Source organism: Haplochromis burtoni, unplaced genomic scaffold, assembly GCF_018398535.1.
Source record: "Haplochromis burtoni strain Fernald_Lab_line unplaced genomic scaffold, NCSU_Asbu1 Contig_78, whole genome shotgun sequence".
NCBI classification, from domain to species: Eukaryota; Metazoa; Chordata; class Actinopteri; order Cichliformes; family Cichlidae; genus Haplochromis; species Haplochromis burtoni.
This window is the reverse complement of record NW_024582439.1, coordinates 1,789,678-1,933,856: the sequence shown is the minus strand read 5'-3', so window position 1 is coordinate 1,933,856 and position 144,179 is coordinate 1,789,678. Positions and strand designations below refer to the sequence as shown.

At 38.3% G+C, this 144,179-nt stretch overlaps 2 protein-coding genes across 4 annotated transcripts; both read left to right on the top strand.

The window, feature by feature from the left end:
- Positions 1-31,798: 31,798 nt before the first annotated feature.
- On the top strand, positions 31,799-114,882 carry LOC102306698 (collagen alpha-1(XI) chain). 2 transcript variants are annotated; one of them, XM_005924633.3, is made up of 67 exons: positions 31,800-32,462; positions 38,607-38,771; positions 42,087-42,300; positions 43,961-44,123; positions 52,006-52,134; positions 55,241-55,321; positions 55,717-55,815; positions 57,614-57,916; positions 59,037-59,102; positions 59,926-59,967; positions 60,328-60,390; positions 62,711-62,785; positions 63,161-63,244; positions 65,181-65,237; positions 65,667-65,720; positions 65,804-65,857; positions 66,229-66,282; positions 66,389-66,442; positions 67,159-67,212; positions 67,319-67,363; positions 68,101-68,154; positions 68,245-68,289; positions 69,280-69,333; positions 70,406-70,450; positions 70,641-70,694; positions 70,790-70,834; positions 71,480-71,533; positions 71,627-71,671; positions 72,584-72,637; positions 72,737-72,844; positions 73,771-73,824; positions 76,044-76,097; positions 77,142-77,186; positions 77,459-77,512; positions 77,906-77,950; positions 78,327-78,380; positions 78,517-78,570; positions 79,370-79,423; positions 79,701-79,808; positions 80,358-80,447; positions 84,425-84,478; positions 87,871-87,978; positions 88,069-88,176; positions 89,277-89,330; positions 89,825-89,878; positions 93,627-93,734; positions 97,025-97,078; positions 97,849-97,902; positions 98,039-98,092; positions 98,358-98,411; positions 99,560-99,667; positions 99,849-99,902; positions 100,177-100,230; positions 100,601-100,654; positions 102,711-102,764; positions 108,454-108,561; positions 108,687-108,740; positions 109,013-109,066; positions 109,640-109,747; positions 110,007-110,060; positions 110,148-110,183; positions 110,270-110,323; positions 110,711-110,966; positions 111,109-111,221; positions 111,487-111,555; positions 111,936-112,169; positions 113,311-114,882. In XM_005924633.3, the coding sequence occupies exons 1-67, from the start codon at positions 32,348-32,350 to the stop codon at positions 113,455-113,457; spliced, it is 5,454 nt and encodes a 1,817-aa protein (XP_005924695.1). In that variant the 5' UTR covers positions 31,800-32,347; the 3' UTR covers positions 113,458-114,882. The 2 variants fall into 2 exon arrangements, with proteins under 2 accessions (XP_005924696.1, XP_005924695.1); XM_005924634.3 differs by lacking the exon at positions 55,241-55,321 and having other exon boundaries at positions 31,799-32,462.
- Positions 114,883-121,198: 6,316 nt separating this feature from the next.
- LOC102306169 (noelin-3) lies at positions 121,199-131,783 on the top strand. Of its 2 annotated transcripts, none has more exons than XM_005924632.3 (6): positions 121,199-121,752; positions 124,423-124,566; positions 125,956-126,111; positions 126,978-127,089; positions 128,139-128,245; positions 129,519-131,783. In XM_005924632.3, the coding sequence occupies exons 1-6, from the start codon at positions 121,684-121,686 to the stop codon at positions 130,194-130,196; spliced, it is 1,266 nt and encodes a 421-aa protein (XP_005924694.1). In that variant the 5' UTR covers positions 121,199-121,683; the 3' UTR covers positions 130,197-131,783. The 2 variants fall into 2 exon arrangements, with proteins under 2 accessions (XP_005924694.1, XP_005924693.1); XM_005924631.3 differs by having other exon boundaries at positions 121,200-121,752; positions 126,978-127,197.
- Positions 131,784-144,179: the final 12,396 nt, after the last annotated feature.

Sequence of the window (144,179 nt, the reverse complement as noted above, 5' to 3'; positions counted from 1 at the left end):
TTATATATACTTAGACACTGACAATGCAAATATTATTTAAATCTGCGAACAACAAATTAAAAATTACTATAAAATCACTTAACTCACCTTTTTCTACCCATCCTTGAGTCATCACACTGGGCTTCTCTGAGAAGTCAGAAATTTAGCAAGCATAACCTTTATCCATTAAAATGTATTTTATGTATAAACAATAAATATATTTTAGCATTAACAATAGCCAGCATACTGATGGATTAACTATTAGAGAAACAATTAACAGACACAAACACATAACATACACATTTATGTGTGTGACAAAGGAAATGAATTTTTAAAAGCTTCTTTTTCAGTCGCTTCAATATGCCATATACACAAATTTAATTTTGATTAACAATCTGGAATCTCTTTCTGGATCAAGAAAGTAAAAAGCCCAGATAGGTATAGGTTGTATTTGTGTGTGTGTGTGTGTGTGTGTGTGTGTGTGTGTGTGTGTGTGTGTGTGTGTGTGTGTGTGTGTGTGTGTGTGTGTGTGTGTGTTGTGGCAGATATTTGTGGGAAACAAATCACACTGTGCACTATTTACTTTGAGTTTAAAACGTGGAAAAGTAAACATCTGAGTAATAGCTTCACTGTCCTTGACAATTTAGTAAACTTATTTAGCTGTGTTCAAATAGCAGGTTGCATTATGTTCACATCTTCTTTTTATATAAAATCTAACTGTATGGATTAAAGTAGAAGAGTGTCTTATATTTCTCACACACAAAAAATATATAATATTAAAGAGGAATTTTGTGACCGTACTTTAAAGGTGCAGCTTGGAACTTAAGTCTCTGTATCCACAATATAAATTATTATTTTCAATAGTTTTCATGTTTTATCAGAAAACACTTTCATGCCATCTGTAAAATAGTCACATTAGACAAAGATGAGGCATGTCAGCCCTGACATGAAGATGGAGGCTTGAATGGAGCATGAGTGATGTGTGGGGGAGAGGTGGTTTGCAGGAAGGCAACTGCATGGAAGAATGACAGATGTGCAGTGAGATTTAAAGTATGCCAGGTGAAGGCTGATTGGCCTGAAGAAGGCCAATGATTGGACTAGACCCATGATGTCACAATCAGCTTGACAGCATGGGAAAGTGGAAGTGATGCCAACACTTGGGAAGCAGACAGATGAGTGACTACAGATATTCCTTATTAACCTTATACATAAGCTTATGCACAGGAAGTTACATGGTGTGTAATAGTGTCACTTTTGCTAAAATGTGATAGAGTTATTTAGTTGTGTCTAGCAGGAAAATAGCAGGTTGTGTCTTGTCTTGATTTTCTCGCAAAGAAAAAATGAAAAAATTTAAATGTAAACCGCGAATAAATGGTGATCACACTTTAAGGGTCCAGACTAATAGCACTGTCAATAGTACTAACAATACTTTCATCCCTGAGGCAATATAGGCTACTAAAAATCTCAGATGAGTTTGGACTCGTGGACTCGACTTTGTCAGGCCACAGTAAAGTTATGGATAGAGTGCTGAATCTCCTTGATCAAATAATATGAGCAGGTCAAAAATTACGAAAAATAAAATAAAATAAAATATAAAAAAATAATCTTCATTTGAATTTTAAAGATTTATTTGAAGAAATAAGGGATTTACAGCTTAGAATCAGCATGAATAGCGATGAGGGGGTCCTCATCTTTGCTGCTTATTCAGAAGTGGGCACGGCCATCACTGCCTTCAGTGACCTGCTTCCCAGTGCATCTGCTTCCTTCCTTCTGACCAGAAATGATGTCACAGTAGGTGCCACCAGCCATGCCTGTGTTCAGGATGACATCCAGATCCCTGAGATGAAAAATAAAGATCAACCACATGTTAAAGCCACAACAGTGCCACAATTAAACTGCAATCCCATCTTATTTTTAATTCTGTTTGCTACAAACGTAAAGCATTAAAATAACATGTTGGCAAACAAAGGCAATACTTATTTGGCAAGAAAAATAAAAAGAGAGAGAGATACACTAATTAGCTCTATTTTGATATGTGCCTGCTTCTAAGATATTTAAGCAACTGCTTTATTTAGATTGGTGAGGTTATTTTTATTGTAAAACAATATTGTATTCGGCAGCAAACACACACAAACAAGGAGAACATAACCCTTACCAGTCCTCATTGTTAAAAACGACGAAACCACGATTACCACATTACGGAAAATGAGCATGTTACTAAATAGAAGAAAGGACAAATTTCAATCAATCAATGCTGTTTACAGTTTGTATGATCCAGATGACAAAGCAGAACTTTATGATTTTAATTTGGATAAGGTCAGTGTGCTTTACAAAACATGGGTTTGTATTTATGGATGGGGGGTGTTACGGCCCTAGCAGGGCCTACTCCTGAAGTTGCATGTGTGGGCGTGTCCTATCATCTCTCCTGCCTTAGGTGTCACCTTTTTCTTTTGAACAGCTGACTCCCATCAGCATTTAAAGGTATTTACGGCCAGAGAAGGATGAGCTCTGGTGCCACAGAGCCATGTTGGAGGTTGCAGCTAGTGAGCTGTGTGTGTATGTGTTTGGTGGTTTCAGGTAGTGAGCTGTATTTTGTGATTGTTTGCTCCTCGGTGGAGAGGAATTTGTTTGGTCACTAATCTCTTTTTGACGTACTTTTCAGTTTACTGACCAATGCTTGAGTTTTGTTTTGTTTCTTTAAATGATGATGGTAGCTTGTCCGTCTCTTTATTTGAGTTATTAATAGAAGCTTTAATAAAACTCTGTAATTTAACCATTTTGCCTCTCTGTCTCCTTTATCTGACCCAGACACTTTTTGTTATTTTCCCTAATTGCCTGGACCGTTGTTCCGTTCTTCTCGTTGTTCCACTTTCTGAAGACAGTTCCCAGTTTGGCAACATATTTACACTCAGTCACTCTTCCAAGGCCGATGTACTCATTAGCTGTAATGGGCTCACCCATCAATAACCTAGAATGAAAAGATCAAAATTCCTACCATAAAAAGCTGATTCACTACTACATTTGTACTGTCCAGTGACTGTAAACTAGGAAGGTTTTAAATAAATCAAATCACTTTCCTGTTTGATGCTGTATATGCTGTTGAATTTCATGTGTTTTAGAAAGAAATAACATGATGCTAAAGTATGTCTAGGTGACATCTGTTACTGAAACTTTCTTTACTGTTTTGTTTGTTGCATACCTTAATCTTCAATATGGTAAATGCAAAATGGCCTGTATTTGTATAGCGCTTTACTAGTCCCTAAGGACCCCAAAGCGCTTTACACATCCAGTCATTCACACACTGGTGATGGCAAGCTACATTGTAGCCACAGCCACCCTGGGGCGCACTGACAGAGGCGAGGCTGCCGGACACTGGCGCCACCGGGCCCTCTGACCACCACCAGTAGGCAACGGGTGAAGTGTCTTGCCCAATGACACAACGACCGAGACTGTTCAAGTCGGGGCTCGAACCGACAACCTTCCGATTACAAGGTGAACTCCCAACTCTTGAGCCACGATCGCCCCAATATTTTATACTATTATGTACTTTTGTTTGGCTTTGTTGCTTTAATGTTCACATATTCTCCCTGAATGTTTGAAAGATAGATGAAAGGTCTGGAGCCACCGGGGAACCACTGGGTGTTAAGGTTGTTCAGACGACCATAGACAGCACTCAGATCACCAGGCCACATGTTTTTGCAGCCATCCACTCTGAATCCAGCCACACCCATGTTAATCAGCTTATTCATGTACTTGGCCACTTTGCCCCTAACATAGTCTTTCTCCAGGGCAAGATCCACCAGACGGCAGTAGACCCACGTACCTGCACATATAATACAGGTTGAGATATTATCCATAGAATTTTTACTTTACACATATCTGGAGTCACTCTAAATGGATATATTTCCAAGAAAAATGAAAACAATAAATGTTGAAGGAAATATCTGTTATCCAGCTAAAAATACATTCCTCTACTTCCCCATGTTTAGAAAGATTGTAGAAACTATAGACTATGCAATACCGTAGTATTAGAGGGATAGAACAGTTATGGTAAAACATTTTACATAAATGTAAAATATTTTATTACCTACAAAAAATGAAGATTTCTCATATTTAAAGAGGAATTCCTCAGGTACCACAAGGTTAAGTCCTGGACCCTAAACTGTTACTTTGTCATTTTTATTTATTTATCTATTTGATTACACAAATTCATGGTTCATTGGTCATGAATTCATTGGTGATGAATTTTGACAAAATGATAGTCAAGGATTTGTAATATTTGGTAACAGAGAAAAGATAAAGTCAAAAATCTTGATTAGTGATGTACTAGAGTATATTAAAGTTTATGGGCTATTGCAGTGTTGCATGAAACTAAAGATATCTCACTGCCTACTTTGTGGTAGTATAATGAAATGCATACACAACGCACAGTAATCCAGTTTATGTGATTCCAAAGTGTGGGCTAAGGCCCCCTGGTGGGCCATTAAGATACTACAGGCACAGGACTAATAGAAATTCAGTTTGAAATTACTCACTCCCAGTCAAAAGTTTGGACACACCTTCTCATTTAATGGATTTTCTTTATTTTTACTACTTTCTACATTGTAGATACTTAAGAAAACAAATTTATGAAGCAAGGTATATGGAATTATGTAGCAAAGAAAAAAAACTGATAAATAACTCCAAATATGTCTTATATTTTAGATTCCTGCAAGTAGACACCCTTTGCTTTGTTGATAGCACTGCAAACCCATCTCTCAATGAGCTTCATGATGTAGTCACCTGAAATGGTTTTCACTTCACATGTGTGCCTTGTCAGGGTTCATTTGTGCAATTTCTTGTCTTTTTAATGGAGTTGGGACCAGTTGTGTTGTACAGAAATCAGGTTGATACACAGCTGACAACCCTATTTGACAATTGTTAGAATTCATACTATGGCAAGATGCCAATCAGCAAAGTAAAGAGAAATGACAGTCCACCATTACTTTAAGAACTGCCAGAACATCCTGCAGTGGCATGCCATCCCATCCGGTTTGCATTTAGTTGGACCATCATTTATTTTTCAACAGGACAATGACCCCAAACACGCCTCCAGGTTGTGTAAGGGCTATTTGACTCAGAAGGAATTTGATGGAGGCTGGGTTACTCCGGGTAGAGTGCCCACTCCGGGTCAGGAATGAGACCCTGCCCCAAGTGGAGGAGCTTAAGTATCTCGGGGTCTTGTTCACTCAATATAAAGATTGATGGCTCCGGCTATGAATTTCAGACAGATCGGGCCTTAACTTAACAAAAAAGTTATCAATAGTTCTTTTCATCTTTTCTCATTACCCACAGCTACATCCACTTCTGTCGGGCCTAGGCTACTCACTAGGGCTGGGTATCATCGCTGATTTCTATAATCCATTCGATTCGGATTCACAAGGTCCTGATTCGATTCGATTCAGACAGTCAGAAATGTTATAATTCTGTTATAATTCTGATCATTTATCATGTACTGATACATGTGAGACTTCATTTTCATTTTCATTTTCATTTTCGTTTTCGTTTTCGTTTTCGTTTTCATTTTCATTTTCATTTTCATTTTCCTGGCCTGGCTTTTTATAGCAGATAACCTTAAAAATATTCTGCAATATAAAGTTTAAATTTCTTCAGTATTGAATAGCAGAAATTAGGCTTTCCTGTCCGAGGTCATTTAACCTCCTAAGACCCGAACTCTTCCACGGCATGCATTTTTAATTTCTCTTTGATATTTGGTCACATTGGGACCCGATGAATGTAAAAACAAAGAATTACCAGATTTTTTTTTACCTTATTTTTGTTTCTAAGAAAAATGAGAGCCACATATGAGGATATTTGTTTACAATTTTGATAGAACAGTAGCAGTATAATGTCCTCATAAGTGGATATCAGGCCCTTCTAGAGCAAAATTGAGTATTTTAGTCTAAATAACCCAAAATGTGATGTCCATATATGTGGACGCCAGGTCCTAGGAGGTTAAGTAAAAAAAAAAAGAAAAAGAAAAAAGACAACGGGCGATAGCGCTGCAAACAACGGTAGACTGGTGGGTAATAAGCAAATGAATAATGCAGAAACAGAGATGTCAGACAGGAAACTGTTCTTGAAGTACACACACACACACTGTGTGAGCAGTGCATGAAGTGTGATTTTTATCGTGGTGGAAGCAAAACAGCAAAAGTAAGGGAATTCCTGAGGACATTTATCAAATGTGAAGCGTAGTTTGCTACTTCTTTTGCTGCTGGTTCAGTGAATTTTGGTTGGAGAGAGACAAGAGCTGCTCAGAATCTAGGGCAAAAAAGATGTTAACACAGCGTGGAATTTATGTACATGGGAGATTGTTGGTCATATCAAAGGTTATATTGATTGTACTGTTGAGGGACTTAACACGAAACTTTGTAAAGTTTGAAGTGATAACCCTGGGCATGTCACTTAATCTGAGGTCCATGTGCGAGCTACAAAGTTGTGTTTAAAGATACAAATTGTTATTATTATTTTCTTTTTTCATGTGATAATGCATATGTTTTAAGACAAAATATGTCAATAGCAACAAGCAAGCCAAACATTAAAAAAGTGACTGTAAGCGAACTAAGAAAATGAAATTGTTTGTAGTGTGATGTGGGATTTGAAACTGTAGCCTTTCAAGTTATTCCCATGAATCATGTCACATTGCCAACATTATATACTTGTTATATATATGTTTTATTGTTTTATCTTAAAGCATTGTCAGCATATATTGCCTGCATTATTCTCCTTAGCAGAAGCTACATAAGACATTCAGCTAAACATACCTGAACACCACCAAAGCCTTTAGGACCCAAGAAACGATTCAAGCAATGTCAACCCAACGCCATTCAAACAGGTGGACGATGGATGTCCTTCCATACTTAAAGGGAGGGTTGTGTTGGGCAAGGAGAAGCCCAAACAGAGCCACTAGCATGAACAACTTCATGCTCTCAATCAATGAGAAAACAAAAGACAGGCACACTCTGCCAGTTTGGTGTACAATATTTATATGTAGTTTTTCTTCTGACAGGTCAATGAGAGACTGGCATGTATCAGCGTGGAAACCAAACAGGTGCACTTTAATCACAGTTTTGTGCTTTTTCTTTTTATCAAACAAGCAAAACGGAGGAAAAGAATTCTTGAGACATGGTAGAAACACAGAAACATAAGGTTCACATCATTTCTTAATCACAAAAACACACTCAAATGTGCCATAATGATTGCAATGTGTTGCAATAAATTCAAATTTATTTGCAATACAGTAAAAACATAAGACTTGTGTGGTGTTCAAGCCTGTTGCAGCCATTTTCAGTGTTTATCAAAAGAATAATTGTAATGTTTGTCATTGTTTCAACCTCAGATTCCTTGCTTTTGAGTCATTTTCTAGGAGCAACATATGAATTTATATAACACTTTTACTGTTTGGGTCCACTCATGGTTAACAAAAGTACTGACCTTCTGTGTCACTTTACTCCGTCTTTGACCAGATTTAACTCTGTGTGTGTCTGAGAGGTAGTGAGGGGGAATGAAGTTCAGTTTAGAGTCTTTAGCAGCAAGCAGGGGAGAACTATGGATGTCAAAAAAATGTGAAATTGATTGGCCTTCTTGCCCAAGGAATGAGGCGCTCTGCATGGCTGTTTTATGGCACAGTTATTCCCGTGCAGGACTTCACCATCAATCTCCAGAACCACAAACTTTGCTTGGTTCTTTTTAGGAACACCGTCTGCAGGTTTCCCAGTATAAACCTGAATGTTCCAGGCAGAACTTGTCCTGGGATCACATGTTGCCCATATCTTTATGCTATATTTAGACTGCTTGCTTGGGATATACTATCTGAACGGACAGTATCTCTTAAGGCAACCAGGTGCTCATCCACTGATCACTGCCAATTTGGCTTGTTGGCAATGGCATTGTCTTGTATTACAGTTGTTAAAGCGAATCACCTGTAACAACATATAACATTTCTGGAGTGAAACGATGGCCCACAAAATCAGCTGACCAGACTGCATCCCATGAACTGATTTGGTAAATCCATTTCTGGAACTGTACACACCACTTAAATCAAAAGACTCATATATGCTTTGATGTCTTTCTCAGTTAGCTCCTTCCAGTTGTCTTTGTAAGTCTCCCCTCCAAGTGGGTCAAGTTTACCACTATGGTTTTGATTGACTCAGTCAACAACAGTTCAAAGCAGGATTTGATGTCATCAGTCCAGGACAGGGAACATTTTGTAGGCCCCATGATCATCCTGATAATAGTTTCAGCTGAAAGCCTACCTAGATTCTCAGGTGGGTATAGGTTTCCATGCTTTGATTAGAATTCAAGAGCAGCCTCAGATTGGCCATACTCTTCATCACTGGATTCCTCTTCATCAGTCATATCTTGGTCTGGATTATTTTCTATGCCATCTTGAGCTTCTGACACTTCCTCATCTCGTCCAGTTTCCTGGCCTCTCTCCTCTTCATCAGAGTGGTGATCAAATACATAATCAAGAGGCACACTTAGGGTATATTGACCTGCTATTATGCTGCCACACAGTGGCCTGTGAGCAAGGCCTCAAAAAAGCATAATACACAAAAGCTACAAGAAAAGTTTAAATTCACTGAAACAATGTTGCAGCTGTCTGTGAGAACTGCCAACACATACATATATACTAACATCAACTGATTTAAGGTTAAAGTATCATAGAAGGAAGAGAATCATCATCAAAAACACACGTTTTGTACACATTTGCACATCTAGTGACTGTGTTAGATTCAGCTGCAGAAGAGAGCAGTGAGTGTGTATCCATAAAGTTTAGCCCCTAAATCCAAATAAAATGTGTGTACCTATTACACAGCAGGTGCTTTTCATTAAAAAAAAAAAGGAAGTTAGGCATTATTGTGTGTTAAAGCTTTTGTAAATAAGGCATGCTTCTCTTTTCCTCATCGCACCTGCTTACTGTCTGACCCAGCTCCTGGCCTTTCTGCCCCCACCTGCAGAGAGTGTGTCAAACAGACATCTGAGTTTCGTTCTGGGTCACTCCTCCCGACGAGACTGTGGGTCACAGGCATGTAAAAATGAAAAGGCCCTGGCATGTGTGTGGTGTAAACGCACCCTAATAACTCATTTTGCTGACACATAAGGACTTGAGTATGAAGATCAAATTTTTCAGTGCATATTTTAGTTCTCATACTGTGATGACCTTTGTTTGTGTTTTTCTGGTATTAGCCAAAACTGCAGTAATTGCAGAGAAATTGAATGGATTTGTTATACTATTAATCTTATTGAGCTGCACCTCTGTGAATCATTAAATATAAAATATAGGAATGTCTTTATATGTTTGGTGAGGTAAAGCTGTTTGTTTATAGCCAAAATAAGAGCTCTTTGTTTCTCTTAATTAATTAATTTAATACCTTTCAAATTAGTTTGTTTATTGATTTATTTATTTTCAGCTGTTGGGGTCAAAATTAAAACCAGCCACTTGAGGGCAGTAAAAAGAAAAATGTCACACAACATCGTCAGAACTTGTCATGAAACAGTTTGAAAACAGATGTATGACCAGATGACACGCCAGTCTTAACCAGCTCCTGGGTTTGACTGTTTAGTTTCTAATTTTTAAAATATTTTTACAGGCTTGACTGTCCCCTTGTATGTCTCTTGTTTAGTATTGTAGCTCTTTAGCTTCAGCTTTAGGCTTCAGGTTCGATAAAAACATGGGTTTACTGTGCCAGTAATCTTCATCCTTTTGTTGTTGGATATGTTATCATAAAAATAACAATTAAAGCCACATTTTCTTTGAATTGCTACCATGTGGTTGTACCTTATACTCAGAGGGAGGAGATTTCAGAGGGCCGGTTAAGGCCCAAATTCACTCACATTTTCCCATGAGCCCCCAAAATTCCATCAAGACCAAAATACTTTTCCTGTATAGACAACACAGGACATACCTCTGGAGAGGATGAAGGGTTTGGTGGACAAAGCTTTCTTTCAGTGCTCAAGCTGAGAAACCAGGTGAAGGGAGAGAAGTTGGTCATTTGATTCCCACCCTTGGTTTTGTCATGGGAAAGTGGAAGAAATGAACGGTGTTGCCAAGACTTAGACAAAGAAAGAGGGAGGGAATGGTGTCAACAGGTTACGTGAGAAAGGGAAAAAGAGAGCGATAAGTGAAAGGTGGTTGCGTGGTCTTGAAATCAACGATAAATGAACAAAGAAAGAGGAGTGAGAGTGTATGAGACAGTGAAGGGGCTGCCGCTGCGGTTCGGGGCAAATGAGGAAAAATGCAGAGGGGGTGAGTGGAAAAAGAGAAGGGAAGCATAAAGCACAAAAAAGTTGAGGAAAGGGTAAGATGTATTTGCCTCATCTTCTTACACTTCAAGTTTCTCTTTTAGCTAGACAGGTCAGTTTAACAGCCATGGCGTTGGTAAATGCATACCACATAGCTTATTGGTTGAAATAGTCCACTCCACTGATTCAAATAATTCTGCGAGATTACATTTAAAACAAAATTTGTGGGCAGCATTCGATGATGTTAGAAGCATAAAAAAACTCCACCATGCTGGATGAAGAGGTGTCAGATGACATTTTAACCACATTTATGGCACAGTAATCTGATTCAAGATTCAAGATTCAAAGCGTTTATTGCCATGTGTACAAGTATTTCTCAGTACAATGAAATTCTTTCTCTGATGTCCACACGCAGATGCTGCTTAATATGTTGTTACATCCCCACGAGGAGTGTGTGTGGGGACTGGTAACAAATAGGTCCAGAACGGAATGAAAGGAAAACAGAGACAGAGGTATTTAGTAAATAAAATCGTTTTTATTACAGATAATCTTAACATAAAGAGCCAGCAACGGCGTTTTTCCAATAACACTAGAAAAAGAAAAAAGTCGCAACAACAAAGAACACAACAACCAAACAAAAAACTCCACACCACGAGGAGGCACTTCCAGGGGCCCACAGGTCCACCCTGTCACTAGCAGCAGCTAGCTTTACTGCTGCTGAGTCCCACAAGCCCACACTACTCACATGAAGCAGCTCCCCACTGCTTCCACAACTCCACACCATAGGACCTCTTCTGACATCTAGGACACAATCTGGAGACACCAGAGAAAACCACCCTCTCTCATCCAGTTCATCCCTAGCTTATATGACCTCAGAGAAGTTATTGCTGACTGGGCCCAGGTGGTAAATGAGGCCAATGAACAGCATTGTGTCCCTGTGTCCTGGGGAGAGAGAAGAGTGAGAGAGAGACAGAGGGGTGGAGCAAGAGAGGAGGAGGTGGAGAGAGGCCACACCCCCACAAGGGCAATTTCAAGAAGAAGCCCTAGCCTCTTCAAGAAGAGGCCCTAACATATGTACCAATAGATAAGTATTCTGATGGAAAGCATCTACGGGCCATGCCTTACTGTACATGGTTTCTTAATTATCCACCAATGCCATCATGTGTTACAACAAGCGTTTCTGCTCTGACAAGATATATGTCACTGAATTGTCCCGCATTATCGCTTACATTTTTTCAGTAAATGAAATGTAGGTGTCCTCAACTAGAAGTGCACATTCCATAAAGGAAAAAGCCCTATAAATTAAAAAATCCACATGTTCTTCCAATGGAAACTTTCAGTCTAGTATCCTTTTTTCCCCATGATGATATGTTGTGCAGATGTTGAGAAAATCTCTTTCCATCAAAGAATAACAGCAGCGACGGAAGTCCCCCAGGAGAGATTCACGTACTAAAACTTGCTAAAATGCACAGACACCCAAAACACGTCAGCACCTTAATGTGAGTGTGCATACAAGCGCAAAACTTATTTCTTTATGTTTCAGAACATTGTGCCAACATAACATAAGATTTCAAGGTTGAACTAATGATTTTGTTAAAGCACTCTTTAGCTGTTGTTGTGGAAAAAAACAACGGGGACAATGCTTCAGACCAAGTTTTACAAATTTACCAGAGAGTTCATCAAATTGAAACAGTGAGGAGTGACTGACTTTTTAGCAATTTCAGCCACATGTTGGGTCTTACATTTCCCATAACAACCACCAGCATCCTGTCTTCAGATCCTCCCTGCCCCCTCCCATGTTCATGTCCTTTAAACACAACACCTCCAATGTGTATCCAATGTGTCTCCATGCTCCCAGTTAACTCTTACATAACTGTATTAGGGTTTCAGTTAATATATAATATACATTTTATATTAGAGAGGAAATGTTATTTTACTCTAGATACACAAAGGACAAACTGTTTTCACACAGTGAGTAGTGCTCTTCTTGATATATAATTAATTAACACTTAATGAACACTTATTTGTTTTATGCATAGATTAGGAAGATTGGTTAAACGCAGCAATCATGGTGAAGTGAGTTCAGATCTCACGTATGCCATGGTTTTGCATTTATCCCTCCACCTTTGTCCAATGTGGCCAAACTGACTCCTTTAAAACTTCAAAAAAATCGCATATATGAGACAGCTATTCATGAAAAGCTTCTCAGTGGTATGCTATGCAATGCATGCCTTTAAGTGAATTTTAATAGAACTTAATCTTCTCGAGCTGCCGGTGACTGGAAAGTTCACCATAAAAATTACAGATGGAGTCAATTTTAGGATCCTCTTTTCCAGTAGTCAGCGGGAAATCAGAGCTTTGCTTTCATGCTCATAAGCTGAGCAACAGTTTTACTGAGAAGAAAATTCCTGAGCTTCCCTTTAGTCACTTTGTTGAAATGTTTGTAGTTTACCCTCAATAGACATTTGTTACCTTTTATACTACAATAACAGGGAATTTAGGTGTGCAAACGTTCAGGTCCATGGTTTTTGGGAAACACTTGAATGCTCTTTTGCCTTCATTTCTGTGATTTTTATTTTTTTCGTCTGGTATTTAATGACATCTTAAGAAATGCAATACCTGGGCAATACAACACTGTGAGGAAACAAGGTTATTGATTTTATTAACAATTTATCAGGGAAAGATACAGAGAGTATTTTATATGAATTCACCCTTAAGATATATCAGTATTGGTACAACTCCAGGAATTCTAAGAGCTGCAGGAATCCCTTTGAGTGTTTTCCACTCTTGGCTAACGTTCAAGCTTTTCCATGATGTCACTGCAGGCTTTAAGATATAGAGAGGATCCTTTGTTTTCTAAAGATCTGCTCTCCTAAAGCAAGAAGAGAAAAATATGTGAAGAGGCTTAGTGGGGGAGTAGAAAAGGCAAGCATCTATCAAAGAACATAGTATCACACTTTCATTTTTTTTTCTTTTTTTATCAGACCTGTGCTGAATAAATCCTCAAATATCTCTTCGTTCTTTCACTGTTGGTTATCTGTTTATTTGGTTTTTGCCAGTTTAATTTTATCAGACAGCGGAATTGATTTAAATTAGGTTGAGAGCAAAGTGGCACTGCTGTGATATTTGCAAACATTTAGGTGAATGGAAATAAAAGGTGCTGGCAACTAGGAAGCACCTCTAAATGCTCACCACGTGATGAACACCTTTGCAACAATGTGTGGGACAGATGTCCGTCTGTGGCACGGGACGTGGATTAGAGCACTGCAATGATCTTTTTTAAACACTTCAATCCTTTCCCTCAAGAAAAAATAGTAACAAGTCTTAAAAGGAAAAGATGCTGTGCTGTAGGTCTCAGGCACATATTTACAGAGGAATAATCACAGGCTGTGTTGCTGGCATGAAGCTGGCTGTAAATCTCAACCCGATCTAATGCTAATGAGGTTTTGTATAAAGACACTGAGCACCGGTTATTTGTTATGTACAGCCTTTAATTGTTTTCAGTTGTAAACTTTGGATCCGGGTTTACAAGATCTGTCCAAGTTCCTGTCTTCACCTGGCTGCTTTTGTACACACTGCCATAACAGTAGCAAAGTATTACCTCTGTGCAAGCACTGGCATAGATAGACTGACTGTGGAGTGGGAGATTGCAGGTAGATGGTGAGGGTCTGATATTTCACAAAGGTATCGCTTTCAAACATCACACAGGAACAGAGAGATAGATAGCTAGCATTTTCATTATTTCCCCTCTTAGATCCAGATTAACCCATGTGTTAACTGAGTATTCTTCAAAAGTGACTATATAACCCTCTACTTCACACAGAACACCCCCGGATATTTTCAAAGTGTAAATACTTGTAACTCATAATTAATGGCCTATGTGGGGAATATCTTCAGATATTAATCTTCCCCACACTGCACCGCCTTTAGTCGTCTGTGCTCTGAACACATGGTGTATTAATCAAATAATGCCCTCCTTTTCAGAGAGAGGAGGTTGATAGAAAGAGGGTGGAGTATTAAAGTGATAAAGCACATCGTTGCTTCATATTGTAATGTCGTCAAACACCGTTTGAATGAGTATGGTACACTTAAAACTGCAAGTGAATAAATGTATGTGCTTCCGCAAAGAACAAAGTTTAATCAGTATGAAAATTCAATGAACATCTTTTCATGGCCTTGGCAATCACTGACTCTCAACTCAACTGAACACCAGCGGGAAGTTTTGGAAGGATGTCAGCTCTCTCCACCACCATAATCAAAACCTTAAAAATATGGGAATGTACCTTAGAAGAATGGTGAAGAACTGCATAGCAATGGGAATTTATGACAAGAAAAATTGAAGCTGTTCTGTTTTTTAAGACACTAAATTTAGCTTTTTTATTTTCGTATGTTATATCTTTAATTGATCATCCTGCTTGTATTTTAAAGTGAAAACCCAATGACTTTCTCTTGGGTGTTTAAGTGGAGTTTGTTAAGTTAAAGAAAGGTAATTATAAGGCAACTACTTGTTTAAAACTGCTTGTGGACCAGTTTTCAATCATTTAAATGTATTAAGGTATGCATTTAAATACGCTCTATCCTGAATTTCCTATCATTGAGTGTTAGCCACATATACAGCTTTTCAAATTTGAGGATCATTTGATGCTTCTGGTAAATTCATTATAAACTGAGGAAATACTATAGTTTTTTTCTTCTGCCACACAAAGTATTATAAAACCCGTTGGACTTTGTAAAAACAAAACAAACCTAATTACAAGGCTGAAAACAAGGCTATTTTTCTCAAACAAGTTTGAAGAAAGTTAACAATTTAGGCACTAACAGTGTGTGCATGTACTGGTTCACAAGAGTTTGGGTACTAAGTTTGTACTTAGGACCACTTGTCATTGTTTGCTTATACTGATTTGCTTTTCTTGCTTTTCTCTTCATACATGTTTGGAGTCATAGAGAAGTACTTTACAAGATAAACTTCAGTTCAGAGAAATCCCCCAAAAACACAAGTTTAACTTTGAGTCTCAGAAACATCACAATCTTGCAACTCCCACAGTTTTTGTTACTTCTAACATGTTACCTGGTTGCTACCTTATTGTTAATACATGCTTTCTAATCCCCCTTTTCTGTTCTCAACATGGATTTCTCTTTCTCTTTTTTCTAAAAACTGGGACAAATATCTTTCCACACAGAGCCATCATAAAGTTGGCCCAGGTACTATTCTGGTATGAGAATAGCTATAGACACAGAGGTTGTGTAGATCATTCAGGAAGTTAATTTTGGAGAACTTCCATGAGGCGTTCTGGAAAGATTCACCACCAGTCAAATCAAATTAGAAGCTCCAGATTTGTGAGTGTTTGCAGCTGAATGAGATTCACCCCGTATGACTTGTCTCTTGGTGTGCATTTACAGTCTTTTCTCAGCTTAGAACAGTTTCAGTAAAAGGAGATCATCATGTCTGAGTGTACTTAGAAGTTTCTAACACTAGGGGTCTGTCTTAGGATTTGCTGAATGAGAGCGAAATTGCTCAGTAAACAAACCCACAATTAGAACACCCCTTGGTTCCAAATTAAGCTCACCTCATCAAGCACTGGCAGGGCAAGTAGCTAATCTAGCACCCATGACTCCATCAGTGCAGCTTGGAAGTGGGAAGCAGATTTAATGACTCTTTAAACTTACAATGGAGACTTACATTGAGATTATCCCTTTTCTCTCTTCTCTCTCCTTGCTCTGTTTCTGTTGTTTGTTTGTTTTTTGCCAGCTTATATTTTGAAAAACGGTGCAAACATGTATTAAGGAAATATAAAGGCTACTAAAAAAGGAAATAAATAACAAGAAAAATTCTAAAGATTAGTGGGAATGTATTTGATCAGGACTGACACCTGATCTATATACGCTTTTCAGCTACACTTCACTTTGTTTCAAAATGAAATACTGAACTATATTTACTTTGTAATTTACAATTCACTTTAATATTTCCCATACAAGAGATAAAATATGTACTATAAATTATGTGAGCAAAGGCTTTGGAATTCTGCAGGTCAAATTTTCATTATTTTCACTGATTTGGTTTATGACCCAAGCAGATAAATCAATTCCATCATCATCAGCTGTACATTGTTGCTTGGTGCTAAAAGCAAATGATATCAGGCTAAACTAGGCCTTAACACCAGCAGCCTCATTTGACGTTGGTAAATATGGAGCTGCTCAAAGCTAACCGCTGTAGACTTTTAGTCTTATTAGAGCATCCAGGATATAGAGAGTATAAGTGACATTTTGACCTGCTGACACTATTATGGAAACTGAATTTGAAGACTGCACATTTATAGCTGTACCTAATTTCATGACTACAAACCAATATTTAACAAAACATTTCACCCAAAAAATTTAAATCCAACCTTTTGATACTGTAGAGAAGATAAATGGAGTTATAACTAAGTTTTGTGTGGTGGTAAATTGCGAACACTGCTGGCCAAAAATGCTGAATTTCACAATGCTTTTCTTTAAACCTACAAAGCATACTTCTTCCACCACAGCAATTCTCATGTCAAAGATTAAAAGCACCAGAATTAATGCTGGCACAATCAAAGCCTCGTGAATACTTCAATAGGTCAAGCCAAAACACAAAACTTTACAGAACCTTTTTATGAGAGAGCTCATTTCGCGCTGAGGTTGTTGTGCAAAACTTCACAGTCACTTATCAATTTTCAACTCATCATAACTTCCGTGTTGTTAGAAGCGCAATAAAACATTGCAATAAAAGTGGTCTGTCAGTTAGTTGTATTTGCTGCTTTATTGAGTGTGATCAAGCTACAGCCAAATGTCTGGAGCCAAACTTAAGCCCGGACGATTATTAAGTGTATGTGTAGTACACATCTAGAGCTTGTCAAACAAAACCACCCAATATAAGGAAATGTGGGTGACAGCAACTTCTGTTAAACAGCTGCAGCTATAAGACACTGATGTGACATCAAGTTTTCAATTTTACTGACAATATGAGGGGCTGACGAGTCCACTTGTCACATTTTTCAAAGCAGTAAGAGCTTTCTATGAAACCATTTTTTCCTTGCTGACAAACAGAACATTATTTCTTCAGTATGTCCTATATATAAAAGCAGAAGATTCTTTGTATGTACATCACTTTTCTGTGTGTGCAAGTGCCCTTTTCCGTCATTTCAATCTCTTAGAAAGCCCTCAATCTTCGAATCTTATTTTAGCTTTTTCTCCTCGCAAACTTTTCTTAGAGACTGAACAAAGTGCCCACATTTCTCACCCACTTACACCTAAACAGGAACTTTGAAAGTATAGCCTGTAACTTTGTGTGTATATGTATGTGTGTCACGTGTGCATCTCCCTCCGCAAATGTAGTAGCGCATGGGTGTGCGTTTGCTTCATAGTTTACGCGTATATGTGATTTTCTATGTTATATTTGTTCCAAAGTATCAATTTGGTGAGCAGGGCTTGACTTGGTGGCCAGTAATAAGCTTCTATTCCCGTGCTGCCTGTGCAGTGGTGTTCACCACAGGCAACTATGTGGCTAGCCGCCCATGGCACCACAAGGGGAGCCATGGATTTGACTGGTATGAGTCAACTGCAACTCTCAGACACAGGGCCACAAAGGGGTGCATCAGGTCGTCAAGCTTCAAAGCAACTTTTGGTTTTAAGTGGAGGTGGTTTTAAGTTAAAGACATATCTTTCACAAACTTTAATAACATAATATGACGTTACTGAACAGAGATCCATGGGGTTCATAGAGGGCAAGTCTAGTGTAATATCATCCTCGATTAGATCAGACACTGAATAAGCTGGGAATTTAGATTTTGTTTTTCAAAGCTTCTTTAGAGTAAGTAATATATTTAAGTGGTGAGGGAAACATAGCCAGAAAGATAAGTAATGTAGATAGGAGTATTGGGAGGCTATGCATATGGCAAAGAGAGAGGTGTCAGAGACAAAGGCTTATAGTGAGTCGTATGTGAGGCTGGACGTTAAAAACTTGTATCTATTGGCTAGGGAGAGAGATTGAGCTTGAACTTTTGTGCAGCAAGTTAGAGTGATTAAGAATTGAGATGGAAATGTGCTAATGTGTGAAGAAAGTGCGTTGAGAAGGTGGAAAGAGTACATTGAGGAGCTAATAAATAAAGAAAATGAGAGAGATGACAGTTAGTGAGTCAGGAAGCACAGAGAACTAATAAGAGGAAGAAGGGAACTGTCCAGATGACCTGTGGAGGTATGGAAATGTCTATAAGAGGGCAGTGGATGTTTTAAAGGTATTGTTTAATACAGTCTTGGAGAGTGAGAGGAGGCCTGAAGAATGAAGAAGTGTAGTGGTACCGATTTTTAAGAACATCCTTGTTCTTAAAAATCGGTACCACTACACTTCTTCATTGTGCAGAGTTGAAGTAACTACTGGGAGATAAAGTTGATGAGCCATACCACAAAGATATGGAAAATAGCTGTTGAAACTATATTAGGAAAAGAGGTGATAATCAATGAGCAGCAGTATGATTTCATGGAGAGAAAGAGCACTACAGGTGCACAAAAGAGATGAAAAAGAGAGTGTAGTCAGGGTAGAGTGGGTGGAGATGAGTGTCAGGGGTGATTTGTGACAGAAGGATAGGAACAAGAGTCAAAATAGAAGCTTTATAAGATTGTAGTAATATCGAATATGATGTGTGGTTTGGAGATGGTGATGCTGAAAAAATATCAGAGGCAGAAGTGGAGGTGGCAGAGCTGAAGATGTTAAGGTTTTTTTTTTACTTGGAGTAGCCAGAATGGACAGGATTAGAAATGAGTACAACAGAGGGACAGCTCAGGTTGGCGTTTTGGAGACAATGTTGAAGAGCCAAGGCTGAGATAGTTTGAACATGTGCAGAGTAGGGATAGTGGATACACTGGACAAAAGATGTTGAATATGCAGCTGCCAGGCAGGAGGAAATGTATACGATCACAGAGATGATTCATGGATGTAGTGAAAGGGAACGTGCAGAGGCTGGTGTGACAGGGGAAGATGCTGGGTGTAGGGTGAGATAGAGGCTGATGATTTGTTGTGGCAACCCATTAAAGGGACCAGCCAAAAGAACAAGATGAACTAAGTATGTTTTCCTTGCTGAAAAACAGAACATTATTTCTTCGATATGTCCTATATATAAAAGCAGAGGATTCCTTTGTATGCACATGCATGTTACTGAGCTTTGACTGTCTGAAGATAGATTGAAAGTAGTCCTGATATTGGAATATTGAACATGGTATTAGTCTTTTTATGAATAAGAGAAATATACTAACTATGACATGATCCTACCAACATGGATCATTTCTGCTGATAGTTATTGGAAGTTCCCAGTGAACCAGAGTGAGAGGAAACCTGAGGAATGAAGAAGTGTACTGATCCCAATTTTTAGGAGAGAGTATGCTGTACTGAATGACAGATTTGTTACAATAAACACATGCGGTTTACGTCAAGTCAGATACACATACATATCCTGGAGTTGTAAATGCTCACTAGAACATCAAATCCATGACCAAAAGTACTGTTAGACAAATTCACACATTATTGCAAAACTTTTTAGGATTAAAATATTGAACTAAAAAAAAAAGATCCTCAAAGGAAATCATTGGTTGATAAGGTGTTCAGAGGTTCTGTCATGGGATGTTTTTTGTGAGTAACAAAATGAAAAGTGATCTAATAATTCAGAAAATATCAGCATTCGTTGTTGTATTGATCAGTTGCAGAGCTGTTGCTTAAATTTTATCTGCTTATTAAACTGTGTCATGTCATCAAAATTTCTCATAACCTACAAAACTTTGGATTATGTTTTTCTTTCTCAGTTTCACCAAACTGGGTCATCACAATAGTTACAGTATATCTTCAACGTGGATCCCATCCTTGCATTTTTGTGGCCTGCATAACTGATAGGAAGTATGAAAACAGTGGAAAAATGCTACCTGAATCATAGTGGAAGAAGGCTTTGGAAACAATGACAGTCCTGTTGGGAGGAGTGATTCCACATGTGGGAGTGAGTTCTCGCTCTGGTTAAATGATTCCAGACATGTTGCTTTTCTTATCAGATTGACTTGGATTCACAGGGAGCAAGCCAGCACGTGCAGGAGTATATCAAAAAATATACAGAAGCATGAATGCTCCCATCTCACCCACCCTCTACACAGAAAGATACATCAGATATAGCATAAGAATAATCAAACAAACACCCAGCTGTTCTGTCCCTTCTGCTCAAAGTATAAGTACCTCCTCTGGAAAAGCGCTGGATCAGCATCACTCAAATATCTTCATACTGGTCTTTTATGTCATTGTATGTCTACCCAGCAACCTTCTGCTCTTAAACCAATGAGTTGGCATTCTTAGACAGCCAGATGTTGTTGATGTGTTGAATAAAAACATGAAAAATCTTATTTGAAGTGGCTTAAAGTCAAACAGAGTTTTTGCATATAACTGAGTACATGACAGCGGTTAGTGGTAGCAACAAATCCAGTGAGATTTATGTCTAAAACCTGCAGTTTGCCTTAGCTCTGGGACATTTTAGCATTTTTGTGCTCGTTCTGGTATTTCCACTAGCTAATTTCCAAGCACTAAACAGGAGGTAGACAAAGTTACTAAAGTATTTAGTAGTTAAATTAGAACTGGTTTAGGGCGTACGTATACAGAACCATGTGGTTTTAAGAGTTTCTGTATTAGAGTAGCTATCTGTACTGTACATCCACTATCATGGTTTGAGTTTGCTCTGTACTCTTTACTCATTTTCATAAACTTATAAAATACTTATATTCAAGTTTTGCATTAATTAGTTTCAGGTTTTGTATTTTCTAGTGCATCTGAGTTTGTTATTTCTGGTTCTTATGTTAGTTCCCTTTCATATCCAGTATGTTCCTAGTTTCGTCTCTATGTCTTGTCATCAGAGATCATCCCTGTGTTTTTCGCGCTCTTCTGTCTAAGTCGCTCAGTGTGTGTGCGTGTTACTTCCTGTTTTATTTTGATAGTCTCCTGTCTCAAGCCAAGTCAAGGTAAGTCAAGTGGCTTTATTGTCATTTCAACCATGTGCAGTGGTACACTACACAGTGAAGCAAGACAGCGTTCCTCCAAGACCATGATGCTACATATAACAGACAATCAACACAGGACTACATAAAGTGCAAGAACAACAACAGCAACAGAACAATGCAGACACAAGGCAGTGCAATAAAAAAGTATCTGTGTTATTATGCAGTTATTCAGTTTGTATTATGTCCTGTTATTGTTTAATTTTTGTATTTACCTTCTAGTTTTTATGCCTTCCTTCAGTTGTGAATTTGAGTTTAGTTCCATTTTGCTAAATCCTGCAGTCCACACCCTTTTTACCAAACACCTGCTTACATGACAATACCAAACTGTAGTACAGTGCGATCGTGGCTCAAGAGTTGGGAGTTCGCCTTGTAATCGGAAGGTTGCCGGTTCAAGCCCCGGCTTGGACAGTCTCGGTCTTTGTGTCCTTGGGCAAGACACTTCACCCGTTGCCTACTGGTGGTGGTCAGAGGGCCCGGTGGCGCCAGTGTCTGTCAGTGCGCCCCAGGGCGGCTGTGGCTACAATGTAGCTTGCCATCACCTGTGTGTGAATGGGTGGATGACTGGATGTGTAAAGCGCTTTGGGATCCTTAGGGACTAGAAAAGCGCTATACAAGTATAGTTTTTTTTGAGCTGCTTTGTAAAAAATTTGAAATAACAGTTGTTCAATTTCTGAATTATGAGAAATGAAGCTAGTGCACAAGTTCAAGAAGCAAGATGTATAAATACTCACCTGCCTGCTTCCCTGGGTGTTAGGGTGCATGAAACCATCTTTCCATGCTGTCAGTCTTCATGCTGACATCATTACTCTAGTCCAATCGTCTTCTTGCCTGTATTCTTTGAGCCAATCACACTTTCTGTGTTTGAAAGAAACTTAGAACATAAATAGCCAACATTACAACAAAGAAAAACTACATTTAAATACTAACAGAGGTTAAGGCTTAGACATTATGTCCAAAACATAATCCAAATGAATGCTGGGTCTATGTGTGTAAGGAGACTGCTTTTTGTTAACTAGTTCACTGCTTTACTTGTAAAAGTGATGCCAGCATTTACTCATATATTGGCAACATCCCCATTATTGGAAACATTTAGCAATAAATGTGTAAATGTTAATTACTTAAGTTCAGTTATTTTTTTGACTGCAATTTTAATAATGAGTAATATGTATAAAATAAATACTGTATCAGCAATATAGAGTTATGCTCAAGTGAAATAAAAACGAAACTTTTAATAAACTGATGGAAAACTCGTATGGTTCCTCTGCTCCCCACTCTTCCACTCCAGTTTTTAAGAATACAGAATTTTGATTGGCTTGTTAAAGAAGCTTGTGGATGGACGCACAATATTCAGCAGATTACAGGCACTGTGGAAACAGAGCTACATCCAGCTGGCAAGTTCTTTAACCCAAAACCACTATGCTGGAAATCACCCAATGAATACACTGTGGGAGGTGACCGTGGAAAGTAGAAAGCTACTGCCGCTACTGCTTTTACCTTTTCCACTATAACTGTCTCTCTAAATATAATTAACAATCAGGATGGAGGAAATATATTAATATAAAAATTATTGCTGTAAAGATGGATGACTTTGATGAAGGCTATCTTCCAAAATTACTCATCGACCAAATTTTATGGTATTTTCCTCCAGCCATGTATTGTTATAGTGCCATCAGTGGAAGATGTAGTCAGTGGAAACAAATGGCCCATTCATATTTTCAGCATTGTGGATGATATGAGTGATCTACTCTATAATCTGCTTCATTTGTTTTTCCATAATTGTAACCACAGTTGTCTCTTCGGCCCTCAGTGGAAGTATACACTGGTGAAGGCAAGGGCTTAGGCCAGTGTGGTTTGCGCTTTAGCCACTTCTTACTTTGAGGTACAGTGACATTGTATCTTGGCCACAAATTCATTCAGTGCTTCACATTTGAATCTTTTTGGTTTGATGGTGCAGCATTTAGCTATCTATGTGTATGACAAGGTTTTTTCATCAAAAAGGCCAAGAATAAAAGAACACCACTCAACTGATTCCAGAAACAGTAAGATTAGTAAAAGAAACCCGCAAAAAAAATGGGAGCATTATTTCAGCAATTTAATCCTTAATTTGCAACATTTTCCTAACACAATTATAGTTGGACAACCCTTCAAAATGTGACTAAGCAGAAAGAAATGCGGTCCAGTGTGTGCAACTTGGAAGCCAAAATCCCGATTTAAATTCTTGATACTTAAATTGCTCGTTTAGAGGTCAGATTCAAGTCTTGACTTCTGCTGTAATCCACATTTTTTGTACTTTTTTATTCATATTCAACTTCTTTTTCACATGTACTTGTATTTTGGGTGCTCAAGTGTGTACTGGCAAAGATATCAACATGACTTACATGTAAAAATAAATAAAACAGCATGTGACAATTACATTTATTAGTCATGACAATAATAATTAGGCAGTGTTTAAAGTTACATAAAAGATAATTAAAGAGACTAGTGAGAATGCCAGCCGGAGCTGCAAATACGTAATTACAACACAAAGCTCCTTAAGAGTCACTCAATTACAAGTTTATTGTATTTCCTTTTATGTTACTCTCCATTCAGTGAATAATCTAAGCACCTGGAACCTTGATCAAATCCTGAAGTTGTTTGATAAATAAACCACATTTTGAGACAGTTTAAATGCTGTTAATTTAGCAGACAAAGCTCTATAACTTATTTCTGTGCTTTCTTCTTATTTATTTAGACAATAAAAATTATTCAGTCATAAGAAAAAACATACGAAGCTGGGGAAAGTGTTCAGCTTTATTTGAGAACACAGCTGGAACCCCAGTTGTTACTGGTTTCATTCCCAGGGTTGAGTCCTGCAATGTCAAATTCTTTTCTAAGAACTTATGAGCATGCATCCAGAAACCTGCGACTGCTAAAAACCAAGTTAAAATGAATCATCAGGATGCAGTTCAGCACACAGCTGGGTTCAGTAAATGCCTATATGTATTTGAGTGCAAGTTTTATCTTAAAAAGTTGATGGCTGGTTGGAAAAGGAGTTTCCCTAGCGTCTGATTTTATGACTGGAAACCTACGTATGTACTCACTCATTAAGATGTCAGAGGGGATATACCTGCTGCAATAAAAAGCCAGCAGGCAAGCTTAGTCACTAATCTGTGAGAAACAAACTCTAACTCCAGCATTAAGTAGTATAAGAGCAGCCTTCAGCCAAACAATAGATAGAGTAGACCTCTAACACTTGCTTTGGGCTATCATGCTGTTTTTTTTGTTGTTGTTGTTTTTGAAGGGGAGGGTCAAGTGCATAACAGGAAAGAATTGATATTTCTGGGCACTTTTGCATTTTGTTTTGGTGCTGTTTGGAATTGGCCACTTATATTTTCAGGGCTGGACCAATCTTTATCTTTCTAGGTGTATGAATAACTGTGATGTTTAATATTAGCAATTATGCTACAGTAAACACCTTAATGCAAATATACAGAATTGGTAAATATATATACACATGTGATATGTACAACAGATTTGTAATGAATTATAAAGAGAGCACAAATAAACTGAAAACTGTAAACAAAAACATTACAGTGCATTGATGCTGTTTTTTATAAATGTACCAAATACTTACTAGTATAACTTTAAAGAATGCTGAATGTTGCTGATCTGCTGTTATATGCTTTGAAAGATTTATAGTGTATTCCCAGACCCCATCCCTCCCTAAAGACTGATCTACAATTGCAGACTGTTTATGAGAATAGTCTCAATCAAAACAGCTGCTATTGTAGAAATGTCAGAGTGAAACTGAATTCTGTAAATAAAAGTTTTAAGCAAAGGATCAAAGATGACTCGGAGATTTATGTTTGATCACAACAAACAAAAGTAATGAGAAACATTCATGGCCTATGAAAACAGCGACTCTAAGTGCTCTAAATCCAAAGAGATTCATGATTTCAAGCGTCTTCGTTGCACAAGCCATGTATGCACATGTGCCAAGTTCCCAGCATTGTCATTATTTTTGGCTCTTATTTCTTTTACTTTATTTCTCTTGTCTTTTCTCATCTTTTGCAGCATCGTTTCAGTTGTTTTTGAGTGTGTCATTGGTTGTAATGGCTTAGAAGTTTAAAAAGCCAAAAGTCAGTTGTTGCTAAATAAACTAAGCGTTCATATTTTTATTTTCTTTCCCTTGAAGTATAATAAAAAGACATGACTTAGCAGTACAGTAGGGTTTTTTCCCATTGCCAAGCTACGATTATCAGCCTCTACATTCAGTGTCAGCCAGTTCCTCTCCTCTATCACTTTTTACTGCTGTCAGCCAGAGAAAGGCCTCCAGGAGACTTTTACTCATGAAATGTGAGCCACTTCAGGCATGTTTAGATTATTGCAGACCTCTCCACTTAACTAGCCATAACACTCTGTTGACTGCTGAAAGCAGCAAAAGCATTCATCACATTTAGTTGACAAGAAACATGAAAATAGGATGGCCTCTGTAAATATCGAGTAAACTTGTAGGTTGACTTCTGCAATAACTGGATAAGTCTAGAGTGCAACCCTTTTATCATGGTTTTTCCCTTTATACAGTAGATTATGATGCACATTTAATACGAGCTGCAAAAGGGTCAGTTTTACCGTCTCAGCAACTGTGACTGACATTTTGCACAGTCTGTTTGTGGTTCCCGGTGGGTGATTACATTTTTTGCATAACACAATCAGCATTGTCTTATGTAGTAAAATTTCCTACATTCACTAGATTGGTACAAAACTGCACTTACAAACACATGAAAGCAAATATGTAAATGACACTGGTGTCCCACAGAGAATTCCTCTTTGCTAACAGAGAAACTGTTATTTTAGCCGTTCTTCTGTGTGGTAATCATCCAGAAATCTGAAGATTTATTTTTAAGCATCATGTTTCTTCTCACAGGACTCCTGTACATTATCACCATGCAACTACAGCATAAAATTGCAACCTCAGCGTTTCTGCAGTAGACTTTTAAAATATTATTTTCGATTTGTACAGATGTTATGACCAGTATTGCTGATTTCCTTTTTAAAAGGTTTGCAGTAAGAGACACTATTAGCCTGTAATGACTTTGCAGTTTAAAATAGGTAACTTTACAACATTGGAAACTGAAAGTACACCTTCCCACAACTTGATAATCTCCCACTAGGTGAAGCCATCTGAATGCCACATGAAATTATAACAAACATGCTCAGACAAACATACATTCCACTGAGTGGTTATGTGGTTTTCAGCGTCTAGCATGCGTTCCTCACCACCCCCATCCAGCCAAAGAGGGCTTTCTAGCTGGATAATTTGTAGCAATGAGAGGCTTGACGTTACATCGACTTAGTCTGGTAGAGAAAATCTAAGATTGCTTCGTTCTTATTGCAGGTCATGGCTTACTTATGAAGGGAACTGTGATTCAAAGCCTCCTTGTCGCTCCAGGTGAAGTAACTCTGGGTACTCACTGAAGTTCTCCATGACATTTCCAGGACAGCACAAGATGTTTCATGCCTCCAAAGTGAAATTTGACTGTATGAAAGTATGTTAGGCCCTATTTAAATTGCTTTGTCATTAGATATCTGTATGTTTATAATCAAATGAACAGTAAGAAAAAAGTAGGTCATGGGGGGTTATTTGTGAGAAGGATTCCTTGGCCACTTTGGCTAGAAGTTACAGACTAGACCACAGAGAGCTTTCATAAGAAAATAGTTCCAGAGAAAACTATAAACACTGCAATGTGTGAATTTGCTGTGCTACAAACTAAATTCCTTTCACAGCCATCGTTTGGTAGAATCTCAGTTATATATCTTCTATTAAATCTACCTGTAGCTTCACAATGGTTCCAGTAACTTATAGGCTCTACATGATGTCTTACATCTTATCTAATTTTTTATTGACCCAAATTACCTTGTAAGTTCCATCAACCTAGTGGCTGCAAATATTTTTGTGATTAGTTAACAAAAATGTGAAATTACATCTAATAATCTACTGTATTTGACAACTTAATGTGATTCTGTAGAGGTAACAATAAAAATAAAGTGCTCTGATTTAGGCTAAAATTATACATAAAATCACAATGGCATGTCAGAACACACTGCGATGCACATAGAGCAGCATGTGGAATGTAGAAATGTTTGAGTTTAATTTTGAGAAAATGTATGCCATATCAAACTGCTAATGGTCATTTTATTGCAGTGTGTCATGGAGAGAACTTTGGCCCACGCCTTGGTTTCCTCACTTCTTCAGGCTGAGAGCCCATAAAAAAGGAGCTATTTTTCAGCAGTGCAGGAGCCTTTGCAAATCACGTGTCCTGATCCTTCAGTGTGTGGGTCTAAAGTTTTATACTTTATTAGTGAAGGTGTTGACAAACTTTGTGTTACCATAACTGGTACCACCCCATTTTGCATCATTTAAAAAGCGCATCTCATATGACTGTTTTTGTGGTCTTCATTATCTGCAAACCAGTTATGTGGAAATAACATTTTCCATCTTTAGTGTATGTTAGAGATTGCCCTCCAGTGCTCACTGCCAGTGTTGGTTCACCGATTTTTCCAACATTACAGAGATGGTTTGATCTGTGTCTCTAATATTCCAAGCATCTCTAATAAAAGTGATGTTAATTTTTTTGCAGTGTATTTTGCAGTCGCTGAAATGTACATTTCTTCAAAAACATCTAAAATGTGTATTTGAAATAGCTTTGATTCTTAGACTAGAACTCACTGGCTGAATATCTACTCAGAGCGGCGTCTTTCCAATCCTATCTGTTTCTGGAAAGCAGAAAGAATAATTTGAGTTTGAAACTTGAAAGTACTCTGATTAAAAGCTGCTTTTGAAAGAAAAACAAAGCCACAGGGGAACATTTTCAAGACATTTTTGTTTTTATAGCTGCGTTGGGCTGAACCATGCATAGAGCAGAGACTTATTATAGAATAATTATACAATGTCATCTTGGTACACACTGGTAGCAAATGCATCAGTTGTAATAATATGGTTCCAGCTACAAAGAGGCAGCTCCAAGGCTAGGCCTTTCTGAAAATTGTAGACTGCCCAAGAAACTAGAACATATAAGGAGCAACTGGACGTCTCTCAGTACATTTTGTCGGCTGGCCGAGCCAGTCTGTTTGAAAAGCGAAGCTGAAGACATTAGTTTTGGTTGTACATGTTTTCAGTTCCAGTGGAGGGCTACACGAATTAAACCAAACATTTTGGGCTAGAGTCCCAGGAAGCAACATGAACAAGAGGTTAGAACATTCTCCACCAAACAAGTTGAAAGAAAAAAGCAAGAGGAAAAAAAGGGCCAGCCATCTGCCTGAAACAAATATGCATAGCCTAGCAGGCTGCTTTCAAATAGGTTTTCTACTGCTGAGCAAGCACAAGGTCACAAGGCTATCAAGCTGGGTTATATTAAAATACAGTTAGGTTCATATATATATATATATATATAATATAATATATATATATTATATTTATAATATAGTATACACATATGGACACTGGAGCAAGGTTTTTTTGGGTTTCTTTTTTACCTGCTTACCTAAACAAATTCCAATTATAGTTATATAAAGGACATGGAAATTATGTGTTGTCTCTCAGCTTCCATTTTCTACAGTATCCACATTTAAACTGGATGAAGGGTTTAGCAGTTTCACCTCCCTAACATATGCCACCCTCTTTTTAAAGGGACCAAAAGTAAATAACTCAGAGGCTACTTCCTGGGCAGGTGTGGGCAATTCCTCCATTATGTCATTATCAATTAAGCAGATAAAAGGCCTGTAGTTAATTTGAGGTTTGGTAGTTGCATTTGGATTATTTTTCCATAAACAGATAACATGCAGTCTAAAAGGCTCCCCTTGTGAAACAAGCCATCCTTAAGCTGTAAAAACAGAAAAAGCCCATCCGAGAAATTTCTACAATAGTAAGAATGGCAAAATTTACAGATTGTTACATCCTGAGAAAGAAAAAAAGCACTGGTGAACTCAACAACACAAAAAAAGACTAGATGTCAATGGAAGACAACAGTGGTGGATGATCGCAGAATAATTTCAATGGCGACCCCCCTTCAACACAGCCAACCCAGTGAACAACACTCTCCATATCGATATCCAAGTCTACCATAAAGTGAAGACTGCATGAACAGAAGAGGTCGAATTAATTCTGAGGTGTTCAGAGACATACTGTCTGCTCAAATCCAGCTAAATGCTGCCAAATTGATTGGGTGGCATTTCATAATCTAGATGGACACTGACCCAAAACATACATACAAAGCAATCCACGAGTTTATTAAAGCAAAGGAGTGAAATATTCTTGAATGGTCAAGTATTAATCCAACTGATGATGCATTTTACTTGTTGAAGACTAAACTTTGGAGTGAAAGGCCCACATACATACAGCAGCTGAAAGCTGCTGCAGTAAAGGCCTAAAAAAAAGGTAAAAACCCAGAATCTGGCGATGTCCATGAGTTCAAGACTTCAGGCAAGATGTCATTGCCCGCAAAGGATTTTCAAGTATTAGAAATGAACATTTTATTTCCAGTTATTTCATTTGTCCAATCCATTTTATGCTATAATTAGCCACAGACCTAATTCAGTCAAATGTGACTGAATTAGGTCTGTGGCTGTTTATATTTCTTTAGTGCTTATATTTCATTTTTGTAGGATAAGATTTACATTTTATGAAGGCTATTTCTAAGAATTTTCTTATTTTTTTCATTCTTTAATTAATGGTTTATTTACTTTCTTGTACATTGTGCATTGGCACTTTGTTGCAATGTGCTTCTGACGGCTTGACTGAGATATGGCAGAGTGATTTATCATGAAGTTTGTTATTACTGTTCAGAACTACATCAGGTGCATGTTTGATACATACTTTTAATATTAAATTCTGTCTCATATTTCCCAGAGCTTAATGACACTGTTGATTTTTTGACTTTCAGAGAAGTCAACAAGGCTTTTTTCTTTTTTCATAAAATATTTCAGCATCAACTAGGCAGGCATGAAAATTTAACTGAACCTTTAGGTACCTCCATAGATTTGATATTTTTTTATCGCAGTTTATTGTTTTGGTAATTGAAGGATTGCCATGGAATTTGGCACAGTAATTCCTGGGAACGTGAGGAAGAACTGGAATGATGTTACTAACCTTCCCAGTTTTTAATTGTGCCTTTTAAAAGAACTACAATGGTGGTAGTGTTGGCTTAGGGAACATCTTAAAAGCAATGCACATTCAAACAGAGGATCCAGAAGGCCATTCCATGTATGGATAGATGAATACTTTTTTAGGATCCAGAAGACAGGGGTCAGTGTAGAGTGGACAGGTATGTGAATTACCCACAATTCCTTTTTTGCAAGAACAAAAAAGGCAGATGAGTCTGATCCAGAGGGAAAGCTCTTTGGCTGATAGGATGAAACTACTTGAAACCGAAAGAGATGATGTTGGCACAGGCAGCTTGCAAAATAACACAGACAAGCGCATTAGAGAGCCTGATTAGTGCAACCATAGACAACAAACTGGCAGAGAATAGTTGTTTGAGATGGTCTTTAAGTGCTGTTGAGTTATGATTAGATGAAAAACAGGTGCATCAGCTAAAGAGCAGAAAAACAGGTGGATCCAACAGCAGGCATAATCCAGGGTGGAACCTGCCCACTCCCACCTGAGAGGAAAGGAAAGATCAAATATATGAGCAGAGAGGGCTCTTTGCCTTGATCGAGGTTAAAACAAGGTTGAACAAGGTTTTAAAAAAGCAACCAGTCGTGAAAGACAACAAATAGATTTTTTTTAAAAATCCCATGTTTGTGGGACCTATTATCAGACCACTATTCCTGCAACATAGAGTTTAGAAAACAAGCAAAAACACGAACATGCAAAAATGGTATGTGACCTCATTTTGAAAGGAATTTTAGTTGTGCTGCAATTGCTTTCTGCAGTTTTAATCCTAATTCCAGAAATACATTAACTAAGTTTGGTCACAACTGCAAATCCTGTGCAAAGTCATCTCTTCCCAGAACACTAAACATTCTCAGCCAATAGCTCTACTTCCTACATTGTGATAAGTAAATATTTGTGCTGACAAATATTATAAAATGTGGTTTCTTCAAGAATGGTTTCCATTGTACTGTTAAATCTGTCTGGCACACAAGAAAAAACAAATCAGGAGGGGAACTATAGTTTCCACCTGTGCTCCCATTCCTTGTTCCAGTCATCGTTTGCCATTAATTATCAGGCAGCAGGAAAAAAAAAACCCGAAAGAAAATCTAAGTGCTGTGGAGGAAACTCCTGGAGTCTGGAAAATATTCCATTTTGGCCACTGAAGCTTTTATATTAACCATTGGCCCATGCTGGAGCTATTCATACTCTTTTCACATTCTTTTGCTTTCAGGAAACGTCTAAAATAACAGCTCCACCCCACAGCTTCATTTGCATTTAGTGCCTCCACTTCTGTATCTCCTACTCCTCTATCATTAATCTAAACTCTTTTCTTTCAGGTTAAACTTAAGGAAATGAGGGAATTCTCCTTATTTGCCGCTTTTTTTCCCTTCTTTTTTTCCATAACTCCATAAAGTACAGTGTTTAAGGATAGATGCTACTGAGACTGTCGGGCTGTAGTATCTCTAGGGCATGTACTGTCTTCTATAATTAGTTTGCACTGGGATGTAGTGATGCTCTACGTGCTGCTGTTTAGACCTCATCCAAAGCACAAGGGGCGGGCCCCGAGACAACTTTCCCAACTGGTGATTTGATGAAGGAAGGATTTTCCAGTGTCAGTATCTCAGAGCCGGTTCAGGTTCAGTGTTGCGGCGTTAGTCCAGCCTCCTCACGGTGCACAACTCTCAGGGAACGGAGTGGCTTGCGCTTTTTTCATGAAAGCCCTTTGCCACCAGTGCGAGAGCTGGGCTAAAGGGGAATCGGATCTGAAGGGCCCAGTCTGGCTGTAAGAAGCATCCTTGTACTTTCCCACATGGCGCTGTAGTATAAGCACATTTTTGTGGACTGTCGACGGGATCAAATTGTAAAGAAAGTCGCCCGTTTTCCGTATAGCTGGGGGCGCTCACCATGGAGATGCAAAGATGGACCACCAGGTGGAAAACGAAAAGGTGGCTATGGGATTCAACGCTAATCGTTACGGTCACAGTTATTTTAATTCTCCAGGCTGCCAATGTTAGAGCAGGTAAGATGCTGTTCCTATACACCTCAGTCACTGTGCCGGGTCTAGGGCATCCCTGACAGTTTGAAAGCGCCTCATGCTGGCAGGCAGCCCAGATGCCAGTAGGCTTAGTCGGTAGCTATAAACGGTCTCAGCTTTCATTTCAATTAATGCCCGGTGTCCCGGGCGCCATCACTTAAACTCACCTTAACTCAGTTTATATACATTTTTAGTTGCCAAGTAAACATTTTCCATCTCGTTGTCTGTTTTGTTATTTGTTTGTTTTTTGTCAAAGATATTATTTAAAAAACGTAAATACATTTATCAGAAGTATCATAAGAATTCCAAAGATTCTTCTTTTCATAAATGCTGACACCAAAATGAAGCTGTATCATGTGACTTTCCAACATATTCAAGATTTCAGAATCTTTAAGGTGGTCTTCCCGGTCACATGTGTCTGAACTTTGTATAATTATCTAAAGCTACATATAGAGAGTTATATAGTTTTAGTGAAACGACTTTAAAGTCATCAACAAAGCTATATATCATTCAAGAGCGCAAGTGCTATAGAGTGGATTCTTGGCACAAATAGGCGAAGATGTCCCTTTCCTCTGAGTATGTGAGTGAGTGATGGATGCCATCCAGGTGTGGTCAGAGAGGGCTCTTAAATCCTTCTTCAGACAAAATAAACTGCAGGTTTTACGCAGAAATTTTACGCTCGACTTTAGGTAGTAATGACCAGGAGCCCACGGATAATGCTTTAAGTTTTTACAGCATAAATATGTAGCAAGAGTCCAATGCTTTAATCATATCCACAAAATGGTTTAAATGTGGTGGAAAACTTTGGTTCTTTTGATTGAAAAGTTGTAGCCTACCATGTTTATTTCACAGTCTGACAGCTGTCAACGGAGTTTACAGTAGCACAGTATAATTTTAAACATATAGGTTTTGTGATGGGTTTTGTAAGTTTATATAATAACTGGGCACGAGACTGTGGAAATCTGGGAGGGAGACTCATATTCTGGCCTGAAGGATCACCATCTTTCCACATTATCTGGGCTCCTAGTCCAAGGAGGGGGAAAAAGAAGAGGGAGGGGAGGGAGGTGGAAAAAAGAAAGGAGTATTTTTCTTTGTTTTGAAAATACATATGTGGGTCATAAAAACGATGAAATTGAAGATCAAATGAAATCACATAGGTATTCATAGTGAACTGTGGCCTTTGCCAAGATAAATTTGTGTGTGTTTCAGAACTATGCATCTGTTTGGGTAGACTTAATTTAAACACTTGTATTATTTTGATACCAGATATGTGATTATTGATCCTTTCAGATGGCGACAGAAAATAAAAATGTGTCTTAAGTGGCTATATAAAAATGCTAATCAGAAGATGATATATTGTAACACGTAATTTTGGCTAATTTATGCTAACTGGACAAGCCCACCACTGTCTAAATCCATCATCATTCATCATTGTTTTTTGTGTACTGTGATACACAACAAAGTGATTCAGCAGAGGGGAAAATTGCAGAGAAGCAAAATGAAAAGATTATGAAAGCAAATATCTAAGTGGCACAGCTTTCGCACTGCCCATCTTCCTTCATTCTGACAGATATTTAAACTCACCATAATTGCATGATGTGCTAGCAAACATTTACAGGGTTTCCAGTGTACACTAATTGCTGCCTATGCTGCCAACTCTCAGTAGATGGCAGTGACACGAAAAAGACCGACAAGTCATCCCAAGATGCCGCTGCATGACCACAGAGCCACAAAAGACATTAAGTCAGAATGTCACAGATTAAGTTAATCACAAGTCTAAACTTAAACATCAAAATGTATTGCTCTGAGAAGTGTTGGGATGAGTAGAGTTGGACATTTTGCCAAAAAAAATGTATTTCATAGTGTTAGAGTCTGCTGGTTAAAATGCTTTAATGAATGTAACAGAGGTTTTTCATGTTACTGCACGCTTTATTGCCTGAGGAAGAATCACCAAAGTTTGTCATGTTAGTAGATCGTTAACATGGCAGATAGTATATCACAGGTCCCAGACAGCAAATAAGAAGATCTGTCATTAAAAATCATAGAGACCGACAAATTACCCCTCAGACTAGACTGTGGAGAGTCTGAAACTGCGTTGGTACCTTTAGCACGAGAGAACTGTCTTCTCTCTCTTGTGGTTTTACATCCTTATCATTAGAATATGGTTTATTTCTTTTTAGGGTGGAAAGATGGGAATCTTTTTTCAGTATACGCTATGTTGGCTCGACCTCCTTGGCAGGATGAAGCTGTGCCCACTCATTTGGGATCTTTAATGGTTTTGGGATATTGCCTGTTTTTCAGGGCTTCTGTGAAAGAATGGTTGTGGAAGGAAAGGAGCTGAAAAGTTTGGGGGAGGACAGGGGGGTGATGGGATGCTGGTGGGTGGGTCTGTGGGGGGTTCCTGGCCAATTCAGCACATCTGGAATATATGAGGCCTTGAGGTATGCAGTAATGCAGAAAGGCATTCTGAAACTCACAAAGAGACCTTTAGTCCAAGCTTGACTTTTTTCAAGAACCAGTAGCTCTGTACTTGGGACAATACTCAGAAGAGCCACAGACTGTATTGCTTTTTATGAGGCATTTTTTGTGAGGTTTAAAACCTGGCAGTCAGTTCCTCTCTTCTTTTTTTTTTTAAGTCTGTCTGTGTTTGAGTCAGAAGTCGCTCCGTCTGTTAAACTGCTTTTTGTGCAGTGTCAGCAAAAAAAAAAAAAAGCCTTAAAAAATAGATTCTTAGTAGAGCAGCTTGCCTAACACATGCTCAACAAATGAAATTCAAGAATTGTGCACTGTGGCACCAGATTATCTGGAGCAATATCAGCATAAATGCCTCGAGGAGCAGATCTGGAAAGCTTCGCGTGATCTAAAATTTCAGACCCGACCCCTGAGCATGAGCGGGTTGATTCTCCACTCAAGTTGTTATTTTTCTGGTCACGGGAGAAGTAGCTACAGGGATGGGGCCTTCTCACTTTAGTCTTGTGTATGTTTTAGTTAAGGGGGGGGGGGGCTACAGGGAGTGGTGCCAGTATAAAAAGCCATAATGGTTTCAGCATGTCAACTTATAGCACCACCCATTAGACCTTTTCTTGGTTCCTAAAAGTGAACAGGAGCTGCTACATCAGCACTTCCTGTCTTTTTGTGCCACATGACTAAAAAAATGGAAAATGTACAGCTGAATATTTATATAATAATTCCTTCAGCATTATGTTTTTATGTTTTGAGAAAAGACACAATCTAAAGGTATGGTGAAAGGCCAATTCAAATTAGGCTGTGGTTTGCCTAAAAAAACCCCAAAAAAAACCCCCCAAATGGTTGTTTTTATGAAACTTTACATTAAAGTTATTGAAATATGATGTATGTGCGATTTTGATCTTTACTTCATATGTTTTAACCAAATTTCCCTCCCATGTCATAGAGTTTAGCTGAGTAGTGTAAGTTTAATGAGGAGACTTTCGGCACTGTAAACTTCATGAAAGGCTTTTGTCTGATCCCCTTTAATAATTTTCCCACAAAGTTTTCTTTCCAGTATCAAACACATCAATCTAGGCTTTTTTCCTGGCAAGGGAGAGTTCCCTTTAAGCCTATTATCTCCCTTTCTTTAAAGTCCTTCTGGTCCCTGTGAGATTTTAAGCTGACCATTCAGACATTGTTTATCATTACTGGGCCTTTGAAGACTCATTCACTCACTCGTCCTTGACTCATTCAAAAGACAAATGTGTTGTGTGATATCTGGACACAGTTGTCCTGGTTTTTATTTCTGTGGTTTCTGTAGCTGTTAAAGGTAAGTATATACTTGGTTTGTAATGGCGGTTGAACTGCGCTGAACCCAAGTTTAGAGGAGACCTATTTTGCTTATTTCAACCTATGCGCTTTTATTCATAGAGTCTACCAACTATCATTGCATGATTCACAATTTGCTTAGTTTATTCAGTATCTGAAACAATCTGTTTGAGCTCCCTTATACTTCCTTAGACCAGCTCTTCTTCGTCTGATTGGTTGGCCTTTCCAAGGTGTGTTCAGCAGAAGTTTGGAGCATCTGTGCTAACAGCAAAAAACTGTGCACCTGAAATGACCATATTAGGCAAATCTGCCCAGAGTAGAAAGAAAACCGTATGAAATGGAGCTCCTGGAAGGTTGTGCTTTTGCCTCATAGGGATTACTTGCAAATACCTCATTGTAACACCCACTATAACAATACATACAAGACCGAAAATAAGCAAAAGCACGATAGTCCCCTTTGAAAATTAAATATCCACTTTTAATGTTTCATTAAGATTTGGTTAAAAACATGTTTCTCGCCAATACTGCAGAACATTTGTAGCGCTTAAGTTTTAATTTGTCTCAGTAAACTAACATTTACTATGCAGAGATTATATAACATTTGGTGTGCGTCATTAAAAAAGCTAAATTATGGGAAGTGTTTGATATTTAAATTTTTGTGAAATGCTTGTATATTATTAGCAACTAAAACTTCAAACGTAGCGCTAACAAACAAAAATCAATCATAGTTTTATTATTGACTTCTTATGTAAAGCCAGGCTATGTAACTTTTGAAAGAAAACGACATATTTAGGACTGAAACATTAAAGCTGTTCCACTACTTTCGGGGGTTTTGTTGTTGCTGGTATGGTATTACCAGTAGCTTGTGGTAGCTAATATTTATGTTAGCTAATATTACCTTCAAATAGCTTCTGTGTAACTGGTTGGCACCTGCATTTGAAATTTGAGCTGTCCATTACTAGCACAAGATTGATGAAGTCAGGGTGTGATGGTAAGGGTAATATTAGCTTTTTGTAGATACGTCTTAAGTTTTGTGTGTCAGTCTAAAATACACTATGTAAGCCAGCCTTAAAAACACATATCGTTGTTTTAATACGGTCAGAAAGTAATGTTGCAGTATTGAATGTCTGTAAAATTAATAGACTGCATTGGTGATTGCTGATAGGCCTACACATTTCTTCCATTTACTTTCCCATGCAAGACAGCACTCATAATTATCTTTGAATGCTGACTTATTCTTACTGTATATTTTTCAGCAAATGCAGCCTCGGGCAGATATGCATTAATCAACAAATTACGTTCTTCTGGACGTCAACCCTTCCGTATATACACAAACCTTAAAGATAGACTATTAGGCTACCTAAATCCCCTGTAATTACAGTGTAACTAATGATGTGCCTCAAGATAGGGTTTTAAGAAGAAAAACAGTTTGAGAAGGAGACATGCAAAAAAAAGACTAGGCTGGAGTAAGCGTTTGATAATTGGAGGAGAGAGAGCAAATGGGAAATCGTTTTTATAGCTGTTCTGTGCAGTTTCACCTCTGACTTTCAGATCCATTGATAGAAAAGAGCTTAGTAGTGTTAAGAAGCTTGTAAAGCTACCCCTTGCTGTGTTCTCCTTATTCCAAAGACCCTGTGATCAGCAGCAATGATTTTTATCATCCCATAGATGCTGTGGCTTTTAGCTGTGGGGGTAACCGGGGAGGTAAGGAGGGGGGCAATTATGTCTGCTGGTTCCTAACATTTTTATTGCTCCTCTGCCAAGGCAGCTCATAAAGCAACAACTGGTTGAACTGACAGGTTTGGCCAAGAAAAAGCTTGAAAAAGCAAGGGGTGTAATGGGTGTAAATGCTGATTTATCATCAAAATGCCAAGTTGGATTAGACTTTCTGTTAACTATGCTTATAGTGTACTGTAAAGTTACATGCAACATAGACACTAAAAACATAATAAAATAAAAATTTAATTAATCAATAAATCAGCTCAGCTTTCATTTTGTTCAACTGGTATTTTATTTAACTACTTATATTTACATAGCAGCAGCACTTAGTATAGGTTTAGCAATTGGCGATATGGTCATTCAGACTGAGGACTCACTTATTCACTCAACTTTTAAGAGTTGCAACTTTGTAACAGTATCTCATTTACAGGGCTTCTCATCATGGAAGTAGTTTTATTTACAACTACTAAAATTTACAACTGTACATGAAAATCTGACATAAATTTTGAGTCTTAATAAAGTAATGATTTTATTTTTTGTGGTGGCAAAAATTGTGTTTTAGTGCATTACTAATTGTTGTATAAGAAAAATTGTTGATGATTTTTATCAATTCATTGTTCTCTCTCTCTACAGCTGAACCCGTGGATGTACTGAAGGTGCTGGACTTTCAGAGCTCTCCTGAAGGAATAAGGAAAACAGCAGGCTTCTGCACAGTGCGGAGAGGATCCAAACCCGACGTAGCTTATCGAGTGGGAAAAAGGACTCAGCTCAGTGCTCCGACTAAGCAGCTTTTCCCAGGTAAACTCCTCACTTCTCACTATTTACACTGAAACTGAAACAGTAGTACAATAGTAGGTCTTCCATAAAGCAGATAAACAAACAAACACTCCCAATTTTAAATACTAGAGACCATAGAATGATTATAAAATGAGTCTTGAGGATTACACAAGTTGTTGAGAACTTTATTTATTGATCACATATGTTTGTGGTAGTGTGGAATATGCACTTTAATTTGACTGTTTTTACATAATTTGACCAGTTCATTTCAGATATTAGTAATGGAAATTGCCATCATATTGCATAAAAACTTAAGCACTTAAAATAGCCTTCCTGTAAGATAAGCTACAACTAATATTGTACAACAATACTAGAAACTTTGTGAGGCTTTCTAGACAACTGCTAATATATCCATTGTAAAATTATTGCAATTGAAGGCATCAGGTGATGTAAAGTGTAATGTTAATGTTAAGTAAGGTTGAGTAAGTAAGGTTGATTTAAAAGGTTTTGGTGCTTTTAGGTCAAAGACATTGTAATTCTGACTCAATTTGGGGGTGAAATGTTGCCAAATTAGCAGTTTTTAGAATTCATCCAACGTGGAAAATAAATGAATTTATTATGGAACTTCATCCAATGCTGGCATAGAGATTTTAGCTGAGAAAAAAGTGTTAGGGTGGCAGATATCTGTGAAGCTATGGTGCTTGCATGGCTGCTCAAGCCAATTGTTGTTTGGATTAAAGTATGATGATTAAGTTTTATTTTCTTGAACCACTGAATAACAAAGTTTTAAAAAAGAGTTAAAGATGATTGTATTTCACAAAAAATAACAAAGAATGATTTGATAAATGACTCATAAAATCCTTTAGTGTTAAAGTCTGTCATTTAAAATCCAGTGCAGACTTTCCAGAATCATTTTCTAGAGGATGCCAATGAATTTCAGTTTGCTCCAAGAACCCATAGGGGATGGTAATCTACAATGGTGCGTGTAAACACATGGCTAAAGTAAGCGGAGCAGCACCAAATTTTTGTTATTTGATATTTTGGTAAAACTGACAAATCTGTTACAAAAAAAAAACAACAAAAGCATGTCTATTGTTTTGTACACTGATCTTGTCCAACAAAGTGTCTTTCCTCAAGTTTGATTGCTGGCAGATGTGGATGCTCAGTCTGTGGTTAAGGTAGTGAAATTTAGAAGGGTTTTTCATATTGTACTGTATGTGCATTTGGAGTGTGTTGCCCTTCTGTTTTTGAGAGGCCACATTTATTTTATTAGGCTGTTTTTGAGAACTTAATCCATATTTATTTTATTAGGAAGTAGATTTTAAACAAAACTCGGCAAATCCCAATTTCAGTAATCAATTGCAGAGAACAAAACCTTTTATCTACTAACAGAAGCAAATTTGCCAAATGTCAAATTTTTAGTTGATTTTTTAAGTCTGAAATATTAGAAAATCATGGTGTTCCTGTAAAACATAGGGCAACCTATGGGAGAGAGAAGACAAAATGTATTCACATGCAGGAGTGACCTATAAAAGTATGGAGAGTGATAAGGGGAAGCGGAAATGCTCAGTGTATCATAGGAAGTTCCCCAGCAGCCTGAGCTTATAGCAGCAAAACTAATATGTGTGTTCTAGTTTCCCCATCTGCAGGTTTACTAGCCCTCTCTTGGGTCTGAGTGGCATAAATTTTTTCATCAGTTGGTGAACAGGAAGCTCTAAGCAGACATCCATGTGCCTGCCACTTTTTGTAACCATGTGGACTTGTTCAAAGAGACTTTACAATGCACCAACCTACACCCTGTCACAGGGAAGTGAAAGGAGTCAGATAGGAATGAATCTGGGCTAGGGCCACAGTGTCTGTTTCCACAATAGAGTATCTCCAATGAAGGGATCATTCACCTGATTTAGACCTAACTATATCCTTTATCAAAAAGCAAAATTTAAACTGACTTTCAGAAGTAGAAAGGAAGTCTGTTTTTCAAACCCAAACTGGAAGCTTGGTGCAGGAGAATCATATGTTGAAGCATCTGCCTCCCAATCTACCTTTGCAAGCTTGAGGAACCACAAGTAGAGCTGCACACTGAGACCTCTGGTTTTAACAGGGAGGCAGTGAGGAGAAGCTAATCTGGAAAAAAAAATGAGATCTCTTTCTAGTCCCCCAAATTATAATATACCACTGCTGCTTGCATGGCTGCTCAAACAAATCATGCCTCCCTTTGCGGCCTGTTATTCATTTACTACTAGGGCAAAGTTTAGAAATGGTCCCCAGTTGCTTACTTACTCAAAATGGACTTCCAGCAAAGTGAGAGAAATTTATTAAGGATTCATTGCTGTGAAATGAAATGTCCCAGTCAGTGCAGTGTATGTTACTCTTTTTGAATCTGGCTACATTTCAAAGAGCAAAAAGAAAGACTAAAATGCAGTAATTGAAGGAATTAGAAAATAAGCCTGTGTAATTTTTGGCTTAACTGGACAGCATGCTCATGTTCACTAATGGAAACTTGAGTAATATAAGTGAGCCTGAGAGGTGAGGTGTTGGAGGTGTCATGAAGTAAAGTGTCAAAATGTCCTCAGTCAGAATAATTGGACTTTTATTTGGCTAGTATTAGTTATTTTTTCATTGAACCAAACTATTATGTTCACAAAAAATATGACATTTGTTTGAGTTGCTGTATTTATAGCCCTTATAAAGTTAATACGGCTGCATCACCACTACCAAGGCCTTTCAGGACATGCCAAGGTTTCGTTTAACTTCCCCAGTAAAACGGACTCGCGTCCAGTGGTCTAGACTTTGTGGGTTAATCTGAGGAGAGAAAGTTGGAGCAAAAGCAGTTCTCTCTACTAATTACAATACAATTGCCCTAGTTATAACATCAGAAGAAGGTTTGTAAGACAGGGCACAAGGTAAAAGGAAGTCTCCCGTAGCACAAATGCTTCTTAAGGGAGGACAGTTTGAAAGTTTTTAATTATTACTAGCAAAATACACACTCTGTGCCCGTGAGCAAGTAAAAACACTGACATGTTTGTTAATTTATCATGTCCTTCTGTTTATGTTCATTATATCATTATACACAGTGAGATGGCAAAAAGAAGTGTTGATAAACACCAAACAAATGAAATAATAAAGTTCCCATAAGAGATATTTTTTATTAAACTATTAAATCTATCTTGGTTCTGCTATGTGGCTTTCATGTCTGCTGTTTTATCGTTACATTGCTCTTAATCAGAATATTGGTGGAAAACATGTTCATTTCAGCAATTTTAGGACTATATAAACTCTATATTCATCTTTACTAATGTGACAGCCCAATATTTCTCTTACGTGTTCCACCTTTAGGGGGGGTATTCCCAGAGGATTTCTCTATAGTGTTTACCATCAAGCCCAAGGCTGGCCTCCAGTCCTTCCTGCTTTCTGTGTACAACCAGCAAGGCGTGCAGCAGCTTGGAGTAGAGGTGGGCCGTTCCCCTATCTTCCAATATGAGGACCAGCATGGCAAGCCTGTCCCAGACGAGTACCCTTTGTTCCGTTCCGTCAAACTTTCTGATGGCAAGTAAGTGACGGAGCGCTTTAACACACTAGAAGAGAAAATGTAGATGAAAGACTTTTGTGTCCCCTAAATAGTACATTTTCTGTGCCACGTGCAGTTATCCCATTATCTCAGCAATATCTCAAAATCTGGAGTTTGTTTGTTATGGAAATTGTGAGGTTAGCTCACAAGCAGTACATTTAGGGTAATTTTTTCTATTTTAAAAGATTCAGGTTATATTTTGTGCTAAGCAGAACCGCTCTGTTAGTATTTTCTCAGGCACTCAGTGCATACTTAACTCTTCCAGCCTGGTAAACTGACACGCAGCTCTGCACATTTATTATCATCATATGTTGTTCAGTCATTAACACCATATGGAACAACTCAGACAGTAATGGCAAATAAATTGCTGGCAACAATTTAATGACAGCCTTTCTAAATTATTTACAGCTACACTGCTATACACTGATATGCAGTAAAGGACAGGATTCTCATAGCTGTCCAATGAAGCTGAAACAAATCATTGTTAAAAGTTGCCAGCAATCTTTCATATAAATGCCAACAGAAATGCCTTGCAGCGATTTCATGAGTTGTTCTTTGTTGGTGATAAATAGTGAAAATATACAGCTCAATCAATGTGGATCCATTCGTAGGACTAGTAGTCCAACTAGTTTGAAAATACTCACATGCTCTTCTGGCAAAAACTGAAGAATACTTTCATAGTTAACAAAAAAACAACTTTTGCATGTACTTCTTGGAAATTTATGCATAGCTCTCCAGATGCCACAGGGCAAATAGCACTGTGCCAGTGCAAGCTGGTACATTGATGCCAGGCTAGCTGTTTTATCCTTCTACACATTAGACTAAGTTAAGCTAAGCTACATACGCTCATCGGCCACTTTGTTCAGTGGACCAGCTCAACTGCTTTTGAACTTCAGCTAATCCTGATAAGCTGTTGAAGTTTACAATAAGCATAAGAATGGAGAAAAAAGGCAATTTAAGTGACTTTGAGTGTGGTTGTAGGTACCAGGTGGGCTGGTTTGAATATTTTAGCAACTGTTGATCTAGTGGTATTTCCCTATATACAATAATCTATAGGGTTTACAGAGAATGGCCTTTGATCTGATTGGAAGCAGCAGCATCATTTACAAGTGTTGTTGCTGACCATGAGTATCCCTTTATGATCAATGTGTATGCATCTTCTGATGGCTGCTTCTAGCAGGATAGTGTGTCACATCACAAAGTTCAAATAATCTCAAATGAGTTTCTTGAACAAGTGAATAAGTTCACTGTACTGACCTAAAGATCTTAGTCCGATAGAGCATGTTTGGGATGTAGTGAAATGTGAGATACATATGATGGATGCTGTCCTAGCAATATGGACCAAAATCTCTGTTTTCAGCACCTTGTCAAATTTGTGCCTCAAAAGAATTAAGGCAGTTTTGAAGGCAAACGGAGGTCTAAACCAGTACTAGCTTGATCTAGCTAATAAGTCCTGTGACTGTATTTACCAGTATAATCATATAGAGCTTCATATCCAACTCTAGATGTGATAGCAAATACTGGTAAGCGTTTCCACTTCCTAAACTAAATGTTAACTATTCCCTTAGCCGTGGACTGAAGCAGTTTTCCTAAAACTCAGAGGGTCATTGTTGTATTTCTGATGTCCTTCTTTGTTAAACAGATGGCATCGCGTAGCTATCAGTGTGGAGAAGAAGAGCGTTACCATCATTGTGGACTGTAAGAAAAAGGTGACAAGACCACTCGCCAGAAGTGACCATGCCATTATCAGCACAGAGGGCATCACAGTCTTTGGCACCCGAATCCTAGATGAAGAGGTCTTTGAGGTATGACGGCCATATTGAATATCTTCTCACCTGAAGTATTTTCTCTGTGTGGTTGGTGGTGTTTATGTTGTGAAATTATTTTAAAGACCGTTGTCAAATTTGGGACTAATTTGTTTTACAGCAAGCTAGGTGATAAGACAAGAGAAACTTATACCATGTGGTGTGTGAATAGCTGCAAGCCTGTTGCAGTCATATTGTTGCTTTAATGCTTTCCTAGGCTGCATCTGGGCAGAAGACTTGAATACAGTTTTTTTTAGAGTATGATCATTTTTATGGAGTTATTGGTGTACAAAGTTTGCAAAGATTCAGTGCTATACAGGTAAAAACCTGCTTACACATAATTGCAATAGGAATGTCTTACATATGTGTAATGCAGACATTCACCAATAGATTGCATTCATTAAGCCTTGAAACTATTACAGAAAACTGACCTAGATGCCAACAATTTCTCTTTTCTGTTTAAGCTTAATTGCACGCACATTGTGAGTATTATTCTCAATGATTTACATTTAACACTGTGACAATTGTAGTTTGTAATACTTAGAGTCCAAAAGCTTTAAGGCCAGACATTTTATTTGCCTTTCATTCTGTGTGCATATATATAATAGGGAATTTTATTGGCCAGAACAACAATATTGGCTTTGTATACTTGGCAAGAGCCATAGGCAATGTTATTATGAAGGCTACTTGCACAGTGTGCTACTCAATGTGTTTTTTTTTTCTCTCAGCACTAATTTGATTTGGATATTTAACTACAAAGGAAATAAAGGGGTCTGTTCGATGTCGACTGCCTAAACTATATTATGCTTTTTTATGAATTAATTGTGTCACAATTGATCAGTAACTGTGAGAAGCAGAATCAAAATTAAGAGGACAGTGATAAAATGGTTCTGGGAACTGGTAACTTTGTGCTCTGCAGCAGATGTGAAATAAATGATGGCATGAAACGCATTAGGCTTGCTTGGAGGCTAGCTGAATGTAGAATGCTTGCTAAGTTGGGCAGTCAGCAAAAAGTTTGCTTCTAGGTCAGAGATGCCTTTCCACAGTGAAACCACTTGAAATTGTGATGTTGCTTCTCTTCACTTATATGTTTTTTCCCCATGTCGATTTACAGCTTTATTTTTATGCATATGTCATTAACTATAATGAAATAAATTAGTTTTAGGTCATAATGAATGAATGAATTCCAAAGTGATTTCTGGTTAATATAATTAAGGTGAATAAGATTAAAGGGGATAAAGTGAAAACTTACCACAGTCATTCTTTTCTGTTTTTAAGTCTGATTTAATAGTTCTCATTTGGCTTGCGTGAGTGTTCTTTGTTTCAAAATACAATAAGCTAAATGATATTAAATTACAGAGCAATGTAGGATGCGCTCTTTGTAAAACCTGGAAAGAAGAAAATGATTCCTTGTGTTCCAAGACGTTTTTTATGATTTGCAAGGTGTTTTTGATCAGTGCATCACACAGTAAGCTCCAGCTAGAATTGTATCTTAAGCTGTAATTATTTCCACTTCAAGTGTAATAACATAAGACGTGTTGATTTTAAAATTGCTACTTGTGGGCGAGCTGCACTGTTTTTGGAAAAAATTCTTACTGGCCACAAAGTTGTTTGTTAGCATATTCTTATAGATAAAAGCGTGTTTGAAAGTATATGAAAGCCATGTGCTATGTTTAGAGTTTGCTCATTAAGTTATGCATTGGGATTCTTTGTAAATTTACAGCTGTTATAGGCATATCACAGAATACCTTGTAGGCTGCGGAAACTTTTAGAAGACTTTCCGGACTATCTCGATAAATGTATTGTGAAAATTTGAAACAGCTTTGCAATCAGCAGACCAGTTCTTTCATAGTCTTTTATATATAAAATGTACTCATGTTAAAAATTTGTGGAGGTACACCAAAAATGATGTTTTCACTCTAAAATGTTGAATTCATTTCAGTTGGATTTCTATCTGACTTGATTACATAGCTGGTGGAGAAGACATTGTGTTTTTTAAAAAATGCTTTCAGTCTAAGAGGTGCCTGATAACATTCATGCCTGTATACTGAATACAGAGCTATGAGTTATTCACCTTAGTGTAGCGTGACGGCTGGGAGTAAGAGTTACGCCTGACTTGCTTTGAAGTTTTAAAGGATGCCTACCAAATCCTCTAAAGCTTCAGATATAGATAAATTCATTAATTAACTTTCTTGAAGTTGCTCCACGCGTTTTAAATAGATCATTTGTTCATAAAGAAACAGAATGTAATTTGTTTCCATTTATTTAAAGTTCTATTAAGTTATGGTGTCCACGTTTTGGTCTCACACTCACAAAAAGTGGACACCATAGACTTAGTTTACCTGCAGCAAACCTTCAGATAGGTTAACAGATTTGATAATGTGCAATTCTAAGAAACAATCTTCTTAGACTGAACAGTCTTCTTCAATCTAAAATACTAATTGTGGCTGTTGAGCAAAAAAAGCTTGTGTTTATGTGTAATTACACTATGATGCTTTCTCATTCCAGTTGCTGTGAGTAGGTTACCTTACTGCAGTAGATTGCATAAGCAGGTGTCAAAGCTGGAAGCGCACCGAAGAGTGAACGCTAGGGGAAAATATGATCAGTGTGTGCTTAGTCTTGGCTAGGATTGCACAGCTGTTTAAGAGATATGCTCACTGACCGGGTCTCCAAATGCCTTTTTCCCCCTCTTTCTTCTTTGAAATAAAAGCCACAAGATATTCAAAGTAAAATCATCTCCTCTTCTTGTTTTTACGCAAATCGACTTTTCAGACTTTAAAGGATTCTTTGTTTGTGCCAGATGTCTGTCTCTGTGTTTACGTTTGTGTTGTTTTGTGCGAAAAAGTGTGAGCGTCCATGTGTGTATGTCGGAGAGAGAGAGGCGGAGATGGTTTGTGTATGTGTCTGTCATTGCTGCACAGGGACAGTGTTTCATTCCAAAACACTGTCCCTCAAGCAGGACAGTCCTTGGCAGGGGAATATAACAAGAGTCTGATGTGCTCTTAGCCTTAAAGTGAATCATTGTTTATGATTGGCTTGAGAGAAGTTGAGCGCTGTGAGTGTTTCTCATCTGCCTCAGTTTTTTTCACCCTCTAATATCTGTCACAAAATGTTTTGGTAAAGATTGTGTAATAGGAATGTTCGTATTTAATGTCAGGGTTGATGAGAATGTCATCAGTCACTGCTTATGTTTTTTGTTCACTGTGATTTGTAAATGAGAACATTTTTGTTCTGTAGCATTTTCCCTATAAATTAGCCCTAGTTACATATATAATTGCATATAGTTCAGTCCCACCATTTGTTACCTTTGTATTTTGAGCAAAGTAATAAAAAAGAACTGCCTGATAGAAAAGAGCAGATCAAGGAAAAAGTGACAGAGAAAGAAGTGAGGAAAGTGTGGGCAGACAGGCAAACAGATGGTTCAAATAGTTCAACAGTTTTGTGAGCTACTGGCAGGCAAAATGTTTTAATATTTGAAGGGTGCAAGACATTTGTATGCCCCCAGTGCTTGAGAAGAAACGTTATCCCTGCGCTGACCACAGTGGCTGCATTTGATGAAATACTGGAAGAAATCTGGAGAGTATTATACACTTTTCCTCCTTTGTGCTACTTGGTTAATTGTTGTACTTGTACAGTTTTGAAATTCCATTTGTGTATTGGCTCTTTCAAGATGTATTCCCTCCCCAGAGTTTGGAAAAATAGGCGTTGCATATGATCAGTATGTCAAGCTTGTTCAGAGGTATGTGTGAGAAGTTAAAAGCGAAGTAAAGAAAATACTTGAGTGAATTACTGTGAGAAAAAATAAAATAATTATATGCAGTGTCTATTTAAAACGCTTTTTTTAATTTAAAAAGCTAAAACATCTGCAATAACACCTATGCACGATAGACATGGTGCCCTCAGAGGTTCAGCTGCTGTTTTATTGAAGTTTTATTTATTTTATTCTACAAAGTAATTCCAGTGAAAAGTTTTATTGGCTCAGTGAAATATTTGGAGCACCCCAAATTTTATGTTAAGTAAGGCTAGCTGTTAGCTTACATAGTGTTTTCATAACTATGTGTTCTCTGTGTATTAATTTTCCCTCCACAAGTTAAAACTACCTGGTATACCTGTCCACAGGCAGTAACATTTAGTGCCATATTTACCTACTTAGTTGCTGTCATAGAGGAAACTATGGATCATGTCTTAGCACGCTTACAAGGTCAAGTCTTTTTGTGTAAGTGATTGAGCATATGGTGGCAAATTCCGTTTTCTTGGTCAGTCATTCTCAATCCCAAAGACAAAGAAAAATAGCCTGTCGTTATATTGACTAATCAGAACAGATACCAGACTACATCACACTACATTCACATCTTTATAGGACAGGTCTTTTTCTCTGGCAATAACTCATAAATTAAGTTAAATTAAGTCTATGTTTTAGGATTGCAGTTCATTCTAGTTTTCATATTTTTAAATACTTTAAATACAAACAGATTTCTCTTAGAAACTGTGGACATCCACCTTGAATTTAATATCCTGCACAGCCTGACTCAATGTCATTTTATTTAACCAATTGCGGATATACACAGTCTGCAGGAACAAAAATCAAGGCAGTATTACGGTTAAGAGTAAAAGTCTTCACAGTCTTAAAAATATATGTGAAATGAGAATGAATAACGTCTAAAAGGATGCACAATGAAATTAAATAAATAATGAATGTTGAGACTTATGGATGAAGAAATGTGTGCTAATTATCAAATATCATCACAATCAACACCATACCTGTGTTAAAAACAACGTGCTTTATGAAAAAAGAGAAGATATTATACAAAAGAGTAACAGTTTAAAACTTCAAAGCAGGGTAAAGCATTAACATAAACAATTAAAAACAAAAAAGATTTCTGAGGCAACATAAAAGGGGCACACTGATTAAAAACATTTTAAATAATGCAGCTAATATTACAACTAATTGATACAAACCCATACAATAAATCTGAGGTTTAAAAGGGACTGGAAAGAGGCCAATCTTTAGCAGGAGATAATTCAAGATGTATCTGTAGCACCAAACTTTATGGGGAAATATAGGTGGGTGTCATCTGCATAGCAAAGAAAGTCAGTTTTAAGGGCTAACATTTCTAGGAAAAGTAAATATTTCATAACAAAAAAAAGTAAGGATGGGTTTTATAGATAAGAAACAAACCGTCCGCCTGCATGTAATTTTCCATGTGCAGTTCTTTTTCCTTGTTAGCAAGGGCGACTACTTGAAGCAGATGTTAGAATTCCCTGGTCATAGACCCAAGGACATCTAAGAGTGTCTGTCTTCTGTTTTATCCCTCTTTGCTTAAAATCAAATGTGAAATGTGCACATTTAAGAAACAAAACAGCCCACATTTATTTTCCTTACTCTTGTGTAAATATTTAGTGAATTAAATGGTTTTCCTGTGCATTAAAGATAAATTTGCAGAGCTTTTCTTTGATTAGTGGCTCATCCTTTTTATGTCCTGCTCTTTGGTTAAAGTTTGCTGTGAAAGCAGGAGATGACAGTTAACATGTGTCGAGGCTGTTGTTTTACACACATGCACATTGTCCGCGGATCCATTCATTGATTTATTCTAGTGTGGCTTAGACAGATGACTCATCCCATTATGTCCATGCCAACTCTGAGGAGATCCACACCATTGCTGTGGATCATTCCTATAACTCTGAGGAAGAACTAAAAAATGCCAGAGAGCTGTGCAATGCAATACAGACACTAACATCAACAAATGCACCAAGATGAAGACAAGGAATAAATCCAGGGTGGGGTAGAGCAGGAGGGCAAGGAATGAGAAGCTGATTGTGGAATTTGGGGGTGACTGAATCACTGTCAGGCTTCATAAATGGGCCAAGTGTGTGTGGTCTTTTGAAAATCCCTGGGTGACATTTTTGGACTCGTGCATATTTTCTCGTTATAGTAAATATATTGTTGCCTGGTCCCGTGCCATTTATTTTCCTTGTGATTAAACATACAAACTATGCTTAAGTGAAGGAACTGGAAAAGCATGAAATTGAAAAGTTACTGTCTACTCATAGAAGAAAGAGAAAATAAGAAAGAAGTTCTGCTAAAATCAGTATGTCTGTGTTATTAACTGATTTTCTACCATTGAGTTTGGATACATTTGTAGTAAATTATAAAAAGAACAAGCGAGCAACTAGAGTATTAGTTTGAAGGGGGACTTGTCATTGTAGCTTTTGTTGTTCCTTTCAGTCAGTGTTACAGCAGGTGCAGGTAAACTCTTTCTTTCCTATTGCTTTACCAACATTTACCACCAGCACCTTCTTTCTCTAGACAGGTTATAGTCTTTACATGGAAAATCTATGTATGCATATGGAAAGATGGATATTCAAATGAGTCATAGGCAAACATAATTATGATAATTGTAGAATAAATGGCACATATGCCATTAACATCCTTTCATTAAGCCATATGTCAAATTTATTTACGTATGTTAGTTGTTGTTTTGGTTGTTTAATAGGCTGTTGAAATATACTGGTCACATATGATGGGAGCACAGGGCGGTTAGTCTCTAATGTGTTCCAGAGATCTAAGCTTATACAGATGTTGCCTCTTGTAATTTAATGCAATGTGCATGTATGTGCTTCCTCTTTAGGGGCCACCCTGTTTGTGGCCTCTCTTCACCTTCATGCAGCACTCAGGTTATGTTCCTTGTTTGTTTGTCCACTGAATTTCTTAGTCCATGTGGATTCTGAAAAAGTCAGCTGAGGTGCCCATATGGTAGATGGGTATAGATAGAATGCTTCATATCAGTAGTAAAGCAGTTCCTGGTTTAGAAATTCCTTCGGAGACGATCATGGAAAAAGAGCCTTTGGCTGATGAAACAGTTGGGAGCGGGGATCTAATTTCCTTTTCCAAAAGCTCATGAAAAACAGACAGCCTTAGATAAGTACAGGCCTTGGTTATTTATCTGCTGTGTAAGGGGACTTGCCGTCCCTCACGGCTGAGTTGGGGGGGAACTGTACAATAGCTCTTTTTAAAAGCTTACAGACTCCCCTAAAGCCTTAATTAATAGTCAAGAGACTACTGCCTCTGGTACTGCACAACATCTGCCTTGTTGTTTTATTGTCACATTTTATTATCACTGTGCTGGTGTAAAGCTGAAGAAATAGGTGTATGCTACATGGGCGTTAACATTTGGTTTCTATTTGTAATTGTGGGGAAAAAAAGACAAGAGAAAGAAACGTTAGTGGTGTCTGCAAAGAAGACTCTCTGAAAGATTTGACATTAAATTTGTTTTTCTTTCCTTTTTTTCTATAAGCTTTATGTGATTGACAAAAACAAATGACTGAAAGAAAAGGGATTATTGATTGAAAAGGTCCAAGATGTAATCCTGCAATGGGAAATGTGAAAAGCAAAATCTTAAATGCAAACCCCATGGAACATTAATTTATTTAAATTCTCTTCTGTGCTGTTTAGAGACCTGGACAATACAGTTAAACTTAGTGGGCTGGATTCTAGATTAAATGAAGATAGATTAGGCTACTGTGCTAAGGCTTTTTGTTTCCAGCTGCAGATGGGAAGTGGTCTGTTCAGCTCTTTTTCATGCCCCTGACTAGCTACTCAGCAGTGTCTGAGGCTTCCTGGTATTGGAGCTATTTGCCAAACCAAACTAGAAAAAAGCTGCTTTCGCAGAAACTACACTGAACTAAATAGCACTACTGGCCAACTCATATAGTATTGTGAATTATTCAACAGAACGTTTATGTTGAGGGACACGCAGAATAAAACAAAAGTCTGGTAATTGAATTTGCAGCAGGGAAACGTGCATCCTAATTCGTGACTCTGTCGTCTTAAAACTTTGTTGACTTGTCTTTCGCTGAAAGTCTTCTTCTCCTTTATTTCCAGGGTGACATCCAGCAGCTGCTGATAGTGGCAGACTCCAGGGCAGCCTATGACTACTGTGAACACTACAGCCCCGACTGTGAAACCCCCAACCATCAAGACACCCCACAGGCTCAGGAACCTGAGTATGAGGTCAGTTTAGAAACAGAGATCAGGTGGGAGCACTATCTCCTGCTTAACTGAAGCAAAAAAGAAAAAGAAAGCTGGGAGAGAGGAGGGCAAAGTAGGGAGGATTTTATAGAGAAGAGGCAGGCAGAGAGAAATATTTGTGGTAAGCGAAAGAATTAAGGAAACAGGAAGGGAGCAAATATGTTAGTAGTAGCAGGAATTTAGAAACAGGGTTTTATTCTTTGATGTTTTTAATAAGAGAGTCAAAGATGAGTTAAAAGGACAAAAAAGGAGACTGGGATAAATGACATTTAAATTTGTAAAATGGGAAGAACTGAAAGGCTGGGTGTAAGGTGTAATTACATACCAGGTGTCTGTGCAGTTTTGTATACTTGCCCTGGTTTAATGTAGCTCAGTTTCAGTCTCTGAGAAATAAACCAAAAAAATAATAATAATAATAATTTCAGCAATTTGTGTGGAAACTTTTTACAAACAGTCCTCCATGAATAAGAACGTACGTGCACGGGTTTCTGTGTCAACTCTAAATCTGTCATTTTCTCCACTTTGTGTTTTACTAGTGGAAACATGCTGACATATCAAAATACATGGTTTAGTTTGAAATGCAAGTTTTATTACCACTGGCTCCCAAATACCACTTGTTTCTTTAGCCATATTTCTTAATTGAAATACAGTGCTTTGTGTCAGGACTTCTTTTTTTTCCATATTCATTTTTTTGTTATTTTGCTAGTTCAAGCTGTTCTGCCGGCTGACATTTTCCTTCAGTATTTCACTAAATAACTGATGAGCTCACACTGGAAACCTTTCTTTTTTCTCTGCCACAAAGTCTGAGCCCACTTTGGAGTGGCCCCGTGATTTATATCACTAACGAGTTCTGCAGGCTCTGCCCAAACTCCCAGGGAAATTTAAGCTATCCCTTCCCCAGCTAGACTTCCAGTACCTGGAAAAGTCGACTTTAGATTCTTGGTTTTTAAGAAAAAAAAATCAGGAGCTGGTTCTCTATTCAGAAATATTGGCTGTAGAGTGGGTATGGGTCTTGGAAAATGTTGCTTCATCATCAGGTTAGTTCTCAGCAGCAACACAAGGAGCTTGTCAATTCAAATAGACAGCAGGGAATGTTTTGGCTTTAAAAACCTTGTAAATCTGGTTTATTCATTGTTGGTTTCTGTACACTTATAACAAGAATGTTCTTCCTTCATTCCAGATCAGTATTTAAAAAAAAGTTATGTACTCATGCACAACTGAAAAACATTTCCTGAAAATGACAAATCACTGTTGAAAAGGATATTTTTGTGATCTTTTAGCCCAAACTGTTACATTTACCTTTGCTAGGTGAAATGATTTTGTCCTGAAGCAAGTGGTCATGAACCACATGTTACCAGCTTGGTTAAAAGAGCAAGCGGAGTGATGGAGAAGGAAGCTAGGGGGAGTGCTCTTTTTTTATAAGCACCCCTTAGTATTTACGTCTTTCATCCATGCCTGTGGTGAAGGCCTTCAGCTCAGCCAAGCACTTCAACACCATAAATCTTTATAAATTATTTCTTCATTCTCTATCTCTCCCTCTCTTTCTCTCCCTCCCTATTTCCATCTAACCCTGTCCCCCCTCTCTCTCTCTCTCTCTCTCTCTCTCCCTCTCTGTCATTTCAGTCAGTCTGGCCAGAACTTCTCTCTTCTGTGACCTCTCCCTCTCTGGGCCGCTGAACGGACGCCAGGCCAGCCTTGCAGCAGGCCGTGGCTCTTTTATTGTTTTTATGAGCTTAGCAGTTGTCCAGGGACTAATATTTATTCCTGCGCATAGAGTGTAGCATTAGGGGCTGGTCTGGTAACTTAATCTACTTTGCCTCTGTTTTGACAGTGTTAGGACAACTAAAAGTTTTCTTTTTTTTTCTTTTAAAGGACTACAGTGACTCATTTGCATAACACTTTGTTGGTTATGGGCAGTATCACAATAAATGCCCATTAAATGGTGATTTTAAGTATTTAAACATATAATACACATCTGCTTTCTTTGCTCTAGGGTTAGATGAGAAGAAGCTAGAAGTAGATAGAAGTCTGCTGTTTTTACTGTAAATATGAAGTTAAAGTCAAAAGATGATGAGCATAATACATTTTAAAGATAATTTAGACCATATGATTTATTGATTTGTCTGAAGTCGGCCAAGATAAAATGTTTCCTTGTTCCTTGAGTGTTTCTCCTAAGCTAAGGCAATTTTCTCCAGGCTGCAGCTTGATATTTAATGTCAGGCTTTAAGAGTGGCGCTCATCTGCTCCTCTACCTCATCTTAAGGAGAATAAGATAAATTTGACTCAGTCTTGCAGAGTGTATATTATGATATTTCCTCAGGTTCAGGTCAGGGCAGGTTGAATTAATGTTTAAAATGTATATAAACAGCAACATAATGCACACATCACCATTATCACCATCTGAAGTTGATGAGTACACATTGTTCAGATAAATGCATTGTTTTCACGTGGACTATTCCAATACCCCAGTGGGTGTGTGAGTGTTTTTCTTTTTATAGGAGTCAGGTTTTAAAATAGAGGAACAATGGTTTTATCCCCTGCTGCTCTATCCTGTATGCTCCCCATAATTTACCGTCTTGCGGTGATTCTGTACAGCTTGAGTTTTGTCTTTTAAAGAGCTACTAATGAAAGCCGCCAGCAATTGTTGGCATTCAAATTAAGCAGCAGAAGCAGATACATTTTCACTGGCATTGCATTAACCTATTAACTTCCTGTCAGCAGCAAACAGGAATTTTAATTGTTGTTTGCTTGCTTATGTTCAGGAGGGTCTCTCAGAGGAAGGGGAAGGATAAAGGAATGTTCCATTCATCCATGTGCTAAAGGATTTCATTTCCTCATATGGATGTAAAATCTCCCCTAACATCAACCAGCCATTGCTATTTTTAAAATAGCAAGAAGCTATATATTTAATGTTTTGTGTGGTTTACGTTTGGATTTTAACCAGTTTTGAGAAGCATGAACGCTTACTTGCCATGTAAATGAAGTACATTGTCTGTAAATGAAGACATCGTGCTGCTTTATTTACATGATCGCACCAACTAATTGATTGTGGATGCCTCTTCTTTTTCCTTTTTTTTTTTTTTAACAGTACCCTAACTATGATGTCTATGACTACAGTGAGGGAGAGATAACCACTGACCCTTCCCCTACTGAAGCAGCCAAAACTCAGGTAAAACTTGACGAGCAGTTATTATGGGTGTCACCAAGAACGACATATATGTATGGTTTCCTTTTTTCCCTTATTTTTAGTTTTTCATCGTCTCATTTTCGCCCTCTCTGTCTCTGTTGGTTGTATTTCTTGGCTACATTTCTTTTATTGGAGCAATTGTTAGTTGCTTTTATTGCTCATTATGATACATATTCTGGATATACTTAATTCTGTAGCAATAATTTTCACATGTCTAATTACAATCATAATTATAAAATTAGCTCTCTTTGTGTTTCTTTGTTTGAGAAAGGATGTGCTAGAGGCAGATGAAGACATCTACATCACCAAGATTGGCGATAATTACTGTATTTTACCCGTTACAAACCTTCCCTGTGTTGTTCTTGCTCCAATTTCAGACAAATGTGGGTGGAGACTATTATACAGGTGAGTATGACTACACCGTAGTGGATGGAAGTCAACCTGAGAATCCCACTGATACTGCAGGACAAGGCGAGGTAACTTTTTAAAACTGCTTATTTTTAAAACCCTGAGATTTTAAAAATGTTTGATAACTAAGCTATGGGAAAATGTCCTGAGGTCTATATCTTATAAAATTACTTTAATTCTATAACCATGTTTGATCATCATCAGGAGGTACAGGCACAGTGAAAGTTATTTCTGGATACACACATGTCAAATATGGTCATTCCACACAATATGATGCTAGTTATGCGAAATGTTTATTGTGCTGTACTTTTTGCTTTTAAGAGCAATCAGCAGGTTTTAATGAGGAACCTTGGAAAGATTACCATAGATTGTGGTGAAGAGCTATTAGAAACTTCTGGGAACTATCACATATTTCTACGTAAACTTGTTTGTGACTGTACATAATTAGTGGTTGGTTGATAATCTCATTAGGATATTAAATTTAGTGTTACCTTAAATTTTGGTTTTATTAAATTAGATCAATTTCATAACCATGAAAGTGTTTGTTAAAATAAGCCCTGCAGGATAAACTTCCTGTGAATGTAGAAAATTATCTGTGTGTCATTGATTTGAAATTTAACATCTGGATTCCAGTTTTGTTTCAATTCCTGGTAAATGGGTTTAAAATGAAACGCTAGTAAAACCGTAAGGCATCACTGGCAACAAGACAGATTTTTATGATCATCTTTGGAGGTCACAATCCAACACGGCATCATTAACATCAAACAGCCTACTCCACTACTTGATTTCCATGAGAAACAGCCTCCATCAAACAGAGTTTGAATAAAGACAAAAGCAGGAAAAGTTTGTCATTTAATGAACTGTAACCAATGGAAAATCACTACACAGGCACATCCCCTATATTTCTTCCATAGTCTGAATTTGGCAGATCCTGTTTTAATTTGTGCTAAACCATCACACAAAACACAAGATAATGAGGAACATTTGGGGGTTCAACCAAAACAATATGATACTGTTCTCTGGCAGCCAAATGATCGCTGATTGCTTTGTGTGTACCTTAAGATAGACAATGCAGCTTCAATTAGCTCAGGACTCAGGTTAATTTAAAATGATGGGATGGTGGAGTATCCGAGGGAAAAAAAATATTTTGTAGGAATGCATGCCTAAATACTGAGGACAGCGGTGTAGTCGACAGACAATGCTAAAGTACAAAAGCGTATTGGTGGAAACTCCTGTGCTTATGAGATGCTTGGATATTTTCCCATTGTGTTTGACTGTGACTGACATCAGTGCAGTGCTTCAGTTTCTGCGCTTACATTACTTTTTACTGTTTTAGTCCTGAGTTATTCTTCATCGGACCAAAGTTCTTCAAAATATTTGTATATACGCATTTGCATTACTATTATTGGATTAAATTATTGTTGTTGTTGTCTAAATTACCCCCTTTTTTCACGATGTTTCAGCTTTTAGTTTGAATCATATTGTGCCTATTTTAAGTGATTGGTTTTTAAAAAAAATATATCAGTTTGAAATTACTCCAGCTGTTTTGCAAGGAATAAATAATTGCTATATTGATGATATATAATGTAAAATATTGGTATATTGATGTGATTACAGATGTTAATCTTAGTAACATTGCTTACTAACAATACACATGTGGATTTGTACATTTAGCTGTACCAAATTAGACATGTGTGTAGAACTAACTAGAAAATTAGTTGCCATATAGTACTTTTGCTCAAACAGAGTGCTTATTACTGTTTTGACTTTGTAAAACACATGAATAATTGTCATTGGTCCCATGGTTTCATTTCACTAACCAAACCTTGTTGTTCCTTCTGTTTGCATTGCCTTGAATGATCCCAGGCGTACGTAGAGGAAACAGTGGATGATTACATCACTGGTGTGGAACAGGTCGGGGTAGATCCCACTACTGGTGTGGAAACTGCTGCCCCAGTGGACACCCAGGAGAAGGTGGATCCAGGGACTGACGTGTATGAGTTTAAGGAATACGACCTGAATGCATATGGCGACAAAGAGTTTACAGAGAAGCAATATAATTATGAAAGCTATGATGAATTCGACTACAACGCCAAGCCTACATCTGTACCACATGAGGAACATGTTGGCCCTGGTGCTCCAGCTGAAACGGATATCAAAGAGAGCAGTGTAAGTGCTGGACTGCTTAGGAGTCACGCTGAGAGGGATGGGGGTCGGGCATGGAGGGGGTAGAGGTGGTGTTCAGGAATGTGGAAGGATGGAGAACATGTTGATAGCATTTGTTTGATGGAGTATTCTCGGTGCCCTTTGTGTTTGTTGTTTCTAATGTTAGCTTGGATCGTTCTGCCTACTCAGGGACAAAACTTAAATACACAAGTAGAGCACAAACACACACCTTGTCTTTTACACATAAGCAGATGTTGACCTTCTATGACCTCTTGAACTCAGTGACCTTGAATGTTTACCAAAGATGCTTTACACTAGTTGTCACACCAATTTTGATTTTGGATCATACTGTGTAGTCAGTCAAAATCTACAAATATGTCTTTTCTTCATTAAATCCGTCTAGATCAAACTATAAAGCCAGACAGAAATTGCTGACCTAGTGTCTATTGTTACTTGTTTCCAGCCCTGTACTTTGCCTCAGGATTCTCAGTATCAGGAAGTGACACAGGCTCTGTCTGGATCTTGGCTTGGGATCTGTCTCCTTAGGTTCAGTCTTAACTGCTCAGTTTTTGCTTTCCACTGCACAGTCTCAGCCTTTCTCTATGACTTTCTCATTAAGTACTGGTTTCCTCTTTAGGTTGAACTGTACAATCTTGTGGGTTTTGGAAACACTGTGGTTGTTTCTTTGTGAATTCTTCTCATGTTAAGTCATTGTATGGATAGTGTCAGTTAACGACCTCTACATTCATGCTCAGTAGGGTCTTTTTGGGCAGTTCCTGGCTTTTGGGATAACTAATAAGTAGTAGTCAGACCATATCCTAAATTATAGCTTCTTGCAAAATGACATTTGATATTTTTTTTCCAGTAGAAAAAAACACCTTTTTTTGCCTTGAAAAAATATCCAGGACACTAGTCATCATTTTGGTAAAGTTTTACTTTTTATGGGCAATTTTGTCACTATTTTAAGTATAGGAGGCTTCAGGCAAGACATCTGCTGTTCATTGATATCACAATTTGCATTTTTGTTCTTTAAACCACTGATGGTCTGTCTTTAGAAACAAAAAAGTCAACCTTTTGTTTCTATTTTGTAAAGAAATTCACCTGGTATGTCCTATGTCTTTAGGTGCATGGAGGTCAAAGGTACCTGGGAGAAAAAGGAGAGAAGGGCGAACCTGCTGTCATAGAGCCCGTAAGTGAAAAGTCTTTCTCATCTTTCTCTTATTGAGAATAAACCTTTCCATTAAAGGTTCAAGTTAAATAAATAGGTACATACTAACTGAGTAAAATATTTAAGAAACAAACATATTGCTAAGAATAATTTAATTGTAGAGATCCTAATACTCTAATACTCTACACTGGTCTGTGTCTGGTACACTATATTTTCTTTGTTATTCTAACCAACATATTTTTCAGACAAGTAGCACATTTTCATAATTATTCTCAGCCTACTTTCATATCTATTCACTATGTTACTTGCACGCAGTGATTTATATGTCACAATCAAATTATTTTGCATATTTTTTTAATTGTTTTAGAGGAATTTCATCAGATCACAAACATCTTTCAGACTTGATTTACTCTTGTCTGTGCCTTAATTTACTTCAGTGCAAAGTAACTTTAGCTGTTTGATTTTACTTAGGGCAGTGGCAGCCATGGGTAGCTTGCCTTCTGGAGAGATTTACATATAGGCTGTATATACAACCACAGTCACATAAAGAAGTCCCTCAACCTATACAGTTTAAACAGGCTAAACAGTGTCCAAAATAGCAGCAGTAGTTAACATCTCTCTTCCCATACTGTTTGTACCACCACAGGCTCCCATTCAAGTATTTTGACCACACACACACATTTAGAAGTATCAGATAACTAGAGCACTGGTCATTTAGCTATGAGTAAGATCCTCAACATCAAACAAGCATGTCTCCTATTTTTTGCTTCACTCTCCATTGCCTGTGGGCAACAACTTACAGGATGCCCTATAATGCTACTGCATCCACTTTTTCCTTTTTCAGGGGATGCTTGTAGAAGGACCCCCAGGAGCCCCTGGCCCAGCAGTGAGTATCACGTTCTCCCACACTCCTGTCTGGCTTCCACAGATGGAGAACAGCTAAAGAAGGAAAAAATGTCTTTATGGAAAGAGCGTCAGTCCTGATCGCCAGTGAAGCTTGAGCTGGGAGAGACTGTCAGAATGTGTACTTGTGCATGAATGTGTGTATGTCTGTGTCTGTGAAATGCAAGGGGAGGAAGGGGGTATGAGGCTGTTTCATTTTGAGGCTTATGTCTTTCAAACCAGTGTCTTTGCTTCTGTCTTTGTTGGCTTATACATATAAAGCGTTGGATAGACTGACTGTGGTGGGAATGCTGGTTAGCAGTAGCTTGGATAAAATGCTAAGTGTATCCACGTCTGGTTTCAGGGTGTTACTGGTAACCCAGGATTGCAAGGTTCCCCAGGTCCACCAGGAGACCCTGGTCAGAGGGTGAGTGAAGGTTGCAATAATTGTACAACTAATTAAAGATGTATTTGAAAAGCGTTTGTTTTCTCCTTGTTATAAAACCTTAAAATACACTTGTTGTTAAATAACATATCTGCACCTTTGACTAGTTATTTACAGAGACGTTGTTATAAAAATATTTAAATTTATTACTTTATTTATGTTACATTGTGAAAATATGGTAATCTAAGCTCTAGATAGCCATTAATTCTTCATGCGGGATAATTGGGTTCAGTACAATAAAAAATGTCCCTGTGTTTGTTATCCTTCTCTGTTCTTCTCTACTGGAAAGCTGTGGAGCATAGTTTCAGTGCCATGGAATGAATAATACTATTGGACACAGCTTGCTACTGCGGCAGTAGGAGGGATTAGTGAGGAGTGGTGCAGGGAAATGAGATGCCCATAAACTGTCAATATAGCAACAAAGAAAGGTTCTGAGAAGTAGGCCTGGTATGCTTAAGGATTGGTGAGAAATGCAAGGAATTGGCTGTAAAATATGTAGAAGCATAAATTATCCCCAAACATTTCTTTTCTCAGCCATGTGGCTCATTTATTTGATTGATTGGCTGCAACATAATAAGTGTCTGTCCCCTCCAGAAAGCTGGAGCTCAGCTTGCATTTTTCCAAATGTGATGAATGCTTTGCAGCCCCCCTTTCATCTGCCTTTTAGCACATCTACTCTCTCACTAGAGATTAACCATATAATTGTCAACATAAAAATACACCAACACGCCTCCGTCAGTATGGCCAGTACAAAAAGGCCTTTTGTTCCATTGACTAACAGTGATCAAAAATATTTTGTTAGTCCAGAAGTCCTGTCCCCCTCCCTTAACAACCCCATGAGAAACGGTCTTGCTTAAGATTGACAGGGGCATTAAAAGTGACTTGTTTCTTAAGTCTGGTGGTTTTCCGTTGCGTAGGATCTGCCTGCACTCAGCGTTTGATCTGCTCATTTTTTTCATGATCCACCTCCCTAATTTCCACTGAAACATTTTCCCAGCCATATAGGACTTTCATTAACACTAGAGGCCACTATGCTTACAATAATGGTAATGGATGAAGCATATTCACAGGAACTGAGAAAATGCAGATCAGAGCACGGGGTACACATGGCATCAATTTAAGTAGTCTGAGATTGTCGTGCATGACTAGACTGCAAAGTCGATGCTGGTTTCCTGAGAAGCAGGAGATACTATTTAGGCATGATCTTATTTTAGATTATTTCTTTGTTTTGTTTTTCTTTCATCAAAAATATGTAAAAAATTGACACTTCTGTTCATACTGTTATCTTTTATGCCGATATTTTTATTTTTACATATTGTGTTTACAATACAGAAAAATTTGGCACAGATGCTGACAAATCTTAATCAAATTTGTAGTGACAATAGTAGTGATTTTGCAAGCTTACACCATAACTTTCCATGCTTGTCGGTGGCATCTGAATATGGCAAGGTAGGCGTATTACAATGCAAAGCTGAAGTGTGCATGTTGGTGCCTAAGCTGAAGCAGACAGTATGTGGATATGAAAGAGATGGAGCTAAAGGCTGACCAAACTCAGTCTTAAATTAACAATGTCAGTTTGGCCAATGGCATTAAAAGAATCTATCCCTTTCAAATTATGTATTTCCTCAGATTCTACCCGTTGGCCACAAATATTCTTTCTCTCTTGGGGTGAACTTTAAAATTAGCAAAACACTCTCCATTTTTCATTCAATGAAGAAATTTTAAATCCCTCTAATTTAATGAGCCTTATTCCTCTCAAGGCCACGACTGTGGATATTTAGTCTTGGTAAAGTCAGTGATAATAATAAATAAATACTTTAGTTGTGGTTGAATTAATCTTAGTAGGATTAGTCAGTTTTTGTTTTCAGAATAAAGAACAACAATACAGAAAGAAGACTTTGGCTTTGAAGTGATTGTTGGAGATAAACAGGGGTTTACTGTGAACAGAGATTTCTTTAGTTTCTGCCTTGTAATTATTGCAGATGTTATTTATTAGGAGTTTTCTCTTATTATTATTATTTGGACTTTGCTTCAGCCCCTTCAGGATATGGGATTAACTTTGGGATAAGTAAAGTACTGCATATCTTATCTTAACCACATATTAATTATTCATAACAATGTTACATCATGCTTGCTTACAAGTTAACTGAAGTACTGGCTGATTTGAATTCAATAATTTGGGGGGTGTTAGTTAACTGGACTCCTGTATATTAAAATCTTTTAAATTACAGTTTTGCAGTTAATTGGTATTCTGTTACTTTAGCTTGATTGTTGATTTCTCCTCTCTCGTGTGGTTCTCCAGGGCTCTCCTGGGCGTCCTGGTATTCCTGGTTCAGATGGTGTTCCTGGGCCTCCAGGGACGATTCTGATGCTTCCAGTAAGTCTTCCTGCTTTCAGAGCTGGTCATATTGCACTCCTTTCATCTCAGGCACTAGCCTGTGAACTTGCTCCATTTAGTAAGTTTACCTCATTGCATCACCAGTAGGCCAAAGGATTGCAGCCTTATTTTCTTTGGGTTACAAATCACCTACCTTGTAAATGTCAGCCAGTGCAATGGAGTAGAACCAGTGACTGAGGCCATAAAGGCTAGGTGACAGATATTTGACTGTGGTGTGTGTAAGACGTTTTACCAGAACACAGTGCAGATTTGAACACACTCACCGGGGATGACCATTGGACATGTCACACTGTAAAAACAACATAAGTCAGTTTGTTTTTAATCATGTTGCTTTCTTCCTTTTGTGGCTAACAGTTCCGCGCAGGTGGTGAAGCACACAAAGGACCTGTGATTACAGCCCAGGAAGCTCAGGCTCAAGCCATTCTGTCTCAGGCTAGGGTGAGTATCATTGGTAAATATGAGCCCAGAGTTACTAAAATTAACTTGAAAAAAATATTTAGAAGGAAAGGAAAAGCTTATGATCTGTGACATACTGCACCATCTAGCCAACATGATGGAGACAAAGTTATAGCAAACTTTGCCGCGGTTGCCACTGCTTCTTGGCTAGTAGTGATTTTTGATGATGTCACTGCTGATAGAAGTAGTAAGATGAATACTGAAATGTACAGGGCTAAAGCCTCTGCACACCACATATGACCCAACGTATCCTGCAAAAGCAGTCCAAGAGTTTCTCTAAGCAAAGAAATGAAATATTTTTCATTTACTAAGTCAGTCACCTGATCTCAGCACAATAGAGCATCATTCGTTGTTACTAAAAAGAGAATTGGAGGCAGAAATACTCATAAACAAGGAGCAGCTGCAGTGAAGACCTAGCAGAGTTGCAGAGTATCTCAAGGGTGAAGTATTTAGTGATCTCCGTGCCGTCTAGACTTTACTGACTTGCTTCACTGATTCTAGAGTTTGGACTTGAATGAAGGATTTTCATTCAACAATTAAAAACAATCCTTGTATTTATAATAATTTTATTATGTTTAGTTATTTTTGAGCATCTGAAAATAGGGCACTATGTATAAAAATGGCTGTAATAGCTAAACAGTTAGTCCAATAATTTTGTTAAATGTGAAAGTCTGCACTCCAATCACACCTTGATTGGTTGATATTGTGAACGAAGTAGCTTATAGGTGTATGTATGGGTCAACTGGAAGAGCACTGACTGTTGTGGCAAACAGTACGTTTTCAAGGATGACAGAAGTAGGTTACATAGAACTGATACAGTAACGTCATGTAGACCATGAAAATGACCATTAAATAACAGAAATTATAGTAAAAAATACCAGAAGGAATCATTATTCATAAATCCTGAACTCCAAGATATGGACCTGTGTCATGTTTGGTAGTATATAAATCCAGCACAGATGTTCACACCCACTCAGGGATCCAGACAACCATAACACTGTTGAAAAACAGGTTGAACACATGGAGTTCATTAAGTATTGCACAAATACTATATATTAACACATTCTGTGGAGTTGGAGGGCTACCAACACTGGAGTTTAGTAATGTCTAGAAAGCACTTGTCACCTTTCTATATTTGTCTATTATGCCAAAGGTTTGGTCTGATGGAGGAAATAAACAAAAAGGCCCAGAATGTTCTGAGCGTGAATTATTTTCACAAACGTTAATTATTCAGGGCCGATTCTTAACCCTCTCAGGCTCAAATTAAGTTTTTTGTTGCTAATGCGCAACCAAGTCCTGCAGTGGTACTTCTGAGTAAAAAAAAACTCATAAAATATGTATGTGGGGTAATCAGGTTGTTCGTTTTTAACTGTTGCAAATCGGCAACGTCTGCCTTGAGAAGGTTAAACGTGAAGTGCTCTTCAGTGCTTCTGTATTTAGTTGTTTTCCTGAAAATACACATAAGTTAACAAATTTCATGATTCAGTCTTGGTATAGCATACTAGTATAGCTAGCATTCTTTAAATTAGCAATTTATTTCATTCAGTAGTCACACTGCAAATAAACTCCAGACATCATTTTTGGCAGTACAATGCTGTGGTCAACCATGAGCCGAGTGGCAAACCATGAACAAGAACAAAGTGAAGTTTGCACTCTGTAAGGTTCCATGTCCGACAGAGGCTAAAAGAAAGAGTTCTTATTAGCGTTTTCTTTAATAGTTGCAGAACTGTTATGGTGCCAAGATAAATTCACGCTTTAGTACAGGTATTTTTTTTTGCATGCAAAGCCGATTCAATATAAATATTTGAAACAAAGCACTTCAAGCTCTTCTAGATAGATAAATAGACAAATGTGGATGCAAGAGTGCCTCTGCAGTTGGCGACAAGCTGTTTATAGGTTGCTTCTGTCTGATCCACAGCTGACAATGAGAGGTCCTCCAGGGCCAGTGGGCATGGCAGGAAGATCTGGGCCTGTGGTAAGTGCTGTTTAACACATTTTAAGCTTGAGAAATACAGTCAATAATTTGAACTTCTTATTGTCTACCATTCTCCTTAAATCCTTTATTGCTTCCTTCCACACTCGCCGATAATGTATCCACTCACTCATACCCACACACTACCACCAGTTTTGATTTGATTTTATCGATCTTTATCCATTTTAAATTATTGCAAATGACTTGCTTGTGATTTTTTTATGTCTTGGAAACGACCAGTGCTGTCATCCAGATGTTACATTTTGTGTGTTTACATCCACATTAGTTTCCATTCCAACCGGGATTATACTGATTTCCCAGTGAAATAATGAAATGACAAAATGTCTGGCATCACTGAAGATGTGTTCATTCACTATAACAATCTTGGTGTGTGTTTTTGTATCTGTATTTTTTATTTTTCATTGTAAATAGGGTGGACCTGGTGCTCCTGGACTTAAAGGTGACAGTGGTGATACTGGGCCACAGGTAGGATGAAAATGCTTTGTTATATTATCTTTTCTTTAATTTTGTTATTGCTTGATTGAAATATTTATATATCTTTTCCATAGGGACCCAGAGGTCTACAAGGCCCAACTGGTCCACCAGGAAAATCAGGAAAAAGGGTAAGAGTACTTTCCCTAAGGTCTTAGGTCTCTATACTGTCAAGTTTTTAATGGTTAATCTTCTCCAGAACAATGTTGCATTACAATAGAAGAATATGTTTAAATTCCTCATATTTAATAAAATATGAACAGCACATACAGTTTCCAGAGAGAAAAGTCTGTTTCGTTTCAGGCATGGCTCCATTTCAAATAATTCAGCTGCACCCAATAATTGTCTGTTTAAACTCAAAGTTGTGTTTATTTAAGCATGAAGTAGTTAAAAAATTTAAAGCATCATCACTTTGTTTATTTTCAGCAAATATCTGCAGTAACTGAATATTTTTCGAATAAGATTTCTGTAGAACTTTACGTGATATCTGCATGTTCTCCAGGGTCGAAATGGAGCTGACGGTGCACGAGGAATGCCAGGAGAAGCGGGAGGCAAGGTAAACTGGCTACGTTTGAAGCATTGTTTGGGGTTCGCTGTGTCTTCAAAGTGATACCTGTCATACTGATTGATACGCCTTACCAATTCTTGCCGTGCCTTTTCAGGGCGATCGAGGTTTTGATGGTCTCCCTGGTCTTCCCGGAGAGAAGGGACATAGAGTAAGTATCAAAGGAGCAAATCTGTCTCTTGTTAAATGCATAAAGTCAGAGGACAGACATCACAGAAGACTTATATCTGACTCCAAAAATAAAAATCCCAGAGTCCCAAAGTCATCTTTAGGCCCAAACACTTATTGCCCTTGAACGACGCATCGGTGCTGATTTGTCATTTAACAGCCACTCCATCCAAGTCATGTGCACCCCAGTGCTGACAGACATAACTTCTGAACCAGTGGAACTCATTAGGGCGTTTGACCCAGTTATGAAAGATGGGGTTAACTCAAAAACCACTTGGGCTGAGTTGAACCGGTCCTGGTGGTAGATGAAGACTGCTGATTTTAGTGTTTGTGTAACATGGGCTATATGGAGAGCCCAGAAAGAAAGGACAAAGATCACAGAGAGGTATTTCTAGACAGGGTTTCATGTCTTATCCTATACTAAGTAATTACAAGGCCAATCCCTTAACAGTATATAAATAGTGCAAACCATATAGGTCCATGCCAGTTGTGGTAACCGTGCTTACTGTAGATTAAAGGCAGCTTTGTTGCTGATTTTTTTTTTAACAGCATTTTCTGTGTTTTCTCAATTTTTGGCTCATGTTACGCCTTTTTAATTAAAGGATTGTTTCTTTTTTTTTTCTTAGTTACGGAGATTCTTTCTTGACCCTAACATCCTAATGTTTTTTGATATCTCTCTTCTGTGATTGTTTTCCCCAGGGAGACCAGGGCTCGACAGGTCCTCCAGGACCCCCAGGAGAAGATGGCCCAAGAGTAAGACTCTAGCACTTTATTCAAAATCTAGCTAGTCATGTTGACATTTTTCTTCAAAATTACATAACATCTGTTAATAATCTACTATTTTCTTTTCTGACAAAAGGGTGAAGATGGCCAGGTTGGACAGAGAGGTGTGGCTGGAGAGATGGTAAGTGCATTTATTAGCTGTCAAAACAAGATTAAACCACCATGTCAAACATCAGAATTTGCTGAAAATATAACCATGTGCTCAATTTTCATACTAACACAGGTCTCATTCATCAACTTTCTTCTTTTCTTTTCTTGTTTAACTGATATAAACCTATAGCTCTGCAATCCTCTCTTTACTCCAGCTACAATGACGTTCCTCTCTGGGAAGGACCATTACCATTGTATTCTCGACCTTGCCATGGCAGAAAGGCTTTACATAACAGATCAGAAAATAGAACCAAGAATGTGTTTTTCAGTCATTACTTTCCAGAAACTGACATATTCTGCCCAGTGCTCTTCAAATGGAGCATAGAGTTGCAATAGAAATAGTTTGCTCCCTGGTATACCCAAAAATAGCACAATCTTTTTAAAGGGCCAGTTGTGCAGAATTTCATCATCCACTGTCAATAGATGAAAGACTAAGTGCGCTCATTCTAAGTGTATAATTTTAGGCTTTTGACATGAGAAATTGCTCTCATGCGTATTCTGTGCAGTAGTTTTCATAGATGACCACATGAGGTCAGCATTTCACATGTGTGGGAAGTCGTAGAACATTGATGCCATAATTTAAGCATTTAATCTACACAGATACACCGGAAATGCAAAAGCAAACAAATAAACAATCAGTATAAGAACTTTGTGTTTATGCATTAGTTTATACAGTTTTCTTCAGCTTATATTTGTCTTAAAATACAGGGTCCTAGAGGTTTGCTTGGCCCCAGAGGGTCTTCTGGCCCTGCAGGACAGCGTGTAAGTATAGTAAATCCTCATCACTTAATCTCCAAACTGTTTATCGTGTCCTGTTTCTTCTTAAACAACATCAAAAACTGATCTCTTTAGGGTCTTCCTGGTCTTGATGGGCAACTTGGTCCTAAGGGAAATATGGTAAGAAATGTTTTCTTCATATTAAAGATCAATGAATATGTACAGAACCAACTAAGCAGTTTGTTGAGTTTTTTTTTTCTTTTTCTGCTGTATAACATGTCATTGGCTTTTAACCCCTGTTTACTCTAACAGGAATCAGGCCCTTTTAGTCATCAGATAATAGTTAAATCATGCTCCTCAGAGTTTCTGCCGTACTTTCTGCGCACTCAAGGGTTTAAATGGAAAAGTCTGTATGTCAATGGTCCCATCATGGATTTATCTTCCTGTAGGGTCTCAGTGGGATGTGTGAGTGAGGTTTGCAGATCAATGGTCAAGACAGTGAAACAAGCCCACATACTGTCTGTGGTCACTGAGTCAGCAAGGCAAAGAAACAACCAGCTGAAGAGGAGTATAGAACAATAGGCATTCAGTGTGTTTCTCATTAACGTCTTAAAGTTGGTGTTGAGCTCAACATTCCAAAAAACAAGAAACCTAAAATTACCACTATGATAGGACTTCCAGGAGGGTTTCTAAACAATTATGGCACACACAAAATTCTCCACCATATGGGGGTTTTTAGAGCACCTTTTACCGGAGGAACATAAGAACAGTGGGTGAATCTATTTAAATGCACTGTCAGGGAACCTGGAACACTGTGAATAGAGCCTCTTTATTTTGTTTGTTGTAACAGCTGGAGTGGATTTCACATGGGTCTCTTCTTTTGTTTTTTATGTATTTGCGTTGTGACATACTGAATCCCAACAGAAATGCCAAACAACTCATCACCATTCCGATTAGTTTTATACCTCATCACTTTCTCCATTTCGTACTTTGAGTGAATCAGATTGTTGTTTGACTGTTTTCAGTATGAAGTATCCAATTTCCCCTGGACTAGTTATTCTTCCATTGATAGTCGTGCGTAACAAAGCATACAGTTGGGGAAAAAAATGCATTCATTGCGATCACTGGAGATATTTGCAACTTCATTTTTGTTTTCTTTCTTAAATGCAGGGTCCACAAGGAGAGGCAGGGCCTCCTGGGCAACAGGGTATGCCTGGTCCAAATGTAAGTTTTTTTTCTTTGCTTTCTTGTTTTCTGTATCTGTCTCTTTATTTAAAACTTTACTGATCAGTCAGTCTCTCTGACTGCTTCTCCAACTGTCTCCTTTTCTCTCTCTCATCCTCCTTTTGCTCCCTTCCTTTTAATGCTCTATCCTCTCTCTGCCATATCCACTGTGCAGCAGGGAACCCGATGACCTCAAATGATCAGTTGCACCTCTGCTTTTTCAATCAAAAGTCCATAGATGTGTTTTTTTCTTTTCCTTCCTCTCGCTTCTCCCTCTATGACGTTCATTTCTTTAGCTGCTGTAATTCTGACAGAAAACTCACACTGAGGAAGAGTGAAAGATTTCCAATAACACTGTTTTGTTATTTCCACAAAAAAGAGCATCTCTTGTGTCCAGTTAAGATTGGACATGTTGTACTCATTTGACAGAACTTAACCTAATTACAATGTCCAGTTGGTGAAAAATATTCCATTATTGAGTCATATTTAATACAAAACAGTGCTCTCGGTATTTTATCCAGGGCTAAATGGCCATTGCCAGGTAAGATTTTCAGTCCTGCTGACACTTGCAGCCTGAACAGGATGACGTCATTCTCTTGGAAAGTATTAGTAGGAACCTGTCCTGATGGTATACAGGTTGAATAAATAACTCTTTCTTTTTAGTTAATACCTGGCTAAAGTCAAACTGATGCCTTCCAGTGAAAGCATTGGCCCCTTGAAAAATAACACAGCTTGCTTCTAAGAAAAACTGCTATTAACATTTTATTCTTTGCTGGTTGAATTGTCAAGAAGTCTCCAAGAAGTGTGGCTTTAAAACACTGCAGAAAATAATAAACCATTTATAGAGCTGAATAAATAGGTCTGAACTTGTTGGAAAAGGTAAAATGATTGGAATAATGAAAGGGAAAAAAGAAAATCTGTTACAACCAAGCAAGTGACGCATAGCACACCATAAAATAGGGTATATGTTTCCCCAAATGGACATATCAGGTGTTTGTTTTTATTCAAAATGAATCACTTCTTTTCCCACATCATTTAAGCCTTCTTAAATATGATCTGCATTACCTTTCAGGGTCTCATTGGTCCTCAAGGTCCAATCGGGCCTCCTGGTGAAAAAGTAAGTAAAGCCAGTTCCCTCTTAGTCCTCCCCCACAACTGCAAATGTTTCAGTCAGGACCTCTTAAGTGATTTTGCAGACATACTGCTGAGCTATAGGCCTTACTCGCTTCTCTAAAAGTAGCTATCTGTGTGTCTGTATCTCCCCCTCTATCTGCTTCTCTTTCTATCTGTTTCCTTTCTCTTTGTAGGGACCTCAAGGGAAGCAAGGTCTGCATGGCCTAGCTGGTGCCGATGGCCCTCCTGTGAGTAACACATCTGATTACTTTTTCATTTTTTCTGTCATCTTGACAAAATCCTAAAGACCAACTGTTGAAAATCTCTAAACATCCTTCCGTAGGGTCACCCAGGAAAAGAGGGTCCTCCAGGCGAGAAAGGAGCAGCTGTAAGTATGATGCAAGTTGGTGCTAATTTAGTGTTACAGAGAAGTGTCTCATTACAGCTGTTCCTAAAATGTATCAAAAGTAGCACAACAAAGGAAGGGGTGGGGGGAGGTCTGGCAGTCTTGTCAGATGCAGTTAAGTCTGCATAGTGCGCCTCAAGGTTAAATGTAGGCAGGCAATTCAGATGCTATCACGTAAATTGCCTCTGAAAATACCAGACCCACACATAGTGGCTTGTGATTAGTCACTTTGTTCTGTGTTACAAACCACAGTAAGCTGGCATTAACATACTCAGAGTTTTTATTGAGTGAGTAAAGAGGTTTTACAGTATTATTTCATGGATTTTTAAACACTAAATACTCTCATTTTAGATAGTATGATAAAAACTGAATAAAAGACTGAATAAAAGATACAGTATTACTATTCTTTATAAGTATTAATAATAGTGTAATATGTTAATAATACGGTATTATCAGTGTTAATATTGAAATTGTGCTATTATATGCAATTTGCAGTTTAACTTGTGAAATGTCTTTTCTTTCCTGTCCTGTCAAATTAGCATTGTTAGCTTTTATTTATTAACCTAAATATCTACAGAGTTACAGAATTTTCTCATTTTTTCCTGTTTTATTTCTTTAAATCGTTAGGGTCATCCAGGTCCTATGGGATCTATCGGCTACCCTGGGCCTCGCGGTGTGAAAGTATGTGCCATTGCAGACATACAATACCACTCTGCCATGAAAAGTTTCCCTAAAGTTTTCCCTAAACTTCTTTTTTTTTTTCACTTTTTTCAGGGCGCTGAGGGAATTAGAGGCCTTAAAGGTGACAAAGGAGAAAAGGTAAACACTGCTCCAGCCTCTTTTTTTACCCACCCTTGTTGACAGATGTCATTCTTTTGAAAATGGACCCATCAGAGTAGTAATTTCTTCCCAAATGAGGCTTTCTTCGAATCCAGCAAGTGGAAAAACTCTTAAAGGCCCATCACACTGGCAGTTAAACCCTCGTGCCACTGAGCTGTAATGGAGTGTGGAACATTAAACTAGAATGAGGCTGCTTTGTAGAGCGGTCTCAGTGCAGATGGATCTGTTTCCATTCTTTCCTGAGATTGCATTGGTTGAACTTATCCCATTGCTCGCTCTGTGTAAGTTTTAGGGTCTTTTGTCAGATTATTAAATCCCATTTTCCCATCACTTTAAAATTCATAGCATGTTCTTAGAAAATCATCTACTTTCATGCTTCTGCCTTAATAAAATCCAGTGGCATAGCTCTTTTTACCCATGCAAAGTTACGATTTGACTTAGTTGTGATTTATTAGTATTTGGTTTAGTGGTTTCATGCATCGTGATATCTGTGAATACTGACATCAGTAGCGGAAGCAAAGAATAAAAACGACAAAATATTGAAAACTGCTTTCTCAACTTGAACCACCAGGTGTCAGCAAAATAACTTCAAAACTCCCTGTGTCAATGCTTCATTTAAACGACCACTAGATGTCACTATAAATCTTTCTTATAGAGTCCTGACACTCTTCAACATGTAACTTTCATACACAAAGCCTTTTGTGGTAAACTGTCACTGTGATTTTGTCACTTAAATAACAATACAGCTAAGTGTTTTTTTTTTCCACTATACATATCTTAGCTACTTATAGCTAACATAGCTTAGCTGTCATATGATATATTATATTTGATCAATTTTGTCTCTTAAACTCTTAGTTTTAAACATGAGTGCTTGGCGTCTTTTGTCTTTAGGGAGAAGATGGATTTCCAGGATTTAAAGGTGACATGGGGCTCAAAGGTGACAAGGTAAACCATCATCTCCAAAATGACAGCTGAGGTTTGCAGTTACAGAGTCTGACAGGTCAATTAAAAAACATTTTTTACTTTTGTTTTGGCTGTCTTTAGGGTGAAAATGGCGTACTAGGGCTCAGAGGAGAGGATGGCCCTGAGGGTCCTAAGGGGAAGTCAGGACCGACTGGGGAGTCTGGCCCTATGGGGTCAGCTGGAGAGAAGGTAAGGAGCCAATACCTACAGGAACTGAAATATAAAATCTCAGATTCCTGTTTAATGTTTTTTGTTGTGCTGAAGTTGAAGTTCATCTATAACTGTGTAAGATAAAGTTGTGCGAGTGCAATTTTATAACTTTTCATTATAACACATATTACATAAATACTTTATTATCCAGTCTTCATACTTTATTACTTTGCAGCCACCTGTCTTCAGCACTAGAACAGTCCTATCCATGAACTTTCTTCATGGAGCTGTCATCTTTCTTACGTCATACTTTAGTCTAACACACTCTTATTGACATAACAAGTAAATAACACTATAACTATAACAAGATTTACATCACAGTTGTGTATCCTAAAGTAGGTGGGCACTCTTTCATACTAGCCATATTCTAATGAAAAATACAGTAATAAACTTGATCAAGAGCTTATCTGTAAATATTAAAAAGTTATCTTTACCTCCTAGGACCTGGCGTCCACATATGTGGACATCACATTTTCTGTTATTTAGACCAAAATACTCAAGGGCCTGATATCCACTTACGAGGACATTATACTGCTACTGTTATATTGAAATTTGAAACAAATATCCTCATATGTGGCTCTCATTTTTCTTAGAAACAAAAATCAGGTTAAACATTTTTTTTAAAAGCATGTGGGATAGTTGCATCAGATTCTGTGTAAATCTTAATGACCATACGCCATCCGAGATGGCCAAATTGGACCAAAGTGAATTCACAATTAGCAGAAAAGCCTCTGCATGGATGATGTCAGTTTCATAAATGTGGGATTGAAAACCTTCACACGCCAGAAATAAAAATTTTATTTTACAATGCTTCTGTGAATTTCAATGAAGTTTACAGGTCTGACTGCCAGTGTTTGTAAATGTCAATTGATTCCCTTTATGTTGTTTTTTCTTCTTTTTTTTAGGGAAAACTTGGAGTTCCTGGATTGCCTGGTTACCCTGGAAGACAAGGGCCAAAGGTGTGTGACATAGATTTTCCCTTTTTATCCAATACTGAAGATAATTTCCAGCTGTAGGTGTTCAGTGTCTTGGTCAAGGGCAGTGTAGATGGTTGACAACACAGCATGACTGTCACTGTGTTTACTCACTATTCAGCTTCAGTATCAAGCTGTTTGTATGTGTGTATCTGTGCACAGACTCCATGTGTTTACATATATGAATGTACAGAAATCTATATTGATTTTCTCTATGACTTCACAACATTTTGTTGGCTGATCAGCACTGACCCATATCTAAACCTCTTACCACGTGCCTTTCAAAAACCTGATGACTCACACATTCATAAACACAAATCCAAGCAGACACCTACTGTACACTCTCCAGGCCTCTTTTAGAAGCCGTAACTGGCACGGTCACCTGCTGTAGTCATCAGCTGTCCGCTCTCCTTAAAATCCAGGAATACTCCAACAGCTGACCATTGTGCCACGGCATCACTATCACAATGTGCTGCTGCAGCTGGTTCCTCTCTGCTGCTGTCAGCACTGACACCCTCGCACTGATACGATGGGTCAGATACAACTTGTCTTAGAGCATCCATTTAGGAACTGCTCTGTTAATGTCAGCAAAATGTGAGCTGTGGGTATTCCTGAAATTGAGTAAGCTACAAAATACATTTGAAATTTCTAAACTGTATATTTCAGTAATTTGTATTTACTTTTTTAAATCATTTACTGTCTATGCTAACTAGAATGGAGCTTTTCAAGATTTGACATTTTACAATTGTGTAATAGACAGAGTACAGTAAAGGTTATTCAGTGCTAGTAATCATAGCAAAACCAACAAATATAGTCCTCAAAGGATAATAAAGACATCCTGACTTTTCAAATACATAGACTAAATATTTTTAAATAATTTTTTAATATATATTTGTCTGGAACCCAACCGTCCTTTTTGGACTTCCATAGTTCCCAAAAAGTAAATTCTGTTCCCAAAATAGATCATGTGCTGTATGAGACAGAACCTGCTCATCCCATGTTTCCATTGCAAAGTATCAACAGTGTTATAAAATGTCAAATTGTCCTCAGGAGTATGTTCAGGGTCAAAGTCTTGGCCCATTAACAGCCTTTATCCCCCTCAATCAGCCTGTGCATGAATCCCTCCAATGGCTGTGTTTTTGGCTGCTGCACCCCATCACTCTCTGTTAACAGCTTTCCCACACTGTTAATTCTGGATGCCATTTGCAAGAGCTTCAGTAGTCTTATCTCCATGGTGCAAGTCGTGTTTGTCCAGTACCAGCTCTCCTTTCAGTTTACCATAACTGCACCTCTGTGAAAAACAAATTAAGCAGCATAGATGTCCCTTTCCTGCTGTCTCCACAATGTTGAGCTGTTTACTTCTTGCGTTTCTGCCCACGCTGCCCTGTTGTGGCGCCCTTGCCCATACTGCACAGAATTATTCCTTGTATACATATGCATGTGTGCAATAATGAGCACTATGGATACCGCATAGTGCATCATACTGTGCATCAGAGAGCGTTTTAAACTCAACACACCCATATATGCCCGTGACCTTGGAGCACAGCTGGGTCAGAGAAATGTTTAACTTAAATTGGTTGAACGTATAATTATGCTGCCTAATTCTGCATGAAGGGAAGCTATATTGGTAAGCTGCTTGGTACTCCTGTTAATTCATCCAACAGTGATTACACTCCTAGTATTTGTTTGACTGGCACCATTCTCATTATCAGACAGCACAGCCTGCAAAAGTCCACTAACTAAATTGCTGATGGGTAACAAAGAGAATCCACCGTTTCCGTTTTCTTTGTCTTTATTTACTCACACTGCCAGTTTTATCTTCCTCCTCACTAGACACTTTGCTAACAACCTAACAACACCTTTGTCTGTCTGTCTGTGTGTCAGAAAGTGTCAAAGTGACCGGGTTCTTTTGATGCCTTAAAAAGAAGGTGTTCATTTTTCTAAAGGGATGACAAACTATAAACTGCACACCCACTGATATGAATCGGCTGGCAAGTTAGTCTTTTGTGTGGAAGGACTGTACAGTTTCTTATTAATTAGCCCTGTTCAGTAAAGTGCAAAAGGACTGCTGCTACTTCTTCTATAGTCTCACTGACATTGTTACAGGGCAGAGTGTTATTTTATGCTCTAGAATATGTGAATGTATTTCTCCTTTTGCTCACTCAGTCCTTCTCTCTGACTTTTTTTCTCTACTTGCCCTGCAGGGCTCCAATGGCTTTCCTGGATTCCCTGGGGCAAACGGCGAGAAAGGAACAAGGGTGAGGAAAAAAAAAATTAAATACATGCATACAGAGTCACTCAGCTTTCCTAGTGATCAAGGGGCATCTTACATCTTAAAAGGACACACATACGATTAAACTTTGACACTGCTAGCCTGGATATGGTAGAAAACAAATAAATAGATCTGCCTACTCTACTGTGTGTGTTAAAAAAAATCCCAACTTGATTCCAATACATTCAAATTAACTCTGAAATTTGTACAAAAATATGTACATGACCATCGGCTTCCAAAACAATCAATCTGCTGCTGTAAGAGCCTTCTGATATTGACTTGATGCATGCTCAATCATCCAGGTGAGTGAATCCCAAAATGTTTATTCTGTTCATCTGGACATCTGGCCATCCAACTGACTTCTTCAGTCTCAGGTGACTGCGGGTTTCCCCAACCTTATAAACAGTACATTTGCACAATAACTTAACCTAGCCTACCAAAGGGTCTGATTTTGACTCTTATAGCAATTTACTTTCTTTTAGCCACAGGATCAGTGAGGACTGTCATCCTATTTTATAACAAAGCTGTTGGAATGTCTTTGAGGTCAAGGCTCAGTGCAGGCTTTCAACACTAACTCTGTCGCGCTACAAAGGCCGTACCCAGAAGACTGCTGTAAAGATGTACTGTAGGTCTTCATGGAGGACTGACAACTATATTCAGCTGTGTGAATGAAACTAGTGAGTGTTTGAGCCAAAGGGATGAGAGTGAGGGTTTCAGAATGAAGCTGGTTATTATTGACAAGAGAAACTGCGCTCATACAGACATTGAGAAGCAGACATGCTCGGCCCCAGCATGCTAGAAACGACAGCTAGTTCAAACTGTCGAGTGTCTATGGGTAACCACTTACAGCATCAATTTGTTTATTTATTTTTGTCCTAAAGTGCTGTTTCCCTGACTCAAACTCCTGGAACAGTTGCTTCTGTCTGATGATGGCTCAGCTAAAACTTCCCAAACAGGATATTAAGAAGTATTAAATTAGGTGATGCGTGATTTTTGTCCTAAATCAAAACTTTTGTTTTTCTGTTTTCAGGGAATTGCTGGCAAATCTGGCCCTAGAGGGCAACGTGGCCCAACGGTAGGCAATTCATCTGTCTGCCAGCTCAGCCTGAGCTCTCCACATAAATGATGTATTGTGTTTAAATGAAAATCTCATCCTTTAAAGGGCTGTCTATGGGGTTTATGTGTTTTTTGTTTTCTGAAAAAGATATGCAGTAGGTAGAGAATTTTAGAGAGGAGCAGGGATGGCAATTGCCCTTAAATAAAATTATTCTTAGGATTTGCTTCTTATTGTTTCACGCTTTCTAAAACTGAACTTATTATTTCTGTAAATATATTTAATGAATTTAGGGTCCACGCGGTGGCCGTGGTGCTAGAGGACCAACAGGAAAGCCGGGTGCTAAGGTAAGTGCCCATTTCAGGTTTTTAATGGCAGTTTGCCTGATATAAAATATCTCTTTATGTTTATGTTTTTGTATGGAGCATGATAAAAATCAGTAGTTTGGTACAGCTGCTATGTGAAATACATGTTACTGTTATACATAAGTTATTATACATAGTACTGTATGTGTGTCTGTTGAAAGTCTTACATAAATATAGAGCTACCTAAATATAAAATTATAGTGTATCAACATTATAAAACATAGTTCCCCTTTGGTAAATAAATGTGCATGCATGCACACCTTGACTTGATGTGTAACCTCAGTATCAATGATTTGCATGAATTTGATTCATATTTCACACTAGTTGTGTTGATGAAGTTCACAAAATTGCTCTGTACCCTGTCTATTTCCTCAGGGCAACTCAGGCAATGATGGACCTCCCGGCCTGCCAGGGGAGCGGGTTAGTATTGGATTTTGTTTGATCAGCCACTCTTGTTTTGCACACAGACTCTGTGACACCAAAAGTTAATCAGGTGGATTGAACTTAAACTTGAACTCAGAGTGAATTGTAACTTTTTGTAATTTCAGTGAAGCACTTAGATTTTAAATCCTTCGGCTAGTTAATTTTAAATGAGCAACCTTATACTTATTTGTGTAACCTAATTTGTGTCACAAAAAGCCAGCAAATTCATAATGAACGAGGCAGTGCTATTTATTTCTTAACTGCAACAGTGAAACGGCTAGGTTTCTCAGTGTGAATCTAATTATATTCCATTTACATGTTGTGGTTGTCATTCGCTATTCTGACTGCTTGATTTATTTTCTTTTCATTTCAGGGACCTCAAGGACCACAGGGACCTGTCGGTTTCCCTGGACCCAAAGGACCTAATGTAAGTAGCTGCTGTCAAGCTGTCAGTGAGCTGGCACCATCCACAACCATGTTGATGCTTTTCATGCAAGCTTTTCAAATATTAATACACACCTGATATCTTGATTCTTATGAACTATCCACCTGTTCAACTCCAGGGCCCACCAGGGAAAGATGGGCTACCTGGTCATCCTGGACAGCGGGGAGAAACGGTTAGTGGGTAGTTTTGTACATTAACACCTTGTGTTGTGATGTTGTGAAGTCACGTATTGCGTCTTTCAGCCTCTCAAATAGCTACAGTTAGTGTATTTCAATGATGTTGAAGTAAAGATTGGGGTCTTTTTACTTTTAATGAATACTTTTTTAAATGTTTTTTTACAAAAGGTAAACAAGTAACATCGCTAGGAGTAGCAGAAATAGGATATTGGCATGACAACGAGCTGATTAAGTGCAGCATCTGTAATGCTGAAGTCCACTCATTATCTTTTCTTGCTTCTTTAGTGGTATACAGTCCTATATTGTCTAATTGGCTTTGTGTTTACATCTCCATAATTTGCTGTATTATGAGAGTCAGCACCTCTGATATTTTTAAGCATTACATTTTGTATGCATAAGGACTTCTTCTGCTTCTGAAGAAAGAACAACCAAACTTGGATCTTGTTTACTGCACAGGTTTTACAGGCACTTCATACTGAAAAAGCAAGTGACTGTCTATGTGTGTTTTTTTTAGCCTTCACTGAATAGTACTTTAAGTATTACTATGCAAGCACTTTTACAGTGGTATTAAAAAGGTTTGAAAAAGTCAAGATTTAACTTGCTTATACCTGCAGGTGCCAGATTTAAGGTGTGAGAAATATTTTGTCAGCTTAACTATACATTACAGTGTAGTGTAGTTAAAACTGACTTTCTTTATGACCTAATGTTTACCTATTGTACAACACAAAGATGTCAGTAAATCAAATATTAAAATTTGTCCAGTAATATCTTTGATATCTCTGACATCTTCCTCAGGGCTTCCAAGGGAAGACTGGACCTCCGGGGCCTGGAGGAGTGGTTGGACCACAGGTAGATATTCAGCGAATGTCATCATTACCTCCTCTGTTGCGCACATATATTCTGTGTCTCTAGTTTAGGAGTTATGGATTACAGAAATCTAGGTATATATCAGTAATAATAGCTTATCCTAAAAATAGTAATTAGAATGCATTAGATGGTTTTCAAATAATCAGTGTTGCTGATCATCAATTTGGAGTAACTATGAAGACCCTGGAATTATAGGAATTATATTTTACATACATTTTATAGTTGATTAACCTTAATGTGTCGTGTTTGTCCTTGAAAGGGACCAACTGGAGAGACAGGACCAAGTGGAGAGCGAGGACACCCCGGCTCTCCTGGTCCACCTGGTGAACAAGGTCTACCTGGAGCTGCTGGAAAAGAGGGTGGAAAGGTAAATGACCATGCATTCAAATTCAAATAAATATAGGTCAAAACTTCTTTGATTATACAGAAAGCCTTGTTAAACAGTGCATCTGTCTACTTTAGTGTTATTTAAAATTATTGTTCTTTTAGCAACTTACAGAATTCATTTTTGTTCTTAACATGCTTTTTTCACCCCAGTTTAACAGCTTTGTAACCGACATATATTGGTATAATAGTGTGTAGGTAAACTGAAATACACTGATAAAACTATTTAACAACCACATGTTTCTTTTTTTGGGGGTGGGGGGGTTGTTCAATATCCAGTCTGTGCTAGTCTTAATTATTCTTTGGATAGCTCTATGTTTACTGGTCTACATTTTCTTTTTTTGCCATTACATTTTAATCACTTGCTATTGTTCCCGCATAATTACGTATAATTTTAGCTGTTATCACGAGATCAATCTTTTTTTTCTGTCATTCTCACAGATTGAGCTCTTCTTTGTTTTCACATAAAGGAACTCTGCCTTTCATGATTACCCAATGTCAGTTAACTGACTTATTCTCTTTCCCTCTGTAGGGTGATCCAGGTCTTCAGGGTCCTAGCGGCAAGCCAGGACCTGCTGGCCTGAGAGGTTTCCAAGGTGCAAGAGGTCTTCCAGGGGCCATGGTAACACAGAGACCTCCCACAGATTAATACATTAACGCAAACATACTTAACATGTCCACATGAAACTGTGCCATCCCACATCCTGAGCATCCACCCAGCTGAATTTAGCTCCAAACTCCAATTACCAGGCTAACAACCTGCTGTTAAACCAAATGTCACACTTGGCAGTGGACCTGACTGAACGTTACAGAATGGGCTTTCATAGAACTGAGAGGATTCAGTAATACACAGATTGATATATTTTATCATTACTGGTGTCAGCAATTTTAAAAATATGTTTTGTTTTTTTCCAATGTGGCTATGACATAAAGAATGTCCCTCTAATCAGCACTATGCTGCATGTCGTAGGCATGAATTTCCTCATTTAGAATTGCACTAGTGGAGCTTATAAGGAATTCGTGTTTAGTTTTCTATCGAAGAATGAGTCAGATCCCTTTGATTCTGATTCAAACCCACAACTTACTGACTGCATCTCATGCACTCTAGCCTTCTGCATAACCTGAATTAATTCTCAATAAGAGTGGGTGTGAGTGAGAAAAAGTTCAAGGTCAGGGAGGATGCTGACTGAGGATCAACTTGAGGAACTGTGGTTGAAGCTCATTTCAAGGCTGACCATTAAGAGAGCGCATGACAGCACTGCTCAGACTTATTGCAGCCGTTATGTTTGTCCCATGTGTGCTAAGGAATGGCTTTCCTTTTATAACGGGAGTACACATACTGTGTGAAGAAAAAACTCACACAACCTCCCACTCTGTCAAAGTGATTTCATCCACACACAGAAACAGACACACATGGATATGTGCACTTCTTGTATTAGTGAAAATAAAAGCATAAATCTTCAATTCAGTTCAGTTTTATTTATATAGTGTTAAACCACATCAACAGTTGCCTCAAGGCACTTTATATTGTAAGGTAAAGATCCTACAATAATACACAGAAAACAGAGAAAACCCCAGCAATCATATGACCCCCTGTTAGTAAGCATCAGTGGGAAGAAAAAACTCCCTTTTAACAGGAAGAAACCTCCGGAAGAACCAGGCTCAGGGAGGGGCGGCATCATCCGCGACTGGTTGGAAGTGAGGGGAGGAAGACAGGAGAAAGGCATGCTGTGGAAGAGAGCCAGAGATTAATAATAACTAATAATTAAATGCAGAGAGGTGTATAAATGCATAGTGAGTCAAAAAGGTGACTGAAGAAGAAACACCCAGTGCATCATGGGAATCCCCCAGCAACCTACACCTATTGGAGCACATAAGGAAGGATTCAGGGTTACCTGATCCAACGCTAACTATATGATTTATCAAAAAGGAAAGTTTGAAGCCTAATATTAAAAATAGAAAGGGTGTCTGTCTCTTGAATCCTAAATGGAAGCTGGTTTCACAGAAGAGGGGCCTGAAAGCTGAAAGCTTTGCCTCCCATTATACTTTTAAATACTCTAGGAACCCCAAGTAAGACTGCAGTCTGAAAGTGTAGTGCTCTAATGGGGTGATGCGGTACTATAAAGTCATTAAGATAAAATGGGGCCTGATTATTCAACACCTTTTATTTGAGGAGCAGGATTTTAAATTTGATTCTGGATTTAATAGGGAGCCAGTTAAGGGAAGCCAATATAGGAGAAATATACTCTCTCTTTCTAGTCCCTGTCAGTACTTCTGCCACAGATAAACTCAAGGCTTTTCAGGAAGTTTTTTTTTTTTTAGGACATCCTAATAATAATGAATTACAGCAGTCCAGCCTAGAAGTAATAAATGCATGAACTAGTTTTTCAGCGTCATTCTGAGACATGACATATCATTTCTCAATATTGTACAATATGGAAAAAAGCAAACCTACATATTTATTTAATATGCACATTGAAGGACATATTCTTATCAAAAACGACTCCAAGGTTCCTCACAATGTTACAAGATTCAAAGATAATGCCATCCAGAGTAAGCATCTGGTTAGATACCATATTTGTAAGACTTTTTGGACAGAGTACAATAACCTCAATTTTATCTGAATTTAGAAACATAAAATTAGAGGTAATCCAGGTCTTTATGTCTGTAAGAAATTCCAAGTTTACCTAATTGGTGTGTGTTATCTGGCTTAATAGGAAGATAAAGTTGTGTGTCACCTGCATAGTAGGGAAAAATTATGCTATACCTTCTGATGCCTAAGAGAAGCATGTATAATGTAAACACAATTGGTTCTAGCACATAACCCTGTGGAACTCCAAAATTAACCTCAGCGTGTAAAGAGGACTCTCCATTTATATGAATAAATTGGAGCCTATTAGGTAGATATGATTCAAACCACTGCAGTGCAGTACCTTTAATACCTACAGGATGCTCTAATGCTCTAAAATGTTATGGTCAACAATGCTGAATGGTGCACTGAGGTCTAGCAGGACAAGCACTGAGATGTGTCCACTGTAGGAGGCCATAAAAAGATCATATGTAACCTTCACATACTGTTTTACAGCTAGTTTTTCAAGAATTTTTGAGATAAAAGGAAGGTTGGAGACTGGCCTATAATTACCTAAGACAGCTGGGTGAAGCGATAGCTGTTTAAGTAACGGTTTAAGTATTGCCAGCTTGAAGGCCTCTGGTACATTAGAGATAGGTTGATCATTTTTAAGACTGAAACATTCGTTATTGGTAGGACCTCTTTGAAATGACTGAAATTAACTCAGAAAGATCAGTTTGAGAAAAAGAGTTTAAATCTTTTTCCTTTTGCAGAGTAAGTGTAGACAGACACACACCACACACACGCACACACATACAAATATACATATTGCCACTGAGCACACACAGTTTATTTTTCTTTTTTTATGGGCATAGAGAGACACACACACACACACACACTCTTCATCACATCGCTCAGTCTTAAAGAAAGGCATAGTGACGATATATGAGCCAATAAATAACTTTTTGTCTGTCCAGCAAAGAAAGATCCTTCCAGTCTTCTAATGCACCGTGGTGAAATGTGGAAGTGGAGAGCCTGCTTGGCAGCCTCTGCACCCCCTGGCTCTGTTGAAGCTTGTAAATTAGTTATTATAATGAAAGTCTTTACAGCCTCTGGTGAACTGTGTTTTCCATAAGCAGTCTCAGCCTCCTGGCGCTGTGATTCAGCACAGGATTTGACATTCAAGGACCAAGATCTTGAAGAGATGACAAATTGCCAGAGATAAATGGACTATACCTGAACTTGTAGCCCACCTTGGGCTTCGTTTTTTTTTCTCTTTTTCATTTTCTCTGATGCTTCTTGAAATTATTCCTGTTATATTAATAATGTAAATATGCCTACAGAAGAAGCTGTATCACGAATTATTAACTAAGAGATACATTTTCTCTGGTGGAGAACTGAACTTAAGTAAAAGTTTCGTGCTATAATGAATTAATTTAATCAGTTCCTTTTTTTAGCATGGATTTCAGGCAAATCTCCTCACTAACTGTTACTCCTTCCAAATAATCATTAACAGGATGTAAATTACCACCAGGCTGAAAATGCCCTTTCTGATTGAAGTTTCATACCACTTTTATTGAGTGTCATTAAGTTTTGTTTTTTCACGGGTATTCATTTGCTTTATTAAAGCTTTTTGAAAGAAAACCTTCAAAAGACTCTAAAAGTGAGGATTAAAAACATGCACAATTAGCCAAAACTGGCTACTATTTGGTAGTCAATTCAATCAAAGCATCCCATAACTAAAATGTACAAACAGATACTGAATTAGTAAATAGTTGTTTCATCCTTACTTGATTATTTATGATTCAATTTTTCTCCTAATTGCCAGTTATGCTATGATTTTCTAGAGCCAAGCCCTCCTTATGTGCGTGCTCATACACAGTTCAAGCATGCGTATCTACTTACATGCATACATCCACACAGTAATGTTCAGAGGCCCATTTGACAGCTGTGATTACTGCTCTTTGAATAGCATTGAGTGGCAGCCTGCAGTGAGTGAGATCTAACCCTCTCCTGTCCTCTGCTTTCAGGGTCCAGGTGGCTTAAAGGGAGGAGAAGGGCCTCAGGGTCCCCCTGGCCCCATCGTAAGTAGCCTGTTACTATGGTTACCTCATCTCTCTTGCCACAGAGATTGCAGCGAAAAGTAGCTGGTGCTATTGGAGAATGGAGTCACACATGCTGTGCACAGCTCTGTACTTTGGTCATCCAGCAGCACGTGCTATATAAGCTGCAGTGTGGAGGGTGGTAGAACCAAGTGTGGTGGTACGATCGAATTCTGTGACATCATTGCTTAAATCATGGCGTTCAATATGAATATGTACAATATTCAGGGCCAAATGGCATTTTTAATTTCTGTTTTCTTTGTTTAGTTTATTTTATGGCTAAGAAAGAAGTAAAGCTACTTCTTTTGTCATAAACTGGATGGTAAAAAGTCTCTGTCCTAAGTTACGCTATAGAGTATATATGTCTTTGCTAATGCTGTTCTTTCTTCTCACTGCATTTCACGCCTCAGACTGGTGTTTATTGTTCAGTATAAAAATAATAATTTTCAGCTGTTAAATTTATGTAGCATATAAATGTCTGTACCACAGTGTGAGAAAAAAAAACTCTGCTTGATTTATAGTGTTTTGTCCAACACCTTTGCTTGAATAATGATCTAACCATTGCCTAATTGCTTAATCGAACAGCAATTCATCCCTGTTACTCGATTGGTCACAAATGTCTCCCTCTAATACTTATTCGTTGCTATAGCAACTGCCGTTGCACAGTTTTCACTCAAATTACAATTCCAAGAAAAGAAACAAAGTTTATCTTTCTGTAATGAACTCATTTTTTTCATTCAGCATCGATCACAGTAAAGAATCATATACACTATAGCAGGAATGTCATCGCACTTGCTCATACATACTTTGTGGCCCTGAAAAGAAGCAAAATTGGGTGGGTAATCTAAAAAAAAAGTAGGGCACTTTTACTCTGCCTTTGTCTCTAAGCCCCTCAGTTTGCGATATATGCAATGAAAAGCCTCAGGAGCTCCAGCGGTGATTTTGTACAGAAAGCTGACTGACAGGCTGCTTTGAACTGGCTGACATTTTGTTCAAGCGTTAAACGTGGGCTCCCGATAATTGCCCCTGCTCACCAGCGACAGAGCAACACCAGATTAGATGACAGCGGATATGCAGAGCACTGATGAAAAGATGATGAAAGTGAGAAGAGGGGCGTTCTCTGAAGGAGTGAAACCATTTCCACAGCGAAATGAGATAGTTTTCTTAAATTGGCTTGAAAGCAAGCCATTGGATGGAAACGTGTGATAGAGTGTTTTGGTAGATTTCAAAAAAACTCCTTAAAAGGAGTCCAGTGTGCAATGCCCACGCACACAAGAGATGTGATATTTTCCTTCATCGATTTCCTGCCAGAGTTTGAGCTGCTGTTGTTCTGTGGGAACGTGTGTGAGTTCCGTGTGTGCGTTTCTTTTCTCGTCTGTGTGTTTGAAAGAGACTGATCAGGAAAGAATAGCACAGGAAAAAAAGAAAGGATGAATGCGACAAGTCACAAACTTTACGAGAAAAACATGGGTGAAATGAAAGGGCGGGAAATGGACTGAAAAAGTATAAAGTTATTTGAGTCAAAGGAATGTGTGTGTGCTTGTTTGCGCATGTGTGTCATCATGGCCAAGTTGGCAGGCTGTGGATGACAGTTTGGAGCTTGGTGTGTGTCACCAGCAATGTCTATCATGAAACGGGCCAGGCATATGAGTGCCAGGTGGCATCTCACATCAGCAGCTGAATCAGAGTGTGTATTTTTCGTGTGAATCAGTCCGAAGCTTTGGCCTGTACACATGCACATTTAATTTTATTTGAAAGCGGCTCTACCCAGACCTTCCCTGGGTAAGGGAATGCCAAAAAGACCTCGTGATCAACAATGTAGTTGCAGTTCATGTGATTTGGGGTACCTACACAGTGATGAGCACCCACCTGGGAATAGTGAAGAGCAGGGTAATAAGGCATGCTGATGTGGGGAAAATGGTGAGACCTTCCAAAAGGCCTTGGCTGGGGAAAGCAGCTCCGGCCTATTAAATAGATAAGAGTGTTCATCAGTGGCTCCCTTCATAGGTAAGCTTTGAGGCTGTCAGCAGGGTCAGTGTAATTTTAGAATGGTTATCAGTTAATGGCTATATTTCTAGCATGTCACAGCTTATAGTAATGCTGCGGTTAGTTACTGTGGTTAGTACTTCTAACAATGAAATAAAAACGTAAATATTTGCACCAGACTGCAAATGCTACCATCGTCTCGAGGGAAAACTTAGTTGTTGTATGTGCACAGATAATAGGCTTTTATGTTTGTGATGTTTTTCATTCAAATCTTCTTCACATTATCGTGACAATATTCTCCAGGAATCCTATTCCTTCAAAATTTCTTTAAAGTAAACTAACAGGCTAGAGCTAATCCAGTTAAAAAAAACATGGCGTTTAAATGTCTTGACTCTTTTTTTGTCATTTGTGGGTCTCGTAATAGGGACAGAAAGCGACAATAATATAACCGGCAACTGTGAAATGGCTGTAACGTAATCTGACAGAGGAGTCCAGCAGGCTGAGATTGTTATTCTAAGTGTCTGAGATTGCTTTTTGACATTATCCTGTCATGCACGTCATGCATGTCATGCATGTCGCATATACTGATGCCAGGTCAACAAAATAGCTTTAGCTGATAATATTATCTCTACTCTGTCTACAAAGGGTCTCTTTATTCTTAGAACCAAATGTGTTTTTGTTGGAGTTTTTTTATTTTACTTTTTTTGCCTGTTTGACAGGTAGTAATCATTTCAGTCAAAAGGGTCATAGTGGTCTACTAGTCCCAGGGTTGTCAGATAGAAATGTTTCCATCCATTTGTCCATCCACAAGTAGACACAAGTGAAAACCTTAAAATATATTGGGAATCAGTATATTGCCAACCACGCACAAACATGAACTGTGATTTAACATTTTTAATATCTATCTATCTCACATAACACACGTAAGATTTCTTTTTGCTCTCTAACTCTATAACAGAACTCTAACTGTCTTATTTAGACAGCTCTCTCAAACTATCACTCGGGTTTACACCATTGTCTTTCTATAGCAATTAGCCTCTTACAATATTTCTGATGCCTGACTCTGAAGGAGTCCCTTACATTCTGCTTTTAGAGAACAGTCTAAACATGTCTTATATGCAGCCAATCCAGTCAAAAGTATTGTGTTTTTTGCTTAATAAGAGACAGATTTCAAGTATTGCTCTCTTTGATACTTTAGACATGAAAATGTGCCTTGAAGTTTAAAATACCAGAATTTTCTTTCTAGGCAGACTTTCAAATCAATTTACCCTTTTAAGCTTAAGTCTGGACAAAACACACTTGCTTTTTGCTTAACTGTTTCTTAGCTTTACTGTAGCAAATTGCATTTTTGAGTAGGACAGCAGTGACTGATGAGTGTTTGTTTACAGGGTTCTCCTGGAGAGAGAGGTCCCGCTGGCTCCGGAGGTCCCATTGGTCCCACAGGACGCAATGGTCCTCAAGGACCACCTGGCCCTGCTGGAGAAAAAGGGGGTCCTGTGAGTTTTTTTTCTCAATTTTACTTGGTGAAATACCTATTTAAGTTCAATATATCAAGATTTTACAATATTGTGCAAATTATGTTTTAGGGAGAGAAAGGTCCCATGGGTCCTGCTGGCCGTGATGGCATTCAAGGTCCTATTGGTCTTCCTGGTCCAGCTGGTCCACAGGGTCCTCCTGGTGAAGATGGTGACAAGGTGGAGCAAAGTTTTAATACCTTAAAACCTAGAGTTGATTGATCTTTATATTTGCTACAGGGAGTTATAATGTTTTGTTTGTTAAAAACAAAAGCTTTTAGGTTCTTGGTTAAAGATAAAAACAGAGAAATGAAAAAAAAAAACATTATTTTATAACCTCAAAGAGAGCTGTCAGCTTCAACTATGAACTCCTCTTTATTCTAAAGTATTCTTGTATCAATGTGAGGCCAGCTGTCCGACAGCTAAAACTTGGCCAAAAGTGGGTCATGCAGCAGGGCAATGATGCCAAGCACAGCAGAAAATCTCCACAGAATGGCTGAAAAAGGGAAAAAATCAAATTGTTACAGTGGCACAGTCAAAGTCCAGACCTCAGCCTGAAATGTAACCTTAAGAAAACTGTGCATAAATGAATGCTCACAAAAATCAGTGAACTGAAGCAAGTTTGTAAAGAAAACAGAGACACAGTTCCTCCAAAACAATGTGAGAGACTGATAAAGTCATACAGAAAATGAATATTTGAAGTTATTCCTGCTAAAGGTGCTACAAGCTATTAAATTTTTTCACAGGACTATATTTATTCATTTATTTATTTATTTTTTAACTATACTTAACCACAAGCTTGTTATGACAGCAATTATTCCCGATAGAATCTTGCATTAAGTAAACAAAATAAGCACACACTAACGGCTTTAGAAATCTTCTTAAATGCAAATAGACAAACAAATCCATGTACTGAAATAGCCAGTTGTTTACACATCCTGTGTACCCTGAGGCCAGCAAATCCCACATCCACACTTGATACACTGAACCAGAAATTTGCATTTTTACATTTGTAACCATGACACCCTCTTCAATCCCAGTCACGTCTTCTGCCACAGCATTTTGTCAATCATAGAGCCAATGGGGTTAGACAGGGAGCCAATCAATTAATTACAAACACTCACCCAAGGTCTTTGTGGGCCAATCAAATTAGATTCTCTTGAGAAATATTTACTGCCTAATCATGGTAAAGGTGACACTTTAAGATATTAGACTTTGACTAAACATGGAGGAGAGAGATTTGAGCTCTGCTTTGTCTGTATGTGCTTGTTACACTGCAGGGAGAAGTTGGTGGACCTGGACAGAAAGGAAGTAAAGGAGACAAGGGTGAACTTGTGAGTCTTTTTCTTTCCCTCTCGCTCTCTTTTAATGAAGTTTTATGTCACAGATTCATTCAAATCAGTGAGTTTTATTACAATTCATGTTAAATAACCAAAGATGCTGATTTCACCACTGAATTGAGTAGAACAAAAGGAATAGATTGCTAGAAAATGTTTCTTATTTTGCCCTAAAAAGTCTGCAGCATATAAAATACTAGCTGAAGTGCTGCTATGTTTACAAAATGGTTACTTAGTTTGTAATAAGAATTGCAGTGTGTTCTGTCCTCATCTTAAACGCTTGTATTTTTTCAGTTGACTTTTGTTTGTCCTCACACGCATCACGTCAAATACATTCTAGATTGAATTAGATTTTTCAAATGTCATTATTCCAGGTAGACAGTGTGTGATGGAGATCAGGTTTAGCAGGCAACTGCCCTATATTTCATTGCTCGATTCAGATGGTGTGTCTATCATGTACATCTTAATAATCAGCTTCCTCCTGTTTGTAGGGTCCACCAGGCCCAACTGGTCTCCAGGGTGTAGTTGGAGCTCCTGGTCCAGCTGTGAGTATCTCATCCTCTGACCATCTAATGTCAAAGTTTATTCTCTGAAGTATTTTCATACACCGATAAGAATGTAATCCTAAAACATTAAAAGTTACATGAATACCCGTTTATACTGTACTAAAATCCACTCCGAATATTGCTTTCTGTTTTCACAAAACTTTCCAACCTTTATTTCACCTTTCCTGAATTTTTAAGGACTTTCTTTCCATCATTTGTGATGCCTACAGAAGTAAGTGCTGTCTTCTTAATGTCATCTCTTCATTACCATACTGGCTTCTGGGTAAGAACAGTGAAATGGGAAATCAGATTTTAAAAACATTTTTTTTTTTCAAAACAAGCCCCCATGAAGACAGGGAGGGTGTAATAAGACCAAAAGGCTGCCGGCTGAAACTTGTTATCTCCAGACCTGCAGTCCAATAATGACGTGCCATTGAATCGTGTCTCGTTTTGAAGGACGACACCTTTTTATTGATTCATCATCAGCAACACTCTGATATGAGCAAAAGTTACTTTATGCAGGTTTTTGCTTAACCATTTCTTGCTGATTGTATGATAATCAGTTAAATGGGTTGTTTAAGTGTTTAGATACATTTAAAAACTGGACACTTGAGTCATAATTGTGCTTGCTTGGAGACCCTTGGTTTAATAAACAATTTTTCATTTCCCAGATGGACAGAAATTAACAACTGTTCAGGCAGGTCAGGGCCATATTATGCAAGCACTATTATTTTTTTTTACTCTTGCCTCTGCAGTCCAAAAACCTTTGGCTGCAGTCCCTGTTCATTTTAAAATTCCCCATCCTTTTATCATTGTAATGCTGCACAAATTTCCTTTTAATTACAACTTTTAGTTGTGGTCCTGTATTAGAATCGGGGTACCAAAAAGACTTTTTCATAAAAGACAGCTTTTATCCCCCATCAATTAAAATGCAATTACAAATTTGGTATTTGTTATCCTGGAAACTCATGCAAAGCATTATGCTTGTGACCTTGCGTTTACAAAACAGGCTTACACACAGCAATAATGTGCCAGTCAGTGCACCAGTCATTTCCTTATATTGAGTTCTATGGCACCAGACCTAGCTGAGAATACTGCCTTGTACGGTGCAGAACATCCTCTACTCTTCCATCTCATTAACACAACAGGGAAAGTCCTGTTTCTACAATAGCTGATGGCCCGAGGGCAACTAACAGCTCATTGCTGTAAATTATCAGGCCTTAACAACCATTCTAGCACAAATCCAGCATCTGCAGGGCTCTGTGGGGGCTAGAATAGACCTAGTGAGACGGATTGCCGTGAGCAGGTAGTGCTCCCGAGCTGCATAACAAATTATTTAACAGTTGTTTGTCCTGGTGAGTCAGTCTGCTCATGTGTATTCATATCTTCATAACTGAGTCCTGACTCGTGCTGTGTAGTTTTAACATCGTCTGCTCTGTTTTTATTATTGCATGTCTGGATGCTGTTATCACTTGTGGCTACACTATGTACCCCACTTTTCAATCCTGGAAAAATGCTTGTGTATGCTGGCAAAATGAACGATCCAATTTCCTTCTCTGCTAAGGCTTAACAAGATTTACAGCAGCTCAGTCACTGGTGCTGTTGTCTTCAAGATGCAACTGAGGTCAAGCATTCGTAATGAAACAGTCTATGGCAAAGCAGTATTGATCTTCATCAGGATGTGGTGAACATCCTGTCCTACAAATGTGCTCTTGTTTAGCAGCGGCTTATAAAAAGACAAAAAAATGAAGTTGACAAGAGCAATCTTGGAAATGTCACTTTTGAGAGGACAACACATTTTTAAGATATGAAAAAGCTTATTTCTAACATAATGTAAGGAAAACAAAAACCCCACAAGAGCCACTTAGATTTATTTCATGAACAATCTAAACATAAATTTTGCGAGATCCATTTCAGGTATGTCATAAATTACACCTCCCCGAGCATGCGTTTGGTGCCTGCAAATCTAAGCACAACCACAAGTAACTATGCTGAATCATATCTCATTCAATTGCACCAGCTACACTTTTTACATTTAAACAGATCCATGCAAAAATTAGTATGGAGTCTTAAAAATATAAATGCTCTCAGCTAGCAGTTTTAGAGCACGTAATTATGCACCGACTTGTGCTGATTAAAGTCCTACCAAAGCATTTTTCTAATTAGGACTTCAGTGTGAACTGAAAATTTCAAGTTGTTTCTGACTGAGATCTTTAATTCAGAGAGCAGAGAGCAGTATGTAAGTTATGCTAAACATACTGTTACAGTTCATAGTTAGCTTTTGCATTTCTTTTCATAAATTACACTTCAAATAAAACTTTATTTATATACTAATTAATTAAGACTAGATGAAGGTCAATCCAAGGTAAAAGATGGACAGTACTTAATGTGTCTCTGCAGAACTTATATCTACTGACCTTTTTTATTTTTACAGCCCAGTTTTTCTGTTTAACTGGAAGGAAAAGTGGAGAGTTTCAACATAATATAGTATTCAGTAAAGGTTTATACTTGTTTTTATACTTGTATTAAGTACAATTGTACCCAAAAATTGCCATTTGTTTCATTGCTTATGATGAATTGACATAAGAAATTCACCAGTGTTGGACTGTTTTCACGTGACACAAGAAGTAAGCTTCATACTTAGATGGTGAGCTGTTATTGCGTTTTCTATCTGTTTTGGCAGGTCCGGATAGTTTCTTCCAGCAAAAGCCTCTATTGCTCTGTTTCAAGGGCACGGATGGTGCCAACACATATACGGAGGTTGCAGGCTGTGCATGCAGTGTTACAATGAATAACAAATTATGTAGCAGTTGAGGTCAAGCACTCGACATAGAGACACAATTCTTTTCTAGTCTCCCCAAGGAGATGTTCAAACAGTTAGATTTGTGACTTTTTTTTTTCTTGAAGTCACTTTAACTTTAGTCCACCTCCTTGTAATCACCTAATATTTCCTTCCAAACTGTTCTGCATTCAGTACCATAGCCTGAAGCGTCCTACATGTCCCAGGGCTCAGTAAGAGCTCCTCAAGCACTTTCAAGTGCTGACATGCGTTTGAACTGAAAACTCCCAGTCTGTCAGCACTTCACTCTTTCCCCACAGTCTCTTATTTCCATCCTCCGTAGCTCTGTGCACCTCTGGCTTCAGAGATGAAGTCAGCATCTTTCACATACGCTGTTTACCATAACCCTTTGGCTATACTGTACTCCATCCTGCATTCCCTGATGAGAAGCTTTGGTAGGATGGCTGCTCCCCTGGTAGACGAGCAGCACAATGTATCAGTGTTTAGAACTGTTGTCTCTCTCTGGTCCATTCCTGTCGCAAGTTTAATTTTCCTCCTCACACAGTCCTCTGAAAAACCAAACAATCAAACTTCCACATGTTGGTTGACTGTGCATTTTAAATAGTCTGTGAGTGAAGTGAGATAGACCGTTGACCTGTCATGGGTGCATTCTAATCACTCCAAGAACCCTGGGGAACAATATGTTGGTTCTCAGCATTGATGGATTGATAAAACTGCAGTAAAATGTCCTTCAGAAAACCATTCAAGTACTGTAACTGTCCATCCTAATCTGTGATTGAATGTGCGTATCGACCCACCATCTCCCGTCTGAGCTTGGATATACTCTGTAACCATGAAATTGATTAGAAGAATGAGAAAAAAATCCCAGTTAATGATTGTAGAATTGCACTTGGTCAGTGGGAGTGAGAGTAAAGGTGTTTGCATGTCTTGCACTTTAACCTCTAACAGGGCAGTGATGGTGAAGCTGGACCGAGAGGACAGCAGGGTATGTTTGGCCAGAAAGGAGATGAAGGACCAAGAGGATTCCCAGGTTTACCCGGACCCATTGGACTGCAGGTATTCCCAAAATCTGAGGAAATCTGAAACTTTTATATCTATATTTTGACTGTCTAACTCTCATTCTCTAAACGCATGACAACCAGGTCACGTTGAACAGTGCCTCATAGGTATGTTCATTTCTTTCCCTTGTCAAAGCCATCCAGAGCAGAATGACTTCCTCCACACCCCTAAAACCGACAACATTTCATCTCTCCTTACATCATTTACATTACATCAAAACAAAGCATAATTTATTAATGCAGCCTTGACTCCTAATAGCACTTTGTATTGCTCCTGGGCAAATAATGCTTTTTCCCCTTCAAGGACTTTTCTTAGCATAGACTGTGCTAAAAAATCCATCACTATTGTGAACATTTTTGCATTTGGCATTTTGCCGCAACATTAGTGGTGGAGGAGAGACTGCCATTGGTTTTTCCACTCAGGCTACATTATTATCATGCAGTAAACTGCTCCCCTCTAGTACTCTCAGGTCTAAGTAAGAGACCAGCTGCTGTGGTATTTGACCAAGTATTTAAATCAATGTACGGTAAATCCATTTATCTTTTGCAGATGTTTTTTTAATGGGCATATTACAGTAAAGATAAAATATTTGGTCCTTAGAAGATTCAGAAAAAAAGGACGGCAATTTGCTTTCAATGAGAATGTCAGGGGTGTTGTACAAACCAGGACTTAGACCAGGGGGTTAAACATAAGGCCCGGGGACAGATGCAGCCCAGCAAACACACCGGTCCAGCTAATTGGACAGTATGGGTGTTTTTTGCAGTGGGTTCATAGAGAAAAAAAAGACAATTTTCACTTATTGACTGTAAACTTTATATTTTATAATTATGGGACACAGTGAACAGTGAACTACCAGAACTTTTATTATGTAGTGTCCCTGGTCTGGCCCGCTTAAGATGAAAGTAGCCAAAATGTGGCTCACAATGTAAAATGAGTTTGAATTGACACACTTCTTGTTTTGCATATATAACAAGTGACCTTACAAATTACTGGTGTGTCTGAAAATTGCTTTATAAAACTGGACTGGCATATTAAATATACTTATACATGACAGTAATATTTTAGGGCTTTTGTCAATAAGTAACCTTCATTTTTGGTTCCACCTCCATGCACGTTTACCTATGTCTACTTCTATTTTAAATTTAAAGCACAACCAACAAATTGCACCATTATTTGGTTTGATATGATCAGAAGTGATTAATGTTAGCTCAATTTATTTGGATATTGCACATGTGGATAGTTTAGTTTAGGCTAATTTGGTTTATTCAGAAGGTTAGCATTAAGGTTACCTTATCTTCTTAGTGGAAAACTTCAAGGTAACCATCAAGCTAGTTATAACTAAACATCGCGAGAAAAACATAACAAACCTGATCATTTTGAAGGCATTCGTCTCCAAGCATGCACTTCTTATTTATTAAATTACCAACAGCAAGTCTCACAAATAGCACCACGATTATAAGCCCTTATAGCAAAATAGCAGGTAAAAATATCAGCATGTCACCTATAAAACATCATACAAATATGAAATAGTATAGTAATCAAGGATATAGTAATCCTTCATTATTGGTTGTTGTGCATTAAATTCTTTTAAAAAAAAAAAAACTTGTTCTTGTTAGTGTTGTAGCTGTAGATGAAGCCAAAGATGTTTGTCGCTGAGGCAAAAGAGCCCTAATTACATTTGACCATAACAAGTAAACTTAAAAGTGAAGAAGTTTTTCCCATACATAACTGAGAGTTTGTAAGATCAAGAGTGTTCATGTTACTGTTGCACTGCTCTATTCAGTCCTCCCTTACTCAGAACTCCACAGAGTCAAAGGAAGAGCGAAGGGGTCAAGCGTTCGCTCATTTAACCCAGTGAACCGAAGTTTTGGGAACTTGCTTTGGTGGCAAAGAATAAAGAAACGGCACACTTCAGAATATCTCAAAGTCAATTATCCAAGGACTCACCGAGGATGAAATTAGAGCAAAACCCTGCTGGTCAATAGGGCCAGATAACGTTGTTATTAAGTGCAATTGGCTTTTAATTGGGCATAATGCACTCGATCTCAACTCTTTTAATTATGTTTGGCTAAGCTGCCCTTCAATAGATGGCAGCAGCTGCTGCGAGCTCAGCTCTTCAATGCAATTATCTGTAGCATTAATGATTTTTGACTATGGGGAATGAATGGCTCCAGTCTGAAAGCCCTCCATCATTTGGGGCCATGTTTGCCGTGGAATATTGGAGTCCTCACTGAGCGCAAGAAATCTTCAGATTAAGAGGTTAAGATGGGAACATAGAGGAGAGTAAATATCAGATTTGATTACACCAGAGTGTGCTCATAGCTCAGGGCTAGTGTGGAAAATAAAAGGAAATGGCAGTCATAAGTAAATATTTATTGATTACATGTGTTTGAATGATGCTTGTTAATTCAATCCGGGCACCTATTTTGATATCAGTTCGAATATACAGTTTAGAAACAAGCCTGAAAGTCCGATATTGATCGACGCCTGTCACTTCAAAGCATTATACATGGAATTGTTTGATGCTTGATTTATTTTCCCATTTGTACAACTCTTATGCTTTATTACCATGTCTAAATCCCAGTCACGCTCTGTAATAAATAAGCCTTTCCTGTCATTACAAAGGTACAGTAAATCAACAAAATGGACTGAAACTACACGTATGTTTTTGCAGTGATCGATATGCATGTCATTTTCATTTTAGAGTAACTTATCATTACCGCTGCTTTCCACCCACCTTATGATTATGCATGCTCCATCACCGGAGTTAAACCAACACAACACATAATATCCATAATTATGCCAATACACAATAAGCTACAACAGCAAGTGAGAGCTTCTTCATTTCTGTTAAAGATCCTCCTTCCCAAGGTGTATTCATACTGTTTTAGTCAAGCATGATTGAATCCCAGAGCTGGATAATACGCATCGCCTCGGCTGTCCCCTTTGTTTCCACTTTCCTGTGGACGTAGATGGATGGCGTTTCCACCCTGCAATTTACACAGGCTGATTATACCCAAGCCTCCAATACCCTTTAATTACAATAGGTGTCCTTTTTGACTAATTGTGTGTTTACTCGCTGGGGTTCTGCTTGTATTAATGCATTCTCCATTGCGTTGCACACTACAACCCCACTATTCAATACACATCATCTGAAAGTACCTGTTAATGAGCAGCAAAATTGTATGTGTCTTTACGTTAGTGGATTTTCGAATGTGCAGTTTTGTCTCGAGTGCTGCCTCGCATGACCTTTTCTCTGAGTTTTGAAAAATTTGTCTGCTTTCCAGGGTTTGCCCGGCCCTCCTGGTGAGAAGGGAGAGAATGGAGACGTCGGACCAATGGTGAGTGCAGCTCTCTTTCGTATTGTTTTCACGAATAAGCCAGTGAAGTGAGAAATTGTGCTGATTGTTTAGAAGTTCTGGCTTGGAGCTGAGTCTGGCGGCTCCACCAGCTGCATAGCATATGTAAAAGAACCGAACATAAGCATTCCAAATATTTAAATTTGCGTGTGGTCTGTTTCTGTGCACTGTGTTTTGCATCGTGTTTTATCATGTATTATTTGTTCACTCTTTTAAGAGTCAGAACAAACAAGCTTTTGCATGAAGGGCTGTTTTAATCTCACACCAGCACTTACACACGATAAACACAGATGCAGAGCAGCTTAGTTTTTTCTCTCCCTGTCTGTGTCTGACACTGACAAGGCACAATAAAAAATGTGGTAAACTACAACAGTGGGTCTGACATGTCTGTTGATGTTGTTGCTACTGCATCTGCAAGTAAGACAGCAGCTATGACAATGCTATTATTAAAGTTACATCCTATAAAAGAAGAAAATAATGTGTTAGAGTGAAGAAGTGATCGCTGAAGGGGGCCGTTTATCCTTATTTTGAACTCCATATTTTTTATGTTTATTCTCCGAGAGTAGCTTTTACCTCAGTGCTGCCTCTCACTTCATACTCTTTTTGAAACAACGCGTTTTAATGCCCTTCTCTTGGGACACTCTTTCTTTCTTCTGATTGGTTGCCTCTCACCAACAAAAGGTTTGAACAGCAGTCGTATGCCCCAAGTTTACCTAATAAAGGACATACGCTCTCTCCTCGCCTTTTGACAGGGTCCACCTGGTCCTCCTGGCCCCAGAGGTCCTCAGGGTTCCGGTGGAGCCAGTGTAAGTTGATATTTGTTTTCTTTGTCCTCCATTAGGCTTCAGTTACAGTTAGCTTTTTTTAAAAATTACAGCTTGTTAAACAATTTCTTTTCATAAGATTCTTGTACTCACTGCTGTCTCTGTGATTTATCTGCAGGGTGCACAAGGTCCTCCTGGGAGTATTGGTACAATGGGTGGTGTGGGTGAAAAGGTAAGAACCAAATATTGCTCATATCTTTTTCAGCTCCTAGAAATAAAATTCTATCTTTTTCTTTGGTAAGTTTTGCCTGAAATTATGTTCGTTATATTTGCCGTTTCTCTTTCCACTTCTCAAGGACACTGCTATTAAAACACAAACTGAAAAAACACTGAGTTGTCAGTTGATACGCTAATTAGCTGATAAAGCTGGACTGTTTGATGTCAGTGTGATAATAAACTTTTCACAAACTAATTCACATATCACTGTGACATCACAGGGAGAAACCGGCGAGGCTGGCAACCCAGGACCACCTGGGGAGCCTGGTATCGGAGTAAGTGCTCTTTCTTGTTTCAATCTAGACAGCGTTTTTAACATCAAAGCCATGAGAACTGACTACTTATACACATCTAAACAGAGATTGCCACACAGTCTAGCACTCTGCGTTCATGTGCAACTGGGACTGTTTTAACAATCAACCTATAAATATTGCTTAGCACAGCTAATTAAGTTGTGTAATTAGATGACACTTCAGCTGTCAGCTGTTCTACGGTCCCTCTAAGTATTTTTTACCTCTGATTAATCTAGTTCAATGTGTAGATATGCTAGCAACCTGAGGGCTTTTAAGCAGATAATTAGCTCAGCCGTATTTGCTATGCTCCACCCTTGATTGTGTCATTCATCTACCATCACATGCTAGGCTGCAATAAGGGTAAAATTCTGAATATCTTATGTTCTGTGACAAAAGTATGACATTTGTTGATTACATTTTTATGGCGATTTCATTTACATAATATGCATAAAATGTGTTCTATGATGCAGCACCTTGTGTTTGCCCGCAAACAAGGTCTCAGCTTTCCTTTCTTACGGTATAAAAAAGGAAAAGTTTTCACAGTAGTCATCCCGAACATCTTAGATCAGAGCTTTGCCATCAATCCAGACTAAGCCACTGCTTCTGTAAAGCAAGGGACACCTCACCTTGAGTCTGTCAGGATGTATTGACATATCCGGTTGCTGCCTCGCTTCTGTGTACAGTGACAGATAGACTCCAGCGCTGCACGTCACAATGAGGTCAACTTTAAAGATGCCATGCTGGCATTTGCTCCAGCATTGCTCAGCTCTAGTGGACCAGTTAATGATTCTGGGCTTGTAATTATGCTTCAACTGCTGCTCTGAGTCATAGACAATGCTTAAAGATTGCTATTACTACAGTCAGACACTATGCTGGACTAATTTGCTTTATCATCTGCTGGATAAAATAGAAATTTTCATTTGAAATAGATGCTCAAAGTTCAGTCAGTTGGGCTTTTTTTCAGTTTTCTCCTCTTCTGGGCAGTTTTGTGAAAGTTTTGATGGTAGTTGGAGTGACAGCTTTAATAACATATTTGACTTGTTCCATATTTAGTATCCTATTGTCAAAGTAGTATGGATGGCTCTTATGTGGTCTTCATGGTGACAAGACATTGATTTATATTTCCTTAGGGCCCGAAAGGAGAGACGGGTGAGAAGGGAGAAACTGGGCCCCCGGGAGCTGCTGGACCCGCCGGTGCACGTGGACCCCCTGGAGATGATGGTCCCAAGGGTAACCCTGTATGTCAGCTGCACAAAAACACATACACGCATCCATGACTGATGCACTATTAGAGCTGCCAGCGACAGCGTCATTGTGTCATATTTCTCAGTCGAGCTTTCTTCTGCCACAGCTGTTGTTGACACAATGTCAAATATGTGAAGCAAACTCACTTTTTTCAATGCCTCGATGTGTCTGCAGGGTCCTGTCGGCTTCCCAGGAGACCCTGGCCCCCCTGGTGAGCCTGGTGCTGCTGTAAGTGCTGCATTTATCCCTCAATCAGTGGCTTCATGTTTGCAGTATCACAGAATTTGATGTATATGCATCATAATAATTATGGTTATGAGTTAGTGGATTTTAATGATTGTCAGTTAACTCGAAAACAAAGAAAATATGATCAGTTTTTCAGTATTATAACTTTACCTTTTCTTTTTATCTGTGAAAATTCTTTTTGATATTATAATATTGTGTCTCAGGACTATAATTGATTAATGGTGTTTTGTCTGCCTCATTTGTGTATTTTGTTTAGGGTCTGGATGGTTTGCCTGGAGACAGAGGAGATGATGGAGAGGCTGGGCAGCCAGTAAGTCCAACATTATCATATTACTGTAAAAGTGAGAGAACGGAGCAGGATTTACTCTTTCATTAGTTAGTCGCAGTCTTTCTTAGAGTTTAACATTAAAAATAACAGTAATGGAAAAATGAAGATAAAATTTCTAATAGTGTCTATTACAAACAATTTCAATTTACTTCTGCTGTAATATATACAGTTTACAATGAGGAAGCTCTAGTAATAACACAGTGAAGTGAGTGTAAAAGAGACCAAAAAACTGTTTCATATCCATCCTTTAAAACTGGGTATCTCTTTTTACAGATGTAGAGATATCTCATTATGTAACATCACCCTCCATTTTTATGACGTGGCGTTAAGTGTTCTGTCTATTCTACTTTAGGGCCCTCCAGGTCCATCTGGTGAAGCTGGAGTACCAGGACCTCCTGGCAAAAGGGTGAGTACATTTCAAAAATGATGCATGCGATGATACTTTGATTCGAGGCACAGCATTCTTAACATGCTTAGTGCTACTTTACTATCCACGGCACGGTGATACATATTTATGATCACATACTCGGGTCCTTAATTGATCCATGGTTTCACAGGAAATTTGTTCCGTTAGTTAAATCCTAGAGTAACCAGTAATTTCCATGAGCAGTCATACTGCAGGACAGTATTGGCGTATTGTGAATTTGACTGGCAGCAAGAGTGAAAGAGTAGGACTGCTGCTGCTGCTAATGTCAGGAAATGAACTTGTCACTATAATTTCAGGCACTCTGCACCCTTTCATTCACACCAGACTTCAGCTGAGATTATTTCATTTCACTTGGGCTGCTTTTTTTATGATGCCTTTCAATTACGGTAATAATGTTTTACAATTATCAATAAAGCATGTTGTTAATGTACCATATTAAAAGCTGCCACAGTGTGACAAGAGAGAAGGACACTTTCATATTTCAAGTTCTTTGGGGTTTTTTGTTTGGTTTTTTGCCAGCAGTGTGGTGCCAGTGAATATGCCCAAATCACAAGGTACTTTATATTGTAAGGTACAGACCCTATAATGATACAGAAAAAACGCCAAAACTCATATGATAGAGGATTTGGCATAAAAATATTGTGGCACCACAAAATTGACTCCCTCAAAGCTGTAACAACTGACCTCAGTGCCTACGAGATGGGCTGTAGGACAAAATATACCGATGATTAGGAGATAGCACTTGTTTTTATGGAAATTTCCAGAGTGTTTCATAGTAATGTTACATAATATTTGTTAGGTGGTTCTGAAAAAGGCACCAAGTCAGGACTAATTGAATGCCAGCATCACCACTGGCACAGATTAGTGGCAGAAAAAAGTATATTTATATCTACAGCTAAGGACCTCGAGGAATAACTTTTGCTTTAAAATGAGCAGTCTGATATTGTCACAGGGGAGAAACATATCTCAGTGCCATTTTTCTGTACTCTTTTTTTGAGCAGTATTTTGACTGCAGGAATTGTGATTAAAAAGCTCTGATATGGCTTAAACACATTCATTTCTCAGTCCTATCAGCAACAAAGGGCTTGTGTGGAGATATTGTACAGCCCTGTGGGTTCTTGGACAGAAAAATGATCACTGGATAGATATTGCAGCATTATCTGAGATTGAGGGTTCCAAAAACTATATCTACCTGTGGTGGTGGTGCTTTACTGCTAGAAATGTTATTCGTTAGGCATCAGGCGCAGTAGTTTGGATGTTTTAGATGCGATTCTGTGTCTTGGGATAAAATGCAGGCTCGGATGGATGTGCGTGCATTTTAAAAACGTTGGCCTGGTAAACATTTTTTATCCAGAGAATTTGTATTCAAAGGGGTAGTTTGGTGGTGGCAGAGGCTGGAGAACAAATTAGACCCCAGTTGCATGTCCATATTAATAGACTTAGCGATATGATTTTTCATCCTTCTCCAAGGTAATTCTGCGTTAGTTTCTTGCCCAATATCTCCTCGAAATTGACTCAGGTTCGGTGCTCGTTGATGCATGTGGCTGCTTGCCTACATTAGCACACATACGCACGGGTGCACACACACACATGGCCGCATCCACACACAGTCAGACACACATTCACTAATGCACATACGCAGTTGCCAGTGCTTGTAACCTACATTGAGGACTGGTGGCTTTTGTTTGGTCTATTTGATTATGGGTTGTAATGGCAAATGTCAGCCCACTTACAAGGTTTTGACCAGAGGCTGTTTGGTGAAAATGCTGATGCATTTTTATCTCAGTATGTTTGGAATGTAGGACAATTTTCTTGCAATGATGTTGCCTGGTCCTGCGTAACTCAAGGTCAGAGCATGCTTCAGATAAATAATTAGTATGTATATGAAACTGCTGTGTGTTTTGCAAATGTTGGATCATTTTACTTTTAGGGACAAAGTCAGTTGGTGTGTGCTTTTTAGCAGGTTTTACAATGATTTGTTTTCCAAGTATGTGCTTACAAAATCCTCATATTGTTTAAACTTTGTTTTTCCCAGGGACCCGCTGGACCAGCAGGTCAGGCAGGCAGACAAGGAGAAAAGGGATCTAAGGTAAGTTAGAGAAAGTAGGATTTTGTAAATTATAATCGTGTTTTGAACGGTGTTAATATATACTGTTTAATTTTTTTAAAAGTTTGGGTAATTATAACTATATTACAGCATTTAACCTAACTTATGAATATAATAAACGTGTTGATCCTATGAAGTATGAAAGCTATTTCTCTTACTGATGAACAAAGATTTGTCATCTTAATCTTCACCTTCAGCTTATATAGTGATTTTCAACTTTTTTGAGTACAGTAATTTGATTATGTTAATATGTCAAAATGTTAGCAGGATTTCAGTTGATTTCACTAAAAAAGGCTAAAAAAATCCATTGTTCACGACCACATGGCCAGTGTTGCCACAGTTACTTTGAAAAAGTAATATATTACGGACTACTGATTACTCCTTCCAAAAGTAACTTAGTTACTTTACTGATTACTTTATTTTTAAAGTAACTAAGTTAGATTACTAGTTACTTTATTAGTTACTTTCAGAAGCTGCCAATAACACTCCCCACTGCCTCAACATAAAAACATCAACCGTTTTGCCAATACTCACTTTATTGGAAGTGTATTTTAACAGTAATGTCAACAATATATCTCCTGACATTTGAAGTTGAACTTAAAACTTTTTTCCTGACAGAAATACTTGTTTGTATGAAAATAAAGACAGTCTTGTTACTTCACTTAACATAAATACTTTTTATAAAAAAACAAACAAACAAACAAAGAGTCTTTCTTGACTTCCCTTAAGATACTTTTTATACCATCCACATGTAAGCACTATTGTCCGCTTTTGTAACTTTGGACTAATCTTATGAAAAAAAAAAAAAAAAGACTGCAGGTCCAACTTAAATTGCCTTACTTCCTTGCAGGTAATTGTTTTAAGTTAATCAACTTGAAAACTTTAATAAGTTTATTAAGTGACTTTGATAAACTTAATTCAATTACTTGTAAATAGTTATTTAAATTGGATTCCCCATTCTCTGTTTTTTCAGTATATGTTGTCATCGCATGTTATGGGGGAAACAGTAGAGTGGAGCGAGTAAACCAGTGGTTGTACCTCATTAACAGAAGCTTCTCAAACCTTTTGTCAGAAAGTCGATTTCTTTTAGGCGTGAGCACCAAACCTCCCAGACTAAAAAGTCGCTCCACAGGAGCACTTGATGGGGTTGGAGTGTTATACTTTAAAAAAATTGTCTTTATGCTTGAAAATTTATGCAGAATCTGAAGGTCGTAGCCTGACATCAGGTAGTCCATGACTTCTTTTTCTGCAGAATAGGTCTCCTCCTCTGGCTCTGCCTCAAAAGTGAAAAAGTCCATCTCACCTTGGCTGCTAGATGTAGTAGCACTGGGCACACTGGCAGGGTTTTTTGCCAGAGGAGCAGTGGTGCAACACTCTGCTGTCAGAAGCTGTTTTACTCGCTCCCTCCTTCCTGCATCTCTCAGCCATCGGAGTTTGAATTTTGGACAACTGGCAGCTGCAAGAAGGGCATCTTTGTCGTCCAGCACACCGGCGAAACGAGTCTGAATAGCCTAAAAAACATAATCGATATTTTTATGCCTACAATTTATTATGTTATTGAATTATTTGCAAACCATGCCTAATATGAGATCAGTATTATGGATTTATTTTGTTTTAGGTTACTTGTAAACATTTTAATTGTTTTAATCTTATTTTTCAATGATAATTAATATTCTGTTCCATGTTTGTGAATTGTATGAAGCAAAAAATCTGACTAATTTCAAGATAGAGCGTACCTGTACAATGGCATCTGGAAGGCCTGCAGTCATCCTGGAGAGGTCATCTTTCACAGCCTGGGTCTTCTGCATCAGAACTTCAAGTGTTGGTAGTAAAGTTCCATATGGACAGTCGCCTTGTAAAATGTCCAGTGCTGCAGTCAGAGGTTTCATGGCCATGCAGTACTCATGCAGGAACTGGTATTCTTGATCTTTGAAGCACTTCAGTCCTAGCTTTGTGCACAGAGTATTCAGCTCACCCATGGGGATTTCTGCAATTCTCTTTACAGCATCAAAAAAGGAATTCCACCTTGTGGATGTTGGTATTAGGAGCTTTCTTTTGCTGATTTCTTCCACTGTTTCTGATGCAAGTGTAGATCTACTCGATTTGGTCCAAAGAGCTGTGCATTTTGCTGTGCTGCTCCTATACACAGCCCTGCTCTCTGCATTGGTTGTTAAATGTTTCTCCACATCACGTGTGCAAATTATGTTGATGGTGTGCGAAGCACACCTGCGGTGCGGGGGAAGAGACAGCTGACCATCACTTTCATTCTCAGCCGAGAGGATTTCTGACAGATCAGAAAAAGTGACATCATCGTCTTTGGGGCTGGACTCTTCCTCCTCCGTCTCATCATCGGACTCCGTGACAGGATGATAAACTTGAAACGCCTTAACAAAGTTGGATCCATTATCAGTAACTGTTGCAACTACTTTGTTGAGTAATCCATAAGAGGAGTGGATGTTTTCGATTTCTGTACCAATGACATCATACGTGTGTCTACCACGAATTCGCCTACATGCTAATGCAACCTTGTGACGCTCTAATGTGGTTCTACTGATCCAGTGGAGCGTTACTCCCATATAGCTTCTGTTGTTAGCAGTCCAAATATCCGCGGTAGTTGAAACAAAGTCAATCTCATTCAGTGTGGCCTTCAAATTTCTCTCCATTTCTGTAAACTCCTTCTCCAAGTAAGAAGTAAAAGTCGTTCGGTGAGGCAGCTCGGCATTAACAGAAGTAGGGATCTTTTTTATTATGGCACGAAACGAGGGCGAGTCAACAGTGTTTATAGGTAGCATTTCTTCTACAATATACTGCGCGACCAACTTCTTCAATTCTTCATCACTTACTGGTTTTGCACCAAAGTCCAACTTTTGTTGTTTGGGGGGTGTAGGACCTTCTGCGGAAGTCACGGCTCTCTGCTTCGGACCACTTGGTGGGACTCTCTCTGTGAGTTTGACTGTGCTGTGCTGCGACTCCAAATGTTTCTTTAAGTTTGACGTAGTGTTTTTGAAGGTAGATAACACTTTTTCGCCAACACAGAGTGTACAACGAACCTTAATATTTAAATCTTTAGTTGACAGAAACTCAAAATAGTGACCATATTTCCAGCTAGAGAACGAACATCTCTCTCCCTCCATTGTTGTTTACACTTTTTTACGTCGCTGGCTGCTTGTGTGCGGGAAACGTGACCTGTCGCTTATGTGACATTTCACGACACGTATGCGTTTGTCATCCGCTGAGATGAAAAGAAGAAACCAAATCTTTTTGCTTAAAAAAATAGTAACGCACAGTGGTTTGGACAAGTAACTTTAATCTGACTACTGTTATGGAAATAGTAACGCGTTAGATTAGTCGTTACTGAAAAAGTGGTCATATTCGGAGTAACGCGTTACTAAGCAACGCGTTACCGGCATCACTGCACATGGCAGATAGACAAATCTACTGAATAGCTACTGAACATAGTGGACCATTTAAAGAGTAAGATATTTCAGTCAGAATTTGGCAGAGACCAAAAACAGCCAAGGGATTTGCTAGTAAAAAAAGGACTCCACATGAGTAATAAGGCTGCTCCAAAACTGCTGGATGTGTCATAAGCAACTGTGAGCCAACAAGATTGTCACAACTCCTTAATGTCTTCCTTTGCATGTTGAAATAAAATGCCAAATGTTTAAAATATTTGCAAAAATGTTTTCCAGCAAAAAGAAATGTCTAGAAATTCTGGAAAGAACAAGCTACATCCATTCAAAGCTTTTGCTCTAACATTTTCTTCAGCTGAATTGCACACAAATAGACAAATTAATAGCAACAACTTATTTCTGAGACTGTCAACAGATTTGATTGTTTTGTTAAAGTACACAATTTTCTGCACAATCAAAGATAATGACTGAAAGAGTTTAAAAATCATTGAAAGTTTTAAATTGTGTTGGGGGTTTTTTGTACACAAATCACACGGTTTAAAGAATTGCACAAACAGAAAACATGACAAATATCACTTCTTTTGTATTTTTGTCAGTCTCCATCTCTGACTTATTTTCAACACACGCACACACTCACAGACGGACATATGGACAAAGTGCACATTCTATCCACACTGAGGTAAAGGATTACACTTGATTTGACGGAGACAAGCCAAAGCCTGCGTGGTGATCCTTGAGTGTCAAATCCAGGCCTAATTAGTTGTCAGAACAATCTAATCCGCTCCTCCTATCATCCTAGTCAATATGACATCTCTGGAACTTCAATACATAAAAACCTGTCGTTCCTGCTCAGAGACAGCAGATGTGACCTGGTAACATTTGGTCTGTTTTGACGTCGCAAATCCTCAAATCCCTCCACTCTAAGCTTTTGCAGCAGAGAACATTCAGAATATCGAAATGTATGACTTTGAGATACAGGATTAGTTTAATTATCAAGTTGGACAGAGGTCATATAGTGTTGGTACCACAGGATTTTGCCTGTTAGAGCAGGGCGATATGACCAAAAATATTTATCACAATATACTTTTGAAAAGTTGCGATAACGATATAACTGACGATATAATTGACACTAGACAAAATACTTTACAACTCCTCAACTTTATTAGTGCAAAAAAACAAAACATCAATGTATTTTCACTTTAACAAGCAGCTTTTTTAAGTGCATTAAAGTTATATAAAAAATTAACAGTGCAAATGCAAATTCCTTGTTGACAGTTTAACGAAAAGGCATTTCCAGTGGAAATTGGCCGACATATCCTCAGCATAACCATGTATAAAATCCACAAAACTTAAAAAGAGGTTATACACACACAATACGGTAATATTATGTTGAAGCACAGTACGTATCACTCCGCGAGGCGCCTGCCTACGATAGCCGTAATGCTCCGACAATCCATCAAGCGGTGTGGCTTCGTAGCTTAGCAAAGACATACTGAAACATTTGACAGATTTTCAAGCGCCGTGTACCACATAAAATCGTTTTGAGGTCAGTAAACACAACCAGAATTCATACATAAGGCACACGGGATTATAAGGGGCACTGTCGATTTTCAGAAAAATCAAAGGATTGATTTTAAGTGTGCCGTATTTTCCAAAAAACACGGTAATAACGACGACCTGCTAGCATGCTCTACCAAAAATAGTGCTTTGTTGTGTATCTGACGGATGAAAGCTAAACCAGTTCCACACCACTGAAGTTGCAGCATTTTTACAAACCAATTCTGGTTCATCCGTTTCATTCAACGATCCGCTTTCGCCCTGCTCATTCTGCGTCGCCGCCATGTGCGTATGTAAACAAAGGCACTGCGCATGCGTGTTTTACCCATATTCTATCGCGATATTTCATTTTCCTATCGTTGCCCAACATTACACCGGTATTACCGTGAACGGTATGATATAGCCTATTGCCTGTATTGCAAAGCAAAGGTCCCTGCAAAGTTTTGACAATTGCCAGAATAAATATGTGGGTTCTTGTTTTGTTTGGATCTGCTACCCATGGCTGTATATAAGTGTGCATAATATCCAAAGACCATCTGTTTTATACATTTGATGAGAAAGTTAAATACAGTTAACATGGATTTGTTTGTTTTCTTTTTCTTTCTTTTTTTTGCCTACAGAAGTTTGCTTTTCAAACGGTACACTACTCGTGAATGACTTATGAAGATGATGATAAGGACTGATGTTACTTTGTTTTACAGGGAGAAGCTGGAGCAGAAGGACCTGTTGGTAAAACTGGACCTGTGGGACCCCAAGGTCCCCCTGGAAAGTCTGGTGCTGAGGGTCTTCGTGGAATCCCTGGCCCTGTTGTGAGTGGATCTTTGATAATCACATTTTCTGCACCATTATACATTTTATAAGCAAGTATTACTGGCAAATCTCCTAATAATTGTTTTATTTAATTATAAAAAATACTATTTTTTCTTATTTTCAGGGTGAGCAAGGACTCTCTGGAGCTTCCGGTCAAGATGGCCCTCCTGGTCCTATTGTAAGACATTTCCTTGCACCGCCCCCATATAATACTTTAATATCTGGAATATGAACTGCTTTCTAGTCATAATATTTATAAATCAGCCATTTTCAACAGGATTGTTATGACACAATAAAGTTTTTGGTGTGATCGTTAGTTTTGTAGCTCTGCAAAGAAGATACTGAATAGTAAACACAAATGCAGAGATCAGTGTCGGCTGTCATTGTAAGACAGTGTGAATTCATTTCACACTGACAGTTAGACTTGACAACCTGATTCTCTCTCCACAGGGACCACCTGGACTTCCTGGTATGAAAGGTGACTCTGGATACAAGGGAGAGAAGGCAAGACATTATTACGATGCTAATCTCAAATTGCTTTATTTTATATTTCTTGTGTCTGCTTATGCACCTTATCTGAAGCTCCCGAAGTAAGCAAATATCTCGGCCTGTCTCTTTGTTCACACTCCCAGTGAGAAGAAGAAAGGCTCTGATTTGTGAGGAGTCTTTCACACAGTGATTTAATGCAGTGAATGAATATGTATAAGCCCAATAATATCATCTTCGTAATGGTCATTGGTTTAATGCCAGCATGCAGTAGTCAGAAGCAGATGGTCATAACATTGCTCACCAGCAGGTGCTGAGACAGACCACCATTGTTAAATATGATGACTGCAATAAACACACTAATTATTTATATGCAGAAATAAGACAGCGTTAAGGCCATCTTGCCAGTCATTGTGAACAAACTCACATATGAATTAGCATATTTACTTTTCTTGTTGGTCGTAAATGTACAAACATTAAAATATTGCCGATATGAAAATGATGTAACATAATTAGTAAAAATATTTTCTTTTTGAATTGATTTCGTGCCCCTTTAATATATTTTGATTTGGCTTCTTCTTCTGGCTCTAGGGTCACCCAGGTCTAATTGGTCTAATTGGACCTCCTGGTGAACCTGGAGAGAAGGGAGACAGAGGTCTTCCTGGACCCCAGGGAACTGCAGGTGGCAAGGGAGAGTCTGTAAGTATCCCATACAGTCATTAAATTAGCTTATACAGTAAATGTGAAGCCTGTTAAGTTACACTGAACATCAGTTTGTTTGTGTTCTAATAATTATTCTTGTACTGCCACTTTGTTGCAAATAATCAATAATGAAAATGGGTTATCTGTCACTGCCTTTACTGCAAGACATTTTGAGTTGAATAGATACGACTTCATATCTTATTTTACACATCTATTCACTGCATGTTGATTGACATCATTTATTTTAAATTTTCAGGGCATTAATGGTCAATCGGGTCCTCTTGGCCCTCCTGGTCCTCCTGGAATTTCTGTAAGTTACAAATCTTGCCGAACAAACATGTTTTCCATCTTTGATTCAGTGTTGTTCACCTGTTAATATTGCCTTAATTCCCTTCAGGGTCCTCAAGGACAAAAGGGCGCAAAAGGATCAACTGTAAGTTGTAATCTTTCTTCTGCATTGTTTTTAAAAGAAGAGGCTTCCTTTAAATAAAATAAATCAATGATGACTTTTGTTTTCAGGGTTCAACTGGTCAGAAGGGAGACCCTGGATTGATTGGGCCACCCGGACCACCTGTGAGTTTATTATTATTAATATTATTAAATTATACATTGTACATAATGCTCATTAACATTACATTACATTAACAATAAAGACTGATACTAAACAGTTTTTCACAAACTAAAATTAGTGAGTTGCTGGTTTAGTAAATCATGGGGATTAATCAGCAAATATTTTTCCAGTCTATTAATTACTGTGGTAATTTCTAAATAAAACATGATGGCATGGTTCCGGCTCCTTAATTGTAATTATTATTGTGAGTGAAGTACTTTGGTTTTGAACAGTTGCCCACAGGTCATTTCTTCACCTTGTGATTTGTGAACTTTTTAGACTTTTGTACTGTTAGACAGAAAAGTGTAGTTTACAAAAATTCCACTTGACCTTTAACCTCTGTGCTGCAGGGTCCACCTGCTGATGTCATCCAGCCCCTGCCTATCCAGCAGTCTTCCCGAAAGACCAGAAGGCAAGCTGAGATGCAGGAAGATGAGCCACTGGCAGACTACGGCGTTGATGGCGTGGAGGGAATGGAGGATGTTTTTGGATCTCTCAACAACCTCAAACAGGACATTGAGCGCATGAAGTTCCCAATGGGCACCCAAGATAACCCAGCCAGGACCTGCAATGACCTGCATCTTAGCCAGCCTGATTTCCCAGATGGTAAAATTGAGATTTTAACATTTAGTTATATATTAGAAGTGACTTATAGTAGAAAAAAATGTGTATTTCTACATAGTTAAGCAGTCTTTTTCAAGCTGTTCATCATACCACCTCCTTATGTATGTCCCTGTTTCTCTCTTAGGTGAATACTGGATTGATCCAAACCAGGGCTGTATAGGAGACACCATCAAAGTGCTCTGTAACTTCACAGCAGGTGGAGAAACCTGTATCTACCCAGACAAGAAATCCACAGGGGCAAGTGACATTGACACCTGATTATATACAGTTGAAGCCAACATATTGTCCTTTTCTCGCAGTCAATCAACAATTGATCTGCTTTATTATAATGATAATAATCATAATAATAACACATTATAATTACATAGCCCTGTTCAGTAGGGTATTGACAAAGATTAGTGCTATTTGCAGTTATATGTTAAATGTCTGTTTACAGCAGTGGCAATACTAGCACTTTATTAGTTTGGTAATTCATTTAATTAATGTGTGATATTTATTGCAGGCTAGAATATCTAACTGGCCTAAGGAGTCTCCAGGTTCATGGTTCAGTGAATTTAAGCGTGGCAAAATCGTGAGTCAACCCGCACAGCTCTTATTTTCTTTTCTATTACCTCCCAGTAGACATTCACATCCTTTTCAGATAAGTTTTTCAATTTTGCTCCTCTATCATATTGTCTTGCTAACAGTTACTCTTTCCCACCAACATCTCTCCTTTCTTCCCCTGTTATACATCTCCCTCTCATATGCTTTGCATTTTACCTTTCCTCAATTTCCTTTTGTTCCTCCACTTGTTTCCTGTTACTTCATTTTTTCATTCCTGTCTCATACTATTTTTCAGCTTCACTCACCTCACTCCATCTCTCATTACCATAATTATATTTCTTCTTTCCAACTTTTACCACATCCTTTCTCCCTCTCTCAGATTTTTTCATTCTCTCCATGTTTCCCCAGTTAAGCTACGTTGATGCAGCAGACAACGCCATCAACCCAGTGCAGATGACCTTCCTGAAGCTGCTAAGCTCCTCAGCTCGGCAGAACTTCACCTACATTTGCCATCAGTCTGTGGCCTGGCACGATATAGATGCTGACAGCTATGACAAGGCACTGCGCTTCCTGGGCTCCAACGACGAGGAAATGTCTTATGACAATAATCCCTTCATCAGGCCGCTGATGGACGGCTGCTCGGTAAACACTAATTTTCTAACTTTCAGTTTGTAATTAAACTTTTTTTCTAAATCCCATGAAATCCTATTAATCCTCACAAATATGTAGACTACTGTAGATAAATCTTAAGTAATTTTTATCCTGGAGAGAATAGAGTAAGAGTGAGATCAAGTGCAAGGTTAATAGACTCAATGAGGGCATTTAAAAGTAGATACATGCTATAACTGGATCAGTTAGCACTGATCTTTAACTAAAACGAGAGCCTGTTTCAAAATGGTGATCAGTTTAACTGGATCCAATGAATTAATTCTTAGTGAAACACATTTTGCTGTGTGTATAGGAGGTCTACGGAGTGTCAGAGGCTACAGCATACATTGATTAACAAATTTATTAGACCACTGTCACAGAAACAGAAAAACACAACTATTTTACAAATCTGTCAAAAACTAAAGATCAGAGAGTTCACAGCGTACTGTTTTTATAGCATAACTTTCAACCACCAAAACAGATTAATAAACTTTAACTCGGCATCTTGATCAAAACGTAAACATAAAAATTTATTTCTGTAATTACTGATATTGTTCATTTGGGACGTAAACCTTACATTGGGTTAAATTTGGTAAGCACTGTATAAATATGTATTAGACTAAAAAGCAAATGTCACTTTAGGTTTCACTGGATGTAATCGATACTATAATTATAGAATTCAGTACGTGGGTACGAATTTTTGTAATATTACATGTAATGTGTTAGCTATTACAATTTAAACTATATTTTTTCCACTATTTTGGAGTTGCATTAATTTAATAAGGTTTTTATCAGGTAGCTTGAAGACTAGTTTGTTGATGTTGTTTGTTTGTTTTTGTTGTTGTTTGTTTTTTCGCAATGTTTGACTAATAGACTAATTAGCTATGAAATTATTATTTGTTGTTTGTTATTTAATCAGTCAGTTGTTTCAGGAGTATCGTGTGCCAAAACCATCTATATTTTAAATAATGTTATATTATTTAGTACCTTGCGCTAACATTCAATTCAATTCAATAAAACTTTATTGATCCTGAAGGTTGACCCTGAAGGAAATTGGGTTAACATGGTTAGTTTACTTTACTTGAACCACCTTAACAAAATATCTGCCTCCCTGTGCGCCCTTTTGTGTTTGTAGGCGAAGCAGGGCTATTCAAAGACGGTGTTGGAGATCAACACTCCCCGCATCGACCAGTTGCCCATCATTGACGTCATGCTGAATGACTTTGGGAAATCCAACCAGAGGTTTGGCTTTGAGGTCGGACCTGTGTGTTTCCTTGGCTAGACACACCCCTGCTCCCCGCTGAAGGACAGGGTCAGAGGGTATATATTAACACCCACATGCTGAGATCTGACAACCTTCATCTTCTCTCCCCGCGAAGCGAAAGCCTGTCTTTTCTTTTGTTGCCAAGAAGATCCACTCCAGCAAGGAGAAGAAGAGTCCCCCAGGCCCTGTCATGAAAGCGCTGACCAGGGGAAACTGCTCCTCGCCCTTGTAGGGCCAGAATCACATGACTTTAACTTACTAATGGGAATGACATCAGGAAAAGGACATTTGATGCCATGGTGGACGGTGGCACACTTACAGCAGCAGAGAGAGGCTCCACTCCCCCTAAGCCCAATCCTCCCTCGTCCTTCCCCTACAACCACGCCTCCCTCTCTCGATGCTCCCGGTGCTGCTCTGAATACAACCACAGATGTGCTTTTGTGCAGAATCACAAAACACTCAAGGTGCTACAAATTTTTTTTTGATTAAACTGTAATTATTATTATTATTATTATTTGTACAATACTGTTCCTTTATGAATCCACTCTAAAAACCTGCATGTGCCCCGCCTCTGAAATTTTCAATAAATATTTGGTAAACAGCATTAGAATAAAACCTATTTAATGTCTGTTAAGAACAAATCTGATGAGAATTATTTTTTATTTTATATTTGACAAGAGCAATTTGTAAGTATGACGTAATCTTTTTGTAAATAACACAACTTTCGGAACTTTTATGTGATTAAAAAGAAGCTGGAACAACACAAACACCATTTTTTATTTTTTTTGTTTATTAAAACTCAGTTTGGAAACCAAGCCATTAAAAACAATTAAACGGGAATATAAATATTACAAAAAATGGCTTATTCTTTAAGACAGAATTTATTCAGTTAGATGCCTCTGTTACAAATGTGGACACATTTGGCTCTTCAGCCTTGTTTATAATCAAGTTTGAATACTTGATTGTGGTTTCTAACTTTTACAAAGAAATAATTCCAAGAAAAGCCTTGTTCATGTTTTCTTTGTAACAATGGACAAAATGTTTTCATGTGCCTTGAATTGTTCATTTAAAAATATTAAAACTGGATTCTCAAAAATGTCTGTGTTGCTATTTGGGTGAAGAAATAAGTAGCGATCTTGTTGTGATTCTGCGCTGCCTTCTACATACTACCTTAACTTGGCCATTATAATTTAAGATTAGTGAGGATTAGTGGTTCCAAGAGTTTGGGTTCATGTGATTGATTCTGCCGAGCCCAGGCGCTGTGATCTCTTCCAGCTTTTCTCTCTGACTCAGATTTGACTTTGATCAAGATCTGTTTGCCTCTCCACATCGTTAGCTTAAAGCTATGATAGCAAAGACTTCAGAACCGCTTTGAAACCTGTGTAATAGCAGTATGTTTACAACCTATGTACAACTGAAATAAATGTCTGGTGCTTTGCCAAATTCATGTTGCAATCATTTGGATCCACTTACAGATAAAACGTCATTTATAGAAAAATGAATTTATTAATTAATCCAACCAGTGTGTGTTGCTAAAATCCACGATTTTGCAGTGCATAAAATCGGAGATCTTGTCAACATTGAATGACAGTAGTTTCCTAACTGTACCACTGGCATCTATAGTAAACACTGAGGAAATGTTAAACACCAAAACGTTACAATACTTACCTAAAAAACAACATGCATTATCAAAAAACGGGAAAAAGAGAAAGCACATCTACAACCAAAGCTACATGTTTTGTCCAACAACATGCTGAGTCATACCTTTAACCTCTTAAAACGGGCAGCAGATATGTTTTGAGAGTTTGATATTTCAATTTCTTATTTTTACTGTAAAATAAAACGCCCACAGAGATCACAAGGCTGCAATTTACAGCACAACCCGCATAATGTAGACATAATAATAGCTCAGGACTGCGTGCTGCTAAAGTGTCTACAACAAATGCAAATTGGCGATAATTATCTTTTCTTCCCAGGGAGTTTGTCATTTTAGCAGTGGTGAGTATGAAAGAACAGATTACACTTATGATAATGAAGCACCTAAACCATTGAATACATTTCACAAAACCAATGTGACAGACCAAATATGACTTCCTATCTCACAGAAAACAGGAACAACAACACAAATGTGGTATGTTGTGCAGCTTCCCAAGTGGAAGGGTTTGTTACTAAAAGCGGTGCAGGTTAAGGTTGTGAAGTTACAGCACAGTAAAGAGGCAAAAACAGAATGATCTCATTTGTGATTCCAATTGTTTTCATTGGGCTGTTTTTTATTATTATTATTATTATTATTATTATTATTATTATTATTATTCACTTTATGACAGACTTTGGCACAACACATGTCCCTATTTATTTAAACGGCGTCTAAATGTTGCTTCTGCTAAAGTATATGCAAGCTATGTCAGCCATTTTTCCCTCTAAAGTAATTGGACACACTGACAAAAGACATTTTTATTTTTAAGTGTGATTAAAATTCCTTTGTAGTCAGTGACAGCCTGAAGTCTGGGACTGATGAATATTGCCAAATGCTGAGTTTCTTCTTTTAAGAAGCTTTGCCAGGCCCTTACAGCAGCTGCCTTCAATTACTGCTTGTTTGTAGACATTTCTGCCTTCAACTTTATCTTCAGTAAGGAAAAAAAATATATACTCAACTGGGTTAGAGTCAGTGGGGTTTGCCATTTCATTTCTTTTCCTTGTCTTTCTTTTCCTCTTTGATTGCTTTCACTGTTTTCTGCCAGTTCCCATCTGTCCTGTACTGCAGCATTTGCTTGAACAGAAAATATGCTATGAACTCCACCATGTATTGTTGACGTAGCTATTTCTAAAATTTCTCTCTGTAAAATCATTGGGGGGAGGGGGTCCGCCTAATCACAGCCTTCTTCCCTCGCATTGTCACCTTTTTGAACCTCATATTGAGAAGTCTAATGAACAGCTACCAAATGCAACAATTGAAATCAACTCAGAACCATTCGCCTCTGTAATTTTTCATGAAATAATGAGGGAACCAGCTACACCTGGAACTGAAGCTACTTATCAGTCACTTTTCCAATTACCTTTGAGCGTGTGAAAATGAAGGGACCTTGTAAAAAGTGGCAGTAATTTCTGCACTTCAGTCACGTCTTGACTGCTTCATTCCAAGTTCATTCTCAGAGACAAAAGTATGAAAACAAGAAAGGTGAAAGGAGTTAGGGTTAGGAAAAAATACTTAGTTGATCAGCTGGTTGAGAATTTACTCTTTAATCAGTCATGTGGAGAATAAAGAATCTAAAATCCACTTATCTTTTCTTAGTACACAAACTTCCGTCCCACAATATTGTTTTCAAAGTATTGTTTTTAACCATACAGAAAAGCTACAACACTTTTTAGAGGCCTGTTTTCGTTCTGCTGTGTGAATCATCAAATCTGTTTACAGAGCTTTCTGTGTACTTCTCAAATCTGAATGGCAAGTGGAAGCGCATATGGTGATGAGTCATCACCAAGTTTGTTTTCCTGACAATTTCACTTAGCTAATCATTTCACATTTTTTAAAAAACAATATAGGGTCACCTATTTTCCATTTTTAAGCATATTTTCCTGTGAACTTCAAATGTCCAGTCAGAAAACTGTAGGCTGTTGCTGGGGTATGTGGGCTACTTAATCCCCCTGCCAAAGCCAGCTAGTCACAGCCAATCTGTTAGGATACCTACAGTGTAACGGTCAACATGCTGAAAACGTTCTGTCCAAACTCCAGAGCTGCTGTGGCCCTACGGTCATATTTGAAGAGGGAGAATGATGGAAGTGAATAAAGGAAAGGGATGTGTTGTCTATTCTGAGGAAGTGTTAAATTTTCCACCCACTATTCTTGTACATCCTCTCAGCCCATTTAATCCTTTCCAGGGTCATGAACAGCTGGACCTTATCACAGCATGAATTAAGCCTGAGGACAAGAAAAATTCTGCTCTGTCTGAGGACTAACACAGTGAGACACGCAGTCACATTTGAGGCAATTGACAAGTCAGAATCTCTGATTCACCTTAATTGTCTGGTTTAAACCCTAACCCCAGCTCCAACAGACACAGACGCAAAAAACAAAAGAGTACACTCTGAGCCACATCAACACACTTATTATTGTTGCTGGTATATTTACTAACACAGTATACAGCAGTGATGGTAACCTTAGTGTGCTTCAGTAATTCAATACAATTAGTTTATTCTAGTGTATAGATTTCGTTTTCCCCAACACTTTCATTTCCTAAAATACTGAATGTTTAAATCCAGAATCACTTAAAATCACTTACTTTAATTAATGAGTTTGATACTATTTCAAGAAATCATCTAAGATCATCTATACATCTGAAACTACTCTAGCTAGAAGACAGCTGTCTAAGTATTAGGTTAGTTACAGGACGAGTTGATTTCTCTCCATTAAATGACTTAATGATACTGATGATTTTTCACATGTGGGACAATAAAATTATGATCTTATAAATACGACAATTTAGTGAAGTACTGTATTTAATTGATAAATATCACAAATAAACACTGAAGACAGCTATCAGTGACAGACAAGAGTAGCTACATATCATCCTGCTGCAACTCCTTACCAAAGATCCAACTGCTTTAGCAGAAAAACTAAGTTGTACTAAAAAAGATACTCTGTGTAAAAGTTTAGAAGGAAAAGGGAAAAACAAAAAATAACAAGTGTGGACTTCACTGAATAAAGGGAGATAAAGCTGTCTTGCTTAAAGTTGCTCACTCTGTGTAATTTTCAGCTTTTTGGAGCAGGAACACTAGAAAAGCCTGTATCGACTGGTGTCTCTTTTATAGCAAGATAATTGCTTGTTTTCTCTGTTGATATTTTCTTGAAAGGCAGAATTCCTAAAGAAAATAAATCTGCTGTGGTAATAGCATTAGCATTTTCAGTAGTCTATGGATTTCCCCCTCCTACTTCTGTATATACTCTGAGACAATTCTGAAAGTCTATTTGAAGTGAAAAAGATACCCTGGGCTCATCAAATGTCAAAAGCAATTTGAACTGAATTGAGCCACAAAGTAAGCAGCAGCCACTGTTAATGCTGGAGAGAAACTCATCAGAAATGCAGGTCAGGACTTACAAAACCCCTTTGTTCAAGTGTGCCAAGAAACTTCTGTCTATTTCTCCTGTCAGAGACACTTGAGTATTCCCTGTTCAAACAGTTTGACTAGGAAACACTCCAACAATACTGTGCTTCATTGCCCAACCCATCAACTCATTCCAACCTCCTGCTGACTGGTGATCTGAAAAGGGCCTGGAGACTCCCCTACTCCTCACATCTGCAGTTTATAGTGGCCGCTCTTACATCAGTATTTACTGGAGCACCCAGGAAAAAAAAAACTGTAAAGCCAATCACCGCATCCTTTTGTGAAACCAAAAGTGTGTCTCAACACTTCTAGCATAAGATAACTTGGTACTGGCATAAATTTGCATTTGAGACCTTGTGTCTCTTTCAAACTGTCTATATTCCTTAAAAAGGAGGAAACACCAGTTGGCATGCAAAACTTGAAGTCTTCTTAGAAGGTTGAAGGTGACTCCTGCTGTCAAGGACATGCGCTTGTTGCAGACTGTGAATGGCTTCTGGGGGAAGTCTTGAGCGGCATTCAAAGAACACAGAAGATATGGCACAAGTCAAATATTATCTGAGGGAAATGTTTTCAGTACTAGATGCAAAATAATTGCTATTATCTGTCTAGACGTTTTCAAATTGAAGGTGGGCCTCCCGATGGTGGTGGGAGTGTTGAAAGAAATGCATGAGGCAAAGATACTGCATGAGGGAGAAGCTCGTGAGTTAAAGCTACTGTGTTCTTATCGTATGTTGATCATGAATTTGTCACTCTAACGTACATAGTCAGGCTGTTACAGTTGCAACACAACTGTAACATATAGCACTTTGAACATATGAAGTCATTTAATTAGTTTAAACATATACCAAAGCAATGGGGAACTGCTTAACACATGCACGCCAAGGAAAAGGTTGCTGGTACTCTCATTGGTCCTCTGATTGTCATGAAATTGATGAACCCATATAGTTGTGTAGCAGCCACAGACTAATTTCTTTAAATGCTGAAGAACATAGTACATGGTTTAGCAAATATGGAGAAAGAACAGGCAAGATGATAAATGATAAATGAAAGCAGCCTGAAGGCCTATAAAAGAAAATATAAACATAGCCTATTTAAGTCTAACTTCAAAACAGCAAATGTCTGAAGGTTTAAAGTTTAATAAACTTGACTTGACTTGACTTGACTTGACTTATTTACGCCAATGCGCTCTTCCACTTCTCAATTTAGGGGAATCAGCTTGAGCACAGAAGCCAAAGGAAAAAACACCCCAACTGTGTGAAGTAGTCATGCCTGTGAACTCTATTTGTGTGCATAAAGAATGCCCAAAGCATTATTTAATGGATTAATTGAAAAACAGTGTGTCATGTGAAGGCATGTGAGAGACAAAGAGAGAGAGAGAGATGTCATGACAGTACTGTGTCAAAATATAGTACTGTGTCATAACATTACATATTTGAAGTTAATAGTATACACACACGCACACACACACACACACACACACACACATACTTACATATATATGTATATATTGGTTCTTATTTAAATCCCAACAAAACTCATCTGTTCAAATCTGCATATTCACTGTGAATCCACTGTTTGTTCATTTTATCTTGTGCTTTATTTTATTGTTCTTATTCTGCCATTGTTTTACTAAGTGTTTTATCCTATTGTAAAGTGTCCTTGGGTGACTTGAAAGGGCTCATAAATAAAATTTATTATTATTATTATTATTATTATATAGTACCATATCACCCTATTAGAGCACTTCGCTCTCGCTCTGCAGGCCTACTTGTTGTTCCTAGAGTATTTAAAAGTAGAATGGGAGGCAGAGCCTTCAGTTTTCAGGCCCCTCTTCTGTGGAACCAGCTTCCAGTTTGGATTCGGAGACAGACACTATCTCTACTTTTAAGATTAGGCTTAAAACTTTCCTTTTTGCTAAAGCATATAGTTAGGGCTGGACCAGGTGACCCTGAATCCTCCCTTAGTTATGCTGCAATAGACGTAGGCTGCCGGGGGATTCCCATGATGCATTGAGTTTTTCCTTTCCAGTCACCTTTCTCACTCACTATGTGTTAATAGACCTCTCTGCATTGAATCATATCTGTTATTAACCTCTGTCTCTCTTCCACAGCATGTCTTTATCCTGTCTTCCTTCTCTCACCCCAACCGGTCCAGCAGATGGCCCCGCCCCTCCCTGAGCCTGGTTCTGCCGGAGGTTTCTTCCTGTTAAAAGGGAGTTTTTCCTTCCCACTGTCGCCAAAGTGCTTGCTCATAGGGGGTCATATGATTGTTGGGTTTTTCTCTGTATCTATTATTGTAGGATCTACTGTACAATATAAAGCGCCTTGAGACTGTTGTTGTGATTTGGCGCTATATAAATAAAATTGAAAATTGAAATTATAATGAATATATATAATATACATATACATATATATATATATATATATATATATATATATATATATATATATATATATAGTGCTAGTTAATGGGCGTAAATGGGCTTCCATACACCGGCCTCAAATTGATGATCAAGTTTGGTAGTAAAACAATCGCTTTATTCTATATCGATCTGACGCTTAAAGCAGCTATCAGTGCTTTTTCAGATCTTGTTTGCTCCGTGATTTTTTTTAGTAAACAGGGTCTAGCCTTCAGTATGTTTCTCTGCTGCTCTCATAGTACCGTCTGGCGCGCCTTCTCTCTGCAGTGACAAAAACGCAGCAGCAGCAGCAGCTCTGATCTCTGCCTTCTTATTTTCTGTTAAATACTGCCAGCTGCAACTTTTGTCACCTCACAGCTGCCGGTGGTTCCTTCTCACACACGAGCTCATTAAAAGTCAAGAGAGACGTTTGGATGATGTCATATCCGTGAACAAGGATCCCTTTGACCAAACCGCAGCTCGGCTTTTCGCAGCTTGCGTGCCCACAAACTTTTTTCCTCCTTGCAGTGACGAGGTTTCTCCCCGCTGTCCATATGGCGTGCGTAACGGGGAGCAGTGGATGGATGTGCCCCCCTCTTCTACGGGAAGCCGCGGTTGTTACCAGAGCGTAGTGGACGTGGTGGCCTGAGCACTCAAACAAAAACTTGCGTGATTTTTTTCTTCTTCTTCTTCTTGTGGGCGCGGAGGAGGTGGAGGAGGGAAACGTTGTAGCAGCCGACAGAATGTGGTCGCTGTCCGTGGTCCTGAATCCGCTGCTGTTTCTGCTGCTGTTCGGATACTGCCCTACGGTGGTGAGTTTCCAACACAACTGCCTCTCGTATTTCTACCAGGAACAGCACAATAAACTTGGGCATGATCTTGTACTGTCATGTAATGCTGAGTTCAAGTGATTAGAGGTGTATTTAACGTGTTTACTGAAAACACAATAACATAAAGAAATTGTCAGTTTTCTGCCATAATTGCGTGTTTGGCTGGTTCTTTGCTATTGTTAGCATACACATACATACCATACACGCTCCAGCACTGGCAGGGGATTTACATTTACACACAGACCTAATGTGTGGACAAAATACAATTTTATTTTTAAAAACAAAAGATATTCCAAGTGGTGGCAGAAGTAGAACCACCCTCATAGCACTTTGTTTATTGCTTACATCAACAATAGAGTATTGATATCGATCCTGGAATATTGCCAGGCTTATAACTCACTTTTAAGGGAGAGTTCCGTCTTTGTTGAAAAAAATGGTGCTGTGTCTAAACTCATATTTTGCTGGTGGCGTTTTTCTGTAACAATCACACTTAATCTAAATGTATTCGTCAAATGGTCATGCAGTCATTTAAGGACATAGTCGGGTTTGGGAGTATTGTAACAAATTAGGAGGAGCAGCTTGCAGACCAGCAAGCCAGTTGGACAAGAACAATGGTCGATTAGGTTCATCCCACCCATGCAGAGTACAGTCCCCTTGCCAATGTCTTGATTGCAAAGCAGTGCCCTCACATAACACCTTTCCACGATTGAGAGTGGTGTACAGAAATAATGATGCTTTAAAAAAAACAGGAAATTTTGTTGCACAGGAAATACTCAAAATTACCTTCTTATCAGTAATAATGAAAAAGAAAAGTCTAAATGCCCCAAACAAAAGTGGAAGCAGCTGTCTGAATTATTTAATGAAAGAAAAAATTCTTTGTGCAGAGTTCCTCATAAAAAAAAAAAAGCCTAATTGGAGAGTGCATCTGGCTTGGCTGAGCAACAGAATCATTTTGATATGAGGAAATGTGAGAGTGAGAAGAGTGGAAAGGATGTGCATCACTCAAGAGATAGGAGGAAGACCATTTTAACAGATTAGTCAAACTAGCTTCTTTTCAGGGGCCTTTCAAAGCAAAATAAGGAGACGAAGAGCTGAGGGTGCTTTTTTTTCTGACTCTTTTATCCCATTCAGCTATGATATACAGAGAGAGAGACAGTCATGGTTAACTATGCTATTTGGAATCTCTAATAATTTTCAGGCTGTGGCAATGTATCTCACATGAACTCAAGATATTCCATTGCGCTTGTTTCATGTTCCTACTGATGCTTTTCACTGTGGTTTTGTTTTTTCATGAAATGCACACTGACCATAACAGGAAGAAGAAAATATTGTGGGTTATGAGATCATATCAGGGCCAACGTAGCATCAGAACACAGGCACAATTCACAGGGTTTAATTCCTAAATCACAAACTTTACAAATAACCAGTAGCAAATGTTAAAGGGAAACATTATTAAAAAATGTTAAAGGGAAAGATTTTGCTGATGAGTGAGGATGCAAATTTTACAAACAGAAATTGTGATGGAATGTAAACTGCAAAGGGAGATAATAGACCGCCTTATCGATTATTTCTTAAACAGCATGACTTTGCATGGTAGTAACAGATTACAAACTGACAAAAAGCGGCCTCTCTGTAGGTGAAAATGATGAGTCAAAGTCTGAGCTTTCTCCTTAGTGTGACGTTTTCGCCTGCTCAGAGGGGACATGATCTTTCATGGATGATTCAAAATGCTCTTTAAACTGCTTAGGATGACAGGCAGGGATGGATGGGAAAAGGAATGGATGCCTGCACTTTAAAAACAGGGCACTTCACCTTTTAGCCATACACTTCAGAGTCTGGTGGAGTTCACATGTTTCATATGTTGTTCTCCATCCAGCTGTAGTTTTTGAATGTAAAAACAAAATCCAAAAACAATTGGCCGTCGGCCAAAGAGGCAGAAAAATTTCCCTTTCACAATCGAGGGTTGCCAGTATTTGGCTGCCAGTCCTGTGTTAATTTCCCATGCAGAGAATAAACAGCAAATATGGATCCCTTGTTTGTGTCTGATAACTATCAACTTTTCCTGCACTTCAGAAGAGTTTGATCAAAGTTTGGAGTAAAAGCTACTTTTTTTTTACTGTGCACACTCCAACTTTAGTTGACAGTTTTAAATTTCTGCTTCGGCTTATGATGCATAACATTATGTTCTTTGAGCCTTATATGCCAGCGCCGTGGAACATATTGACTGTAATAAAGAGCAGGACGAGCTCCCACAAATCAGGTTTATCTGTGTCGTTCAGCAGGACTTTCAGTTAGAGCACTGGAAGGCCTAGTAAGGAGAAACGGAGGAATTTCAGCTCTCGGGTTATTCATCAAGGCCAGGAAACACTATTTATTGTTGAAGAGGAAATTCGCTGGAGACCATACACAGTGAGCAGAGGAATATCTTACAGCAAAAGCACTTTGTTCTTTCAAAGCAGCGACTTTTTCTAAGTCAGTGGAATTGGTTGGTGTTGCAGCTTTGGGGCAGAAGGCAGAAGAATGGATGACCTATAATAAACAAAATTACAAAACATAACAGCTGTGTGCTGCGATGTCAGAGTCATGACATCAACTGCACGTCTGTAGAAATGTGTGCTGTGTATTTATGGCTGCATGTGTCTCTCTGTGCAGACCATCAGGCCAAAGGAAGGGTGGCAGGTGTACAGCTCGGCTCAGGATGCAGATGGGCGTTGCATCTGCACAGTGGTGGCTCCTGAACAGAATCTCTGCTCCAGAGATGCCAAAGGCAGGCAGCTCCGCCAGCTCCTGGAGAAGGTGCATTCAACACAGACACACACGCTTCTGTATAAGTGACAATGCACGCACATGCTCATTCTTCACCGTATGTGTTTGCTTTAACAAAAGAGCACACTTGAATTCAAAGACATATGGCATCAATTTAAATCATTATTCATGCTTCTTTGCTGCCCTAATCCTTTGAGAGATTGCACCAGCCAGGTCCATAACCCTGTTTTCCACTTCTGCATATATAGCATGGATGATATCAGTTGAATGACTACTTGGGAAGATGAGAGCACATTCCATCCCACCTTAATAGAACTCGAGCACCCCTTTATTGTGCATCAAATCAATCAAGGACATTTTTAAGGTTTCAGATTTTAGAAGGCTTTAAACTGTTAGCAGTCGGACGTACCGCCCACGGGACATTGGATGGTTTAGGGGACTAATAGGACTGCTAAGGGGTTAAGTATTTGACCAGGATTGTTATCTGTAAAAAAAAAAAGTAAAATTAAATTGTTATCACTTATTTTTTCCTTTACATCTGCTACCATAGACATTTTTTGTAAGAGTGTGGATTTGGTCTTGATTACCTGAAATGATTTTTGGAACACGACAGCCATCATTGTGAATTGAAGTGGAAATCTCGAATGTAATTCCAAATGTTATTTTTGCCCCATGCCTGTCACGATTTAAATGCATTATCTACAAGCGAAAAAATAGCGCAGCCCTAGAATCACTTTCCTCAATGACTATGTCACATGAGAAAACATGGCTGTAGCCTACATTTTAATGTTGTATGCCAAAGGGTGTTCTCTGTCATTCACTGGGCCCTCTGACACTAATGTACTAAGCTGCCTCAGGCCATCAGTGAGGCCATTTCAGGATTCCTCTACCAGAGCCAGACAAGTATGCAGAACACAACACACAAGCCCCGCGCCGCTTTACTGGGGTTGTGCACCAGTACTGTTGGTTCATTATAAGTTGAGTTAAAGAGAAGAAAGAAGGGAAGCTATCTCTTCCTCCTTCACATTCCCCATAAATGTAGCTTTTGTTCAACCACAAAGACACACTGTAAGGTTTCTACATTAAGTGTTTGCTCCTAATATGTCATTAAAATTCATCAGATTCAGTAGTTTGTCTATGACATTTGAAAAACACTTGAATTAAATCTGTCAAAATGGAACCTAAATTTAAAAACTGAGGAAAAACTGCTATGTGATAGTACTGTGCCTCTGAAAACAAATCATCTGAAGCTCTACTCAGCTGAATTGTTAAAAGACAATCACTTTGGAGGTCAAAATGTTGATTTGTTCTTTGGGAAGTTAGAGCATGGCATCCTACCGAAAGGCTGAACATGGGGGACATTTTAATCTTGTGGTGGACGGAAAAATCAATGCAGCGCTGTTTCATTCTTTTCAAAAGGTGCAGAACATGTCACAGTCAATCGAGGTGCTGAACCTGCGGACGCAGAGGGACTTTCAGTATATCATGAGAATGGAGAGCCAGATCAAAGGACTGCGGTCAAAGTTCCGGCAGATCGAAGCGGATAGGAAGACGCTCGTCAACAAAAACTTTCAGGTATATTTTTGTTTGATGTTTAACTTTGTGAGAAACATCACAGGGAAGCCTGGGAAGGGACCTCTTCCAAGGATACCTGAGTTGCATCTGAATTAATCAACTTTCATTCCTGATAAGATCAATACAGGTCCACCACTGACCAGCCAAGGGCAACCCTATCATAAAAGCAAGATAAAATCTGAAGGCGGCTGCCAGGATGGATACAGAAAGATAACAAATATCCTAACGGCAGCATTATAAATAAACATTTATCCATTTGTTTGGCATGTAAAACCGCTCTTTTTGGAGCCTTGACTGAGAAAAACAGTTGGAATGAGCAGAACTGTGGTGAGTTAATGTCTTCCTTGCCACCACTATAATTCAAAACTTTGCACCCACCTGTTGTTAATACATACCAGGATACATACCATACTAGGATTTTGTTTCCATAAAGATAAAGATTCTGGAGAAACTGATTGTAAAGAGTACTAAATCTGTCTTCACAGTGACAGGATTTCCATTAAATTATTAGTAGTAGCAAGATACATTAGTGGAATTTGTTTGGTTCCGGCTAGAGCGTGTCCCTGCTTCTATATTTGTTTAAGTTCCCTCACAACAGAAAGTTTGATATGGGCAAACATTCTTGTAAATATTAGATTTGTATTCCTCATTGTTGTGATTTTTGTTTAATTATTATTATGCTGTTTTTCCTGGACTCAACAATAAGAAGTGAATCTGCATTTTGTGTAAAACAAAACAGTAAGTATTGATACAAAACAATAAGAAGATGCAGGTATTGCTGTACTTATGTGCTGAAAAACTGAGAGATTTGTTGAGACTAGTATTTCTAAAGTCCAAATACCTGTTCTGTTACTTATCTGTTGCAGGAGCTAAAGGGAAAGATGGAATCCTTGCAGCCGCTGATTCCAGTCCTGGAGCAGTACAAGACAGATGCCAAGCTCATCTCACAGTTCAAAGAGGAGATCAGAAACCTGTCTGGTGTGTTGATGGGCATTCAGGAGGAGATGGGGGCCTATGACTATGAGGAGTTGCAACAAAGGGTCCTAAACCTGGAAAATAGGCTTCGGAACTGTATGAGTAAACTCAGTAAGTCCAGCGATGGGGATAAAAAAAAGGCATTCGTGCGCAGTGAGATCGGATTATACAGTGGCAAAGGGATCATGGGCACATTTCTTGCAGCTACTAGGAGGCTGGCATTTTAGATCCAAAGCAGTGGACAGACAAGAACTGCTACTTGAGGCTAACAAACCCCAAAGTGAAAGAACATTCTCCCAAGCTAAAGATGAATGTGAAGCTTTGTACTCTGATTTTAAGTGAAAAAATTCAACTCAGACTCACTTAAAGTGATGATTGATCATTTTAACTTATAAATTCCTTCTTGTGTCTTGTTTGCCATTCGCACTTATAGAAAATTTGTGGTTACATTGCTCCACCCATTGAGGTTTGATTCATCTAATAAGATCAGTTCTGCCCCCAGAGCAGCTTTGCCTTTGATAAAGGTTTGAATAACTAAAGCTCCAATTTGCCAACTGCCAGGTTATCAACAGTGATGGCTCCTGTCAAAGTGTCAACATAAATAGCTAACAGGGGAATGCTAATAGGACGTGGCTGGAAATCTGTCGGAGCCGGAGATGATTGCTTAAGCATTCATTGTGCGTGAGCTTTGATTGATTGGGTAAAATAGCACTTCAATACTTAACAGGAAACTTCAAAGCTTGTGTGCAAGTGATAGCCTACTGTCATTTGGCACCATTAAAGCCTGGCAAGATCATTTAAGTGTAATCCAAGTACTCTGAGCATTAAAACATATGGGTAAGTGTTCTCCCAGCTTAGACACATTATAAGTTGTTGTTCTGTGGCACATTTCTTCTTATTCAGTCTACTTTATATCTTTAATAGCTGACAAAAGTACAGCTGTGTCCAGATGCTGCACACAAGCTGTCCAGAACCCACTTAGCAGTCCAGCACTTGGAGATAAATTCCAGTCATATAACATATGTGACCACAGCTGTATGGTGTGTTTTCAGCATGTGGCAAGCTTATGAAGATTACTGGACCACTGACGGTGAAAACTTCGGGCACCAGATTCGGAGCTTGGATGACCGACCCGCAGGCGTCTCCCAAAAACAACAGGGTGAGTTTATATGCATCTCTTTGGGTTGTAAGTCTTTGAAACAACACTGAGCAGTTTAATAATTTATATGTGGCGGCTTCCCTCCTTTTGTTCAAAGGGGAGAGATGTTGAAATACAGCATCGCACCTACTAAAAGCTTTCTGCACACTTGACTGCTGAGTTCAGACATTAAACTTAATGTTGCTTGTGCTCCTGCTTTATATACAGTAGCTGAAGCTGTTTATATGGTTGCTTTTCATCCAGCAGAAGTGGAAAATGTTGCACTTTGTTCACTACTGCTGTTCAAGACTGCAGAGACTGTCATGCCTAGACACATTAATTGCTAATCTTACACATTAAAAGACAGAAATATTCAAAACAAAAGTACACAAAAAACTACATGTCAGTGTTTTACCCCTGACACTAAAACATTAGAGTTACTGAGAAAAGGGGAGGACAGACTTTTGGAATTCCCATACTTAACAATCAGCTTTTGTCCCAAAATGCATTTTGTGCGTCCTTGTCAAATGTGTTGAAGTGTAAAAACTTAGCAAAGTCAGTTTTGAACATACAAAAAACTGCAGAGGTGGACAGTTTCCCGTAGTGTAAATGCACTAAAAATAAAATAAAATCAAATGTCATTTCATTCATCCATAACATCGCAAACCAGCTAAAAAAAAGTGAAGCAAAAAAATTTCGTTTAGAAATACACTTTTCATACTGAAAAAAGATTAAAAAGTGGAAGTGCTGCAAGGCTCTTACAAATATCCTAAACAGGTGTAGGGCGATATGGCTCAAAAAAATAAAGAAAATTTGTATGTAAGTAAAAATATTTTTAAGAAGTCAGCAAGGACAAGCTATATATATTGACTCAAAAGTCTTCATCACTTTTCTAGCTAGCTGCCTTCTTCTTTGCCTTTTTCTGACGCTTGTCATGTCATACATTTTCTTATTTAGCATATCTATTAAGACAACAGCATGAAGCACTTTGAACTGCTACAGATACAGACTGGCCTATTCAACAAAGCACTGCTCATGTGACTAGATTACAAAATTTTCATTGGGTGCTTGCAGTCACTCTTCCTTGGTTCTGGTTTGGCCTTATTAGTGTATCATCGACCATCTGGCTAATAAAAAATTACTGGCCATGGCTGCTTTCTATCTTTCCTTTCATAGAGTTCATGTGTTCTGTGATTTCTTTATTTTGCTAAAAAAAAATTTTCTATCACAATTTTAAATACAAACCACTGACCAATTACAATTCATTATCATCTCTATGTTTTTTCCCCCCCAGGTGTGGTACATGGACAGCTACACCAACAACAAGATAGTAAAAGAGTTTAAGTCCATCACTGATTTTGTCGCAGGAGTTGAATCCAGAACCTACAATCTGCCTTTCAAATGGGCTGGAACAAACCACGTAGTATACAATGGCTCTTTGTACTACAACAAAATGCAGAGCAACATCATCGTGAGGTACAGCTTTGAGACAGGTCGCGTGGTCACGCAGAGGGCTTTGGAGTCGGCAGGCTTCCACAATGTGTACCCCTACACCTGGGGAGGCTTCTCAGACATTGACCTGATGGCAGACGAGCTGGGACTGTGGGCCGTGTATGCAACCAACCAAAATGCTGGCAACATTGTCATCAGCCAGCTGAATCCAGACACGCTCCAGATCATCAACACATGGAACACAGAATATTCAAAGAGGAATGCCGGAGAGTCTTTTATGATCTGTGGGACTCTATACATCACTAATTCCCACCTGACCGGAGCCAAGGTGTACTATGCCTACTCCACTAAAACCTCCACTTATGAGTATACAGACATACCCTTTCATAACCAGTATTTCCACATGTCTATGTTGGACTACAATGCCAGGGACCGTGCTCTCTACGGCTGGAACAATGGCCACCAGGTCCTGTTTAACGTTACACTTTTCCACATCATTAAAACTGAGGATGACTCTTAGAGGCGGGGAGCGTACTGTACGCATAAAAGATTAAAATATGGAAATTTAAAGGCTGTGCCTGAATGTCAACATAAATGTTATTTATTTATTAAATTATTAAATTCTCCTAATAAGCTTTGCCTTTTTTCTTGCATTTATTTACTGACATGAAGCTGTTTACCTGTTTTTTCAGAGTTAATTGAGTAAGATATTATCTAATTGAAAATGTCACACTGCCTATAAAATAAATGACAGCACAAAATGAACAAATTTAGTGCATTATGAAGCATCCTGAAAACATTTTGGATTCAATAATGGCACTTGAAACTCTGAAACACTTAACAATGAACTTAAAGTAATTTCTCATGCCCTTTTCACTCCGAAATGAAAGCTTTTCCAAAATGAAGTCTTCATATTTATAATGGTTTTCTCCGTTCAGTATTACATTTATTCAGGCCCTCTAATTTATTCATTTTTGACTGTGTTCGTTAATTGTTCATTTTGTTTCCATTCTTTCTTTGCCATTTATTCATCATGATCTGCTAATTTATTCCTGTTTTTCACTGCCTGCATTTCGCTTTCAGTTGGTCTTTGTACTTTTACTTTAAAACTTTTGCACTTGACCTCGTTCAAGACAATGAGAAATGTGGTGAACCATAATGCACCTGTACAGTTAATGTTGGCTTTTTTTTAGCTAATACTGGCTTTTTTGTGTCTATGAAAATCCTCAGACATTCAGGTCTTATGACATCTTGAAGTACTAAGTCAAAGTACTTAACGCAACCCAAAGTCTAGTTGCCTTTAACTTAGTACTCTGAGACAGCAGCTTTTTGTAACTTCAGCAACAGTTTGTATGCCTTATTCAGTGCAGTATATTCTGTGAGCCCGATGGTAACAGCTCTCACGCATGAATGCTGGTTGTCGTAAAAGCATTCTTACTGTAACAGTTTGTGTATTTTGCATTTGCAAAACGCTCCATTCTCCTCTCTGACTATGTTAATGGTAAATGGTAAATGGCCTGTATTTGTATAGCGCTTTACTAGTCCCTGGTAAAGAACCATTTATACAGAAGTAGAAAACTTTAACAAGGATTCATGTGTGTAAATAAAAAGTTATACATAACCCAAATAAAGTATTGTTTTCATTAAGTCATAGTTCTGTGCATTTCCTTTTCTGCTGTAAGGGTTTGATTGTTTCTTCTTTATTCCCTACACCACTGTACTCATTTAAAATCACTGTATTCTTGATAAGAGCTTTGTAACTTTACTGTTACTTGAATACTTCATAAGCAACAGGGCAACATGTTTGAGCTGTAAATATCACTTTGTACTTGGTGGCAACAGCTTGCAAAAGCTTCACGGTCTGAATTGTATCCGGACTTTAGTGGTTCTATAAACTGAAAAACTCCCATTTTTCATGAGTGACATCCATGTGTTGTATACTATGTTATGTTAGACCTTTGTGCAATACTATATGTCTGATCACTTTAGCTGTCAACAAAATCATAGTATGGTATGTCTGTGTCTATAAAGAATATAGTTTAATGTTCACAGTGGACTTTCTTGGGAGTTATTAAAGAAGAAATAAAACTAAATAAATACAAATATCTGTGGCTTTTCAGAGCTATTTTCATCTTCAAAAAGATATTGAGATTTATTTAATGAGCATTTGCTGTGTTCTATTAACTAAGAAGATTCAAACAAGGAAAGTACAGACACCTGACAAGCAGAGAATATGCATAACACTTGATTTTTGCTCCTCCCCATTTGCTTTCAGCAACAGTCATGCGGGTCATCAGAGAACTGGCTGCACCTGAGAGGGGTGAGAGGCTAAGCATATAAAGCCTGCTTTTTCAGCTCCTCTGTCAGTTAGCAGCAGCTTCCCCTTGCTTGTAGTTTGTGGTTTGTTTTTTTGTTTTGTTCTTGCATCCTGTTGAAGATTCAGATAAGAGAAAAACACAGTAAAGGTTTGTGGATGTAAGAAAAGGATGGTAGGGATAGGATGAGATGTAGGAAAATGATCTGCTGCGAGGCCTCCTAGGGGGAGAAAAAGAAGAAAAAGCAGAAGAATGCTTACCATCTTATATAACATGCATTACTGCTAGCCAACACTTTCACACCTCACTACATGTTTGTGTTAAATATACAGGGTGAACTAGTCTTAAGTGGATAAGTGTGCTGATTATGATAGAACCTGTTGTTTTCTCCCTAAAATGCTGGATATTTTTTTTTACTGACATACCTTGCCAAACAGTGGGACAGTATAGTGATTAACACTGTTTCCTCAAAGCAAGACTTGAGTTTGCATGTTCTCCCTGTGTCTTCAACAACCCAAAAGACATGCAGTTAATCAGGTTAGGTTAACTGGTGTTTTTAAAGTACCCATAGGATGTGTACATGCACACAAATGGTTGTCTGTGTCTCTGTGTTAATGCCTCTCACTCTATGGTAGTTGGGATAGGCTCCAGCCCCCCTGTGATCTTAAACTGGCTAAGTGGAAGATAATGGATGGATGGATGGACATTGTGAGATTGCTTTGGTATTAATGCCTCATGCAGTTCATGATGTATATATGAAAAAGATAAAAGAGAGCATAATTAGCGCAAACAAGTTATATGCAGTGACTTTTACAGAAAGCCAAGCAGCGATGCTGTGCGCCCCCTTTGTGCTGCTTATCTTGTATTCTTTTATGAGTCTCGTGCCTCTTGCTACATTCCTCCTGGACATCTTCACTTGCAGTCCTTCCTGGCTAAATTCTGAAATCTATTCCATAGTTATCAAAATGCTTACCCCAAAAAACTGCATTATTGGTAAATTTAATTATTAAAAGTAAAAGTACTTAATCTGCAGAAAAATACTTCCCATCAGTACTATATGGATTGATATTACTACTGCAGATCGACCACTCATGCTTGTACTTATAACTTTATACTCAATGTTCAATCCCCAGTGACGCATTGTCTTCTATAAAATCATGTTTGTAGTGCAGCTGTCTTGTGTGGACCATGTAGCTCTAAAAGGCTGTTAATCATATCAGAAAAACAGGGACACACATCGATTTAAAAATAAATAAATAAATATATAACCAACCACCCAAAAAAATCACAGCGAATTAAAATGCCTGAGTGTAATGTGACATTAACAGTAAATATAAACAATGACATAAAAATCATTAAAGATGTATGTTAAAAAGTGTATTAAGTCAACCAAGAGATTTCTCAGTAATGTTAAACTAAAAGTGTAGGTGCAGCTTTCAGCTGTTCAATTTGCCTGTTTTTTTAAACCAGACATGAAAGGCATTAACGACTGCAAAGTGAACAAAGTCAACCAGGGTCGAGCCTGCTTCCAGGGTCACCTGAGAGCACAAGATGGTAATAATTTAAATGATGGATGCAAACAGGTGAGAAGCTTCATGACACTGTTGTATGAGATTAAAATAAAGAGAGACTTTACTTACTTTCATGGTTATTTTAACTGTTGACTGTTTTTAGATTTCACTGGGCAAGCACTGGTTGCCTTGCTTGCCCTGATGGAACGTCGCTGGTGCAAACTCATAAGACAGGAAAAACCCACCCACTGCTCATAAGACCATTAAACACAGGAACCCAGGCTCCACACTACAAGTTACATTTTTAATGGCCAACCTTTCAAGAATGGAGCAACCTCTTAGCTGACATGGATAAAGACTGAAAAGTTTGTAACTCGAGGACACAGTTTTTCAAGATTCCAGAAATTCATCTTGACCAGCCAAACCAATCAAGCTGGTGCACTACTGAGACAAGTGATTTCTTATCAGAATTAATTTGTTCCAAAATAAAGATAAGGAATGTAAGATGAAGAGATTAGTAAGATGGGAACCGGATAAATATTGGGTGGTAAACAATCTCAAATGGCATTTTGTAGAGGAAAGAAACAATAAATCAAGAATAGAAGATAATTATGAAGCAAACACAATCTTCATCAAATCTTGTAAGGTTAATGACGGGGGAAGTGTATTTCCACAAGTTTAAAGAAGTTTCAAAGTAAATAATTGTTTTCACGTCACAATCTTGTTTTGATGTGCGTCATATCATACGAATAATGTAACACAAGTAAGAACACTGAAAAATCTTCTACCACATTATAGCAATTACACTTTTTTACAACTTCCCTTCACACCTCGTGTGCTGCTCTTTTCACTCATACAGCACGAACACGGGCTCATTAGGGACCCTTTATGCAGTCAGGAGATATGATGCTCTGTTTGTCTTCTGCTGCCAGGGTAACATCCCTACACTACATACACATAGCACACGCAATTACAGGACGCACAGTAGCATACACTGTGAGAATACTGACCACCCACAGCCTAGATTCTGAGTGCCAAAACTCTCCCCCAGGTCAGATTAATGCAGGTCAGCCACAAAGAAGGAAGCATCCACATTGAGTTCATGTTCTCTTGAGTTATCGATCCCTTGAGTGCAATGTCAAGCAAGTTCCTGTGTGTCAGCTTATGGTTCTGTCGGTATCTCGAAGCACTGAATTCTAAATTCAGATAACTAACCTTAAGTCAGGGTCTAGTACAGCTATGTACCGCTCGTGAAGGACTCCTTCTGGCAAGAGCTCAATAAACTATCAACTCTGTCAACTTTGCCGCTGGCTAAAGTTCTTTTCTTTCTTTTATTAGTGTGCTCAGTTTAGTGAAGTATACTCACATACTCAGGTTTTGACTGTGTCCCGTGCTCCACCTTACAACTTCACCAACTAACAATCAAGGACCTTGAACTAGACTGCAGCCCTAAAAGCTGAATATTACAACAGTTACTATATATATTAGATTTATACTAAACTTTCATACCTAGAAAAATATGTTTTTCTACGATTTAAAGTTATAGCTTGAATTTAGAAGAAATGTCCCTTTTCGCTTTCATATTTTGATTCTTGAATGACGTTTAAAGAGCTACAGTCTGCAGCTGTTCTGTTCCTGAAGTAACTTTATTTATTCTTCCACGTAACCCAGCTTTTAAACCAACATTTTAGCTTTTCATGGATTAAGAACATGAAATATAACTCTGGAAGACCATGTAGGCTGATTTTATTACCATAAGTCAGAGGCAGGCAAGCTGTTTCCTCCTGATTCCGGTTGTTTTGCTAAGCTAAGCTAGCAGCTGCTTGTTGTACCTTCGTATTTGGCAAAGTGAGAGTGGTATTGATCTTCTTTCATTTCTCATGTATTTTTTCCACGCTTTTGTTTTTACTTGTCACCTCAAATGAAATTAAATTGAACATTTATGTGGGACGTTAGTGACTTAATACCTCCAGTTCAAAGCAAACAACACAAAAACACTAAAAAGGGCACGAATACAGTGTGAACACTGAGGATTATCCTCTTCCTTTATTGTGAATGTGTTGCTAGGTAACAGCTTCCTGTCAGTGATTGATTTCAACACACAGTTTACAGGAAATGAACCCCAACCAGACCAATTTATGAGACATAATGTGAAGTAGTCTGTAGATATGAATTAACAAACAGTCCAATTTTTTTATATATATATATACTGAAAGCCATTACCATCAGCCGATGAGAAATGTAACTTCTGTGGTCCAACCAATCCTATTTGATGAGATTCCAGTGGGAGCCTGTGTTTACAATTATGACAGTGTAGACATTAACATCTGCTGATCAACAGTGTGAATTACTTTAGCTGTCAGCTCAGCTTTGCCAACACAAAGGATCTGAAACAAATCACATGTTTATCTCTATAGGAAGTGTGAAATATCCTTTAAGCAGAAATAAAAACTGTTTGTGTGATTGAGAAAATCATAGCATATGGTGTAGCAAATCATTCTGACAGCTGTGGGCAAATAGTTAGAGAGGAAATCATTGCTGTGTCACCTTATCACTGTCTGAAAATGCAACTGTTCAGTGCTGTAGTTATAGGTGTGGAATCAGCAGAGACAATAATAAAAAGCATGGAAAGAGATTTTTCCATTTTAAGATGGATATGGCATATTTTAGAAAAACAGAAAAATACAACACAAACAAAGAATGTGTGTTTTCAGATAGTTATTTTTTTTCAGTTCCCATCCTCGTTTCCCACCTAAATGAGTGAAGCAGCTGCTTCTATAAAACATCAGTTTTCATTGCATCGGGTGTTCCCACTTACATTCAAGGTGTGTTTGAGGGCAACGGAAAACCGTTTGAGTTCAAGATTGAGCTGCAGATTAATGTGTCTAAAACAAGTCAGCTGTGATGATTGAAGCCATTAAAGTTAACAGCTATTGGTGGCAGAGAACACTTAGATTTCACATTTAAAGTAGAGCTATAACAAGACAAGATTTTGCCTCCGTTAAAGGCCTCTTTTTGTATATAACACCTTATAATTACGTTTTTTCCAGATGGGTAACTTTGAAAAATATGCTTTGTTGCTGTGACGCTTTACAAATTACATTGCAGTTTTCAGGTTGCAAAAGATACAACTCTCTACTTTAGTGTGATGCATTTTTATCATTAACACTTATTAAAATATTTTTAAAACATCAACAAAAATCATGGCAGCACAAGAACAAGCTCTGAGTACAAGATCCATAGAGGCTGGGGTCTATCACACCAGGCAAGACCCCAGGTGCAGGCTGTGTAAAGATGCCCCAGAGACAATCCAGCACATAACAGCAGGGTGCAAGATGCTAGCAGGCAGGGCATACATGGAACGCCATAACCAAGTGGCCGGCATAGTGTACAGGAACATCTGTGCCGAGTATAACCTGGAAGTCCCGAGGTCAAAATGGGAGATGCCCCCAAGGGTGGTGGAGAATGACCGAGCTAAGATCTGTGGGACTTCCAGATACAGACGGACAAAATGGTGGTGGCTAGCCAACCGGACATAGTGGTGGTAGACAAACATGAGAAGACGGCCGTAGTGATCGATGTAGCGGTTCCAAATGACAGCAACATCAGGAAGAAGGAACACGAGAAGCTGGAGAAATACCAAGGGCTCAGAGAAGAGATCAAGAGGATGTGGAGGGTGAAGGTAACGGTGGTCCCAGTGGTAATCTGAGCACTAGGTGCGGTGACTCCCAAACTAGGCGAGTGGCTCCAGCAGATCCCGGGAACAACATCGGAGATCTCTGTCCAGAAGAGCGCAGTCCTGGGAACAGCTAAGATACTGCGCAGGACCCTCAAGCTCCCAGGCCTCTGGTAGAGGACCCGAGCTTGAAGGATTGACCGCCCACAGGGGCGTGCTGGGTGTTGTGTGTGTTGTTTTTATTTTTTTATGAATACCTCTGATGGAAGTAATTCCTACATTTGTTGACTTCTTTTCTATATACACATATTGCTGTGCCATATGATCTCAGAATGAAACAGCAGTTGCCATTCCACATATTCACAGCTCAGTTGTCTCCAGTTATAGAGTACTTTAGCTGTCACCTTAAGACACTATCAAAAGAACCTGTGAGCTGAATACACTTTCAGATGCAAGTTAATAAACTGCAAGATGCAAACCACACATGCTACTGTGTGGTTTGCACCATACATCCCTACTTTTGTAGGGACGTATGGTGCACTATAGAATACCTCAAAAGGTGTAAACAGAGCACATTACAGCCAAGTTGATATTTTTTCTTGACTCTTTACAGTCTTCAAGATGCAAACTTCTCTATCCCTCAGTAATAAGGATTTACAAGCTTTTTTTGCACTGTTGGTGAGAAATATGTTAAGTATACATGTGCCATGTCTCCAGGAATTGTTTTTTTTATATAGTTGTGTACTAATAAGATTAGTGAATTTCACTGTTCCTGCAAAGCCTGATTTCTGGGAGAGAGGGAGTAGCTGGGAAAAAGATCATTTTTAAATGCTTGTTCATGCACCACTAATTAGTCAAGAGCAGTTGATTGATCTTCCTCAAAATAAGCATAACAGGTAGGTACACAGACATACTAGCAGAACATCACCACAGTGCTCATGCGCCTGTTAACTCAACAAGATGTTAATAATCTTACAACTGGTAAAAATTTTGTTAATAATGTTTTCGTGCATGATATAAATTGAGAATAGCATTGCATCTGGTGCTTTAGCCTGAACACAGCTGCTGCTGCTGCCTCGGCAAGCCACTTTGCAACCCATCTTTGCACCGCGCTTCCATAGTTTTCATATGAAGGAGAATGAGGCCCCAAATGCTTACTCACAAGGAGGGTTAATTAAAAGCTAACTTTTAATGGTGGAATAGGCCGGTCCAAAGAGCCAGTGAAATTCCAAAAATAAACAGAATCCGAACAGCAAAGATCGTCATAATTCTGGGTTTTGTACCCAGCGTTTTCTTTTTGAGACTCACTTTTGTGTTTGATTTTTTTTTTCATTTAACTTTGTTGTAGTTTTCAGTTTTAATATTACTTTTCCCTTGGTTAGGTTTTCATTCTGATTTTGTATTCATTATTTTCTTTGGTATTCTCAAGCACTCTTATGTTCCCCATGCCGAGTCTATGTTTCTGTTATAGCTTTCGTGTTTAGTCAGTTTTGTCTTTGTGTTTACTTTGGTCTTTCAAGTTTATGGATTTTAGTCTCAATCTTACTGTTAGTTTCCTGTTTTATTTTGATCGTCCGTGTGTGTGTGTGTGTGTGTGCGTGTGTGTGTGTGTGTTCACCTGCGCCTTGTTTTCCCCAGCTGTGTCTCTTTCCCTTATTGCCTCATGTCTATTTAAGTCCTCAGTTTCCCTCTGTTCTTTGTCATGTCATTATCTCCTTATGTTTTGCCAGTCAGTATTTGCATTTCAGCAGTTTGCTCCAGCTTAGTTTTGCTGGATATTTTTTCCGTCAGTCTTCTACCTGCAATAAAATACTTTTCAGTTCAGCCAGTGTGCATTTTGGGACCTCTCTCTGCCTGCCACACCACATTCAAAGATAGGACAACAGAAGGCAACAGTAAACAAAAACAGTACACAACAAAGAAATACGGCAAACTGAGGCTTTAAATACAAACAGACACACTGAGGGCTAATGGAAAATGAGACACACCTAGGGAACTAAACTACACTAGAGACAAAGAGACTTCACAACAGGTCTTGACAACAGCCAGAGGTATTTTTTGCCTACTCTATATAAAGGATATTGTAAATTGTTCCTTTTGCAAAGAGTTTTCAGGATGCAAGATATACATCAACATTATTAATATTATATTTAAAACTGGTCTTATTTGAAGCACTATCTAGAATGTTTAGCACTATTTCCTCACAGATTGAAGACTCTGGGTTTGAACCTGCTGGTTCACTGGGAGCTTTCTATGTCTAGTTTGCATGTTTTCCCCATGCTTGTAGGAGTTTCGTCCAGCTGAGATAGTCTCCAGTCCCCCTTTACTCCTAGGATAAATTGCATGGATGGATGGATTATACTTATTTTTATAGGTCAATCCAAGGGAAAAAAAAGATCTTTATACGATCTATCTTGGCTGAGTCTACCATAACTTTGTAATAGGTGATATATTTAGGTTAGATTCAACATGTCATGAAGTTTAACCTCCTTCTGGCTAACCCAAGAGATGAGACAAGTGGGGTGCAGTAGACTGTATTGAATATGAGATGGATTCAGCTCTGAATACTGTACTGCTTCAAAGCACAATCAAGAAAAGAGTTTATCAAGTGCAGGTCAAGTGCACTGTGGAGGATTTTTTTCTCGCCTACAACCTGTTGCATGGAAGCGCTCATGAGTGCATGTGTGGATACTAGGAGAGACACATTCGTGCATGGAGGCCCCCCTACATAATGTGCCATTCAGACGCAATTAGCATGAAGTGGGAATGGGTTATAAAATACAGTGTGTGCTATCTTCTAACTCTACATCTGAGATGAAGGAAACCTAGAGAGCTTGAATTTCAAGTGTCTTTTCAAAAAAAAAAATTTTCTTTAATAAAAAGTGAATGTACTTTTACACAAAAAATTAACAGATGCCAAAAGTTCTTGAAACAGATGCACAGTTTCCCAAATAAGGTACTTTTACACCGTTGATGTTTACACTGCAGAAACCTTTTGTAATATTATTTTAGGGGAGAAAAAGAGGTAGGTGTATTTATACCCAGCCGGATAATTATAAGTGCCGTCGACATCTGTAACTGTGGGAGGGCAGAGGAAGAAGGAAAAGTGTGCTGGTGACAGACAGATTTTGCAACATGACACACCAACTGTGGGGTCTGCAAAGCTGCATTTTCTTTGCAAAGAGCCCCAGCTCTCTTCATTTCCCCAGATTCACATAAAGATGTGAATTAGACTGGGAGCAATAGGAATATGAGTACTTACGCAAGTCTTGCCTGTGCCACGCAAATGCAAAAATTCTGCATAACAAGAAGAGTCATATCATTAATTCAGTTTACTTACTGAGTGTGTAGGTGCACAGCTGTATTTCTACTTAACATTAGTCATCATAAAGTTTTCAGTCACTGCAGATCAAATAATACTTTTTTATTAGTAAGCAGAGGACTACATAATTTCTCATCTTCCAAAAGATGCAGTTTGGTTTTAATGTTATTACCCATCTGCCTTTTAATGTTTTTATTTTAGTTTTATGTCCTAAATTTTCTACACACAGCACGAATACTGTTCATCATCACTGGTGCAGTCCTAATCCAAATTCAGGCAGTCAGTTTTGAGCATGCTTGTCAACAACCTTCAAAAAATACTGCTTTAAAATATTAATGCTTTGTATGTATCTGGACCTCAGGCCAGTCCTCTTTGTATAAACAATGATTAATGTAGATTAAAAATGCCAGCACTAAATTCTTCATTGACCTCATTTTAATGGGCTTGTAATAGTTAGAGACAGGTATATCCTCTGAGACAAAATTGTTTATAATGTATTATGCACGATTCACCATAATGGGAATCAGTTTGCTAGCCCTTGGTCTTCAAATATAAATAGTACAAGGGAAAAAAAACACTCTTTGGAGATATAAGGAACAAATATGAAAAGTGAAACACCATCAGCAACATTGCTGTGTAATCTGCCAGCACCTCCCCTTATTTCTTCAAAACATAGTTCTCTGATTCCCCCAATGGCAATTATTGACAAAAAAGATGTACACGTGAGCAGCATAAATGTCACATCCCCTCAAGCTGTTATGATGATCAAAGCTACTATGAAGTCTGGTTTGTCTGTCCACCAAACCAAGTTACTGAACCCAGAGGCAGCAATTGTCATATGAGAGTTTAAGACATTTCACGGCAGGAGATAAGGTAGAGGAAATGGGAGGAAGCTACTTTGTCACGTTTTTGTACAGCAACTTTAATGAGTTGTTGCTTTGTAGCGATAGATGGAAAGAGATGCAGATAAAGAGAGAGAGATGGAGACAAAGTTTAATTTGTTTTTGTCCTTCACACTGTTGCTTCATAAGAATGCTCATTTTAGTTGTCACTTGTTTTTAGGTTTGCATTTGTGTGTTCTGCTGCACCCCTTTGCAATCACTCCTTATCTGTGTGCACAGCAGCTAAGGGTTTGTCTTTCTGAATGAATAAGCTCAATAAAACTGTCACAACCCAGACTTGTTGACTCTGTACCTATTCAGGTTAAAGGAATCCATCCTTTTGATTAGCCTCCGTTTGGCTACAGATTTGCACTATGATGTTCTGCCCACACATGACAATAGTATTAAAACACAAAGTCGCTTGATACAAGTTGATGTTCCCTTGATTTTGTTGCTTTCACTGTGTTTAAGATAAACATCATAACTATATACTCTATAAATGCATATCACTTTTAATATAGAAGTGATTCTTATGATGTATGGCATAGTCAGTGATGCCTGAGGCCTGTGAAGTTATTTTAAGGCATCTGTGTACAATATGCAGTAATATATGCACCGTACACCTACACGTGAAAACAAGTAACAAATAGGTGCGTGCGTGTGTGTGTGTGTGTGTGTGTGTGAGTGATGTACTTTTTTCAGTGAATTACTCATGGACAGCTGCTCTATTCCCATGTTGTTGCAGTATATTAATGACTAACCTCGTATTGTGGATGGATTATCTCAGTTGTTCTCCTGACTGAAGTTTGGTCTGTTTACAGCATCCTGCCATGCGATTGCATTTGTCCCTAACCATCGGAACCCTCACGTTAACTTTTATCAAGTGGAAAAAAGTTAGCGTTCATCCTCCAGCTTCACTGTGTTTATGTTATGCTAACATAGCTGTGTCGCTAGCGATCACGTAGCACATTTATATACCAGCTAGCCCAACTTCAGTAACCCTACAAACGTCACTGCTGTTAGTTTCTAACAGTTGAAAGTGATAGCAGAGCTGATACGTTTTATTTTTTCAGAATCTCTCAGTCAGAACATGTTATATCATGTCTAGGTGGAAACTAGCGAATTAACTTCGAACTCCATTAAATTTAATATATTCTGTTTTCATAGATGCCTGGATGTTAAACTTAATTGTTAGAAAGAAAGTGTACTTTATTGGTCCCCGTGGGGAAAATCCCTCTCTGCATTTAACCCATTCACTCAGTGAAGCAGTGGGCAGCCACTGGGCGCCCGGGGAGCAGTGTGTAGGGACGGTACCTTGCTCAGGGGTACCTCAGGGTAGCTGTTCAGGGGAATCGAACCCCCGACCTTGCGATCATGGGGCCACCACTCTACCTACTGAGCTATCCCTGCCCTTAAACTTAATTGTTACACCTGGTAAAGCAGCAATGTTGAACATTTTACTATAGATGAAAGAATTTAGACAGTTTTTACCTCTCAGTGACGCCACAGTGTTTTTTTGACTTTGGGAACAGAGGTTTGAACCCAGATTGCTCCGCGAGGCTCCTTACTACGGTAGCCATAGTGCTTCAACAATCCGTCAAGCGGTGCGGCTTCGTAGCTTACCAAAGTCGTACTAAAACATTTTTTGACAGATTTTTGAGCACCATGTACCACATAAAATCGGTTCGAGGTCAGTAAGCACAACCAGAATTCATACATAAGGTGCACCAGATTATAAGGCGCACTGTTGATTTTTGAGAAAATGTAAGGATTTTAAGTGTGCCTTATAGTGCGAAAAATACAGTATATATGAATACAGTACTCAGTACAATACTCCATTATCTGCCATCTAAATGTCTTCAATGTATAATCCACAGCAGACAAAATGGGCAAAATTATTTTTTTTTTAATTAAAATTTTTAAATTTTTTTGGCTAGAATTGTTGATAAAGTTAGATGGTAGTCATCTAACTGGTCCTGGGAGGGCTCTTTGGGAAGTAAGCTTCTACAGTTGTCAGGACAGGTGCACTGAGATCTTTGACTGACAGCTGAGCATGTCAGGGCATAGACAAACAGGCCCTTCTCCCAGATTAACTTTCAAGCCAGAGAGATTGATCTGCGCCAGCAACTGCCAAGGCCTTCGTGTGGGTATTGTAAAAAGAGATTGGATCTGTTCTTTCAAGGAAAGAGCTCCCGGGGTTGTGAGAGAAAGAGCATGATAAAAGAAATATGGCAGTTTTATTAAATCACTTACAATCACTGCCTGAAATTTGCGCTCTCTCTCTCTCTCACACACACACACACACACACTTCGAAGTGTGTGTCCATATATATATATATATATATATATAGCTGGAAAAGTTCTGAAGGACAATATGAATTAAGTGCAGCAAAGATCACAGTCTTTCTCATATTGACATCCGTTCAAAAATATTATTTTCTTTGTCTTTATTTAAACTGAAAATTGAATGAAATATCAGATGCTATCTAGTTGTATTTCTTGTAGATTCATTCATTCACTTCATTTCAAGTAATGAATTGTATTCTCCTGCAGCTGTATTCTCAATGCCAGCTGTGACCTTTCAAACACACTCAAAGAACTTTTATACTACAAGCCAAATTGCCTGGTTCTCACACAAATTCATACAATTTATTCTATAAAATCTCTCTCTCTCTCTTAACACACACACACAATTAAGATCCTGACTGGGTGAGTCAGGCATCAAACCTTTGGGTTTCTAGTATCCCCCCCATTAGCATGGGCTAGATTAGACTCAGAGATTAAACTTTTTTTAAAGC

Excerpts from the sequence above, each read along its gene's own strand:
- LOC102306698 (XM_005924633.3), top strand. The coding sequence starts at position 32,348 with ATGGAGATGCAAAGATGGACCACCAGGTGGAAAACGAAAAGGTGGCTA. Across the intron at positions 57,917-59,036 it reads CGGATATCAAAGAGAGCAGT|GTGCATGGAGGTCAAAGGTA; the intron begins GTAAGTGCTGGA and ends CTATGTCTTTAG. Across the intron at positions 65,238-65,666 it reads CAGGAAGATCTGGGCCTGTG|GGTGGACCTGGTGCTCCTGG; the intron begins GTAAGTGCTGTT and ends CATTGTAAATAG.
- LOC102306169 (XM_005924631.3), top strand. The coding sequence starts at position 121,684 with ATGTGGTCGCTGTCCGTGGTCCTGAATCCGCTGCTGTTTCTGCTGCTG. Across the intron at positions 124,567-125,955 it reads TCCGCCAGCTCCTGGAGAAG|GTGCAGAACATGTCACAGTC; the intron begins GTGCATTCAACA and ends TCTTTTCAAAAG. Across the intron at positions 127,198-128,138 it reads GAACTGTATGAGTAAACTCA|CATGTGGCAAGCTTATGAAG; the intron begins GTAAGTCCAGCG and ends GTGTGTTTTCAG.